Here is a 144,179-nt window from a genome sequence, read left to right as displayed (position 1 = left end):
TGTATGCATTTAGTATCAATGATTGCTGAATCATTGGATTCAGCAAATCCAATGGATTGCTGAATAATCCATTTTGGATACTGACTGATTCCTACTGGACACTAAACCATTCATACTTGGAGATTTGTTTATTGCATAGCAAATAAAGAACAATTGTAAGTAAAGGTCTCTTACCGTGATGCCACCCCAATCTGGATGCCCTCATTTTTCAGAGAACGCAGGATGTCTATTGTGTCTTTATAGAGAGTTACGTGATCACTCCTTGAATCTAGAACTCTTCCACTAAAAGAGAGGGAGAGAGAGAGAGATACAGAAAGACGCAGATTTTCAGAGACCGAGAGAGACACACAGTGAGAGAGAAAGAGAGAGAGAGACAAAGAGAGAGATACAAAGAGAGATATATGCAGAGAGATATATACACAGAGATACAGAGGCGAAGATAGATTTACAAGAGAGAGATACAAACACAGAGACATAAAGAGAGAGACAGACAGACAGACGTAGATATATACACAGACATACAGAGAGATACACAGAACACAGAAAAATACAGAGAGAGAGAGAGAGAGAGAGAGAGACAGAGAGAGATAGAGTGAGAAAGACAGAGACAGAGATACACAGAGGCACAGAGAGAGATACACAGAGACACAAGAGAGATACACAGAGAGATACACAGAGAAACACAAAGAGAGAGATGCACAGAGACAGAAAGAGATACACAGAGACAAAAGAGAGATACACAGAGAGAGATACACAGAGAGATACACAGACAGAAAGAGATACACAGAGACAAGTGAGATACACAAAGAGAGATACAGAGAGAAACAGAGAGAGAGAGAGAGATACACAGAGACAGAAAGAGATACACAGAGACACAAAAGAGATACACAGAGAGAGATACAGAGAAAAACAGAGAGAGAGAGATACACAGAGACAGAAAGAGATACACAGAGACACAAAAGAGATACACAGAGAGAGATACACAGAGAGAGATACACAGAGACAGTAAGAGATACACAGAGACAGGGAGATGGAGAGAGAGAGACACACACAGAAATAGAAAATGAGACATAAAGAGAGAGATATGAGTAATGACTGAAGTAAGGCATTCACAGTACAAAATAAACATCATATCCTATGTAATATTATTATATCATATATAATAAAACAGTGAAACTAACTTCTTGTCTTTGTGGAAAGGAGGGTCAACATGCGTGTCCACCCAAAACGGCCAGAGAGTGTAATCTGAGAACAGTAATAAACAGATTAAATCTTGTTTCATTAGTAACAGTAAAACTACACTAATAACAGTATTTGGAGAAGACACTGCTGTATAATTAGCACTAGCGTTAGCTGTACATTCAGTCTCTTCTACATAAAAACGAGACACCTACCGAGGTCAAACACAACTAGCTTGGGTTTAGACATGACTGAGACTCTTCTGCAGCTCAGAGTTGCTGGTAATATATTAAATAAACTGAATTAAAAGCGCTAAACTCATGGTTTCTGTTCCAACCGGTTTGTCCGGATAAATACCAAATTGAACCTCGCTTCCTACATAGTGCACATCATTAGTAGTGAAACGCAGGGCTTCCCCTTCGAACTGTGGACTGTATGTGAGTTATAAATGATTTACACAGATTTGGCCCATTCGGGAAGTTTTTTGTTTACATTGTAGGTTACCTCACAGCTTGAAGCCTGGTCGTGTTTCGTGCACTACCTAGGGAGCACTGTGGGATTTGGAATTTAGCCGGCTCCTCTCCATGCTTCTAAATACGGAAGCCAACGTAAGAGTCACGTGCATTCAGTGACCAATCACCATCGCTCAGTAAAAACTACTGTGTATAAAATATGTAAAATGTATATATTGATGTATATGTAGATATGTGTAAATATTCAGTATAAAATGTAATGCTATCTTACTGAACCTTACTGCGTTATAAAGCATACACATTATAATAATATTATCATTTACAAACCCACATGAAAATTCTAATGACATTAAAATTCAGAATAAATCTATACAATTAATATCTAGTATGACGTTGTCATAACATTAACACAAGAACTAAGTTCTAACAGGTTATTATCTAGAACTAAGTCCTGACACCACGCTATTCTACTATTATTAATATCCAGCATAAATTTAATTATATTATATTTATTACATTATTGTGATGACATTAAAACCCTAAAGAGTTATTTTAGGTAAGTCAGCAAAACAGTATCTCATGACTTAGTGAGATAGCATCTCAAAATAATGACTAAGTTTCTCAAAATAATGAAATAGCATTTCAAAACATTTATTTAGTATCTTTAAATAATATGATAGTATCTCAAAATTAGGACTTAGTATTTTTAAATAATGGCATAGCATCTCAAAATAATGATTTATTATCTCAAAATAATGACTTAGTATCCTTAAACAATGAGATAGCATCTCAAAATAACTAGATAGCATCTCACAATAATGTCTTAGTATCTCAAAATAATGAGAAAGCATCTCAAAATGATTTAGTATCTATGGAAGCCCATTCCCGCCACCTAAAAAATAAAAATACTCCAGCAATTTTTTTTTTATTATTATTAAGTAAATTGCTATCTCAATATTTTGAGATACTAAGTCAATATTTTGAGATACTATCTCAATATTTTGAGATACTAAGTCAATATTTTGAGATACTAAGTCAATATTTTGAGATACTATCTCAATATTTTGAGATACTATCTCAATATTTTGAGATACTAAGTCAATATTTTGAGATACTAAGTCAATATTTTGAGATACCTTAAATGCTGGCTGAATATACATGCGGCCACCTGTAGATAATGACCTGGGAATTAGGCCAAAAGTGAGAGCAATAACGTTTTAATTCATATTTAATTTTTATTTACAGTATATTTCACTCAGAGTTAAACTCTGTCCCTCGCATTGTGTTCTCCCCTTTATTCAGAGCGTTTGCACAGTACTTGCAGCACTTTGCTTACATGCTGTTTTTTACTGTTAAAATGCGACATCTACAGGCGGCCGCATGAATGTTCAGCCAGCATTTAAGGTGGAACGGAAATCTGAATAAGACACTGGCGAATAAGAAGCTAACTTCAGCCTCGTCCAAGATCCGGAGGCTTATTTTGATATTGTGTGATTCCTCTAAAAGTTCCAATATTTCATGATTTGTGAATCCACGTCTGAAGTAGTCCTCAATGATGGTTTCCATTTTGCATCTTTGTCTCACCTGCTTCTGTCTCTGTACAGCCTACTAGTATCTCAAAATATTGAGATAGTATCTCAAAATATTGACTTAGTATCTCAAAATATTGACTTAGTATCTCAAAATATTGACTTAGTATCTCAAAATATTGAGATAGTATCTCAAAATATTGAGATAGTATCTCAAAATATTGACTTAGTATCTCAAAATATTGACTTAGTATCTCAAAATATTGAGATAGTATCTCAAAATATTGAGATAGTATCTCAAAATATTGAGATAGTATCTCAAAATATTGACTTAGTATCTCAAAATATTGACTTAGTATCTCAAAATATTGAGATAGTATCTCAAAATATTGACTTAGTATCTCAAAATATTGACTTAGTATCTCAAAATATTGAGATAGCAGTTTACTTAATAATAATAAAAAAACATTTTGCTGGATTATTTATTTTTTTTAGATGGCGGGAATGGGCTTCCATAAGTATCCATAAATAATTAGATAGCATCTCAAAATAATTAGATAGCATCTCAAAATAATTAGATAGCATCTCAAAATAATTAGATAGCATCTCAAAATAATTAGATAGCATCTCAAAATAATGCCTTAGTATCCTTAAATCAGGGGTCTCAAAGTAGCGGCCCGCGGGCCACATGCGGCCCGCGACGCGGTTTCATACGGCCCCTCACGGGTTAACAAAATAAACATACATCTGGCCCGCAATTCAATTTAATTATTTATGCTTTATTATGTTCGTTTTCATATTTTATCTTAACTTGTATTTTGGTGTGTGTGTGTGTTTTTTTTTTTTTTTGCTTACGCTGCGTTGCCTGCTTTAGTAGTCTTCAGTAGCCTTCAACAGTCTAACCTTGCTGCCGTGGTGTGTCCACTAAACTCCGTAGTTATAAACATCCTGAGGTTAGCAGCGCGCTAACTGACCTGTTTATAATGCAATCCGAGCAGTGCCTCCGTGACGCTGCTCTAAACTGCTGCTGTTAGCTGCTTGGGCTGAAAGATGAACTGTAGAGAGCTGTATTATCCGGTTAGTGGGGTTATTTTATTTCATACACAGAAGAACTTACAAATTTTTAAAAACGCTCCAGACTGGCTCAGCTGAGCCCTGTAGCCCGTGGCTGGGCTGCAGCTCTGACTAAGCAAAGACTGCGGGCTTGTGGTGCTGCAGCTGCAGCTCCGACTAGTGGTTGGATGAGGAACTGCTAAATCTGAGGAAATGCTAAATCTGTCACAGCTCACAATTTTTGATTTTATATTTATTAAGCCTTATTTCAGTATCAAACGTTTTGATCAAAGTTAATATAACTTATAAATTAAAAGGATTTATGTTAATAGAGCAACAAGCAACCATTTTTCCATGCAACTGTAATATTTGATTGAATAAATAGTATATTGAGAGTTATTTAACATTAAGGAGTAATTACATTCATTTTGTATTACATCTGGTTACATTTTCTTATATTTATAAGTTACATCTGGCCCTCAGAGGACAGCCAATATGCCAATGTGGCCCTCGGCAAAAATGAGTTTGAGACCCCTGCCTTAAATAATCAGATAGCATTTCAAAATAATGATGTAGTATCTCAAAACAATGACTTAGTATCTCTAAATAATGAAACTAAGGGTCATATGTTCTGTAGTAACTCATAAAATGATTAGGATGTATCATCAGATATTAAGGAAACATGCTGTTCCCCCAGTCCCATTTCCACGCTCAGTGTTGCCAGGTATAGACAGCAGCACGCAAACAGTGTGAACAGTGATAAAAACAAGACGAGCTGGCTACTTTTCTGCTAAACAGGTAATCACTGCGCTTCAGTTCACTCACCATACCTAGGCAATATAGCGCCAACACTAGAGTATTAGAGATGAGCAATTTGGTATTTGAAGCATATATTCACTGATCAGCTGCAGAATAAGATTCGTCATCACTTGCCACTGTGTGTTAATCTGGCAACCCTTGTAAGCCTTGCATCTGGGGATGGGTGGGTGGGGCAGAAACTTCTCTCTAGTGTTTTAAAATTTGACTCCTGTAGCCGTTTCACACAATCCTTTGCATTTATTACTGACTGATTTTTTAAGCTGTCAGGATTGGGCTATGATACTAAATTATATTTATTTAAAGTGTAAAAAATATATTTATTTAAAATGTTTCATCTGTATAACTTGGAAATAACAGGAGAAAGCACAAAAGTTTCAGGCTTTATTTAAACAAAAACAGCCAATATATCTGTTTGCTAAACAATCTCTTTTAAAATCTGTTCTAAAATACTTATTCTGACAACAATACAGATTATAAAAATACATTTCATAAAAAAATGTACAAGTAAAAAAAAAAACAAGTACCATAATTTCTGTACTTTACTTCAGGTTAAATGTAAGTGCAGTTTCACTTTTGGTGAGTATGTAACAATTTTTCTCACACTCTTCCGAGCAGATATTCTAAAATAAATAAAGCGCTGCCCACAGTCTTACAGTGCACAGTGACCAGGTGAGGTGTAGTCAGGCTGTGGTGACCACTGGAGCAGAGGTAGCTAAACTCAGGGCTTCTTCTGAAACTGCTGAAGCTCCTCGTTGACTAATTTGGACGTCACTCCTTCATGAACCAGCACACAGTGCACTCCTGGAACAGAGAGACAGTTAGGTGATATTACAGAAATAATGTTTATCGAGACACAATATTGACTGTATTAGAGTGGATGAGCTTTTTAATAGATATTTTAAATATTTATGTTATGTTATATACTATTTCTGAGATGCTACAGATGTTTTTTTTTTTACAATAAACTTGCTTTCTAGAGACATTTTTAGATGTTTTGCTTTCTAAAAATATTTTTTAAATATTCTGCTGAAAATGGCAGAAAAAGCACGTTTAATGTTTTTAAAGTCATATTGCAGTGTTTCCTCTAAAGTTTTTTTTTTTCAAATAAGTGACAAGCCCACACTACAACCTCCTCTTCCCTGGAAATTGCGTATCAGTGAGAGCCAAGAAACGGCACGTTTAAATTCTTTTTTATGCTCTTCTTACAAATTACCATCAGTATTACTAATCACACTTGATATCAGTTTACTCAGTTTCAAGTCAAGTCAAGTCAAGTCAAGTAGTTTTATTGTCAATGCTGCATATGTACAGGACATACATAGAATTGAAATTACGTTACTCTCCTTCCCAATTTTACAGCAAGTACAGATAATGGATAATAAAGAAAAATAAAGAAAAAGGGGAGACACTATGTGTACAATACAGCAGCAGGGACACAGACATACATGAGACAGAACAAGGTGCAGTAGTGGTGGGGGTGAAATAGATATATAAATAGAAATAAAAAGAAATAAATATATAATCTAAATCTAAATGAGTGGGAGACACTATATGTACAATACAACAAAAACACAATAGACATTTGTGAGACAGAAGATAATAGTGCAATATTAATGGTGATTAAGATCAAGTGACAATATAAATAGAACCCGTATAACAGTAGTGCAATGTTGTATCTAGCTTAAGGCTGGTAAAGTTCTTAAAGTTCCCAGTTCTTGGGGAATTAAAGTGTGTATGACAGTGCAGCGTAACAGTAGTGCAGGTATTGGGTGTGTAGTGCAGGTCCTTTTACAAAAGTTACAGTACTGTGTGTGTTCTAGTGCAGAGTTTCAGTACTGTGTTGGTGGGAGGATGTGGGGTCAGGATGATGAGAGTGTGTGTGCTGTGGGCAGGATTGGGATGGGGGGTAGTGCGGGAAGAGAGTTCAGCATCCTCACAGCCTGATGGATGGGGCTGTCTCGCAGTCTGCTGGTCCTAGACCCGAGACTCCGCAGTCTTCTCCCTGATGGCAGCAGGCTGAAGAAGCTGTGTAGTGGGTGGGAGGGATCTCCTGCCAGACGGAGGGCTTTCCGCGTGAGGCGGGAGCTGTACAGGTCCTGAAGGGAGGGGAGAGAGGTGCCAACGATCTTCTCAGCTGCTCTCACGATGCGCTGGAGGGTCCTGCGGCAGGATGCTGTGCAGGCCCCGTACCACACGGTGAAACAGCTGGTCAGGATGCTCTCGATGGCCCCTCTGTAGAAAGTGGTCATGATGGGGGTGGGGGTTCCAGCTCTTCTCAGCTTGCGGAGAAAGTAGAGACGCTGGTTTGCCTTCCTGGCCAGTGATGCTGAGTTGGTGCTCCAGGAGAGGTCCTCTGTGACGTGCACACCCAGGAACTTGGTGCTGCTCACCCTCTCCACAGCAGTTCCGTTGATGGACAGAGGAGTGTGCAGTGTGTGAGTTCTCCTGAAGTCCACAACAATCTCCTTAGTCTTCTCTGTGTTCAGAGAGAGATTGTTGTGTTTGCACCAGGAGGCCAGGCGGCTCACCTCGCTCCTGTAGTGTGACTCATCGTTGTTGCTGATGAGACCCACCACCGTCGTGTCATCCGCAAACTTGACGAAGAGGTTGGAGGTGTGTTCTGGTGTGCAGTCGTGGGTCAGCAGAGTGAACAGGAGGGGGCTCAGTACACATCCTTGGGGAGCCCCTGTGTTCAGTGTGGTGATGCTGGATGTGTTGCTGCCAACCCGCACTGCCTGTGGTCTACCAGTCAGGAAGTCCAACAGCCAGTTGCACAGGGAAGTGCTCAGCCCCAGACTGTCCAGTTTGTGTATGAGCTGTTGGGGGATGATTGTGTTGAATGCTGAACTGAAGTCAACAAACAGCATTCTGACGTAGGTGTCTTTCTTGTCCAGGTGTGTGAGGGCTGAGTGGAGAACAGTGGAGATGGCATCATCGGTCGAGCGATTTGACCGATATGCAAACTGGTAGGGGTCCAGGGAGGAGGGGAGTGAAGACTTGATATGGTGCATGACTAGTCGTTCGAAGCACTTCATGAGGATGGGGGTGAGTGCAACCGGACGATAGTTGTTGAGACAGGATGGCGATGCCTTCTTAGGGACAGGGATGATGGTGGTGGCTTTGAAGCATGTGGGAACCACCGCCTGACTCAGAGAGGTGTTGTAGATGTCCGTATAAACCTCTGCGAGTTCCCAGGCACAGTCCTTCAGCACACGACCAGGAATGTTGTCAGGTCCAGGAGATTTTCGAGCATTGATCCTGCTGAATGCTCTCCTCACACTGTCTTGGGAGAGCGTTAGCACCTGGTCACCAGGAGGAGGGATGGATTTCTGGGCGGGTGTGTTGTTGAGTGGCTCGAACCTTGCGAAGAATCCATTCAGGTCGTTCAGCAGAGATGTGTCGCTGTTGCAGGTCTGTGGATGGGGTTTGTAGCCTGTGATAGACTGAATCCCTTGCCACAGGTTCCGTGTGTCTCTGCTGTCGCTGAAGCGTTGGGATATCTTCTTGGAGTACTGCCTCTTAGCTTTCCTGATGCCGCGGGACAGGTTGGCCCTGGCTGTCCTCAGGCCTGCCTGGTCTCCAGCTGTGAAGGCTGCATTTCTAGCCTTCAGGAGCTTGTGGACCTCTCCTGTCAGCCATGGCTTCTGATTAGCCCGAACAGTGATGGTCTTGAGGTCGGTTACATCATCAATGCACTTGGTGATGTAGGCAGAGACAGTTTCTGTGTACTCCTGAATGTCCGTGGAGTTGTTGTGGGTGGCAGCCTCTCTAAACATGTTCCAGTCTGTTGTGCTGAAACAGTCCTGAAGTGCCTCTGAGGAACCCTCTGGCCACACTCGTACCTGCTTCAGAACTGGTTTGGAGACTTTAACCAGTGGTCTGTAAGCTGGCATTAGCATAATGGTGAGGTGATCAGAGGCTCCCAGGTGGGGGAGGGGGGAGGCTCGGTAGGCTCCTCTGTGTGTAGTAAAGACCTGGTCCAAAGTGTTGTTTCCCCTGGTTGGAAAGTCTATGTGTTTAAAAAGTCCAGAAAACACACTCTTTGGGTCTGCATGGTTGAAATCTCCAGCCAGAATGAGAAAAGCATCTGGGTGCGCTGTCTGCTGCTCACTGATGTACTGGTACAGTTCATTCAGTGCTTCACTCCTCACGCTGTTGTTGGAGGTCGGAGGGATGTAAACAGCAGCGATCAGCACGGCGGAGAAATCTCTCGGTAGATAGAACGGACGGCATTTGATAATCATCAGTTCCACTACCGGTGAGCAGTGTTTACAGACCACAACAACGTTCCGACACCAAGCATCGCTGATGTAAACACAGAGTCCGCCGCCGCGGCTCTTACCTCCGTCAGTTAGCGCGCGGTCCGCCCGATAGCATGTTAGCCGCTCCAGCTGAACGGCATGGTCCGGGACGCTGTTGTTGCGCCAAGTTTCCGTGAAAATATAAACACAACAGTCTCTCACGGTCTTCTGAGTTGACTGAAGTAAGCGGATGTAGTCCAGTTTATTGTCCAGCGATCTTACATTCGCCAAAAGCATGGTGGGGATAGCTGGCTTGTGTGGGCTAGCTGCTAGCCTCGCTCGGATACCTCCCCGCTTACCGCGCTTCTGCCGTCTCTCCCGCCGCCTGTGGCGCTTCCATTGTGGGCGAGATGCAGCGGTGGGGGTCGGTGGGGGTGCGGGTGTCCGGAGCACGCCGCAGGCTCGCAGCTCTTCTCGGAGATCGCGGTTTAAATCCAAAAGTGAGTTTCTACCGGCTTCCAGCAGAAACTCACGGCTGTAGGTGCGTTTCAGGACGTGAACGCACGACAAAGACGTACAAAAACAGGACAAAAAACACGAAAGCGCTGTATCCTCGGGAGAGCGAGAAGCCGCAGCGTGTGCACGCGCCGCCATCTTAGTTACTCATTTCCTACCTCTTTACATACTGTCTTTTTCCCGCTGAGAGATAAGGAAAGTAATGTTAGCTGAACTAACACATGATTAGAATAGCACTACTTAGGTAAATGTATAATTAGAATAGCACTATTGAGGTAAATGTATGATTAGAATAGCCTTACTGTGGTAAAGGTATGGTTAGAATAGCACTACTGAGGTGAATGTATGAATAGAATAGCATTACTGAGGTAAATGTATAATTAGAATAGCACTACTGAGGTAAATGTATGATTAGAATAGCCTTACTATGGTAAATGTATGGTTAGAATAGCACTACTGAAGTGAATGTATGATTAGAATAGCATTACTGAGGTAAATGTATGATAAGAATAGCACTACTGAGACAAATGTATGATTAGAATATACCTACTGAGGTAAACATATGATTAGAATAGCACTACTGAGGAACATTTATGAATAAAATTTAAAATGTTTAATTCTGTTCAGTTTTACACAGGCACATTCCTCATAGTGTGTGTATATAGCGGGGTGGCTGGTGTAAAAATGTCCAAAATCAAAGTTTGTGTTGTAGTCAGCATGCATTTTATAATCATTTTATTGAGAAATGACTAAACTACAGTTAAATTGAATTAAGGATTTAGGGCATTACTAAAGGCTCTTTGTTTGAAAAAAAAAAATCGCTGTAGTCAGAAATTGCAATTTTATTTTATAGTTATAAAATATGTGCCCTGAATTTATTTTTACAGCTTTCACTTATGTCTTTTGCTATAATATATATAAAAAAGTCATTTGCTATTTTTTAATTGCATTTATTATTTAAAAATGATAAAAACCTAAAAATCCGAAGTGTGATGAAACATATCATAAATAAAAGGGAATTTTGCCAAAAAATTAAATGGATTTCAAAAGACCCTAGACCTGCAGGCAGCTCCATGTTGCTGATGTGCTACATTTAAAGTAAAAGGAAGACTAAATGTAGTCGTTTCACGCCGGTGGAAAAGCACTATAGGTAGACTTTAGTAAAATGGGAGAGGATTTAGGTTTGGTTCGTACCCAGGCTGCTGACGTCTACGATGTTCCTCTGCTCATCATCAAAGAACATCATGTCTGTAAATGGAACTCCACTGTCTGCCTGCAACCTGCAAGTGTGCACAGAAAACACAATACGCAACATTTAGAAACTCACACACAGATATACAAAAAAGGCTAGTGCACACACAATATGTAAAACTATAAAACAGCGTATAACAGTATAACATTAGTCAACATACAACTACAGTGTTTAAAAGCCCTTGGGAAAACACATTTATTAGACATATTATTTAAGTTAGACTTCATGTGGTTTCTGCCTGTCCACTAGAGGAGGGCGTTATTTTCCAAATATATGATTGTTTCTCAATTACGATTTTTAGTTTATACATAACTTCAGTTTTTTTTTTATTTGTGAACAGACCACCATTTAAAGCCACCATTGATTTCTTGAAATGTTGTTCTGGGTTCTTTTATAACCTCCTGGATGAGTTGACCATGCCCTTTTGGACTAATTTTGGTCGGCTGGTCACTTCTGGGAAATGCATTTTCATAAATGTGAGAAAATCAGGTTTTCTTCATGCAACTACTGATCACTTGGATACAAGGTAACATAACAATTGTATCTACTGCATCTGCAGGTTACAATTTCCTGGAATTGAATTTAATAAGACAAAAGTTAATTAATAAAGATTCTGCGTTGCTCTGAGTGGTCCACGAATTCGAACCCTGCTCATGTATCTTGCCATCAGCTACCGGAGCCCTGAGAGAGCACAATTGGCCTTGCTCTCTCTGAGTGGTTAGATGGCGCTCCTTTGCCCTCATCACTTCAAAGGGTGATGTCGCTCAGCACAAGGCGTCTGTGAGCTGATGTATCGGAACCGAGTCGCTGCGCTTTTCTCCGAGTGTGCTGTGATGCTACTCGACAATTCAGCATAAGCAGCAGTTGGAAAAGAGGCAGTGGCTGATTCACATGTATCAGAGGAGGCATGTGCTAGTCTTTACCCTCCTGGTGTGTTGGGGCATCACTAGTGATAGGGGGAGTTTTGATGACTGGGTTGGGTAATTGGCCATGTAAATTGATAAGAAAAAAAATACAAATAAAATTATATAAATAAAGATTATGCTTTGGTGTTTGTATGCAGTGTTCGTCCTCTGCTTCTTTGGTTAAATAAGCAAGGAGGTAAATGGAAATGTGTGGTGGCCCTTTCTGGAAAATTCAGCTGTTTTTTTTAAGGGGACAAACAGAAAAATAAACACACAAAATACCTGATCTGAATATGCAGCCATTAATCTCAATGTGCTTTAGACTGTGCTGATACGCTGACTGAAAAAGCGCTTAAGGCTGTTCACAGCAGGGGAGTTTTAGGGGTAACTTCGGGAATGTAAATGTCTAAATTCACTCTGCAGTGCAGCTGCACTATCAGATAACTGCGGCTTATTCATTTTAGATGTGTCATTTCAGATACAGCACTATTTGCATATCATACCATACCGTAAAATTCCTTTGTTCTTGCTGCAGTTTTTTCACTCCCTCTCACACACGTCCAACAGTAGCCAGACACCCTTCTACTCCATAAAAACTGCACTGACCAGTAGAATAGAACAAGATGTTCTGAAAAAAACATGAGAACATGACCCTCAGTCTGTGCTTTGGACTATGGGGGTCTCTGGAGGGATTCAGAGCAGCTACATCCAATATCCTCTTTACTCTTTACGCAGGTTAGATCCATTGTATCAGTTATTCGCGTTTTTTTTAATGCAATTCATTGTTTTGCACGCATCATTGTGATCTTTCTGCTTTGGTCTCTTAGCCTTTGTTGAAGGGGAACTAAACCCCCTGATTTTCTGACTGAAATGGGAGGTGTAGTTTGGGAGGGGCACTGGGTGATGTATGGGTTTAGAGGTGGGATGGGAGGGAGAGCTGTTTGGCTGAGCAGCACTGTGCCTCTGATAGAGGCCTATTTTTCTTACTCACTCATGGGAAAAACAAGAAAATACATTATTCAGGTAAGGCAGATGTGTGTCGACCTTCATAAATCAGGCAATGGCTACAAAAATATAGCCACTCACCTGTAGATGCCATTATCTACAGTCAGAGCATCATCAAAAAGTTTAAACATCTGGAACAGTGACAAACAAGCCTGGAAGAGGACACAAGTCCATCTTGTCACCAGACACAGTGAGAAGGATGGTAAGAGAAGTAAAAAGTTCTCCAAAGCTCACTGTAAGAGAACTGATAACATCTTGGGGTGTCGAGGTCTCCCAAATGACCATCAGGTGCTATCTACATTCCAACACGCTGTTTGGGAGGCATGCAGCACAAAGAAAGCCTTTTCTGAGTTATAATCATAAGTGTATACGGGTGGAGTTTGCCGAGTGGTACTGGGATTTTAACTGGGACCATGTTTATGGGTCTGATGAGACCAAGATAGAGCTTTTTGGCAACAAACAGTCTAAGTGGGTCTGGCGTAACACTAAAGATGAAAGAAAAACAGAAAAACACCTAATTTAGAGAGGTTGTGTAAAGAGGAATGATGGAAGATCCCTCGTTCTGTATTCTCCCATCTTGTGAAGAGTTTTAGGAGAAGAATAGGTGCTGTCTTGTTGGCAAAAGGAAGTTGTACAAAGTACTAACATCAGGATTTGATTTCAGGACCTGATTTCATTTAAAAGATTTATTTCTTAATGTGTGATTTTTTTCCCTAACAAAGAAAGGCACTTGAATTAAAGCTTAGATTTTTTTTTTTTTTTTCGTTTTTGGCATTGTTGTCCTATTTTATAAAAAATATTTTTTTAGAAGCCAAAGAACACTTCTTAACCAGCGCTGCCAATAATTATGGAGGGCGCTGTAATTGTCCATTCTTACTGATGCTCTAGTAAGGCTTAATGCAATCAAATCCCAACAGCAATTTTCTAACTCCCAGTGAACTGCCTTTCCAGAAGAGTAAGGGATGTTTTTTGCAGCAAACCGAGACAGACTGTCTGTAGACACACTTGATTTCTGAAATAACTCTGAAGAAGCAGGTGTTCGTATACCTTTGGCCTCACAAAAGCAGCCGTACCTTTTGAAGTGGGTGATCTTTGACCCCGGGTAAATCTCTCTGAAGGAAATGTACTGGTCCAAGTCAAAGAGGGAAAGCAGCTGATTGGCTCCATCTGTGTCTCCTGTGCTGAAGAACAGCAAACCATATCAAATAATTTGACTTTTTGACCAGCACGGCATGCAATTCAGTTCTAAACAAGTAATTCATAGCGGATACAGAATGATTTATAGGGTATACTGAAAAATTCAAAGCGGATACTCCGTGCTGCGTAGGTCAGAATGGGCACTCACCGTGATGCAATGCCAATCTGGATGCCCTGAGCTTGAAGAGAACGCAATATCTCTACAGTGTCTTTAAAAAGAAGTAAGTGATAGTGACTGGAGTCCAGTACCCTTCCACTGTGAGAGAAAGAGAAATTAAATTGAGCTTATTGAATACAGAGCCAAAAAATGCTCATGGTTATTGATAACAATAAAAACAAACCTTTTATCTTTGTGAAAAGGTGAGTCTACACCCTGCACCCAAAACTCCCAGAGTGTGTAATCTAAAGAAGAAAAAAGAAGAAGCATAATATATACAGTAAATATAAGAGCACATAGCTGGGGAAATACCTCAGTAACAAACAATATCATTATATATTATAACAAAGTACAGTACAAGAAATGGAAATAAATGAATAGACCACTTCAGTTTCTGAATCAGTTTCTCTGATTTTGCTATTTATAGGTATGTTTAAGTACAAAATATATTGTCATTTAGAGCATTTATTTGCAGAAAATGAATAATTGCTGAAATAACAAAAAAGATGCAGAGCTTTCAGACCTCAAATAATGCAAAGAAAACAAGTTCATTTTAATCACAGTTTTCATGCATCTTGGCATGTTCTCCTCCACCAGTCTTACACACTGCTTTTGAATAATCTTATGCCACTCCTGGTGCAAAAATGCAAGCAGTTCAGCTTGGTTTAATGGCTTGTGATCATCCATCTTCCTCTTAATTACATTAATTACATTCCAGAACTCATGATTTTTAAGTGGTCTCTTATTTTTTTTCCAGAGCTGTATGTTCTTTAATGTCTTCAATATTAAATTAACAATGTAAAAAATCATAAAAAGAAAGAAACTTTTGACCAGTACTGTATTTTTAAAGGTATCCAAATTACAGAGAGAAGCTGTGGGTAAACATTAACTTGTTTAGGAAGAGTATTAGCATACTGCTCCCCTATTGGCCAAACAGGCTGGATTCTGATTTTTTTTTTTCCTTCACTACTTTAGGAACAGAGCCATAGAGAGAGAGAGTTGCGTCAACTCCGTTCATTCCAATGGACCGGTTTTTTACAGCAATGGCGGACCGTGGAGCCTGTCAATAGTTCCCGGAAGTTAGCAGCAAATACTATCAGCACAGTGAAGCTGGAGCAGGATACACCATGTGTGGTCCACTTTTACAGGTTAGTACGCTTAAATAATCTGATTGTGTTTTATCAGGACATCAGAATCAAACTAACATGTGCACTGAAGCATTTTAGTGAATTAACCCCCTCTTAAAAAGCAGATTTAGGGGAGTAAATCTATGCCAGGACAACGCGAATACAGTTACTGGCATTTAACATTAATGACTGAGAGCCTATTAGTTGTAAATTCCTAAATATCTTAATATCTTATATATCCAGATAGACAATGCTGACCTAACTAAGTAAATATCTAATATATCAATATATTATATATTCAGATAGACCATGCTAACCTAACTAAGTAACAGTTACATATCTTAATATCTAATATCCTATATATCCAGATATACCATGCTTAACTAATTAAATATCTTAATATCTTATATATCCAGGTAGACCATGCTAAGCTAACTAAATATTGTAAATATCTTGTATGTCCAAATAGACCATGCTAAGCTAACTAAATAAATATCTTATATATCCAGGTAGACCATGCTAACCTAACTAGCTAGGTAAATAAAGCTTAACTCTATTCATTTCAGAAAGAACTTTAAACACTAACAAGAGATAAATGCTTAATAAATACAGACTACTGTGGAAACTAAGTACTAAGTAGTACTGCAGAATTTAGCTAAATGATAGCTATCTATTGCTCAGGTAGCTAACGCTAACTAGCTATCTTACTGTTTGTCTTAGTAACTACTAATTTAACAGAGATATGATTTAAGGTGATATGACCAATATTTATTTTATTATATATGTTTGATTAAGGATATAGGCTATATTGTCAACAGTAGGGAAAAACACTTTCCAATGCATGTGTAATTTAAGATAGCATAATTAGTTATGTTTAATAGTAGTGCATCTCAAAAGAAATGTTTAATATTGTTTAATTAACAGTCATCTTTTGTATTAATTATGCTTACAGTGACACATCTAACAATTTATATTTTAAGTTTTAAATTAAATATTTTAGGGATTTATTATTTCTGTTTTTTTTCATGAGCTTTTAGAAAAGTAAAACAAAAACAGTTTTGGGATATGTCTCTTTATATGTAGTGATTATAAAATTTGACAGATTTTTTTTTTATTAAACTATGATAGAAAAAAAAATCATTATATTCAGGTTTTCTGAGATGCACTAGTAATAGTGTGCCAAAAACAAACCCAATAAATATAAGTGTGTGTTATTGTTTGTTTTATATAAATATAAAATAAGTAAATAATGAATACAAAATATAACAACTTTAATACAATCATCTTTCTTGTCTTCATTTTATATTAAATAATAATAATAATAAAATGTAGATAATGTTTCCAAAATGTTTAATTGTATTCATGTATTAAATGCAATCATGTCTCAATTTTCTTATTCTCTTCCTGCTTTTGTATTCCCCAGGGTCCATTCTTCCGAACTACACAAGTAAACCCCATTTTATGTAATCTGTGCTGATTCTTTGGTTTATTTACATGTGCAATGTACTATTTTCCTTTAGTTGATTTACATGTGTTCTGTACTTTGTTTTTCTGTATGTAGCCTCTCTATATTCTGATATCAGTCTTTAAAGTTATATATCATCTCATGTTTGTTGTAAAAATAATAAAGCTGTTGCAAATAATGTGGTTCCTCTTTCTTAATCCAAATAATTCTGCATGAAATATTCAGGTGGTGATTTAAGAATATTTGCAGATCTTTGTATCCTTTAATTAAATTATTTTTGCAGTAAACTCAAAATATATGCAAGCCAAAACTTCTCCATCTTCTTTTGAACCTAAAATTTTACTTGTAGCGACTGCATTTGCACAGTGTCATGAAATTAATATTAATTAACATACAAATTTAGCCTATAAAAACTCTCTTATGGATTACAATATTGGATTCACACAGAATAACAAGCCTTAAATAAGTCAATATATGGTCACAATAATCCTCAATGAATTATCTAGGTATAATGAAATAATATATATATATATATATATATATATATATATATATATATATATATATATATATATATATATATATATATATATATATATATATTATTTCATTATACATAGATAATTAATTGAGGATTATTTATATATTATTATTAAAATCGCAATTCTGTCTCTGTGTTTATGGGCTCAAATTGCCCACCAAGAACTTCCTGGAACTATCTGAAATCTCCATGAATCACGTGACCATCAAGGATTTTGAACTTCCGTTGTCGCGACTCTGTTTAGGAAGTAGAACACCCACATACTGTAACTCCATCAGTAATCAGTTCACTACAGTTCTACACACTTAAACTCTATTTAATATCTGTATAATCAGCTCAGACTGATTTAATGATTAAAACACACTTACCGAGATCAAACACAGCTAACTTAGGTTTAGACATAATTTCTCTGCTTCCTTTAAACTGGAGTCTAAAGCTGCTGTGAGTTTCTGAAAGTGGCGGAACTGAGAAACTCTGCAAACGCTGCAGACAGACCGGTTTCTCCTCAGCTTTCCCTCCTGGCGCACGAGGAACAACAGGAGTCACGTGATTTAACCAGCCAATCAGAACGCTCCCTGAACTCACTAACTGACATAACCTTATGAAACCCAGACAAAAAAAGTTTGATACTGTTTTTATTTTTATTATTTTTTAGTTTGCTGAAAACGTTTTATCATTATATTTATCTGTGATTTAAAGAAGACAAAAAAAACCATAAAAAGTAACCTGATTTAACCGACCAATCAAAGTTTTAGATTTGTTATCAATAATTGATATTACAAACAAACCAACAACTAAATTAATCCATTGGTTTATTAATTAAACAAAAAAAAATACTGACATATAACCTCATGAGACAATTTTTTTTAATATTTAGATTTTTAGTTTGGTTTATTGTTATTATTAATTTATTACTGTGATCAAAAGAAGGTCAAAAGCACAGGAGTCATGTGATTTAACTAGCCAATCAGAACGCTCTCTGAATTCTAACTGTCTTTCAGGTTTATAATAATTATCAATAATAATGCTATAACTGACATAACCTAATGAAACCTAAAAAAAAAGGTTTGATACTGTTTTTTTAATTTATTTTTTGTTTATTTTTTTTGTTAAAATAAAAATGTATTTGTTATTTTTGATAAAAAAAACGTTTTTGTATTTATATTTATCTGTGATTTAAAGAAGATAAAAAAACGCAAAAGTCACCTGATTTAACCGACCAACCAAGGTTTTATATTATTTTTTATTAACTGCTATTAGAAACACAGCAACAAATAAATGTATTCATTGGTTTATTAATTCAACTTAGAATTAGAATTACTGACCTAAAACCTCATGAGACCAAAAAACGGACACAGGAGTCATGTGATTTAACCAGCCAATTAGCATCGCTTCCTGAACTCTAACTGTCTTTCAGGTTTATATTAATTATCAATAATAATGCTATGACAGAACTGACATACTGTTGTTGTTTTTTTTTAGTTTGATAAAAACATTTTTATATTTATATTTATCTGTGTTTTAAAACCAAGGTTTTATATTGTCATTGAATTTAAACAGCCAATCAGCATCGCTTCCTGAAGGCCGCTGTCTTTAAGGTTTACATTAGTTATCAATAACTGCTGTTACAAACATAGCAACAAATACATGAATCAGTTAATTTACTAATTGTGTAAATATTACAGTTATTATTTAGTTTAGTTATTTAGTTTTATTGAGTTTAAATGAATATATAAAGTGAATAACTGTCATATGACCAGTGTGTGTGTGTGTGTGTGTGTGTGTGTGTGTGTGTGTTTAACGAGGGGGGGTTGTACGTGTGCTGGGCGCACCTATATAAATAGACTCTGAGGACTGACTGTTGTCTAGGTCCATTTCAGTCAGTGGTGCACCTGTGTTTTCCCCATCAGTGTAGATTTATTCCTAATCTCCAAGCTAGTGCAGGTACAAGGTGTAAAAATAGACTGTTGACGGGGTGTAAGATAGCAAATAGCATGGAGAAGCGTTTTACGCAGGGTGTACAATAGGACAGAATGTTCAGAATGTAGGGGTTATATAAGAGTCCTGTGTTAATTTTTATTTGGATTTTTGTAAATTTGTAATTTTATTTAAAGAACATAAAAATAACAGGATTAATTAGAAAATACTCTGAATACTAAAATGTTTAATCCAGAGATGAGAACCTCCTGCTGGTAAGAGTTATTTGGATGTTTTAGGTTTTTGCTTTACCATCCAGGCCTTTCCTCTACTTCATCTCCTGACAGCCTGACTCGTCTTCCTCAATTATGAATAAAACCCTTTTAGCCTCACCCAGCCTTCTGCTTCCTGAAATATGGAAACAGGGTAAGATGGGAGTGGGCAAGTCCTGCATAGCATGTACTGTAAGTATTAGATTTTAATGCTCTGTGTTGTAATTAATTACTAACAGTGTAGATTTCCAAAATCTAACAAAATGAAAGTGAAAACTCTTATTTTGAGGAAACAGCGTGATATTACAATCCTGTTTTACTTTCCATGGTTGTGGGATCAATAACATGATGGGGTTTTTTTTATAAATAGAACCATAAAAAGAAAAAAACATTAAAAGAAAAATTAAAATCACTGTGTTATCAAAAAAAGGAGCAGAAAAATACATAAAAAGTAAAAAAATTAGTTAAAAAAAACTAGTCTTTTGTTGTTTGTTTCATTGTCTATTTTTTTTTACTTTTTTTCTATGTCCTTTAAAAATATTCCTTTGTTATTTGTTTTATTGTCTTAGTTTTTGTTACTGTGTTTGTCCTTGTTTTTAAAACTGGCCCTTTGTTGTTTGTTTTATTGTCTTAGATTTTGTTACTTTGTTTGTTTGTTTGTTCGTCTTTGTTTTTAAAACTAGTCTTTTATTGTTTGTTTCAATGTCTTAGTTTGTTTTACTTTGTATGTTTGTTTGTCCTTGTTTTTAAAACTAGTCCTTTGTTATTTATTTTATTGTCTTAGTTTTTGTTAGTGCTTGTTTCCTTTAGGGCAAATAATAAACCTGCTTTTGCATCCCATCTCTTGTAATTCATTAACAAGATTCAAATATATGTCTCATTTCCATTTTAATAAAATATTTTACAGTTATTGCTTCATATAACAAAGATGTGTGAACGTAATCAGTTATCTTCAAGTGTAAATAATGTACACATTTACAACAACTCATTTCAGTCTGATATGAGAGGAGAGTAAACATGAGGCAGTAATTACGAGAGAACTACAATGTGATTAGAGCAAAAAGTCATTATACTAATCGCTGTCCTGTCCAAACCGCGTGGTCATTTTCATGCTTACTGAGCCGAGCAGAGCTGAAATCTAACCGCGGCTCTGCTGCCTTAATGAGCATAATTCATCTCCTATAATGAGTTTATCTCCTGAACCGATTGACCATAAGCGGAATCCAATCCAGAGCACAATTATCACCACTGAGCATCACCTCAGAGCGCAGTTATGCCATTAGAAATACAGACCTACCTACAATCAACCTTCACTGTCTGTATTTTAACTAATAAATATGTCAGGGTAGACCAGGCAGGGAGTCGAGGAGGCGGACGTAAGTGCAGGTAAGAGAAAATGTATTATTTATTAAATAAATAACAAAGATAAACAAATAACAAGGAACACGGAACAAAAGAAGTAAACCAAAACAAACGAGGGGTAACGATGATAAACAAAGAAATAAACAAGGAACAAACGTGAGATAAAACTAACATAAACCAACCGGGAGTAATAAACAAAGACATAAACGAGGACCAGAAATAAACAAAACTAAACAGGACTGGGATATATACAAGGAAAAACAACAAGGAGCTTAACTAGACAAAGAATAACTAAACTAGACAAGAATAAATAAACAAGGAAACAAACGACAGAAGTTGGTGCAAAGACCGACAGCAAACACTGACACAGAAGGACTATTTAACATACACGGGAAGGGCTAGGGGGCGGAGCTACAAATTGACACAGGTGGAAAACTACTAAGACAGAAAACAGGGGCATAGGTCACATGGGACACACACAGGCAAGAGAAAAGACAGGAAACAAGGCCAGGACATGACAAAATAATGGATTCTTTTTTTGCGAATAACAATTTATTGGATTCACAATAATTACAACAATCACACACCAATACATACACATTCACTACTCACAAACATGTCCATATACAAAAACACAAAACTGGAGGAAAACAAAAAGACCCATCCCTTATCCCTCTTTTCAAATGTGATCCTTCACAAACCAAATAGCATCTGTCCAGTTACTAACAGTTCTTGAAGTAGCCTTACGAAGTTTGGCTGTAGACCGCTCCAGAATTAAAATGTCCAGGAAATACTGTAACCAAATATTCCTCAGCTGAATATTAGGCTCATAATATTGCTTTAAAATAGCCTTTATCGCAGCTGTTGAGCCTGCCATCAGAATCTTCATTTGTATTAGCTTCAAATCAAATCCAGAATCATCACATAATAACAAAAGAGCTGGACATAATCGTAGTTTGATATCTAACAGTTCAGAAATAAACTCCATCACAAAAGTCCAAAATCTTACAACAACTGGACATTCCCAAAAGAAATGAAAAAAAGTACCAAGGAGTGAAAGACCACATCTATTACAGTTTTTATCAGCACTGAGTTTCATCTGAAAAGCACGAAGAGGAGTCATGTAAAACTTATGAATAATCTTATAATGAATTAATTGATGACCTAAATTTTTTGATGACATGAATACGTTATTCCAGACCACGTCCCAATTCACACTGATACCCAAGTTTGAGAGTTCTTTCTCCCACACAGCAACAGTCCCCAGGGTATGATCCTTAGCTGATATAAATTTGCTGTAAAGTGAGGACACAAGACCCCGAGTTGAGCTACCTAAAGTAAGAAGATCCACCAATGGATGGTTTTTCAGCGGGCCATCCCAGGGGACACCGTAAGCTCGTAGAGCAGATCGAATTCTCAAATACATGAAGTAAGATGTTCCAGGGAGAGAGAAAATCTCTTTTAAATTTTGAAAGGAACGTATTCCGTTTTTATCATATAGATCATCAAAAACATGTATATTCCTATTACTCCAAGGAGGAAATGTGAATGGTTTAGAACCTGTCAATAAATAATTATTATGCCAAAGAGGAGATAACTTATAAAAATGATCAGAAAGATCTAAATATCTATGCACTTGTTTCCAAATGTTCAGTGTATTATTTATTATAGGTCCCAAAGTGAGTAAAACTGATCTTTGTTTAAGACCTAAAAAGGGTACATCCTGAAGTCTGTATGGTTCAACCATAGCTTGTTCCATAGCTCGCCAAGGAGTTAGCGCAGAAGCATCCAACCATGTCCTCAAAAATCTCAACTGAAATGACCAATAGTACAGTTTAAAATTAGGGAAACCAATTCCCCCCAAAGATTTGGGGCGTTGCAAGGTAGACAATCGAATCCTAGCACGCTTATTGTTCCAAATAAAAGTACGGCAAGCTGAATCTAATTCTTTAAAAAATGTGTCTGGTGGGGAGAGTGGTATCATAGAGAATAGAAAATTTACCCGTGGAAGAATATTCATTTTTATTACTGATATTCTTCCATGTAGAGTAAGATATAGAGGGCACCATCTAATCAAATCATGTCTGATTTTATTAATAAGAGAGGCATAATTATTTTTGCTAGCGAAGGAGATATTGGGGTGAATCTTTATACCTAGATATGTAAATTCAGAGACCCGTATCTGAGCTGGAATTTCAGAAGGAAGAGAGTATGTTTTAGCAAGAGCATCCAGTGGCATCAATACAGACTTTGACCAGTTAATTTTGTATCCCGAGAGCCTGCCGAATTGGTTAAATAGAGAAATTACATTAGGAAAAGAGCTGGATATGTCTGACAGATAAAGTAAAATATCATCAGCATAGAGTGATATATGATGAAGAGAGTCTTTTATAGATATAGGTTTAATTAAGGCATTTTGTCTTACAGCCTGTGCTAAAGGCTCTACAGCTAAAGCAAATAAAAAAGGGGATAAAGGACATCCCTGTCTGGTGCCTCGTTCTAGAAGAAACTTAGCTGATATCATATGCCCAGTGCTAACACACGCCGACGGATTGGTGTAAAGAGTAAAAATCATATGAATAAAAGCTGATCCAAAACCAAATCGTTTTAAAACAGCCCAGAGAAAAGGCCACTCTAGGCGATCAAACGCCTTTTCAGCATCTAATGAAAGCACTGCAGAACCTAACATCTGTGAGGGAGCAAACTCTAGAATATGGAATAAGCGACGCAAATTATCAGAGGCTAATCGAGAACGTATAAAGCCAGTTTGATCGCTGTGTATTAAATCAGGAATAACAGAATCCAGCCTTTTAGCAAGGACTTTAGCAAACACCTTAATGTCAGTATTCAAAAGTGACAATGGTCTATAACTTGAACACTCTGTTGAATCCTTTCCAGGTTTTAGAAGAAGTGATATAAGTGCAGAGTTTTGGTCTCTATGGAATGACCCAATCTCTAGAGAATATTCGACTGATTTCAAAAATATAGGTCCGACTAGATCCCATACTGCTACCAAAAGTTCTGGTGGGATTCCATCCAAACCTGGCGATTTGTGTGTTTGCATAGATATAATTGCTTCCTTAAGCTCCTCCAGTGTGATAGGGGCATCTAGCTGCATAACCTGATGGGGTGCAAGAGAAGATAGATTCAAAGGTTTTAGGAAGTTATCAAATTCTATAGTATCTCCAGATAATTCAGATTTATATAAATTACAATAAAAATCTTTAAAAATATTAATAATATCTGTAGGGTCAGAGAATAATATACCTGTCGAATCCCTAATTGCATTGATAGAAGAAAGTCTTTCAGACTGTTTTAGCTGTAAAGCTAAGAGTCTACCCGGTCTCTCAGATTGCTCGTAATAGGTTTGCCTCGTTTTAAGCAATAAAAATTCTGCTCGTGTGCTGAGAAGATCTTTAAGTTCAGCCCTAATTGATGTCAGAAGACTGCCCCTGTGTTCATCAAAACAGTTTTTCTGCAATATCTCCAACTGTCTAATTCGGCCCTCCAAATATGTGATATCCCACTGATTACGTTTGGACGAATTAGAAGCAAATGAGATGCAACAGCCTCTTATAAAACATTTTGTTGTTTCCCACAATATGTGGGGTGAAATTTCAGGGGTATTATTGATTTCAATAAATGACTTTAAACTACTTTTGATATATTTTATGAAATCTGCATCCTGAAGAAGAAATACATTGAAACGCCATCTCTTAAAGCGGGGAGTTGTTGCATGTACAGCTAACGTTAGAAGTACAGGACTATGGTCTGAAATAGTTATTGGAAGAATATCCGTAAAAGTAACAAATTTGATTGCACCAGATGATATAAAGATATAATCAAGTCTAGAGAAAGTTTTATAACGGGGTGAAAAAAAGGTAAAATTATTATCCTTTGGATGGTTAAGACGCCAAGGATCATATAAATTAAGATCTGACAAAAAACTGTTTAAATTATCTGATGAAGAATTAGAGACAGAATACCCAGAACTACTTGTTCTGTCTATCTTAGGATCAATTACAGAATTAAAATCCCCACCCACAATTAGCTGCCTATTCCCTAAAAGCAATAACTTTAGTTTTAAGCATGCAAAAAATTCAGGGTCAAAAATATTAGGTGCATATACAGAAACAATAGAACATTTAATATCATTTAAAATAATGCTTGCAAAACACCATCTACCATCTGAGTCCCCACCAGCCAATTCTACAGTTATATTTAATTTCCTTTTTACCAAAATTAAAACTCCCTTTGTTTTGTTTGAGGATGAGGAGCTAGAAATAATTTTATAATATTTGTTTTGCAATCTGTACACATCTTTGGCCTTCAAATGAGTTTCTTGTATTAAAGCTATGTCTGCCCCTTTACGGTACAAAAAATCAAGACACTTAATACGTTTGACAGGAGTATTACAACCATTCACATTCCAGGATATAATATTATACTGAATGACCATTTATAATAAAGCAATAATAATTATACAAGAGAACATAAAAATAGTAAAGAGTACTAAGTCATCAATACTAATAATGATGGGTCTATGGGAATCAAGTAAACTGTAATAAATCATACCCCCCAGTGTTAAATAGCTCGTAGTGTGTGTTGTAGAATCCAAATATACAAAAAACAAAAACAAAATGCCCAACAGGCAGAACACCAGCACGCCAGGGCATAAACATCTGCCCTGCAAAAGCTGGAATAGAAACAAACGAGAAACTAGCTTCGGTGGAATCGCGCAAAAAAGGCATCTCTATTCATAATAACTCGAAATTAGAATTTTTACACATGCAAAAAAGGTAATAATAAAAAGTACTCAGTGATAAATTCAACAACATATGAGCCACTCGAAAAATCGCAGTGATGCCCGAACATAATAGCTTGTCACCCCCAAGAATAAACAATATAAAATGCCCGACAAACGGGAGCAAACAGGTACAAAAGAGCGTTATATCAATTAAACCCCTCACTTATTTCCATCAAATTCACACCAGAAAAACAAGGCCACTTTACCAGATCAGACTACACTGTTACTGGAGTTAGCAGAGACAGAGTGGACCGAATCAGCGAAACGCTGGGCTTCCTCAGGAGAGGAGAAGACATGCGTTTGGGAGTTATGCAGGACCTTCATCTTCGCTGGGTAGAGTAAAAAGGGTTGCAATCCCTTGCTTTTTAACGAGGAGATCACAGGCTGGAAGGCTTTGCGGCGGACCGCTGTGTCGATGGAATAGTCCGGGAAGAGAAGCAGGCGCGTTCGGCCGTGGGTTACCTGCGCACCGGGCTGCCGGTAAGCCTTTAAGATTTCTTGCCTGTCGGTGTAGCGGAGCAGCTTGAAAATTAGTGTGCGCGGTTTGTTTCCATCCGAATTCGGCTGCCCAGAGTAAACTCGATGAGCTCTCTCAATCTCAAACGAACTTTTCCCCGCCAGCGAGGGAAACCAAACCGGGAGCTGTCGCTGAAGAAACGCGACGACGTCGCCCCCTTCCTCATTCTCCGGTAGTCCGACCAGACGGAGATTCGAGCGCCGGCTGCGGTCTTCCAGCTCTGCCAGCCGCTTCTGTAGCTTCGAAACACCGTCGTTCGCCTCTTTAATCCCGTCCCGGTCTTGTCTTTGAGCTGCTTGCAGTATGTCTGTGCGTTTGCCCAGCTTTGCTAGCGAAGCAGTTAGCATGGAAATCTCAGACTCAATTTTCACAAGATTTGTACGGAAGTTATCCATATCGTTGCGAATAGCCTTAACATCCATGCTAAGCTCCGACAAGGTCGGTTTCAGGCTGTCCACCGAGGAGCTGAGCGACTGTAAATACTGAACCTGAGTGTCCTGCTCCTCGGATAGCTTTAGCTGCCGCCTAGCCTTCTTAGCCGCACTTTTAGAAGAAGGAGATGCAATTTCCATGGCGTTTTCTTCTGAACCTCTTTTCTCTGTGGACTCCATATTTATCAGAGGCCGTACACGAACCTGCACCGGGGTGTTTTAGGGTAAAAATTATTCGGTTTAAAAGAGCTGAGGGGGAGAGAAAAAATCTACGCCGCCATCTTTGCCAGATCCCAACCGGAAGTCCAAAATAATGGATTCTTATAGCCAGTGTTAAGGATTAAGTAAAACAAATAAGCTAAAACTGAAAAAAGTCATTTAAGTGTTGTAAAAAATGTATATTGTAAAAGTATGTAGTATACAGCAGAGTTTCTTTTAATTTACCAAATTGAAAACCTCTGAAATATAATCATGAGGAAGATGAGAAAGCCATCAAACCAACCTGAACTGCTTGAATGTTTACATGATAATAATAGGATAAGATAATAGGAGAACATGATAAGATGCATGAAAACTGTGATTAAAATCAGGGTTATTCCACCAAATATTGATTTCTGAACTCTTAAAACTTTATGAATATGAACTTGTTTTCTTTGCATTATTTAAGGCCTGAAAGCTCTGCATCTTTTTTTATTTCAGCGATTTATAATTTTTTGCAAATAAATGCTTAAAATGACAATGTTTTTATTTGGAATTTGGGTGAAATGTTGTCAGTAGTTTATAGTTCATTTTACTCAAATATATACCTATAAATCAGAAAATCAGAGAAACTGATTCAGAAACTGAAGTGCTCTCTTAATTTTTTCCAGAGCTGTATATTGTAAAATTATATATTTCATTACTTCATTGATTATCACTGTGCTTGTAATCTACAGTTCCAGTCAAAAGTTTGGACACAACTTAAATTCAGTAGAGTTTTTTTTTATTATTTGAAAAAAAAAAAATCTGCATTGTAAAATTAGAAAATGAAGAAAAAAAATATATTTTCACGTCCTTGCACACACGTCCCTAAAATAGCATCTGCGTTTAGGAATATATTAACGCTGATGGGTGTGGTGGTGTGGAAGTGACGTGTGTTCAAGTAAATATCTGGCGTGTTTCTTTCTTGGAAGCAGGGGACACAGGTGCACCACTGACTGATTAAAACCAGGACAACAGTCAACAGTCAGCCTTGTGCGCATTGCTCATCCCAAGGAAAATACCACATACCATCACTTTGCTTCTTTACCACAGCAAAAAAATAAGAGCCTTCAGCAATTAACATTAAAATAAAATATTATTAATTATATGTTTTCCCTGCCTGTTAATTGCTGCCCGTCAATTATTTAAAACTTCAAAAAATGTGAAATACACAGATCTATAAAGCTTTATGTTTGCGTTTGTTTCTTATCACCACGTCACATTTATTAAAATATTAAATATATTAATTAATTAATTAAAAGCTCGTCCAGCACTCTAAAATGCCGCTGCAACTTAGTTAAGTTAAATAAACTTAAGATGAGTAAGGACCTAAAGTTTATCTAATCTTGTCAAATATAAAAAATAAACAATGAATAATTAACAGAATTAGTAAATTAACAGAATTGCACATTCCGAGCCGTGCAAGGCATATTTTTTTTGCCCTCAGGATACCAAAGTCACAGGACACGCCCCTAAATCAGTCTGTGCCAAGTACAAATGACCAGTGTGCAATAAATTGCTAAAATAGGGCTTAATAAGTACTACTAGAGATTATTACCGAACACCCCAGATTACTGAGCGGCTAGGCTAACACTAATTAGCATTAGTTTTTTGCTAGCTACATTAGCCTCATAGCTCCAGCACAGAAATTAAAGCAGTAAACTTCAGCCGCTGATCATGACTTGGCTGATTGACTACATTAAGATAAGGGATGAAATTGTGTATCGATTTTTTTTTTGCCAAACTCTCGCTATAATGAATCCAACAGAAGGAACACGATCTCACTGTAGACCAGCGGCATTTACTGGGAGTGGTTTGATGAACCAGCGGCCCGGAGGGTTACACTGGCTGTCAGAGGAGTGAAAGTTTGTTGTTGTTTTTTAGGAGCACCATGTTCTCGACAGCAGCTCTTACACAGTCCATTGATCCACTGTCTGAAAGGCTGAGCCTGGGAGCTAAAAACAGAGTCTCGGGGAAAACTCCACAGCTCTGAAAGCGTTAGCTGCCGGAGTCCCGCGACAGCAGTGAATTAATTACGGTTATAATAGGAGTCCGTGGCCGCGCTGAGCTGTGGGGTCTGTTCTGAAGCATGGCGGTCACTGGGCTGTGTGATTGGCTTCACGGACGGCTGACTCCAGGCACGGCTTCGGGGACGGTCCCGCTTGGCCGGGCAGGATCTGTCGACGCGGAACCGGAGAATATTGTAGAAGTTTTTCTGTAGGTCCAGAAGTTCTGCAACTGAAAGAATAATAAATATGTTTTTTAACGTTTTTAGCAAAAATTGTTTTGTAAAGGACCAAGAAAACGTTCTATTATTTGTAGAATATCTAGTTTAGTATATCATATTTATTTTTAATAACAATACACAGGGGTTGGACAATGAATCTAAAACACCTGTCATTTTAATGTGGGAGGTGTCATGTCTAAATTGAACCAGCCTGGTGACCAATATTCATTAATTGCACATTGCACCAGTAAGAGCAGAGTGTGAAGGTTTAATAAGAATGTTTTGCTCAGAATATTGCAATGCACACAACATTATGGGTAACATACCAGAGTTCAAAAAAGGACAAATTGTTGGTGCACGTCTTGCTGGCGCATCTGTGACCAAGACAGCAAGTCTTTGTGATGTATCAAGAGCCACGGTATCCAGAGTAATGTCAGCAAACCACCAAGAAGGACCAACCACATCCAACAGGATTAACTGTGGACGCAAGAGGAAGCTGTCTGAAAGGGATTTTCGGGTGCTAATCCATATTGTATCCAAAAAACATAAAACCATGGCCGTCCAAATCACAGCAGAATACAATGTGCACCTCAACTCTTCTGTTTCCACCAGAACTGTCCCTCGGGGACAATAAATTATTGTGGTCTAAAACCAGGTGTTTCAGTTTGATTGACTAACCCCTGTAAAGCTTAATGGGGTAAAGTTTTTCCATAATAGAGAATCGTTACATAATCTTGTAAAAAAAAAAAAAAAAAAAAAAAAAAATATCCGGCTTAAAGAAACAACACACAAGGCCCTATCATACATCCTGCGCAAGGCGTGTTGCGATGATCTTACACCCCATCAACAGTCTATTTTAGCATGTTATGCACGCACCTTTAAAATAGTGTCTAAGTTTAGTAATATATCTACACTGATGTGCTAATGGTCTGGAAATGAGGTGTGTTCAGGTAAATTTCTGGCATGTTTTAATCTTGGCGGAGGGAAATACATGTGCACCACTGACTGATTATAACCCTGACAACAGTCAACAGTCAGCTGCCCAGTCATATCCTAACAATGCAGGAGCACTAGTTCTCTGGAACAATCAAATATTTCCAAAGAACCATTTGACAAGTTTATGTTTAAGAGGTAGTTTCAGAGCCAGCCTAAGGCATACACGAATTATGCGCCCCCAAGAGCACCAAGATTTCATGAAAAAGAGTATGTTTTAAAATATCATTTAATTATACAAACTGTATACAAATAATATTACACATGTAAAAGTGATTTTTACATTATTTTTATAGTTGGCAACCAATAATGTAAGGATTCAAAAGCAGGATGCAAATGTAAGGAAGTGGCTTTTTTTGTTAGACATGTTTATAAATAAAAGAAACAAATGGCACTACTACTATAAAACAACAACAACAAAAAAGAATATAAAACAAACAACAACAAAGGACTATAAAGGACTAACAAGTAAGTATTTAGAAAAGAAACAAACAAAGAAACAAACTAACTAAAGAAAACTAACCAGGAACCTATCAACACAGGAACAAACATCAAAAAATAAGCAAGACAGGTTCAAAAAAGCAGGACTAAGCTCAAAAAGCACAGTGGGTCACAAAACACAACAGGTATAACAAAAAGCAGGACAAAGAACAAAGGGAAACATGGGATATATATACAAACTGGAAGACTGGGAACACCTGGAGTAGAAAACAAGAGGGCAGGGTAACAAACGGGACAGGTGGGAATATTAATAACTGGGAGGGACTTTTTCTAAACTTTAGTAAGCGAATGCTGCAGGCTGCTATTTATATTACACTAGATTATGCAGAATGCAGCTGTCAGATATAAAAAATGTGACCCCAATAGTTTAAACTTCTTATCTGCTAAAAACATGTTAAAATGAAAGTAACACACATGTGTCCTGTACATAACAGTTGGTGTGTGTCTGATATGATTCTAAATAATTTTATTTCTTCTGATATGACACACTCACCCCTCCTGGGAACCCCTTATTCCTCTGATCCTGTGTGTGTGTGTGTGTGTGTGTGTGTGTGTGTGTGTGTGTGTGTGTGTGTGTGTGTGTGTGTGTGTGTGAATGTGTGTATGTCTCTATGTGTGTATAAGTTCTCAAGGCAGTCCTTCAGGTGAATGGTCGTTTTCAGTTGAGGGTCATGTCACACAATTGGCTACTGCTTCTTGTGGCACAAGATTGCATAAAAGTGCTTCTCCTGCTGCTCTATAAAAAGGCTCTCAGAGACTACTCATGTGTAGTGAACCTCTTGGTGAAAGACCAAAAGGTTAACTACTATACATGACACTAACATCAGAGGGTGGTGTGTTCAGAATGATGAATCAGCACCTTCTTCCACATGTTTACTGTGTCCCCAACATGACTTGTCTCAAACTGTAAAAAGCACTTCTTATGTCTTTCTTTCAACAATGTTTTTTTTTCCCTTGCCACTCCTCTATAAAGGTCAGATTTGTGGAGTGTGTGACTTATAGTTCTATAGTCCTGTGAACAGATTCTCCTACCTGAGCTGTGGATTTCTGCAGCTCCTCCAGAGTGACCATGGACCTCTTTGCTGCTTCTCTCACCACTGCTCTCCTTAGATTGCTAACAAAAACACTGGGTCTTCACAAGTAATCAAAGCATCACAGTAATATATTTGAAGAAAGTTAAGGCAAACCCTGTAGCAAAGAGGAGAAAAACCTTTGGTCTAATACCTTCGATTTGAGAAGAAACGCTGGAGAAGCAGGAGTCCACATACTTTTGACCACATAACAGAAATAGCTGCTGGTAACCGTAGGCTCTAAAGAGCTCTCGGTACAAGGTTGATGTGTTGTCTGTTTTCTGTGCTGGTGTCAGCGTATTCCACAGGCAGCTGTAGAGCCAGCACACACTTCAAAGAGCAACACACACACACACACACGCACCCACTCTGACTTAGACTCTGACTCTCTCGCTTCCTTGCTTTCGCACTCTCTTTCTTCGGTTCGGTAATACCCAAGCTACATTAGCACCAAAGCAATGATCATTAAAAGTAAATGAGATGTTTCCTCTGATTTGAACGAATCATGTCTGCTAGAAGTGGTTTCAAAGTCACTTCCACACAAACACTCACACACACACACACACTTGCATTCCTTTCGTTTCCTCAGACAGGGTCACCTGCTCCCCGGCCCTCTCCGTGTTTGACTGACACGCTCTCGGGTCTGTTGTGCTGTTGACTCACCACTGGACGTCTCGCAGAAACCCCAGAGCCCCGCTCGTCTTTGAAAGCGTCCGCTGAACCCGAGGAACTGCAATCATGCAACACACACTTCCCTTTTTCAAACAGATCAGTGGATCTGTTTACCTCAGGAAAGATCAGTGGAAGAAAGCAGAACCGTGTTCCAGCCCAGCGTGTCCTGGGAGAACAGCTTTCGGACGTGTTTTACCACCAAATAAGGGCCTTTAAGCATCTGGGCTGTCAGGACAAGCGGAGATAAGGTGCACTCAGGTGACCCTGCTACCACAAGGCTTGACAAGGGTCAAAACAACACTGGCATTAAAGCTGTGGCTCTAAAAAAAAAACCCCAAAAACATCAAATTTACACAAACCTCCTGCAGCCCTGAAGTTAGTGTCGATCTGTCAGGTCATGCTGGGTAACTGAAGTTTGCTTTAGTTTTGCAAAACTGGAGCTACAAGGCTAATCCAGGCTTCTGACAGTCTTACATCAGCAAATATGGTCCAAAGAAAAAAGAAATATTTCCTCTTAAGCTCAAAACCTAATTTTACAAATTTCAGCCTGAAATTACACGCTCGGATTTGAAGGCTTTTCACTCTAATATTAAAAAATTCAGAAGAATTTTTACGAATTAATATTTCTTAGAAGCCTTCACAAAATTAATTGAAAACACTTAAAATTATGATCAAATTTTTTAGGCGCTTTTCAGATTTTCTATTTTTTTATTTTTTTTTTCAGATCCATAAAATGTAATATTTATAGAATGAATTGTTTTTGCAGCTCTATATTTTGCTATAAAGTGTTTACATTCATCAAATAAAATTATAAACTGCTCCCTTTCACTGGTTAGATATTATAGTGAACTGAACCTGGGATTACCCTTTCTTTCTCCAAAGGACTAGAAACTTTATAAGAATAAAAACTACTCATTCTATAACTTATTTTGCAGTAAGGAATGTGTTTCCGTATTCTGTACTCCTGACGGAAAGATATTGTGAAATGTTTCTTTAAGAGCACTGCCCTTCCCTCTCTCGGAGGATCAGCTTACAGACCCCTCCCCACTTCTCTCTCTGCAGTTTTTTTTTACATGTCGGTGTATCCAGGAGACTCTGCTGATTCCAAGCAAAACACTGTAATCGAAGGCAGACGGTTTTAATAAAGCATTAAAATCAACATATATTTTCTCAATATTGGCACACATTTCTCCAAGCACTCTTTGGACCTAAATGAGGATTACTGGCTACTGGTTTGATGGATTTGCTGATTTGTGGAGCGTTTTTGAAGGCGTGTGTGTGCGTGCAGTAAGTAGAGACCCATAAAAACACACTCTTTTGGCTCTAATTCAGGAACTGTTCAGTAAAACGGTTTGCAGTTCCTCAATCCTGAGAGTTAGATGGTTTGAATGATGTATAACATGTCCACATTTGATCAAAAATGGACGTACAAAAAACGCAAATATGAAAATTATGCTTAATATTTCTAATAAAAAAAAACATATTTCGCCCTAAATGTTTAGAGAGTGTTTACAGACTTCAGAGATTCTAAGCTTTAATTTGGCATATTGGGTGTTTATATTGAGCCTATAATTATTCATAAACACAGCCACATATTAATTATGATATTTGGGCACATTAAGAGGATATAAATAATAAAATGTTCCCTCATTTTAGGGTAAAGCTTGCAACAACGGGGATCTTACATCCCCCCAGACTGCACTGCATCAGGATCTGTCCATCATAAATAGATGATAGAACCACATGGGCAAGGGATTCAACTGTCAAGGCAAACCATTGTCAAGCCCTAGTATATAGAGTTCCATTCAAAAACTCTATTTAAAACTTTACTGTGCAGAACAGAGACCTTGTCCAGAGGCGTCTACTTCTCTGTGCTCATAGGCATCTGGGTTAAACCGGTATTTCAGATCATTTTTTGGAAGAAAAAGATTACATGTGCTCAGAACCAAAGACAAAAAGAACCATCCAAGTGTGTGTTTCGCAATAGTGAATGTTTGCGATTTGCAAATGACTTTAAGAACAATTTTATCTCTAACAACATCAATTTTACGAGTGTTTCTCCAAAAGTCTTCTTTTTGCTCAGATCAGATTTGTCTATCTTGACGGTTCACATTCAAAAATGTAAGTGATCTGTATCTGTGTGTAATGTGAACAAATCTGTCCCTGAAACACCTCACATGCGCACATTGATACGGGTATAAACGTCATCTTCTTCACCAACTAAAAACGTCTTATTTTATAGACGACTCGTAGCTTTATATATAGCAGCTCATATGTGGAGCATCTTTTGCTGGAGTGGAGAAACAGCAAACAGCTGGTCTGAAGTTCATGCTCAGGTCAAGGAGGAGAAAAAAAGCCAGGTGGTTAGCAGTGTTGAGGCACTGAAATGATGGGAAAAATATATATTTTTTGCCATTGAATGCAGTTTATGCAATGTTATGGCTTTTAATAAGTCATGAAAAAAGATCCAGCTCATTTGTAAGAATTTTAGATAAGCTGTATGTTCAGTAAATCTATATTAATAGCCCTGAATTATTTTTTCATTCTGATTTTCTACTAATTTAGCCCACCCAATCAGCTGCTGGTTAGCTGTATATCACTGGTGATGCCACAACACCATGAGGGTGAAGACTAGCACATGACTTCTCACCCACATCCTCTTAATAAAGATTTTCATAAGCCATTAACAAGTGGGTCAGATTTCTCTTAGGTTAAAAACAAACATAAGAACTATATAATTTAGGTTTTCTGGAAACGCTCATATTTTTTTATGATTGTCCTTAAGTGCAAAGTACCAAAGTACCTAACTTTAAGAATATTTTGGGAAACGCACCCAGACAGTTATCAGCAACACGTCCAAAATCATGGGTCTCTAATGATTTGAGGTTGTATCAGTAACTTCTGCACACATTGCATTACCACAGAAAATTACACAAGTACACACTAAGATCTTAGAACAAACATATGGTGTCTTCCAGATATTATCTTTTTAACAAGACAATGTAAAACCACATGCTGTGCACATAAAGTAAGTGGGGAGTCTGTACAGTTCTACATCTTAAGACGTGTGTAGCAGCAAGAATTTAGCACTTTAGGGGGCACAGAGCGCTGCCACTATGACCGGGAAATAGTTGGTTCAAATCCCAGTCATGCAGCTTGCCATCAGCTGCCAGAGCCCTGAGAGAGCATGATTGGCCTTGCTCTCTCTGGGTGGGTAGATGGCGCTCTCTCCCCTCACCATTCCAAAAGGGTGATGTCGCTCAGCACAAGGCGTCTGCTGCGCCTTTCTCCGAGCGCTGTGATGCTAATGGGCAATGCTGCATCATCAGCAGTTTGAAAAGAGGCGGAGTCTGACTTTACCTGTATCAGAGGAGGCATGTGCTAGTCTTCACCCTCCTGGTCTCATGGCATCACCTTTGATGGGGATTTACAGCTCATTAACAGCTAAATAGATTGGACAATTGGCTTAGTTAAATTGAGAGAAAATGGAAAAAAAATATCTATATATATCTATATATATCTTTTAAATGTTTTGAGAAAGAATGGCAACATTACAAAGGGATCATTTTTCTTACTTTCCAACTACCTACCAATGTGTTACAGACCTAAACGTGGATGGTTGTATATTAATGAATAAAAGTTGATCAGATAAAACAAAAAACATTAAATATCTTGAAATCGATGGTCCTCAATCATGAAATGTGAGCAAAAACCATTCGCTACCAAGTGCTTTTCTTTTTTGGGCCAGAAACTGTGAACCACTGTGAACACTGAAAAATAATTGTATTAATTTGAATGAACTTCAAGCAATAAAAGGTCAATTTCTGCATCAGAATTTCTGCTGTTGTTTTTTTTAGTCCATGGGTTTCCTGACGTGGTGGTCATTTTTCATTCATGGGTGTGAAGTATGGTAATTATATGCTAATTGTGGATAAATATGCATTTCCTCCCAATTTGGCAACCAGTGGTCTTCATTAACATGCACATGTTCTATTAATGAATTTACTAAATAATAACAGTTCGCTCGTGTTTTTTTATGGAGATTTTATGAACGAGGCACATTATGAGGGTTTCAGTTTCCTCATCATAAGTAAAAAAAATAAAAAAATAAATAATACAAAAAAAAAAATATATATATATACAACATGTTACAAACAGGGTCATTAATATAGTTTTACTGAACATACAGCTTATCTAAACTATACATTATATTACTGCTTTACTGGCTGTTTAATTAGATAAGGAACCTATTTAAACCTATTTAATTAATACATTTATGACATATATTTGTGCATTGCCTTCTCCATTCCCGCGTGCTCTGTGGGCGTGGATGCAGTGATGTCATTCAAAAATCCTTAAAAGTCTTCCGGAGTAGGATGCTCTCATGTATCCTCCGTTTGAAGCCTCTTTGAGGAGGATTTTAAGCAGCTTCTTTCGTCTCCTACGGTATTCGGACAGGCGGAAAGATGATGTCACAAAATCAGTTTCTGGGTCACGGAGAAGAGGAAGAGGATCGGTAGGAAAAAGGAGACACTTTTGGGGTTTCTGGACGCAGCCTCTGTGTTGCTTTTTGCTTTCCAGTGTGAATGCAGGAATAGAAGTTTCTTATAGAGTCTCTTAAAATGCACTTTTTAATCCGGTGCGCCTTATGTATGAAAATAGACATGCCTTATAGCGCCTAATAGTGCGAAAAAAAATAGTACTAAGAAACAATAGGTAGACTTGAGCTTACTTATTGTGTGTCAGCTGTTCACTGCAAAAAAAATCAATCTTAGCAAGTGAAATTTTCTAAATTTAAGGCAATAAATCTTATTTTCTTCTCTGATAAGACTTTTTGTCTTACTAAGCATTGTTAGATTATTTTTCTTATTTTAGAGATAATTGTCTTAATCATTCTTACTTAGAATTTGTACCTTTTTTTAAGTAATTTGAATTCAAAATAAGCACAATCAAGCAGCAATCAAGTTATTCTGATTCTTGTGTCCAAAACAGTGACTTTTTGCTTGATTTAGGTGTTACTTCACTCATTGTGAGACTTTGCCATTGCTTTTTGTAAGAAATCTTACTAAGAAAATTGTGCTTTCCCCATTGGCAGATTTTTTTTGCTTAATATACATATATTTGTCTTAATTTGCATATATTTTGTCTAGTTTTTGCCAATGGATTTTTTGCAGTGCAATTATTACTCAGAATTCTTACATAGGGTGAACTCTACCCAGTAAACAAAGTGAGCAAATAAAATAAATGACCCTGCAAATAAACTCAATAAAGCAATAGTACTCCAACAAAAAGGACCTCTGAACTCAAACATAACACTTTTACACATTTTTCTCACAAAAGTTTGTAAGTTTGTAGAATTTGCTGTGCAGATTTTAATGTGTCTTTAGAGTCCCTCACAAATACAGAGTGACAGAAGTGTGAGAGTCCAAGTAGAGCACCAAAGATTAGCTACTGATATGGACTTCATTATCATCACAGCACCCCATATGTTTGTGATGTCCAGACATGCAAATCCGATATGATCACTTGCCAATAACAGTGCACACAGTCCTCTCAACAGATCTGATTTAAAAGAAACGAAACGAACTGGCATGCAGCCTGAAAATAGCCTTAGAGATTACTGAGTTTGAGAAGAGTGTGTTTAAGCATGCAGTTCACATTATTACTTTTTTTTTTTTTTTTGCTTCGTAGCTCTATGCAAAGTCAGCACCGCAAACACATGGACTGACTCCTATTCCCTATTCCACTCAGTTATTCTCTGTAAAACAGCACAAATATACAAAGCATCGTTTGTGTCCAGAAGACATCTCAAAACAGAAGAAGAGACAAATTTACATCAACAAACACTGAGGAAAAATGAAGCCTTTTGGGTTAAAAACCAGGAAAACCAAACCAACAAAAAAAAGCTTAGACGTGAATGTAATTCTAGACTGATAAAGTGTTCAGTGTTTGATTTGTGAGATACACTATGGGTCCTATCTTACACCCTTTGCAAGGTGCGTTGCAATGCTCATTGCTATCTTACAGAACACATAATACACATTGCTGTTCCCGTAAATGTCCTGCTCACACACCTTCACAGTGTAAACAAGCAGGTCAGTTTCCTCTGCTGAGAACAACAGAAGCATCTACCAAAAAAAAAAGTTTAAATATTAATTGAACACTTTTTTTATATATATATATATCCCATCAGACAAACTAACAAAGCACAATACATTTACCTTAACATTGCAATTTTAATCATGAATTTACTTTAGCAGTGCTATTCCAGTCATTGACATACCTCAGCAGTGCGATTTTAATCATGAATTTACACTAGGAGCACTACTTCAATTTTACATCATGAATTTACTTTAGCAGTGCTATTTCAATTATAAATGTACCTCAGCAGTGCAATTTTAATCATGAATTCACGTTAGCATTGCTACTTAAGTTTTAAATCATAAATTTACTTTAGAATTTCTATTTCAATCATAAATGTACCTTAGCTGTTCTATTTAATTAATGACTTTTTTTTTACTTTAGCAGTGCTATTCCAGTCATAAACATACCTCAACAGTGCAGTTTTAATCATACATTAACACTAGGAGTGGTACTTCAGTTTTAAATCATGAATTTACTTTAGCAGTGCAATGCCAATCATCAGTGTACCACATATGTGCTATGTTTACTGTAATTTACTTCAGCAGTGCTAGAAATGTACCTCAGTTGTGCTATGTATTCTATAATTTACTTTAATAGCGCAATTCCAGTCAGAAATGTACCACAGCATCGCAATTGTACACATTACATTTCTATAGTTCTCCCATTTTCTCCCAAATTAAGAAGGTCAATTACCCAATACACTCACTAGGACTCTCCCTATCACTAGAAATGCCCGCAACACTAGGAGGGTGAACTCCAGCTGCTGATGACAGTGCCTTAGTTCACTGAACCACTCGGAGCCCCCACAGTAGTGCAATAAACAAACACTAGGGAAGTAAAACAAACACTAAGGCTACTGATACAAACACTAAAAAACAAAGGATTAACCATAAGACTTATAAACAAACAAGCAAAATAAGCAAGCAAAGAAATATAAACTAAAGAAAACAAACCAGAAACTAAACTTCACATGAAACAAAAACAGCACGATTGAGGATAAAACATTAAGAAATGAAACAAAAGACTAGCTCTACTAGGACAGGGACAAAATACAAAGACTAGAGCTCAGATAAAGACAGAGCGTCAAAAACAAAAAGCACGACGAGAACAAAGGCGCACATGGGGTATGTATGAACAGGCACAAGGGTAGACAAGGGACACCTGTAGAAGTAACAAGGGGGCGGGGTTACAAATGAGACAGGAGAGATTACAGAAGACAGGGTGGGGCTAAGGCAGAGAGAGGCAAGACCAAAATAAAACAGAGCCATGTGAAGCACATGGAGAGGTAAACGAAACAAGAGAACAAAGGACAGGAGCAGGAAGGACCCAAAAAAAGGAAAAACACAAGACAGACACAGGCTAAGGTGTGACAGTAGCAGTGCTATTCCAGTCATACATGTACTGCTATTTTAAATATTAATGTAGCTCAGCAGTGCCACTCAAGTCGCATGAGAAAGGCAGCTCAGCTAAAGTTACCTGTACTTTCTTAGTCCTGAACAGGTAATGAATTTAAGCTGGAAAACAGCCCGTTTGTGAAGAGGTAGTAAACTGACACCAGACATGAAATGTATTGTTAAATACTTTATTTTTATTTTATTTTTATTTTTTATTTATTTATGCACGTAGAAAGAACTTAAACCTATCATATGTCTGCTCCCTGCCGGCTCTCTCCCACACTCCCTGCTCTGAGTGAGCTCTGAGCTGGGAGTTAACTGCCTAAATATGTAAATGTTGCCAAATATTTAAAGTTTTCCTACATCTAACCCAAAAAAAAAATCTGTATGATAATAAAGCTTGTAATGTGAACATGTTGCCTTGTTTGTGAGGGCGATCCTGAATGACCTGGATCCCGGATAGGCCATTGTTCACTCCTTCTTCTTGAGGGATATAAGGGTCTTTTTTTAGGCCACACAAAGGTTGAGGACCATTAAAGCAGGATCTGTCTGCTTTGGTCGGAATCTCTCTAGAGTTCCCAGCTCATGGCTGAATGAAGGAACTGGATAAATGTTCTTAAAAGTTCTTACTGCGTGGGCGTCTGCCGGAAAGGTCTTTGCACGAGGGAAACAGTATCAGAGTGCATTCTGCTGGTGCACTGTTATCGAGGACACGGGTTTCTAACCTATTGATTGCAGCTCTGGTGGAATGCTGTTTGGCTGCGGGGAGTAAAGGAAAAACACACTTTAAGACTCTTACTGTAATACCCTGAACACCGAGTGTTAATATCCACAGTCCAGTGCCTTACAAAATCACCTTTACACCTGAAGTCACAGCTATTATACCATATAAGTGATGTGCACAGTCGTAGTTACCTTCAGTAGGATGGTTCAATAGGGTTGATGGAGTCTACCAACGCAAGGCAAGACCATGCTGACCAGACAAATGCAGGTTATGGACCACATTTGTGATTGATTTTTGAAAGAACAATGGAAGTCAATGTATAAAAATATATATTTCAGGTAATTTTTGGTTCGTTTATCAAGAAATTTTGGCACAGTGTAAGGGACAGTTTGTTTAAAATATGTTGTAAACTAAAAATCGTCAAAAATGGAGATACTTGATACGACAGGATATTTCACCTTCATTTAATCAGGTTCTTTTTTTGTCACTTCTTAGTCAAGAATCAAACTGTAATCTTCTAGATGACGTGGTCATAACATCTCTAAAACATTAGCCAGGGCTCTGGGCTCTGGATGGTCCAGTGCTCTAAAGCGCTGCCACTATGACTGGGAGGTCGCTGGTTTGAATCTCGGGCATGCAGCTTGTTATCAGTTGCCGGAGCCCTAAAAGAGAGCACTATTGGTTTTTATTCTCAGAGGAAATATGGCTACTTAGCAATGCTACATCAGCAGCAGTTTGAAACGAGTCGGTGCTTGGCTTCACACGTATCGGAGGAGGCATGTGCCCTAACCCTAGTCTTCAGCCTTCTTGCGTTGAGGCATTACTAGTGCTGGGGGATATGTATAGCTGAGTAGCAGCTGAATGAGTGGGACAATTGGGCAGATAAATTGGGAGGAAAATGGGAAAAACAATACATCAGGCAGGTCATAAGGAGGGTTTCCATGAAGCAGTGGTCACCCAGCTAACCAAGAACGTTCTAAGAACGTTTAGCAACGTTTTAAAAAGGTTCCAGGAAGATTAGCCTGTGAAATTACAGTTTAGTCTGTTCAGTTCGGAAGGTTTTTACAAAATGTTCCAAGCTAGAGTAAAACTAACATTTTGGAAACATTAAACGTAACATTCCCTTGACACGACCTTTCTTACATGGGACAAGAGGGGGAAACAAACTTTTGATAACTTTTTTTTAGAGATTTTTTAGACATTTTGATTCTTTTTCTTATCTGTTTCAATATATCCAATATACACTGTGCCCTATCTCTCTTCCTAGCTGTCCTATAAGGCAGCCCTGAAATTATTTATTGTCTTTAGATCCTTCCAAGAAGTCACTTATATCTAGAATGTATTTGCATCTTCTAAATTTAGATGTAGCTGATGTGTATAAAATTAAATGTGCTTAGGAAGAGGAGATGGGCATTTCTCTTTTGTACCAATAGTACCAATTGATTCATTTTAAGGTTTTGCATATAATGCACCCCTGCTGGCACACAACAGTATTAGACGTTGCCCTGACGTACAATGTTTGTCATATGACGTCATGATCAATATTCAACCTGAAATCACTGTCTACTGACGTTGGTGGCCAGTTGGGACCATTCTAGATTTCAGTTACCAAAATTTTACCTCAACTTAGTCAATAATTGGTGTGATAGTTGTTCAATTTCTTCTTGCAATCTGAGTCGCATGTTTTTCTATTGTTTAGTCTTGCAGAGATTCTGGTCCTGTTACTTTGATATCATGTCCAAGGTTTTGGAGGTTGTAAGTAATATAATACAGGAAATTGACAAATCCTGCACCTAACAGCTGGGGTTATGCATAGGGCTCAGCCAGGATCTACTACTCACTCAACTAACAACAATAGCAAAACCACCACAATCTGATACTGGCTCGACAAGAATCCAGAAGCACAGCCTAACACTATGTTCATGGTCCATTGCCTCAACTGCCAAGTAACAGACCTACCAAAAAATAACCTATGAACACATAGAATCCCTCCTTAATCACTTCCTTTAACTATGGCAACAACACACTTACCTAAGCACAATCACACACAATAAATCACATTATAAGTTGTGTGAGCAGAACACAGCAACCACTACCATCTGATACTGGCTCGACAAGAATCCAGAAGCATAGCGAACTATGTTCATGGTCCGTGCCTCAACTGCCAAATAATGTACTGTAGATATTTGCACTATGGTGTCAATATTTGTCCTGTCCTTTCAGTTATCCTTACTAACCTGAGGACAGACAGAGGACAGGTCTTGGCTTTTTGCTCCTTACTGGCGAGACACTGCATTCTTTTTAAAAAGAAATCCTCAAGGCCTCCTTCTGTTTCATTGTGGCTTTATGATGTAATCTAGTTTCTCAAAGTGGAAGAGATGTCATGTACCCTGAAAGATAACTCTGCTTTATTTTATTCCAAATGGAACTCCGACTGAACTTAAACTTAATAAGTTCTATAATACTTAATAAGAGAACTATAATAATATGGATTCATTAATTCATTTATTCATTCATTATTTATTTATTTATTGTCCTAATTGACCTATCTATTGACCTAATTCATTATGTTTTTCAATTTAGCTTCTTTGTGGGTTTGTATGAGTGAGTGTTGACAAAAAATTGGGTACCACTTTAAAATAAGATATAAAGGGTTTATAAATGGTTTACAATTAGTTTATTAATGGTTACTAATAAGGTTGTAAATGACTTCAAAATCATTAATAATCAGTTATAACACATACGTAGAAAGGGCAACAATAACCTGTTGTTTGCCAAACAGTGAACCCACAGCCATCTGTATTGTTGCCCTTTCAACGTACGTGTTATAACTGATTATTAATGATTTTAAGGCATTTACAACCTAATTAGTAACCATTAATAAACTAATTGTAAACCATTTATAAACCCTTTATAAAGATAGTCTTATTTTAAAGTGGTACGAAAAAATGTTTGGGGAAGAAAATGGCAAAAGGTGTTGTTCTCTACTTTCTTGTAATACTGTATATGTTTGCTTTTGTTCTTGCTCTAATATAAAAAGTAACGTTCCCAAAACTAAAAAGGAATTGACACAATTGACATTAAATAAAACACTTTATAAAAGAACATCCAGAAAACTTGACAAATTGAACATAGTGAGAATGTTAACTGTAACTATAACTATATACTGTAAGCTGGTAGTACCTACCAAAGGTAATCCAAGAAAGGACAACTGGTAAACTGGCAACATGGCACATTGATGTGATCCAAGGAGGCATCATCCTGCAATTTTCAGAACTAAAAGGATCATCTGCTAATGTTTAAACAAGTCCAGATACCTAAAAACATCCTCTCCTAAATTCTACCGATCTGGTAGCCATGTGGATCTAAAAGCTGGTCAGCTCTTTCAGTGTATTTTCTTTAAAACTTGAGATACAGATCAGAAGAATCACAGAAGTCAGTCACCCCTAGTAGTGATACAAGGAACACAGAACAGCTTGTATAAATACACTTGTTGCGTTTTTTTTTTATTGCAGGGCTTCTATTAGACATTTTTCAGCAGGATAATGCTCACAACACACACGGCAAAGGTTTCCCAAGAATGTCTACACCAGATTTCAATACTTCCTTGGACTAAACGGCTGCCAGATTTGACCTAAATCAGCATTTATGGGACCAACCGTATTTCTTTCAACACTAGAGCACTAGAGCCAGTTTTCCCCCAATATATTTACCCTTTCACTCTAATATTGTAATCACTTATGTGTATAACCATATTGGTATTTTATGTTGTGTGTCTGTGTGTATGTGTGCTAACAGTGGTGTGTTATACTGTGCAGCACAACAGATAGCAAAACAAATTCTCTGTGCACTGATGCATTAAAGTGATTTTTGACTGTGCTGTGAAGAAATATTTGTCTCTTTACAGTTTTCTTTTGTTTTTGCTTTTAGTTTTATCAAACAAGCATTAATGTCAGACAAAGATAGCCTAAATAAATACAAAAATCAGAATCAGAATCAGTAGAATGAGAAAATCACAAATAGAACCTGTCTGAAAACATGAAGCAGCTAAAAGATCTCAAAAAGCCCAAATCTAAATTCAACAACATCTGACATCTCTATCAATCTGAAAAAGGTTACAAAGTCATTTCTAAATCTTTAGGACAGCAAACCACAGTAAGAGCTATTATTTACAAGTGGAGAAAACATGGAGCACTGGTGAACCTTCCCAGGAGTGGCCAGTCTATTAAATTACTCCAAAAGGGCATGGACATCTCATCCAGGAGGTCGCAAAAGAACCCAAAAGAACAAAATCTAAAAAGAACAATATCTTGCCACAGTCATTGTTCATGATTCAATAATAAGAAAGAGACTGGCCAAAAACGGTCTCAATTGGAGATTTCCAAGGCAAAAACCACTGCTGACCAAAAACAAAAACACAAAGCCCGTCTCACATTCGCCAATTAACATCTTGATGATCTTTTGGTAAATATTGTTTGGACAGACGTTAAAATTAACACATTATTTCAGAAAAAGTACATCATACTGAAAGTCTGAAACATGGTGGTGGTAGTGTGATGGTCTGGGGCTGCTTTGCTGCTTCAGGGTCTGGAAAATTAGCTGTAATGGATGAAACCATGAATTCTGCTGTTTACCAGAAAATCATGAAGGAGAATGACCGACCATCTGTTTGTGACCTGAAGCTCAGGTGTACTTGGGTTCTGCAGCAGGACAACGACCCAAAGAACACAACCAAGTCCACCTCTGAATGGCTTTAAAAAAAATGGATGTTTTGGAGTGGCCTAGTCAAAGCTTGATTGAGATGCTGTGGCATGACCTTAAACAGGCAGTCAAGGAGCAAAAACCTTCCAATATGCTGAATTAAAACAATTCTGTAAAGAAGAGTGGACCAAAATTCCTCCATGGAGACTCATTGTTACCCTTTATATATAAAAAATTATCACTTAAAAAGTGCTTTTTAGATTTATTCAAGTTATATTTGTCTGAGAAAATTAAAATGTCTTTGTTATTGTGAAAAGGTATGATTAAAAAGTGAGAATATAAGAAATCTGTAGGGGGGCAAATACATTTTCACAGCTTTTTATCACTGTATGTTACAGGTACTGCTCTCCTCTTTAGGCATCTACAGTCTTTAGGAAAAAAACATGTCTGAAAAACAGAACTCAGGGCATTTTCTGACAGTATGTTCTCATATTTGAGTGCTTTTGATTTCCACAGCTGCCTTCAGATGAATCTCCTGGCTGAGAATCTTCTTCTAGCCCTGGCTCCTTTAGATGGAAATGTTTTGGTTGTGTTTTATGATGATGACTGTTTTATGTGCTCATCTTCACGGTCATTTGCTGGTTATATAACTCTAATAAAACTGAAAAGCTCCAAAACCGTAAACCTGGGTGAAGCTCAAAATCACTTGTATGATAATCCTGTACACAGACTTTGACCTTTCCTCCTTCTTCTTCTTCACTCAGCTGCTGTGTAAAAGTGTGGGTGTGTTTTTATATGGACAATATATGGACACAAATAATAGATCACATGTTCATTTCAATGAACTCAATGAGTGTTTCTTCAGAAATCCTTCGTTGTTGGAGTAACTGTCTCTATACTGTCCAGGAAAGTCTTCAAATGTATTAATATTCCATATTCAGGTAGAAGTATAGCTTTGCTGTCCAGGGAAAAAATCATGTATCTCCAAAACAGCAACTTTACAGGAGAGAGATAAAACCTAATTAACTTTCAATGGAAGTCAATGTATAAAGAGTTTATTTCAGGTCATTTTGAAGAATTTCTATTGGTCCATTTATCAAGAAATTAATTTATTTTTTTGGACAGCAATGATAGATACTAAGGTTTAAAATACTTCTGTAGAAGCTGAATTATCAACTCAAAATGTTAATGTTAAAATTTTGGAATGCACTAGGCTGCCTGTTTCAGCTGCATATGCATTTTAATACAATGTAAATATATTAAAAAAGCTTATGCTTTGTCGCCGACAAAAACCATGCTCGGAATCTGCACGAGTATACAACATGTTTGATATCTGACTCAGTCGGCGACTGGGAGTCAGGAGCAGCATCAGCTACATACAGTCAATGAGATCACAGAAAGAGAGACAACGGGTCCAAAACACACCAGAGCTTTTTATAGAGAGTCTGACCACCCTACCATTCATTCCCCGTTTTATCATGAAATGACTGTTAAACTCTAGAGGGAGCTTGTGAGTGATTCTTCTATGAATGGGGTGAATGGAGCTAAAAGCCAAAAACTTTCGATTAAAAATAATTATTAACTACTTGTTCTGAATATTTCTTTAATTTTAGAAAGTAGAATAATGTATTTTACAACAAAAAACTAAGAAAGCATTTCTGTATAATTCAGTTTATCTACAGAAAACAGGTTTTACACTGTAAAGCACTAGCATTACTGCTGCTGTTAGCTGATTGGTTGGAGTTTAAAATAATAAAAAATTATGTCTGCGGCACCGAAACATTTGATATAGTTCTGTGTTGAGGACATGAGCACATATTTCAGTATGAAACTGATCAGACATTTATAAATTCTGATTTTGCTCAGTTGCTTCATATGAACTCGTTCATGCTGGACTCATTATTAGTGTAAATTCTCCTCTATAGAGATTCTCTGGCCTGGCATCGCTAGTTTTCGTGTGCATTTAGTTCAGGTGTGAAACGTCTCATGGTGAAACGTGTTTCTGGAGAGCAGCCAGGTGAGTCAGGGATTTCCCACAGTGAGAAATCGTGTAAGTTGTGACCCTGTGTGGCTGATCAGTCATGTAGTGTGAATGTCTGAACAACTGAAGGACTCGTGTAGTGTAAACAGCACAATGACTGACCACTCAAAATGTTGTGTAGTGTAAACCTGGCATTAGTGGTTTTCTTGAGTCTCTGCCACAGATCATCCTTATATTAGACTACATACGTCTGCTATGTTTTTACTGGAGTGTGACGGATCGTGTATAAGACAATAGAGAGTCAGAATGGCATATGTTTATACCTCTCTACATCCAACCACACTGAACTTCACTCTATCTGGATAGCATTTTTATTTTGAATGATGGGAATCTGAAATGAAAACAACCTGAAATGAAATAGGAGTAACTTTTTAAAATGTAATGTGTAAAAGTAAAAAGTTGTATGAGAAATAATTACTGCAGTAAAGTATGGATAATCTAAATTTCTATGTAAGTAAGGTAGGAAAGTATTTGTAATTCGTAATTTGACACCTCTGGCTCCAACTTCCAAGCACATGCCAAAAAGGCATGAAGCATCTTCATTCCAGAGAACACAGTTCCACTGTTCCAAATCAAATTAAACCTTTGGTCTTCATGACAGACAATTAGACAGCCCAATGTTACATTAATAAGACCCTGCAACTAGTGAATCTACCTTTTCTGAATGCAAACTTGGGTGCACTACTATTCCAACAGGACAATACTCATCCACATACTGTTGTGTTTTTTTAAAGCTACCACTGAAGAAACAGATGCTATACGATTGCCAGCCACAAATTAATATTGGCATTTATTTGCAGAAAATGGATAATGGCTGAAATAACAAAAAAGATGCAGAGCTTTCAAACCTCAAATAATGCAAAGAAAACAGAAAATCAATATTTGGCGGAATAACCCTGTATTTTAATCACAGTTTTCACGCATCTTGGCATGTTCTCCTCCACCAGTCTTACACACTGCTTTGCCTGCACTCCTGGTGCAAAAATTCAAGCAGTTCAGCTTGGTTTGATGGCTTGTGATCATCCATCTTCCTCTTGATTATATTCCAGAGGTTTTCAATTTGGTAAAATCAAAGAAACTCATAATTTTTAAGTGGTCTCTTATTTTTTTCCAGAGCTATGGGTGAATTAAATAACCCATTCCTGGTGCTCTCCTGAAGGATGACCAGCATTTTCAATTTCCATATTAACACCTACATTATCTAATCAGTATAATCAGATATAGTGGAACTGAACAAATCCATACAGTAGCAAATCTAAACAAAAGGTCTTCAGTCCAGTCTGTAGAATTTGATTTAAGACAGTTTAAATTTTAGCACTATCTCCATCATATTGGTTTTTAAATTACTAACTGATTGAGGTCACTGCTTGCATTCATTAAAGGGTCAGTACATCCATAATGAATAAGCTGTGTGGCAATGAAAGGCCTTTTTATTCATTGTTCACCCATTTCCGTGCACAGTCTGTAATTAGCCAATTAGCTGCAACCCTCCATCATTAGAACCTGTAAAAGAGAGCTAACAAAGGAGTTTGAGTTGACTGATAATGTGACATTTGCATGACGGTCAAAAAGGGTCAGTTTAATTACTGTAGATCACTCTGAGGGCCAGAAACAAAGCCGGATTATTAGCCCTGTCAAACTCAAGCCTGGAAGCTAAAAGCTGTCAGACCATGAAAGGAGACATCACAGCGGATGACAAAATAATATTTTATCCCTGAACAAAATTATCCCTTTAAATCTCTTGTTTTTACACTCACTGTCTGTCTTATCGCATTAGAGCACTTCTGTACTTCTATTATTACAGACTGTAGTCCTTCTGTTTCTCTGCATACTTTATTATCTATCCTCCTTTTATCCTGTTCTTCAGTGGTCAGGTATTGACAGTGTAGGTATATTGCGCTCATCTGCAAGAAAAGAGAATCATTCGTCACTAGACTAGACATTGTGAGAAATGTAAATGATTAAATTTTCCACAAACAACAGTGAGAGCTATTATTCACAAATGGAGATAACATGGAACAGTTGAGCACCTTCCCAGGAGTGACAAAGCTAGCAAAATTACTCCAAAAGGGCATGGGCAACTCATCCAGGAGGTCCCAAAAGAACCCAGAACAGTATTTAAAGACCTGCAGGCCTCACTTATGGTACCTTCCAATACCACATCAATCTAACATTTCCTTCTGACTACAACTATTTTATTGATGATGAAGGCACAGTATTTGTAAAGAAAATGTCTATTGAAATCACCAGGAACCCACTCCAAAAAATTAAGGATTTATTTTTAAAAGATAATCTCGTCCTTGCCTAGAAAGGACTGTCTAATGTCAAGTTACAATGTCTAGCTACAGGTTGCTAAACATAAGAGATACTTAGTTTTGGTTAAAGTAATACAAACTGTAACTTTTAGATTTAACTGCCCCCTAGTGTTTAATAATGAAAGTGCACAACCAATTAAGGAACAGATAAGGATAAAACATGTATGTAGTGTGCTTTGCTTTTTTGTATGATGATGTAGGATAATGTCTTAGTTAAATTGTAATTCTGTCTTATATTTACGAGTTTAAGACCTTAGGCAGTAGATGTTCCAGCCACATAAGCCAAAGGTCAAATTCCTGTGTTATTTAGCACTGCTGGACATCTGATTTTAGCTGTCATCTGGATAACTGACCATATTTGGTTTCTTTGAACACACTGTATTTAAGTAGTTAGACCCTGCGTTAAGGAGTTAAGTGGGGCAGTCAGGTTGAGTTGTGGAGTTAGACCATCAGTGGCAGGCTGTTTGCCTGACTACTGTCAGTGTCTGAGATTTGGACATACAGGGGTAGGACAATGAAACTGAAACACCTGTCATTTTAGCGTGGGAGGTTTCATGGCTAAATTGGACCAGCCTTGTGGCGAATCTTCATTAAGTATAAAATATTGCAATGCACACAACATTATGGGTGATATACCAGAGCTCAAAAGAGGACAAATTGTTGGTGCACGTCTTGCTGGCGCATCTGTGACCAAGACAGCAAGTCTTTGTGATGTATCAAGAGCAACGGTATCCAGGGTAATGTCAGCACACCACCAAGAAGGACCAACCACATCCAACAGGATTAACTGTGGATGCAAGAGGAAGCTGTATGAAAGGGATGTTCGGGTGCTAACCCGGATTGTATCCAAAAAACATAAAACCACGGCTGCACAAATCACGACAGAATTCAATGTGCACCTCAACTCTCCTGTTTTCACCAGAACTGTCCGTCAGAACAATAAATTATTGTGGTCTAAAACCAGGTGTTTCAGTTTCATTGTCTAACCCCTGTACTTCTCAATAAAGCTGTATCTTCCCAAACTGAAGGTCACATAAACTCTTCCTCTTCTTTTTTTGAAATATACAACAATTTCAGAGGAAGATAAAGCTGAGATCATGATATACAACAATGGTAATGGATCACAAACTTTTATTGTCAGTGGAACTGGAATTATTCATAAGTTGTTTGGTTGTTAAAAAATTATTTTTTGTTTATTTTTTTCTGCTTTTTCTTCTGTCACTTTGAAGCATTTCTCAAATCAGAATTGAATTTCTCAAGACAGTTTGTATTTGTCGAAATTTTCTCTAACTGGACCATACTGAATTCTAATTAAATACCCCTGCTATATATGATACTTTACTCTGTATACTGTATATTTCACCCTTGCAGCCATTTTTCCAGTTTAATTTTAAAGTGCTGGACTGTGCAGCCAAAAACTAAAATGGTGTCCAGTTGTTTACACTCTGCTACATCTCCTCTCCTGCGTCTCACATTAAGCTTGAGAGATGCTCCTCCTTCCTCATAGAGCTGATGTTGATTTATGGGAAAACAACTCAGTAAAACTGTGTAATGGAGTGTTAATGCTTAACGCGACAGATTGCTCACACTGACAGCACTTAAACTCTCTTAAACCCCAACACTGATAGATAGATAGATAGATAGATAGATAGATAGATAGATAGATAGATAGATAGATAGATAGATAGATAGATAGATAGATAGATAGATAGATAGATAGATCACTTTAATCAGTGCAGATAAAACAGTAACACACACACTGAACATGATACACTGCTCTAGGCTGAATGTGCATGAAGATAAGGATCATGATCTGGATTATCTCTAAGATTAGAGGCAGGGTGGGGCAACATGAGAAAGGCAAATACTCTACTACCCTTTTGGATCATCTCTCGCCTCTAGCCTGAATACAAGATGAGGTACAGTTGGGTATGGAGGCACACAGGCTCTGTGCAGGACAAGGTGTTTTAAGTGCTGCTCTCTGGTGGGGAAACCCTTGCTGTGTGTGGGTGAGCACTATCCTGCTAAAAAAATACCATTTAAAAGCCCTGTCATAAGAGGCAACACGTGGCATAGAGCATCACACCAGCAGTTGGGGGTGTGTCTCACTCCACAGTAAAGGCACGACTAGAGCCACATGCTTTACCACTTGGCCTTCATACTCAAATCTGACCCTCATCATTTCCCACAATCTGTAGCAATCCAGGTTTCTCATTCAGGTCATGTACCCCTATCAAAGTCTGTCAGCAGGGTAAAATATCTACAAACAGAGGCATGTTTAGGGGTCAACGATCTCTCACCCAGAAATACACTACCTAAAACACCTCAGTGAAACAATGTAAATGCGGTGTTACTGCCTAACTCGACCGATTGCTCACACAGAGGCGGGTAGTCCAGGTCCAGAAAGTAAAAATCCCCCACCGAGTTTGGCTCAGCCACCGCAGAGCCGCCCAGGGTGGATTTTAATTACTGGACCTGAACTACCCACCTCCATATGTTTACATAAGTTTGCATAGGATCTCCGGTGGATTTTATGTTTTACAGAGTCTCTAAGACTAGTTAATTGGTTGAACTGCACTTAGCAGGGCATTACACTTGCTGTAAAGTAACATATGACATTGCAAAGACTGTTATTAGTGTAAAATTGTATTATTTTAAAACGTTTCAAACTGTTGTTTGTCTCAATGCCTTACAGTGCTGATAGATCAGATGCGATATGTTTGCATGGATGAATAATTATAAGCAAGAGCCGAAATCCTATAATTCCCCCAACTTTAAACCTCCACACTATTAGATAGATAGATAGATAGATAGATAGATAGATAGATAGATAGATAGATAGATAGATAGATAGATAGATAGATAGATTGCATGGTTTTCAAAATTTTCAGAAAAAAACTACAGATCTGATATGTGTGATGTGCAAAACATATTGAGTCCCCTTTACTCTGAAACCCCTAAATAAAAAAAAAGTAAAGTCAGTTGCATTCAGAAGTCACTTAACTAATAAATAGAGTCCAGTTGATTGTAATTTAGTCTCAGTATAAATCTGTTAGCACTGTTTAATCAATCCATGATCCATGAGCCCATGATCACTCTGGAGAAGCTGCAGAAATCCACAACTCAGGTGAGTCATGCTCTCAACAAATCTGGCCTTTATCAAAGAGTGGCAATAAAATAAAAAAAAACATTGTTGAAAGAAAGTCATAAGTAGTGCCGTTTTTCAGTTTGCCACAAGTCATGTAGAGGACACAGAAAACATGTGGAAGAAGGTGCTGTGATCAATCTTTTTCACCTTAAAGGCAAAGAGTTATATGTGGCTAAAAAGTAACACTGCTCGTCAACCTGGCTGAGCTTGAGAAATCTTGCAAAGAAGAATGGACAAAAATCTCAGTTTCTAGATGCAACAACAACGCCCAAAATAATCGCAGCTGTAATCGCAGCTGTAATTGCAGTGATAGATAGATAGATAGATAGATAGATAGATAGATAGATAGATAGATAGATAGATAGACAGATAGATAGATAGATAGATAGATAGATAGATAGATAGAAAGAAAATATAATTCCACATGTGTTCATATATAGCTTTAAAATCTTCAATATTAAATTCACAATGTAAAAAATCATAAAAATAAAGAAACACATTGAATGAGAATAGGTGTGTCCAAACTTTTGAATGGTACTATATATATATATATATTTGTATTGATGTTTTCATTGCTCTGCTACCTTTAATCTTTCACAGTTTAAATAATAGAACAAAGGATCAGAGGAGATGAGAAGCAAAAGAAAGGTGGAAACACTCTTCTGAAAAATATCTTCAAAAACCTAAATAAGCGCAGAGTTTAGAGCTCTGCTTTAATTAGCACTCTGTGTTCTCTTTTCAATATACCCGTAAACGCAACTACTACACACACACACACACACACACACACACACTCTAATCTGCTCTACAGGGAATTGGAGCTTTTATTTCTGTACACAGTTTTATCAGGCTGGCGTTCTTCGCCGCGCTCACAGTTTTATCAGCTGCTCACTAAAAACACATCAACCAGTCACTCATTAAACCCACAGCTCCTCTCAGAGCAGGTGATTCAGGAGACACACAGCTTTACTCCACCCACTCTGAGGACCAAGGGTGTTTCTCAAAACCAAGAACACAGAGAACAGAGCTTGTGTTTTTAAGAGGAACGTTCTTGACCAGGGACCTTGCAAGAACACGAACAAGAACACATGTTAAAAAAACAACAACACTCACCTGGACCAGTTGCACCTACTTCTACAACATCAACACTTTCTATTAAGATTAATAATTTTATCGACATTCCTCATTCATTTTAAGTCAATTCGTTTTTATTATTTAGATGTTGCCAATATTTTAATTTACACTCAATTAAATTGATAATAGTTTGGCATATTTAGACTTGAACAACATATAAATGTGTACTTGAGCATTTTTGCAATATTTAGTTTTAAAAAAGCTTTTCAGCTTCGGTCCCCACCAGTGGAATGAGAGTCAAAAGAGTGTAAATACAAGGAACTAATAACTAAAGAAAATTTAATGCAGCTAATAAAAATGATAAAGCAGTCTAGGGGGCCTATTTTAGCGATCTATAGGCTATCGGATCGGTAACAAAATCCCCCGTATCGCCCAACTGTACCTCTGACAGGTGGTTGTTGTCAGGATTCTAATCAGTCAGTGGTGCACCTGTGTTTTCTGTTGCCGAGATAGCAATATGGCAGAAATTTACCTGAATACACCTCACTTCCAGAACACGACGCCCATCAGCACAGATCTATTTATGAGCGCCGTTGCTATTCAAACGATGCTGGTGCAAGTTGTAAAACAAGACTGTTGGCAGTGTGTAAGATAGCAAGGAACACTGCGACGTGCCTAGTACGCCTTGAGTGTAAGATAGAGCCCTATAGGTGTTGAATCAACTCAATAATCCCAAATAAACCCTAATAAACAAGCAATTAGGAACTAAACTATGTTAATGACTCAAGTGGATCTAAAGGGGAAAGGTAGACAGAGAAAGATACTCGAGAAGAAATATTAAGTATTATTATTATTTTAGTTGAGAAAGTCTCAGGAAAGTGCAAATCCATTAAAACTGCACTTATGGATCGCAGGAAGTTGGAGCCCAGCTCTGACATTAGCCTATATAAATGTTTAAAATGTGCGACATGAGAGTGTTTAAATTATTCACCCGAGCTGAATTGTGAGGAATTATTATAATAGAAAGTTTTAGGGCGCTGTTTAAAGCAGCACTTATGTTGCTGGAAAGCGACATTAGCACTTTCCTCCGTTTCTGCTCCTGACAGACAGTTAAAAGTTCTCTCTGATCATGCGAGTGCGCAGCCGGTAAAGGCTTTAATCTCTCACCGTGGAGATGTTGGTGGTGGTTCTCTGATGAATTATTGATTCCGTCTGAACGTTCATTAAGCTACGCTGCTGCGTCGGCACATAGGACCAGGGTAGCCAGCCAGGACAAACCAGAGCTACGCCGTCCAAAAGCTGCGATTAATAATGGAGATCAGGTTAAAGTTACATAAAGGTCCATTAAACTTACATAAGCCATAACTTAAGCTCAGATTTTTTAGCTGGAGAGAGTTTTTGAGTTTTTTGGTACATTTAGTGTTTAGTCACTACACTAAAAACCCTCCTGTTTTTAACACACACTGCTAAAAATTTACATTTTAACATTTTATAGTATATTTGGAAATAAGTATTTCAGAAGTATATTGAATTAAAAGGGTACTTCATAGTAGTCTATTTTGTTTAAATACTTGATTTGTTTACTTTTAAGCATTTAATGAAAGCATAGTATTAATGTACTTCTAATATATTTTAAGTAACTACATAAATCTGTAGACATTTCTCAATATGTTTAATATGTATAATTAAGTTTAGTTTTTTCCATCACAGTATGTTTGAGAAAATGAACATTGTTGTTTTATTCTATAAACTACGGAAAAATAGTAATTTTGACCTTAAATAATGCAAAGAAAACAAGGTCATATTCATGAACTTTTAAGAGATCTGAAATCAATATTTGGTGGTTTTTAATCACAGTTTTCATGAATCTTGGCATGTTCTCCTTCACCAGTCTTACACACTGCTTTTGGATAACTTTATGCCAAAAAATCCAATTTATGATAAAGCCACTTCTGTATATGAAAAGTCAACTTTTTAGAAAAAAAAAATATATTATTATTTTTAACATACAGCTCTGGAAAAAAAATAAGAGAGCACTTCAGTTTCTGAATCAGTTTCTCTGATTTTGCTATTTATAGACATGCCCTAGTGAAAAAAAAGTATACTAAGCATTATTATGTTATAGTGCAATAAAGTGTTCTTGTAGTCATATTATTAATCAGTATATTTAAAGAGTGTTAAAAGTTTTTACTTTAACTTTATAAAAATAGTACAATTAATAGTACAGGCCCTACTTAAATTGTGCTAAGTGTACTTAACTGTACTAAAATGAAACTATTTAAAATATACTCAAGTAACATTTAAACATCATACTACTTCATGTATGTAACCCCATATTTTAAATATGCTTACAGTAAAATTATACATTAATACATTGAATGAGTATTGCAACTGGATTACTATTATACACCTAGTTTATTAGGAATGTACTAAGAATTGATGTTAAATATATTTATATTAGAGTACAAATATGCTTCTTGTTCCTGTCTTTTGTGAGACAGGGTATAAAATATATTTAAAAATGCTGTACTATAATTTTTGGCATGTTACAAATTTAATTATTTTTTTAAAAATTTGACATTTAAATGGGTTATTTAACACTGTATCCTATAATTCACTTATATTTATATTTTCCTAATTACAATTACAGGGCCTTGAAATACATTTTAACTGTTAATATTAAAAAATGTAAATATTAATATGTGATACCTAAATATATATTGGAGAAATGTAGTAATTTAATTTACTTTCTAAAATTGCACGGTACATTTTACTTTAAGTGAACTACCATAACAGTTGTTTTTAACACACTTTGCTTAAAAATTAAATTTAACATTTTAATATTTTATAGTATATTTGGAACCTAGTATTTTAGAAGTATACTGAATTACATTAAACTAAAAGTGTAAATATAGTGTAAATTACACTATATTTACTTTTTAAAAAGTATAATCAAATTTTACTTACTTTAAGCATAGAATTATTGTACTTTTAATATATTTTAAGTAAGTACACAAATCTGCATACTTAGACATTTCTCAATATGTTTTGAGTATAAATAAGTATATATTATATAAATAAGTATAAGTATATAAATAAGTATATATTATATATATTTTTCCATCAGGGTATGTTTGAGTAAAATGAACATTGTTGTTTTATTCTATAAACTACAGACAATATTTTTCCCAAATTCCAAATAAAAATATTGTAATTAAGAGCAATTATCTGCAAAAAATGAGAAATGGAAAAAAGATGCAGAGCTTTCAGACCTTAAATAATGCAAAGAACACAAATGCAAAGTTCATATTATAAAGATTTAAGAGTTCAGAAATCAATATTTGGTAGAATAACCCGGTTTTTAATCACAGTTTTAATGCATTTTGGTCTTACACACTGCTTTTGGATAACTTTATACCACTCCTGGTGCAAAAATTCAAGCAGTTCAGCTTGATTTGACGGCTTGTGATCATATATCTTCCTCTTGATTATATTCCAGAGGTTTTTAATTAGGTAAAATGAAAGAAAGTCATAATTTTTAAGTGGTCTCTTATTTTTTCCAGAGCTGTATATTAATGTGAGTGGATGATATTTGGAGTGAACATGAAGAATTTTCTACTGGTCCATTCATCATGAAAGATAAAAAAAACATAATAATATAACAGCATCTGCGAGTTTGTCTTCAGTCAGCATCTACAGCTTTGTGAATCGATCATCATCGGTGAATCCCTGGTTGTAAGTTCCGTCTTTGTCCCCGATGCTTTCACACAGTATTCCGTTTCCTGCGATGCTTCCGCTTCCGTCCTCATCATCCACAGGATCAGCACTTGGTTTCTTAGCTCTATATAAAAATATCATCATAAAAACATGCTGTAGATAAAACACTAGGGGAACACAAAACACTCTGCACATACACTACAGTGTGAGACGACAAGAAGAACAGAGAAACAGACTGCTAAAATAAAAATCTGCAAAAGTCAGAGCGCACCTGACTCTTGAGAATTTTTACATGCTTTTTGTCTAAGCAAGGCATACATTTCCTGTCGTTACGATAGCAAAGACACACTGACATGTCCTAGAGTTACCAAATCCAATCAGTGTATCACTTGTTACTTTACAAGAAAACTCTGGTGTAAAATGGACTTTTGGTGTAGTACATGTTAAAAAGTACTTAACTTTGATGAATAGCACACCTCCGTTCTCCCACAGCGTTCCGAGATCCAGAAATTTTAACAGTTTGTCCAAAAACACACTTTAGGTTGGATGACACGGGGCATAATTTGCCCTGATAAATTGCTTTTTCCTCCTTGCTAGAATCTGGAGAACCCTGACATTTAAAGCGAGGCATGGAGTAATGGCGGCACTCTGAGCTAAAGCTAGTGTTATGGGATGTAAACAGTGGTTTTTAAATAAGGTTCTTGTGCACTTTTTAAGTTATTAATGTCTCATTTTAAATGTCATAGCTCTCCAAATTCTAGCAAGGAGGTGTGGAGCTACTTTGAGCTGGATAACTGTGAAAAAAAACAATTTATCGGGGTGAATTATGCCCCGTGTCACCCAGTCTATGTTGGAACTGTTAAAATATTTGGATCTGGAAGCGCTGGGGGAGAACTTAACTTGCTGTTAAAGGAGAACTCCTGTGTGAAATGGAACTTTTACTGAATAGCACATTCTTATTCACCCCCACCAGCATTCTAAAATACAGCCGATGCTACGAACAGGCATACAATACTAGAGATAGGGGCATAGCTCTGCCTATGCATAGTAACTTTTCACATTTTTACATTGTTTTCACAATTTTCATAGTTAACAAGGTTTAATATGTAAATGCATGAATTCCAGGTGTTGCTGAAGAAAATTCTATAATATTCAGAAATTCATTTTGTAATTTGTTCTCCTATCCTAGCTTTTTCGTTCGTGCTTATCTATATCAAGGTACTGTGTGTACAAACATTGTTTTTAATAAACTATCCAATTGGACCTACAGGGGTTGGACAATGAAACTGAAACACCTGGTTTTAGACCAGAATAATTTATAGTGGCGACGGACAGTTCTGGTGGAAACAGGAGAGTTGAGGTGCACATTGAATCTGCCGTGATTTGGGCAGCCGTGGTTTTATGTTTTTTGGATACAATCCGGGTTAGCACCCGAATATCCCTTTCAGACAGCTTCCTCTTACAGCGTCCACAGTTAATCCTGTTGGATGTGGTTTGTCCTTCTTGGTGGTTTTGCTGACATTACCCTGGATACCGTGGCTCTTGATACATTACAAAGACTTGCTGTCTTGGTCACAGATGCGCCAGCAAGACGTGCACCAACAATTTGTCCTCTTTTGAACTCTGGTATGTTACAAATAATGTTGTGTGCATTGCAATATTTTGAGCAAAACTGTGCTCTTACCCTGCTAATTGAACCTTCACACTCTGCTCGTACTGGTACAATGTGTAATTAATGAAGATTGGCCACCAGGCTGCTCCAATTTAGCCATTAAACCTCACACACTAAAAAGACAGGTGTTTCAGTTTCATTGTCCAACCCCTGTACTTTAAGCTTTTTAATGGAGTAAAAACTGAGTTTCTTTACATGGGTAATGCTATACCCTATCACTAGCATCATCTGTTGCAAGTCTGTTGGGAGCATCGGCTGGGAGTGCTATATTTCAGAATGCTTTTGGAGAATGGAGGTGCACTATTCGACAAGTCCATCAGATTTTCCTATTCTTTGAACTTTTATTTATAATATATAATTTTATTTCATTTTTTTTCCATTTTCTCCCCAATTTACATAGCCAATTACCCAACCTACTCACTGTGGACATCACCTTTTAGTGATGTGGGGAGAGAGCGCCATCTACCCACCCGGAGGGAGCAGGGCCAATTTTGCTCCCTCTGAGTGCCGGCAGCTTGATGGCAAAGCTGCATGAGCGGGGGTTCGAACCTGCAACCTCCTGCTCTGGAGGCAGCGCTTTAGACCGCTGGACCACTCGGCACCATGTTCTTTGGACTTTTTAAAGCAGATCCTACACATGGGAGGTGGAGGCCTGTCAATTAATGCTTAGGGAATGCTGAACTTCATCAGGGTCCTATAAAGTGTGCTACCTCAATAATCATTAGTCTGTTAGACACTGTGCTCACCGTTTCTTCTGTAAGAACGTGGAAACCAGCAGGGCGACGATGCCGGCACACACCACTCCCATCACCACCCCGAAGACGATGAGCCAGGGTGGAGTGTCGTACTCGATGGGGGCCGCCAGAGTCGGGTTAATTCCCACAAAGTCCAGCGTCTGATCCGTCAGCAGGAAGGCGCTGTTAATCCGGTGCCTGTTCTCTCTAAAAGAAACAGAAACATTTCTAATTTCTGCCAAACATAACGACGCAAATTTAAATGACCAAAATCTGAGAGGTTTAGAACTGTAATTACACTGTTTTCTCCAACTGTAGCGCATGTGTTCCTACCTGATAGCGTTCTCCACTACTAGCTTAGGCAGCAGCTCTGAGGTGTTGTCTGGAGTTGTTACAACAAACCAAAACGACACCCTCTCCGTCTCATCACACACCAATATATTAGAGACACTGCACAACAAAAACACACACACACACACATATATTAAAAATGTAACATTATTATTTACTGTATTAAAATATATTACAATTATTACAATAATATTAAATATATTCAATTTAGTATGCATATAATATTTACAGCTCTGGAAAAAAAGATTTTGCTATTTATAGGTACATGTTTGAGTAAAATGAACATTGTTGTTTTATTCTATAAACTGTAATTTATTGTCATTTACAACATTTATTTGCAGAAAATAAGAAATGGCTGAAAGACTGAAGACCTCAAATAATGCAAAGAAATCAAGTTCATATTCTTCAAGTGGAATAACCCTGTTTTTTATTCACAGTTTTAATGCATCTTGGCATGTTCTCCTCCACCAGTATTACACACTGCTTTTGGATAACTTTATGTCACTCCTGGTGCAGAGATTCAAGCAGGTCAGCTTGGTTTGATGGCTTGTGATCATCCATTTTCCTCTTTATTATATTCAAGAGCTTTTTAATTTGGTAAAATCAAAGAAACTCATACTTTTTAAATGGTATCCTATTTTTATCCAGAGCTTTATATAAAATATTCAAATGATAAAAGTAAAAAAATACATTTCCGTTATTGAACTAAATGTCTTAAATAATGTGTCAAATAATTCTGTTATGTCAGATTTATACACTAAAAACTAAAAAACTATAGGATATTAATTAGCTCATCATTTAATAATAATAATAATAATAATAATAATAATAAGAGTCATTTCAGACTGGATATTTATTGCAAATTCACACTTAGACTTTTATCACTTTTTTCAAAATTTGTTCTGGATAAAAAAATAAATAAATACACTACTGATAAAAAGTTTCAGAACACACCCATTTTTCCCTGTTATTTTTGCCATTTAAGCTTTTCAGGTCGAGTCAATAACTGGAAACAGTACAAAATCCAGTGTACAAATTCTGGCAGGACATTTAAGTAACTCAAATAAACTTAAACTGAAAAAGTACTTCTAGTATTGTAAAAGTATATTTACAAAAAAATATATATTTTTTTAAAAAGAGGGGGTAACTTTTAGCAAATAATTCATTAGTTAACAGCTCACAGATGGAAATAGATTTTTTTTTTAAGTAAATTTACAAACTTTACAAACTTTTTTTTTAGTATTGGAACAGATTGTGTTACTGCACTTTCTACTGCAGCATTTACACACTTACACAAAGCACACTCACACTTTCATGATGATAACTAGAAACAGACACAAAAACACAGAGAACTCTGTAAATATTAGTTTCTCAGAGGGTTCTGGGCTAATTTTCTCTTTTATGGGGGGTCCTCTGTGATTTTATTTCCATTCGAAACAACTATGTATGTGTTTTTCTCAGACATCCTCTGAGAAAAATTATCTACTGAATTACCTACTGTTATTCATTGAATTCTGTGGTCCTCCGGTAATTTTAGTCCCGTCCGGATCCACATCACATTGCGTTTAATAAAATAGTTATTTGTCCACTGTCACGCACCATATATAATTTTTGGTGCGTTTCAATGGTAATCTACGTAAACACAACCGCGAGTGAAAATGGAGGAGCTACTGAACGTGATGTCATGTGAGCAAGAACAGCCAAAAAAAAATCACTGGTCCACCTGTTTTTTTCAATTGCAGTCCAGAAGCAAGAGTTTCGTCACTGATTAGAAGTGTAAAATATTTCCCCCTGAGAAACTAATCCCGTCTGAATAGGGATTTAGTCTTTTCTTTAGATAAATTACAGATGAAGCAGAGAGCAATGAGTACTGTTTCCTACACATTCAAAAGACTCAGGAGTCAGGTCAAGAGTCAAGGTCTGGCTGACCCACATGGCAACGTCTTTAGCTCAGCTTAACACTGAACTAAGTCTCAGTTTCAGCAAAGAGAAGAAGAATTAAAGGTCCTACACACTAAAAAAATCACTTAAAAAAATATTTTAAAAACTTTCTGCATTTGTTTTTTTTAAGTAAATTTAATTTCAGATAAATTTAAGTAACTTTAGTCAATCCTTTCCTTTAGTAAACTTTACTTAATCTCAACACATGGAGGGCATGTAATACATTCTTTGTACTAAAAATAACTTATTACTTGCCATCTGTGTGTTGAGACAGTGAGATTTAGTCTGTTTACAAAATAAATCTTTGAGATTGTGTAAAATAAAAAATGTAAATGTGTGTTTTAACTAAAAATATTAAAATTTTAAGAATTATAATATATGATGTACCATAAATTATTTGAGTAATACTGTATAAATTAGGTAATTGTAATTAGGTAATAATATTGTATGCAGAAATTGAGTAAAGTTTACTAAAAGAAAGGATTGATTCAGCAAAAATAAATTAAGTGAAGTTTAATAAAAGAAAGGATCGACTGAAGTTCAGTTCACTTATTTACTGTATGTAACATTTACGTCTTGAAACCGAGTTGAAGATACTTAAATTTATCTGAAAATTAAATCTACTTTAAAAAAGCAAATGCAGAACGTTTTTTTTTTTTATCATTAAATTTTACTCATCATTTTTTTCAGTGCAGGTGAAGTGCCGTAATAAAGCCATTGCAAAGATGAGAAAATAAAAATGCAGAATATGGGCGTGTTATCTGTGATGGGAGGGGTTTACTGTGACTGCTGATGTAAGTTAGGCAGTGGAAGTCCAGTAATTTGGTCATTAAGAGTTTTGTGGTTTAGTGTGAATGACTGAATGATCATTCTGCAGGGGTTTGTATCTCAGAACAATTCACAGATATTTTTACAGCATTGTAAACTACTAGAAATGATTACAGTAATCCAGCATTGCCTTGGATTGCACACAAACATCATTTATCTGATGATGACTCTTTTATTGCAAGTTATACTTCTGTCATTAAATGACTGGAACTTGTTTATAATAAGGAATTTAAAGTTCAGCAAAACATCACATTAAGAGTGTTCTTACACCTCCTTTGTTAAAGGAGCTGCAAACCATGGCCTGGGACAAGAACCTAAATTTGGTCAGATCAAAAGGGGTGGTTCGGACATTTGGACCAATTACAGTATGTTAAGGCAGACAGCCATCTACCATTAAACAACAGAAGAAGAAAAAGTGTGTCTACTGTAACTGTAAAATATTCCTTATTCATAAACAGAAATAAAATTAATTTGAGGGTACACTGTAAGCTTGGATACATTGATTTTTTTTTTTTTAATAATTTGAGGTAAACCTTGAGTGACTAATTCGACTTTTAGTAATTATGCCTTAATTGTATGCTAATTTGATAGATTTGCTTTGTTATATCAAGAGCTTTGCACAGTAATTATACTTTAAATGGTATGGTCAATTGATTACATTTAGTTTTCGATGTGTATTTAGTCTTCTTTTTGATTCTATTTGCTATAGAGTATACATTTTAGCACACAGCCAGCTACAAACAGGTAGCACCTTAGGAAATGACGCTTGTTCTTAAAGCCTACAACATAGAGAGCAAATAGACAAACACAAGTTTACCTAGGGTAGCCCATTGGAACTACACACTGAGGCTGAGTATCAGAAACTGGGGGGATACCCAGTATGCAAATAGATTGTGCCAGAAGCCAATGGAAAAGAAGCTGCCAATTTTTTATCCCTGTGAAGCCAGCTATCGCATCTTTTCATATTGATGCTGATGTAGCATTATTGAGTAGTCTGCACAATTGGAGGATTTCGATACATCAGCTCACAGATGACTTGTGTTGAACAATAGTACCTTGAGAGTGATGTGGGGAAAGAGTGCAATCTACCCAATAATGCTCTCTCAGGGCTCCGGCAGCTGATGGCAAGCTGCATGACCGGGATTCGAACCAGATCTCCCGATCTCTACATAGTGGCAGCGCCTTAGTCCGCTGGACCACTCTAAGCCCATTATGAGTTGATTCAACTCAAAGGTCTTTGTTTGAGTGTATATGTAATGTGCTCACAAATGTTCGCCTAATTTAAAATGATTGAGTAGTTCAGAGTTTAAACTAATTATGGGTTTACAGTGTAGTAGAAAGCCTTCCGTAGATAGTAGAGACAATTTCTCCAACATAAACAGTGTGGATTTGTTTATACCCTTGATTTTGAAAGAAACAATGATTGAGAAGGTGTCCAAATACTTCAGTCCCTCCAGACACATTTCTAAATGCTAACTTTTTAGAAATGAGGCACAGATTTGTCTACATAACTCAGAAAAAAACTGTTGGCATGCCAGTTTATTAAATCTAGTCACTGTTAAAAAACATGTAACTTTAAAACTTCAAAACAGCACCTTTACAGGAGGGAGATACAATCTTCTTAACTTTCAGTGAAAGTCAATGTATAAAGAGTTTATTTCAGGTCATTTTGGAGACTTTTCTATTGGTCCATTCATCAAGAAATTTTGACACAAGTTTGTGTGTTCATGTCACTCTCCTATCTCTCCCACACTCAGCTCTACCTGCGATCTCCAGCCTTCAGACTATGTCAATCACCTGAGTATTGATCACACCTGTTCACCTCCATATAAATACACCTTCTCTATATTTTACTTCTTACCGAGTATTGTAAGTTCACTTTTTTACAAAGCGTTTTATCATTGCCTGTTTCTGTACCTTTTCGACGCTTGTCTTTTTGTGTACAGTACGATCTCGGACTGCTACTTGTTTTTGTATGTTATGTATGTTTATTCTCTCTGGCTTCTGTTTACCATTATTGACCCTGCTTGTTTTGACTTTCCCTTGTATTCCTACTTTATTTAATAAAGTATTAGTAAAGTATTTCATTCACATATGCATGTGTCTGAGTCTTGTTCAGCCATGACAATTCAAAATATGTAGCAAACTAAGAATCAACAAAAACTGAGATATTTTTTACGATTTTCATTGTACAGCAACAATATTGCCTTTACTGCTTAGCTAAATTAGCCCTCTAGCTCCAGTGCAAAACTAAAGAAGCCAAACTTTAGACACTGTCATGCCTTGTCTGATGTTTTTCACAGTTTCTCCAAACTGTTTCACCAGAGAGCGCAGATGTGACACCGCCTGTTGTGTTCCTGGAATTGGACAATTTCAGCACCGCAACAATAGATCTTCTGGAATAACTATAGAAGCTACAATATGGATGTGCCCCACGCTTTCTGTTTGTGAAGTGCTAGCTAGCCCCAGGCCATGCTTCGGCTCTCCGTGTTTGAGCCTGTAATTGTGATTGATTTTTTCCTTGTTCAATCTTCTGCTGAACTGTAATCAGCTCTATCAGCTCAGCTTCGGCCTGCGGATACGATTGTCTGCGCGGAGCCGTCCGACAGTAATCGCCTGCTAATCTCAGCAAAGCATGATGGGATAAGAAGGCTTAGCGCTGGAGATCAGCGCACACATGTGGGCTGCTGTTACCAAGATCTGTCTGCTTCTTCCGCTGCTGCGCTTGGACTTGAAAGACACTTAGATTTGATCTGATTTGACCTTTTCACCCCTTAGACTCTGGTTTGCAGTACCATTGGCTCTACAGGCCCAGATTGTGGAGTATAGAGTACCAGTGAAAAGTTTTGACACGCTTGCTAATTTAATGGTCTTAGTTTCTTTGGGTGGTCCTGATGAGTGCCAGTTTCACCATAAGGTTTTTGATGGTTTTTGCGACTGCACTTGAGGAAACTTAATTTCTTAAGTTCTTAATTTTTTCAGATTGACTGATCTTTATTTCTAGTATTTTTTTTTCCATAATACAATAATAATACAACTCTACCTCTTTTCAACACCATATTCCATAATTATGTATGTTTTTCTTCATAAATTGAATGACTTTATTCAATCCAATAAATCTACAATGCAGAAAAAAAAATATGAAAAACTACTGAATTAAAGGTGTGTCCAAACTTTTGGTACTGTATTTAGTCTGGGCTAATGTGTAGGACTACAACACAGGATATGACACTGTTTAGCATCACATAGGCTGTGTTCAGACTGCAGGCAAATCGGATTCGTTTCTAAAATCCGATCTGTTGAGATCACAGTCTGCACTGTTATCTGCTAGTGATACAATCAGATTTGCGTTAATGGTGCTTTTCTTAGACCCAAAAAATACCATCAATCTAGATTTGAAGAGGCTGCTGTTTGCTGTGCTGTGAATTATGCAAAAGAAATGCTAAAATCCAATTTGAGTGATTTTTAGAGTTGACTATTTTGAAAGTCAACTAATCTGTCAATCATTGTTTTTGATTAGTTGATTAGTCTGCAATTTTTTTGTTTTCCGCTTCTGTCCCTAGCTTTTTCCATCACTTCAAAATGACAGAAACAGCTGAACATGGGATTTAAATGCACAGAAGTCATTTAAATGTGCTATGTTCTGATACTTAGTAAGGAAACATGTAACCTGTTGTGTTCGGCCACTTTTGGGGACCAGGCAGAGAGTAAACTGAATAAGTGAGCAGCACTAAACACTTCCTCACTTAATTTTTTTCAGTTACAAATGACAATTTTTTATCATTTTATTTCAAATTTTTCATATTTTTCTCCCAATCTAGCTAGGCCAATTGTCCAATTTAGGCCAATAGTCTAATTTAGCTGCTACTCAGCTGTATATCTCCCATCACTGGTAATGCCCTAACACCAGGAGGGTGAAGACTACAACATGTAAAGTCAGCCACCGCCTCTTTTTGAACTGCTGCTGATGCAGCATTGCTGAGTAGCATCACAACGCACTTGGAGGAAAGCGCAGCTACTCGGTTCCGATACATCAGCTCACAGATGCCTTGTGCTGATCGACATCACCCTAGGAATAATGTGGGGAAAAAGCGACTGTGAAAATAGACTGTTACAGGGTGTAACATAGAAACAAGCATCGCGATGTGACTTGTGCAGAGTGTCTGCAGAGGTCCCAGAGCTTCATCAAGTACCTAAGTTGGCTTGGCAGAACATCAGTGACCTCTAAGATATCATTAGTGCTCTTGCATTCAGAGCTTAACGCAGCCAATTCCTCCTCACAGCAATGTTCCAACATCTAAGTAGAGAGTGGAGGCTGTTACTGCAGAAAAGGAGCTGAAACTTCTGGCTATCTCTCTTGATTCAGCAGAAATGTCGAGTATTCTGATTGATTAACCCGACTGTAGCCGACTCAGTCTCAGTGCAGCAGCTGTAACTGAGCCAGCTTTCAGCAGCTCTGTGACAAGGCCTAGTCACACTGCTCGTCAGTTAATCAATGTTAGCGCTCATCTCTCATTTCTGCTGATCCAATGCTGTTTTATTACACATTATAAGGAAGAGGAATAATCCCTTTGCACATGAGGAAACACACACTCAACAGCCTACTCAAAACTGATTGGTCAACACTTCTGTTCAGTCAGATCTACAGTACCAGTCGAAAGTTTCAATGTGTTTTAATTCTTTTTACGATTTTTTTTTTTACATTCTAAATATATTATTTTACATTCCAATATGGGAGACTATATTAACGCTATACAGGAACACCAGTGCTGAATTATTTAGTAAACTAAAAGTATTAAACAAGCCAGAATATGTTTTATACTTTAGATTCTTTTAAGTACCACATTTATCTTTGAGGACAGATCTGCACACTCTTGGTATTTTAACCTTGAAAAAGTTTTTGAACAATAGTGGCTGCTTTTTTATTCATGCTGTAAAGCTCCAGCTCATTCCAAATCACCATGGGTTAAGGTCAGGGGATTATGGAGGCCAAACTCTTTTTTTTACAGTTTACTATAATATCCAGTATAAAACTCTGATAGCATTAATATCCAGAATGCAATTCCAATTACAGTAATGAACATAATGAAATTATAATAACATTGATATCCAGAATGAATCAGTAACCTGTATGAATTGTGCTGGTTTTGAATTTACAGTGCTCTCCATCTAGAAATGATGTAAATGGTCAGATTGAGAGTTTGTTGTAGGAAGAAATAAAATAATAAATCCCGCTCTTTTTGCCCTGGAGTCAAACAAACTATCTCTGTCTCTTGCTGATTTGTGTGTGTGTGTGTGTGTGTGGGGGAACTCACTCATAGTTCACATTGTTGGTTTTTCTCTGAACAGCAAAAGCGAGCACTGCCCTGAAAAGAAACAACTCACTCTTGCTCCATTCATACTGACAGAACATACACACACACACGCACACACACATACACACATACACACACACACACACAGTAATAAAAAGTAGACATGTATTCTGAAGAACTAATGTTGCTTATCATTATGTTCACTGCTAATTTAAAGGCTGCATTTACACGTTTCAAAACACATTAATTTCAAGTCTGAATTAGTCTGAAATATTAATATCCATTATGAATTTATAATAACATTAGTATTAAGAATAACATTTTAATAACCATTACATAAGTTATGACATTGTAATAAAATCATTATCCAGAATAAGTACTCTGATTAAGAGCCTACTGTTTGACCATGTATCTATTCTAACATTCCAGATTCAGTATTGCTATTATTTATTAATATTTCAGATCTGAACTTACAGCATCATCTCCCAGAGCCGTCTTTATACTGAGCCTCACTTTATATCCATCTGTCACATCTAGAGAGAGAGAGAGAGAAAAACAGAAATACATGAGGAATACATGGATTTTAGGGTTTTCTCCAACTGTTATATAAAAAATATGATGGATCCCCAGATCATCTCAACAGCAAAGACAGGATTATAGTGCTCAGCATGAAGCCTCCATACTCAAACTCGACAATTGTTGGATCAAAAACAGATGATGTGGTTCCAGTATATAGCAGATTAGATGGTAAGCAATTCATCTAGCACCTGTGTAAGGTGCATCTTAATTCTCATTCCTATCTTACACCCCATCAACAGACTTAGGCCCTCTCAATTAAAATAGTGTCTGGGAATGTATCTACACTGATGGGTTTAGTGGTCTGGTAGTTAGGTGAGTTCAGGAAAAAATTCTGCCGTGTTGCTATTTTGGCACCAAAAAAAAAAACCAAAGGTGCGCCACTGACTAATTAAAACCCTGACCATAGTCAATAGTCACCCGTCCATTCCTAGCTTAGCTACGCAGGTGCACCGTGTGAGGAAAGCAAATCCAGCTTTGACATCAACAATAAACAGAATAAAGGATTAAATAAAATTGCTGATCCAGTAAAATACCTTCACAGCATGAACGCAAAGATCAGTTTCCTCTGCAGAGACGCACAAAAGCACCACGCTGTTAAGATACCAACGTGCCAAAGTCAGAGCTCACCTGGCTCTTAAAAGGAAAGGCAAGTGACACACTGATTGCTTTATTTCACGTCATGCCCAAAACACACCCACAATTAATGCCTTTTGTGTGTTTCGAGTTGCACAAAGACACACTAACACGCCTTAAATCAAGCTCTGCAATGCAGTATTGATGTTTCACCTATCGATCACTAAAATAGGGCCCCTTCTGTCTAATCAAAAAACAAATAATGATTTACATTACATATCTACCCAAGACATGCTAGCAATCTGAGGCGCATTAAGTGTTTTACTTAAATAATGTATAGCTCTAAAATGACGAGTTTTGTTGATTTGATCAAATTGAAAAGCTCTGTAATATAATCAAGAGGAAGATGGATGATCACAAGTCATCAAACCAAACTGAACTGCTTGAATTTTTGCACATAAAGTTATCCAAAAGCAGTGTGTAAGACTGGTGGAGGAGAACATGCCAAGATGCATGAAAAAAACTGTGATTAAAAACCAGGGTTATTCCACCAAATATTCATTTCTAAACTCTTAAAACTTTATGAATATGAACTTGTTTTTTTGCATTATTTGACGTCTGAAAGTTTTTTTTTGTTATTTTAGTAATTTCTCATTTTCTGCAAATAAATGCTCTAAATGACAATATTTTTATTTGGAATTTGGGAGAAATGTTGTCTGTAGTTTATAGAATAAAACAAGAATGTTAATTTTACTCAAACATTACCTAGCAAATAGCAAAACCATAGAAACTGATTCAGAAACTGAAGTGGTCTCTTCATTTTTTTCCAGAGCTGTATTTGTGAATCATACCAAGGCTATGATTTAGTCACACTAGATGATTTCCTTTAAAATAAACATTTTTTTTTTACAAAAAAGGTAAAAAAACAAAACCAGAAAAATCAGAAAGTTGTTCCAGCAAGTTTAGTTTGTTATTAAGCAGCAGTGGAGTGATACTAGAGTGGTGAAAAGGCCTGTTCTTATCAGATATAACACTACAGATTGTGGAGTGTTCAGCAAGTTTGATGGAGTGGTTGGAGCTGACTGTATAAATAAAGATACGCTATCATTAACATTACCAGGGTTTTATCAGCTTAATGTTTACATTTATTTATCAAATATTGAACTATTTCCATACCAGAGGGACATTTTGTTATGTAACATAAATTCCCCTTAAAGGTACATTCTGTACTCGGGTTGCCAAGTTGGACCAGGCTGAATCTACACAATCCAGTGAAAGACGTGCTCACTAACTTCTACCGTGGCAAGCAACAACGAGTCATACTCGTGGTAGTTAGCTAAACTAGCCTCATGCACCGCTAGCTGCGTTAGCCTAAACCAAGCCTGTTATTCCTGAAAAATCCCACTGCTCCAAAAATAAACACTCCAGAGCTGGAGTTACTACTTTACAGCTCCTAGTAATTTACTGCTTGGTAGCAGATAACATATACATCTATATTTGAGTATCCTACCCTTTTATCTTCTCACTGTCAAGAAAAGCCAGTTTAGACCAGTGTTGCCAAATTAGCGACTTTGTTGCTATATTTAGGGACTTTTCAGACCGTCTAAAAAGAGACTATCGACAAATCTAGCGTTTTTGTGGTGTTACTGGAGACTTTTGGCGACTCTGAGATGAACACATCCTCTTTAGTTACTGTCCTCAGTGAGCAGCGGGTACTGAGGAAAACGTTAAAAATTAAAATAAAAAAAAAATAATAAAAAAAAACGTAGAATAACAGTTCCGTCTAACTGCTGCTCTTATAATAACATTTAACAACACAGCAAAAAACAGATTTATGTAATTTACATAAAAATGAAGTTATTTTGAGAAGTGACTGCCTATTTAAAAAGCCACAGAAGCTGTTCATTTGTTAAAGTTCATTTGTGTTTCTTACATATTTAGGATGTTTTTACTCACTTTTTCTCTCCCACAACGTTAATCCTTTAACTTACAGCTTTAAAAACATGTATTATGCAAACTAGACGATAACGTCATTTAGCCACTTATAGCGACTTTTAGGACAGTCAGTAGCTATATTCCTTACTGAGGAATTGGCAACACTAGTTTAAACTGATAGGAGAGGCAGAGAAAATTGTAAAATTTGTATCTAGCGTTATTTTGACTGTATGTTACAAAACACACAGATAAATAAATAGCTAAATAGCTAGATAGTTGCTAGGGATGGCCATAAGTAAAGTTTACCATTAATAATTTTGGACATAACAATATTTAATCACATTCAGAGCTAAACTGAGTCAGTATAGAGACTAACTCTCGGTTTCTAGGGATATTTTGGAGTACTTATCACTGCCAAGATGTGATGTGACACGGCTGCTCCTCCGTTATGATTGATTGCAGCTCATGTTAGCATGTGTAGCAGATCACTTTAGCTAACCTTTTAGCTAACTATGCTAACCTATCTAATTATCTCTCTCAGGAACCCTCTGCCCTGTTATCCCAGCTGCACATAGACCACTGATTTGAATGTAAACACTTTTTCTTTATTATTATTATTATTATTATTATTATTATTATTATTATTAAGTTAAACACCAGTCTCTAGTAAACTAACCTGGTGGTGGTGATAAATTACCTGACTAAATTTGCTAGCCAGTTAGTTTACCAGTTCAGGACAAAAGTAGCCATTATATAATCACATTTATAGCTAAATTAAGTCAATATAGAGACTAACTATCGGTTTCTGGTGTATATTTTGTAGTACTCATCACTGCTGAGGTATTAATCAGATGTGACACGGCTGCTCCTCAGTTGTTATTGAGTTAAGTTCATGTTTAAAAATGTGTAACATGACTGCGTTAGCCAGCACAGTTCAGATCACTTTAGCTAACCTTGCTAAGCTATCTATATCTCTCAGGTATACTCTGCCTTTTTGTCCCAGCTGCACACAGATCACTGATATGAATGCAAACACCCAATTAAAAAAAATAACAATAAGTAAGCTAACCTGGTGGTGGAGATAAATTACCTAATTACTAAATTATCTAGCCAGTTAGCTTAATTGTTTAGGAGAAAAGTAGCAGCTCTGGATTATATTCCTTTTTTTAGTCACTGAGCATTTTTGAGACATGCTGAGGCTTTTTAAGCTGTGTAGGTTTAACTGAACCAGCTCTGCTAGCTAGCTCCTTTGCTGTACCACCGATTGTTTGCAGTAGTATAGGTACTGGCAACCTCAGGGGTGGGGTAAGTGTTGGGGAACGAACAGCAGGTGGAGTCAGAGGACAAAACCAGAGACTGTAAAAAAAGATGGACGGCGTGTCTCCGTTCCCATTCATTCAATGAAAATGAAGCCAAAATCTTCCGCCATGTTGGCGATCCTGCCACCCGATTCTGCGCAGTAGAGACCAGAGGAGGGAGAAAGACTGTGGATAGCAACCTACTCATTTGAATAACCCCGCCCCTGAGGGCTGCCTCGCGGTCATAGACTGTAGAGCGGGGCGGAGCGGAGCTGATGGTCTGTTACTGGTCCCGCCCATAAGCAGCCCTTTTACCATAACCACACCTTTTTTGAATAGAGCTGAATAACGTTTTAAAAACTTAATTCTGTGGGGATATAAAAATTTAACAATATAAGCAGAAGTTACACTAGCTGTTGCATTTAAATAATGGAGGTAGAATTACAGTATATTAGAAAAAAACGTGATTGAATGTTGTCTGTTTTGCCATTGAAACCTATGGGGATGGTACGGTGGCCGAGAAAGCCCAACGCAGTGCAAATTGAAAAGCGCTGCAAAAGCACAAAACACATCCATCAAAATAACAACACAACTAGAAAAACGCGCTGCAACTAGAAAAACGCGCTGCAACTAGAAAAACGCGCTGCAAATAGAACCACAACACAACGGAAGTGAGTCACAACACAACGGAATTTTCCCGGGGGACCTTAAAAGATACTGTACCAGCTAAGCTGCGTCTTCAGCAGTGTTGGGAGTAACGGCGTTAAAACTAACGGCGTTACTAACGCCGTTACTTTTTTTCAGTAACGAGTAATCTAACTAATTACTATGACTGTAACTATAACGCCGTTACCATTTCCGACACCCCGTTACTGCACGTTACTTTAGCAGCTCTATGAACTTTTTTTTTTATTTCGCTTTGCCCTGGTTAACCCCTCCTCTGTCCGGTGAACTTGAGCTTCTGGCCGCTGTGCCTGTGGTTTGGCGTGGTGAAGTGAGGCACAATTGTGACGATTTGCGTGCTCTAATCAATTCAGTGATTGCCGTGGACAACCCAAGTTCCGAATTAAGGACGTTAAGCTCTTTTTAGCTGCTCCGGTTTTTGTGGTGCTGCTGCTTTCTATTTTAGAGCTTAGATTCTCTGCCCGAATCCCACCTGACCTGAGGACCGACCCGAAATCAGGCTCCTATTTTTATTTTATATAAAGCTCTGGTGTGATAATCACAATGTTGCTAAGTAACCAATTATTATTGTTCACTAAAGCGAACGAAATAGCGAAAATTGAAAGTGAAAAACATTTGTGTTAACTGAATCTAATAAAAACGGTAATTAAAAGGAAAAACATAACTATCTCGAACTGTATTTTGTGTTTATAAAACTAACTAAAACGAACTGAAATTACTGATAGAATACCCTCATTATTGTGTTTAATTTATTTATAAGCGCTGTTGTACAGCGGAGTTGTACAGCGGGAGTTGTTGTGCCGAGCGCGCGGCACTCGTGGTCCGTTAGTTCTTGTGTAAAGCGCTCGCGCTAGCAAGCCCACCCTAAAATGAACAGAAAAAATAAAAACAAAATAAAATTAAACTATAATAAAAATGAAAACTGTAATCACGTAGCTCTGGGCGCACGTGAACGCCTCCGCGTTTGACTTGCAGCATTGTGTGTAGCTGTTCTTAAAAATCATTTAAATTAAATAATAGTTCTATGCTTCTATGTTACAGTGTTAATTAACATAATTCTGATTATATTTCGCTCATTCAATCAGCCCGAAAACAGACAGTTTATGGGGCGGATCGGGTCAGGCTCATAATGACAGTTTATAGTTCGTGCTTGGGCAGAATGTGCACGGGCTCCGGCTGGGTCGGATTTTTTGGGCACGATCTAAGCTCTCTTTTGGTGAAGCTGTTATATTAATACCATTTTAACGGGCATTAAATTGTTGTTTTTGTCCATTATTTTGTTTTATATATACATATTTCTTTTGAGTGTGGCTTGGTTTGTTAAATTTCATCCCCAGACGCGTTTTTCCGCTTTTTTCAGTATTACAAGTTTTAGTAATTTTCTTTGGTTGTGTGGAGAATTTCGTTTTATTTTTTTGAAATTCGTTAGATTATATTTTTGTCAACATTTTGGGTTTATTTTCGTTTGTTATTTTTTGTTATTTTTCTAATAATAATAGTAAATGCATAATTGATTTCCTTTTTTTGACGGGCGAATAATAAAAAGTAACGCGATAGTTACTTTTACTGGTAACTAATTACTTTTATAGTGGAGTAACTCCGTTAGTAACTCAGTTACTTTTTTGGAGAAGTAACTAGTAACTATAACTAATTACTTTTTCAAAGTAACGTGCCCAACACTGGTCTTCAGTAACGTCTCGGACTTCACTATGTGTACAAAGGACAATAAGTGGCAAACAAGGCGTTTTGTGAAGCAGAACTTTTAATAAACATAACTTACTTTTCAGAAGCTTGTTTGCCACTTATTGTCCTTTGTATACAGCTGGTACAGCATCTTTTAAGGTCCCCCGGGAAAATTCCGTTGTGTTGTGACTCACTTCCGTTGTGTTGTGGTTCTATTTGCAGCGCGTTTTTCTATTTGCTGCGACTGTGTTGTAATTTTGATGGATGTGTTTTGTGCTTTTGCAGCGCTTTTCAATTTGCACTGCGCTGGGCTTTCTCGGCCACCGTAGGATGGGTGGAGTTACACAGCTTTCTGCAGCCGAACAGCAGGGGGCGCCCGACCTGTGGTGGCTTCACTTTTGAGAGACGATGCTCTGTCCAGCTATATACAGTCTTTGGACAAAACAAACACAGATACCTGGGATGGACTGCACACTCCAAATAGGAACGTATTGTCTGAAGCCCCACTGACAAGAGCTGCCAGTGCTTTAACTCAACATGTTTCCTTAATATCTGATGATAAATCCTGATAATTTTATCATTTACTACTAAAAAATAGTTACATATTAGTCCTTTAAAAAGCAGTTTTGTTAATTATATAAATTATCAAAGCAAAATACACATAATCTTGCACAATATCTCTCATATTTACATTTGATACAGTGTAAAGTAGTCAGTGTACAGCTTATACAATAGTGTAAATTTGTTGTGCCCTCAAAATAACTCAACACACATCCGTTCATATCTAAACTGCCGGCAACGAAAGCATGTCTCCAGACCTAAAACCTATTGAGCATCTGTGGGGCATCCTCAAATGCAAGGTGGAGGAGCGCAAGGTCTCTAACATCCACCAGCTCTGGGATTTCATCATGGAAGTGTGGAAGAGGATTCCAGTGGCCACACAAAATATTGAGAGTTTGTGCAAAATTTGGCCATTTTTCATTTGGGAGTGGATCCCTTTTGTTTTCAGGTAAATTTACACTTTGATACAAGCTGTACACTGACCAACTGTATCAAAGTGTCATATCTTGTTCCATGAAAAGTTCAGATAAAAATATTTACAAAAATGTGAACAAAAGCAGCGTACCTACTTTTGTGAGATACTATATATTTTAAAGGGCAGTTCCACAAATATTTCAAAATTGTTCAGTTCACCACCTCTGTGAACAATTCTGACTGGGTAAGTTTATATAGAATGTAGCCAAAATAACCCACTCTGAATTAATTTAATGTCATGTCTGTTGTTACAGAGTATCTTAAACAGCTATAAAACTAAAAACATTTAAGGTGTTCTAAAACGCTTGCCCAGTAATGTCAACATATATTAATTAACATATGTTAATTTTTACATTTTGTAAATTTTTGATAATTTTTGACAAGTTTTTTTCATTGGCAGTAAAATATGAATGATATACAGATTATAAACAAAACAAATTAATTTGTAATAATAATTGGAATTATTAATTTATTTATCTCTCACCCTTCCTCTCTCTCCACTTTCCCACACACAAACACACACACACATATATACTCTCTCATCGCTGTCTCAGTTTTTTTCTTTTTCCCTCTGTCTTTCATTATCTTTCTACTCTCTCTTTAACTCTGTCTATCTTTTTCTCTTGCACCCGCTCTATTTCCATTTTGTCTCTCTTTCTCTCTCACACTGCATCTTACACTATTTCTTTCTCTCTCTATCAATCTCTTTCTCTTTCACCCTGCCCCTTACTCTCTATTTCTCTTTCATATACACACACACTGTCTCTTTTTTGCTGTCTTAGTTTTTTTCTCTTTCCATCTCTTTCTCTCACACACCCTCTCCGTCTCCCTTTCTACTCTGTCTCTCTCTCTAACTCTTTATCTCTCTTTTCAATTATATTGTCTATCTTTTTCTCTTACACCCCTCCATTTACATTTTCTCTCTTTTTCACTCACTTTGCCTCTAACTCTCTCTCTCTCTCTCTCTCTCTCTCTCTCACACACACACACACACAGGCCAAGTCTTACCTGGTTTACACAGAATGGCCGCCACTGCTGGTGCCAAGCAGAGCACACACACCATCCACACACACCTCATCTTCTCTACTGTAACTAACAATTACTGTCTCTTTCACACACCTCACACTCTTGCTCTCTTTCTCTCTCTCTCTCTCGTTTGAATGTCAATGAACTGAAGTGTGTGTTGGGTGTAAGGTTAAGCCATAGAGGGCTGGGCTGAGTGGCTTAATGGTTAAGCAACACACACACACACACACACACACACATAACTTGAATGTGAGCTGCTTTATAATGGAGCTTGCTGGACATGGATAAACAATGCTCTCATGTTTGAACTTCGCCTATGTGTGTGTGTGTGTGTGTGTGTGTGTGTGTGTGTGGTAGTGGAGGAAAAGTGGACCTTTTTTTTGCTCCTGTTCTGTGTGTACTTGTATGGATAGGGGCCCACTGACATTGAGAGTGTACAGGGGCCAGAATTTGCTGCTACACCCCTGTGTGTGTGTGTGTGTGTGTGTGTGTGTGTGTTTGTGTGCTCAAATCACCCAAATAGTTCAGTAACAGTCTTAATCCACTTTTGGTATACCCACAAAATTCACAAAAACCTTGTTCAGTATAAAAAGTATAACAACGTTTTTGCAGCGGGTGAGCCAAAGGCTCGGCAACCGGGATGCCACCACAGAAAAATCTGCACACTTTATTATCTAACTGTAACACTAGAGCATTAATAATCAGCAGGATAAAAATGTAGATAACAGCATCCCTGTAACAGATCATGAGCACTGAAGATGCCTCTTTCCCCCTCCGTGCTCCGTCCTTAAACTGCAGCCCATGAAGTAAGAACTATTTCCCTCAAAATAATACAACTTTATTCTCGCAATAGTATGACTTTATCCTAGTAATATACCAAAATAGGAGGGGAACCACATCTAGTAAGACTCACAAAAGCTCTCAGTAGAGTTTAAACAAAATCTAAGCTAGGCTATACTTTGTTAGGCTTTGTTAACTTAGGTTTTTTTCCTCTCAGGCTGTTCAATTTTGAGGTAAAATAACAATAAATGTGCTTGCCAATAAAAAGCTTGCTAAACCACATCCAAGAATTTGACATCTCACCCAAAGACACATGATTACGATTTATACATTTAACAACATCCTCCAGCCATGGCCACCCTCAGAGTCAAACATGATTTTTACTGCAGTTAATGAGTGACCAGACTGAATGCTTTTCCCAGCAGACACCTTTTACACTTTACCATCCCAAACAAGCATCACATTGTCATATTATTAACTCTAGCTAACTTACACACACATACACTCACAGACTCTAAATAAGTGAATTATTGTTCAGAAGTATCTAGAAAGTTAGCTACCTGTTGCTGACACAGACCTTTGCATGAGCATTGACCAATAGAACAGGGCACTCTTGAGCAGTTATGAGCACATACAGTTCCCTCCAAACGTATTGGAACAGTGAGGCCCAACTCTTTATTTTTTGCTGTAGAGTGAAAACATTTGGGTTTGACATTAAAAGATGAAGATGAGACAAAAGATCAACATTTCAGCTTTTATTTTTACATATTTACATCTGGATCTGATACACAGTTCAAAAGATTTAGCACCTTCTGTCTGAACCCACCCATTTTTCTTCTGAGCAAAAATATTGGAACAGATAAAATGAAAGTAAAATTAAGTGACTAAGACTTTTCCAGGCTGTGGATTTTGGGTCATTATCTTGCTGCATGATAAAGGATCTCCTCATCAGTTTCTTTAAATTCACAGAATGTTTCTGTAGATTTCTAAGTTCATTATACATTTATTTATTAAGATTAATAAGCTCATTCCAGAATAAGCCATGCAAGCCCAAATCATGACACTACCTCCACTATGTTTCACAGATGAGCTGGTTTGTTTGAGATCATGAGCAGATCCTTTCTTTCTCCAAACTTTAGCCTTTACAGGCTTGTCTCTGTTCCAGCCTGGTCTTCCCATTCACCTCGTTAATAGTGGTTGGGTCATCTTCTGATGAAGCCTCTGTACAAAAACGCAGATCCAAGATGGCGCCGCGGACGGCGACACTGGTCAGAAGCTCCGTCGTGCTTTGTCTGTTTTTGTTTGTTCGTGCCGCCACATGTGAACCTAACACGTTCACATACAGCGCAGAGGATCTCCTCAACATCAGGCAGTCCATGCCACATGGCATTACTCCTGATTTTTCGTTTTCGGACTGCTTTTTAGAAGTTTTAGTGAGCGGAGCAGCCGCGCTCCTCGGCCGGAGACGCAGGCGGACGCGCAGGCGCGGGAGACGCGGGGGCGCGCTCATTAAACTCCGTCAGCGCGGACTCCGCACAGCGCTACCCAGCATTCACATGGCAAACCTCCGCTCGCTAGGCAACAAAATGGATGAACTTTCTCTTCTGAACCGGACCAACAAGGACTTTTCTCTCTCCGCGGCGCTGTGCTTCACCGAGACCTGGCTCACCGAGGCCACCCCGGACAGCGCGCTGCAGCTCGCCGGCTTTCACCTCTACAGAGCGGACCGCGACCGAGAGACGTCGGGCAAAGTCAAAGGCGGTGGGATCTGTTTTTACATCAACCGCGGCTGGTGTACAGACGTCACTGTGCTCCTAAAAACCTGCAGTCCTGATCTGGAGTCTGTGCTCATCAACTGTAAACCGTTCTACTGCCCGCGTGAGTTCTCCTCCGTGGTGCTCGTGGGAGTTTACATACCACCAAGCGCGTGCGTGCGCGAGGCACTGCGCGCTCTCACTGACCAGATCACCAGCGCCGAGCACAAACACACAGACTCTGTTTTCATCATTTTAGGGGACTTCAACAGAGCGAGACTCACCAGTGAGCTGCCCAAATACAGACAGCATGTGACCTGCCCCACCAGGGAGAGGAATATCCTCGATCACTGCTACACTGTACTAAAGGGTGCATATCGCTCTGTTCCCCGAGCTGCTCTGGGCCTATCTGACCACTCTATGGTCCATCTTCTCCCAACCTACAGACAGAAGCTCAAGCGGGCCAAGCCTGAGGTCAGTACTGTGAAGAAGTGGACCAGTGAGGCAAAAGAGAGGCTTCAGGACTGCATGGAGTCAACAGACTGGTGTGTGTTTGATGATGCTACAAGCAGCCTGGACGAATACACTGACACAGTGACATCCTACATCAGCTTCTGTGAGGACATCTGTGTTCCAACCAGGACTCGCATCAGATACAACAATGACAAGCCCTGGTTCAACGCCAAACTGAAGCAGCTGCGCCGGTCTAAAGAGGAAGCTTTTAGGAGTGGGGACCGGGCGCTCTACAACAAGGCTAGGAACACACTGAACAGAGAGATCAGAGCTGCTAAGAAGAGCTACTCCACCAAGCTGAGCAGACTGATGTCCACAAACGAGCCATCAGCCGTCTGGAGATGCCTGCACAGTCTCTCAGGCTACAAAAGTACCCCCCACCAGACAATGGGGGGTCGTCAACTGGCTGAAGACCTTAACAGCTTCTACTGTAGGTTTGAAAAGCCCACCCCCACCCAACCTGATAGCACCCATTCACACCCTTCTGTCTCTCAGTCACCCATCCAGCCTGCCCTGAAGATCTGTGAAGAAGACGTGCACCGACTCTTCAAAAAACAAAGAGTGAGGAAGGCACCAGGCCCAGACGGAGTGTCACCCTCCTGTCTGAGGAACTGTGCAGACCAGCTTGCTCCTGTCTTCACAAAGATCTTCAATAAATCACTGGAGCTGTGTGTCGTACCGTCGTGCTTCAAACGCTCCACAATAATACCCATCCCCAAAAAGCTTCACATCACAGGACTGAACGACTACAGACCCGTCGCACTGACCTCTGTGGTCATGAAATCCTTCGAGAGGCTGGTACTCACTCACTTGAAGGAGATCACCAACCCCCAGCTAGACCCCCAGCAGTTTGCTTATCGAGCCAACAGGTCGGTGGACGATGCAGTGAACATGGGTCTTCATCACATCCTCCAGCACCTCGACCGTCCTAGCACATACGCAAGAGTTCTGTTCTTGGACTTCAGCTCTGCCTTCAATACGATCATCCCTGGACATCTACACACCAAACTGACCCGACTCAGCGTGCCAGCCTCCACCTGCCAGTGGATTACCAGCTTCCTCACTGGCAGAGAGCAGCAGGTGAGGCTGGGAAAGATCACCTCAGGAACCAGGACCATCAGCACAGGAGCTCCACAAGGTTGTGTTCTCTCCCCTCTGCTCTTCTCACTCTACACAAACGAGTGTACCTCCACAGACCCCTCAGTCAAAATCCTGAAGTTTGCAGACGATTTGACAGTCATTGGTCTGATCCGGGACAGTGACGAGTCTGCTTACAGACGGGTTGTTGAGCAGGTGGTGCTCTGGAGCAACTACAACAACCTGGAGCTGAACACAGCAAAAACAGTGGAGATGAGAGTGGACTTCAGGAGAAGCCCCCCAACCCTTCCAGCACTCACCATCCTCAACAGTACTGTGATGGCTGTGGATTCCTACAAGTTCCTTGGTACAACAATCTCCAAGGACCTGAAATGGGACTGCAACATCAGCACCATCATCAAGAAAGCCCAGCAGAGACTGTACTTCCTGCGTCTGCTGAGGAAGTTCAACCTGCCCCAGGAGTTGATGGTGCAGTTCTACACCGCCACCATTGAGTCTGTCCTCACCACATCCATCACAGTGTGGGGCAGCTCAGCTTCCAAACATGATATCCACCGACTGCAGCGCATCATCAGGTCTGCAGAGAGGACCATCGGTGTGAAGCTACCCACCCTGCCAGATCTACACACCTCCAGAACCAGGAAAAGAGCAGAGAACATTGTCTCTGATGCGTCACACCCTGGACACCACCTGTTCCAGCGTCTCCCCTCAGGACGGCGTTTTAGCCAACTGAAGATCAAGACCACCAGACTACAGAGAAGCTTCTTCCCACACGCCATCACTCTCATGAATAGCTGAACACTACAATATAACATCCAGGATACAGTCTGTTACATCCACACAAGACTGTTACATACATCCATATCCATGTCATCCCTCTCACTCTGTTCACCCTCTGTACTGCACTTTATTAATCTGGTGATAGTGGCTACAACACACTGTACTGTCTCTGCAAGTAATTCTTCTGTTCTCATATTTATATGCCTTATTTAACTCAGTTTAACTTAATTATTTATTCAGACTGCACCAGTGTCCTTACTGCTGCACTCAGCACTTTACTGTAAATATACAACTCTGCACACGTAAAGTTAGGTTACAGGTATGTTTGTATGTGTGTGCGTGTGTTTATGTGAGTAAATGTTTTACTTCTGTAATGTTATTGTCAATTATTGTGCACTGTGAGCTACTGAAACCAAACACAAATTCCTTGTATGTGTGAGCATACTTGGCCAATAAAGCCCGATTCTGATTCTGATTCTGATTCTGATTCTGATTTTGTTTATGAAGTTTTCTGTAAACAGTAGATTGTGATATCGTCACTCCTGCCCTCTGGAGGTTGTTGCTGGTGTCACTAACAGTTTTATGGGTCTTTCTTTACAGAGCTCCCAATGTTTCTGTCATCAACTGCTGTGTTTTTCCTTGATTGACATCTGTCATTTAGTACACCAGTGATGACTTTCTTCTTCAAGACAATCCAAACTGTCGTTCGGGCTATGTACAATGTTTGTGCAATGGCTCTAAATGATTTTCCATCTTCTCTCAGCCTCACAGTTTTTTTTATGTTGGTTACTCATTTTCTGTAAATGCACAGTCTGCACAGATAAAACCCAAATCTGAAACTAAGCATAAACATTCAGAGCTGATTACTGATTAAATCCGGTCTGTATCAGGACACACATAGGCAACAAAACACACCTGGCAGCCACAAGTTCCAATACTTTTTCTCACAAAAAAAAAGGGTTGGGTCAGACAGAAGGTGCTATCTTCTGAACTGTGTATCAGATGAAAGAAATGTTTATCTTCTGGTGTCATATTAATCTTTTTATGTGAAACTCAAATATTTTCAGCAGAAATAAAGAGATTGACCTCACTGTTCCAAAACTCTTATGGTGCTTTCACACCCTTGCAACTTATTTTGTCTGGACCAATTACTATATGTTTCTATATATATCAAATTTTGAGTTTTGGTCTGGTCTAGGGATTAATTGCTGTTTAATTGCACCTATTAAACAACAATTAAACCATAGTCTACACCAAAAAAACAAAATTTGATCAGACTAAAAGAGGTGATCCAACTCAAATCAACTGAACCATGGTGTGGTTTATCTGCAGCGTGAACACACTTTTTAGATGATTTGTACCAGGAATTCATAGATACCATTTTTTCCAACTATAAGTATGTCTGTTCTGGTACTTACCAACACTGATAACAGTACCTACTTTAAGTAAATCTGTAAATTAAGTAATTTAAGCATTATGTGACTAGTGTAAACTGTTTTGAGTGTTTTTACTTTTTCAAACAAGCATATTTTTAAAAATTATGCTTAAATAAAAAAAAAATAGAGATTACTGTTACACTACGGAGGTATGTTTAATACCCTAGCATGATCATGTGATGTCAGGATCACATCAGCCAATCAGCTTTTGGGGTTTAAAGTTGAGACCAAAGTGTCTTCCCAATTCACTTGCCTAATTGTGTGCTCGTTCTCTCTCATTCTCTCGCAGTTGAATAAAAAAGCACTCTGTTCGTTAGTGCAGAAATGAGCACTATAGAAACATTGGATGTTGGTATCTAAGCCTAGTTTTTCAATTATGTGTACAAGTAAATGAGCATTGTATTGGGCAAATATTATCACCCATTAACCAATAGAAGAAGAAAAAGAGCTGTTGTTATGCTGAAATCTGACTCAGACTTTCTTTCAGAGACCCTAAAAAGAAAAATAAATCAATTCTCAAACAATTAAAAATAAAACTAAGAGGAATACAACTATCAAACAATACTAATTTGAATTTTTTTTTTAAATGTTGCATTTGCAATATTCCCATCCAATACTCAAACACTCAGCATTAACATTACATTAACCCCTTACAGTCTTAGGACCATTACTTTCATAAATACAAAACCTACCAGCTAGTTTACTAGTAGTTACTAAATAATGCATATTAGTAAATTATTAATATGATAATGTGATTTAACTCTCATTATACTTGTACACTTAGTACAAACAATTCTTCTCTTTATACTGTATATGAGCTAGAAGTTAGAACATGTTACATCATCCCTGGAGCGGTTCAAAGATTAAAAAAAAAGAAGGCAACTGCAGAACACCTACATTTTCTAAATTCATATTAAAAAGGGGAAGTATCATACTTTTAAATAAAAGTGGGCAATATGACTTAATAATATATTATTGTACTGTGATATATTTTCTTATTGTATTAATAATATACTTTACACACTTTATACACTAATTCACTGTTTCACTGGATAAAGGACATTTTGAATAAATTATAGTATTGGAACTGTATTTTTAGGGGATCGCTCACTACTGATGCATTTTGACTGTGATTGTGTGTATTAAGATAAAATTTTATTGTGAAAGGTTTTAAAATTTCACATTGTAGCATTCTATATAATGTAAACCTTCTTAATTTGTATTGGAAATTGGATAGGTGGTATTCACAAAATTTCGCAATTCACAATAAGAGGGCTAAGGATGTAATTCTCTGTCTTTTTTTTTTTTTTTACAATACAAATACAAATCCTAAATCCTAATTCACTACATCCCAAACAAAATCTGAGTTTACTTAAATAAGAGAAGGTACAATATTCAACTTTAATATATTCTTAAATCAAACACAGCTGAGCGCCGTTCTCCTGATCACCACGCGGGGGCGCTGTGCTCCCATTAATGTGCAGCCTCAGCATCCCTCAGCTCATCTGATATTTAAACAGTGATGAACACAGAATACTGAATTCAGTCCAGAGCTTTAGCTCAGAGCAGTGCTCATCACTACACTCCTCACCATCACCTTTATCTTTATATTGATCACCACTTCTAATCAAAATTGATTAATTAATCATTTTTCTATACATTCTATACATTTATGTTGCAACATTGGAGCATTAGATCAATGCATTCATATAATGTAATCAATCACGAGTGAGACTGTGTGTGTGTGAGGGAAAAAATGGGAGAGGGTGAAAGAGAGAAGGAAAGAGGGAAAAGAGAGGAGAGGGTGAAAGAGAAAGAAAGAGGGAAAAGAGGGGAGAGGGTGAAAGAGAAAGAAAGAGGGAAAAGAGGGGAGGGTGAAAGAGAGAAAGAAAGAGGGAAAAGAGGGGAGAGGGTTGAACGAGATAAGGAAAGGGGAGAGGGTAAAAAAGAGAGAGGGGGAAAGAGGGTGGAAAGGAGAAATGGGAAAGAGAGAAGGTAAGAGGGAAAAGAGGGGAGAGTGTGAAAGAGAGAGGAAAAAGAGGGGAGAGGGTGAAAGAGAGGAAAAAGAGGGGAGAGGGTGAAAGAGAGAAGGAAATAGGGAAAACTGGGAGAGGGTGAAAGAGAGAGAGAAAGATGGGGAGAGAGGTAGGAAGAAAGAGGCAAAGGGCGAGAGAGAAAGAAATAGGGAGAGAGAAAAAGAGGTTAGAGGGGAGAGATAAAAAGATGGAAAGAGGGAGCGAGAAAGAGGGATAGAGAAAAAGACAGAGGGCAAAGAGGGCGAGAGAAAGAGGGATAGAGAAAAAGACAGAGGGGGAAAGAGGGAGAGAGAAAGAGGGTGAGAGACAAGAGAGGAAAGAGAAAAGACGGAGGGATAGAGGAGAGAGAGAAAGAACGAGGAGAGAAATGAAGAAAGAGGGATAGAGAGACAGAGAAGAGAGGAAAAGAGGGAGAAAAAGAGAAAGAACGAGGGATAGAGAAAGAGAGAGAGAAACGCTCCTGCTCTGCTGATCTCGCGCCTCCGCCTCCCTCTTTTCCTCCGCGTGTGTCCTCAGTCTGTGCGCGCGCGCGCTCGCGTGTCTGTGTGTATGTGTACGCATGGCTGTGGGTGTGGGCGGGTGTGTGTGAGTGTGTGTGTGATGCGCGCGCGCTGACTGTGGTGTGTGTGTGTGGCGGTGCCGGTGTTTTCACTGCGCGGTGTCTCACGCGCTGCCCCGCGGACCGCTCGCGGAAACTAACCGACGGATTACAGCGGGAACTCCCGGTGGATTTACAGCGGCGGCGGCGGATCCGCGCGCGGGCCTCGGAGACACACTGAGACACAGAGACACACTGAGAGAGACTCACTGCAGCAGGTGAGGAGAGCCGGACCCGCTCCCACAGACAGGGGGGAACCTTTACTACCCGGTACATTTAGAGTGTAACACCAGAGCAGGATGAAGCAGAAATGCTACACTGTTAATTTACTGCAGTAAAATAAAAAGTAGGGAAAATAAAGACTAAATAACTGAGATAAAAAATTATTTAGTCAAAATTCAGGTTAACATTTGCTTATAATATTTTACTGTTTTAGTGAAATAATCAACTAAACAGACAAAATAATAATAATAATAATAATAATAATAATAATAATAATTATTATTATTATTATTATTATTATTATTATTATTATTATTATGTAACCATAATTTTATCTATTGACATAACAAACTGAGATACATTTCACACCTTTTAAATTAAACTTTAAACCAATTTCCCCAAAAATTAGATAGTAATAATTACAGCTTGATGTATATTTTAGACAGAATTCATACACAAAATATTATTTAAATAAATCTGTACCCACACATTATCTCACTATTTAGCATAAAATGTTTACTCTAAATCAACAGGATATTAATTGCAGGCCAGATTCTTTATTATGATATTGTGAGAATCTTCAATTTAGTTTTTAATTATGTGTTTAAGGGTTTATGTGTTTTTTTAGACTTGTAGTTCATTTCTCTGCTCCAAATCAGTTGATGAGTTTGTTTACTTGGAGCATTTTCTCCCTTGGTTTGGTTTGTTTTCACATAGTCAAAAAACTAAACATGTCAACAAACCACAGGAGCTCAATGTCTCTTCCAATTGGCCAGAGCTGTCTTTCGGAGGAACAAGAAAGTAAATACAGCAAGAAGGTCCTGTGTTCCAAACCAGCACGTATATTTTTTCAGTGTGTAGCTGCTTTAACACTGAACACTGAAAATTAGCAGCTGTGCTTTCAAACACAGTGTTTTCCGGCTCCGTAATTGGCGTTAAGAGATTTACACAGCGCTCAGTGGTCTGTCTCCTTATTAATAATACAACTGAGCTGTGCAAAACGATTTGGGGCTGCTGGAAAAGCCCAGGCCAGGCGACGCCCCTGGTACACAACACAGGCAACACATGTAAACAGCATGGAGCAGAGACAGCGTTTGTTCATAGACGTAGTAATTAACGTTATCTAGTTAATATATCAGATTAAACTGCACCTAATAAGCAGTTTAGGTCAAGTAAAAGGAGTATATTCGATAGTTGGGTTGAATCAAGACTGAATCAATTTCTCATCACAAGTGGGACTTGTTTGGTCTCGGTCTGGTTGTTTTTTTATAATTTCATTTCTAATTTTTCCCATTTTCTCCCCAATTTACACGGCCAATTACCCAACCCACTCGTTAGGAATCCCCCTATCACTAGTGATGCCTTAACACACCAGGAGGGTGAAGACTAACACATGCTTCCTCCGATACTCTGATATTCCACTGCTTCTTTTCATGCTGCTGCAGCATTGCTGAGCAGCCAGCGCGCTTGGAGGAAAGCGCAGCGGCTCGGTTCTGGTACATCAGCTCACAGACGCCCTGTGCTGTGGACATCACCCTAGGAGTGATGTGGGGAGAGAGCGCCATCTACCACCTGGATTGCAATTCAACACCTCATCTGTATGCAACTATTGTTCGATCATGAGTGCATATCAATTCTAAGTTCATTATCATCACTGGAGTCTGGATTGGACGTTAAGTAAATATGATTATGTGTGAAGGAAGACTGCAGCATGGTAGTGATGTGAAGGGGTCATCCTATGACAGTGTGATTGTACAGCTCTGACTAGCCCAGTCCACATTCAGCAGGGTTTAATGGGTTTAATGAAGTCTCACTTAGCTGAAGATGAAGGACACTGCTGCAATCAGCCAGCGAGCGCAGTGCTAGTCAGGCGGGCTGAAGGACAGTGAAGCAGTGTGTGTTCTAGTCTCTAGTCTGTATTGCTTAATGATTATTGCTTCTCAGTTGCATCTCCTCTTTACGATTCTTCCTCGTGCTCCTGCTGTAAAGTGCTGTGAGTCAGGCTGGAAACAGCCTTGAAACCCCCCCTCCACACACACACACACACACACACACAATCACACATACTCTCACATACACACACATGCTTGCATGTGCCTGCACAGCCGCTCCGACTGGAAACTACTGGCTGTTTTTACATGCTGTTTTGCACAGCTGTGTATGTGTGTGTTTTTAAAAGTAAAATGGAGATGGCAGGAAGGGTGCTACCACTGAAAGAGAGATAAGCTACACCCCCCCCCCCCCCCCCTCAGGTCAGAGCTGCACAACACACCAACACCAGCCAGCTTCACTTTCACAGCTTCAAACAGGCCTGACGTTAAAATCACAGTTTTATCAGCAACTAAAAATGTGACTCAAAATCCCAGTTTAACCAGTTTCCTGCCTAGTCTCCTAGATTAAATTTTATTTCAATGAAAAATCAAGAATCCAGGTTTAAACCCTGTTTGGGAAACTGCTCCTAAATGTGACTCCTAGTTTATCCCTTGACTATACATGTGACTCAAAATCCCAGTTTAACAAGTATTTCTAACTATGTGAGAGGCATCTTCCTGAGTGATAAATCTGTGTTTTTTCCTGTCTTCCTGTTTGTTTATTTAGGCTTCTCCTCCATACCTGTGAGTTCCTTCCCCATGTGCTTTGCTTAGCACATGGCTCTCTGTGTTGTTTTCCTTGTCTCCGTCCCTGTCTTCAGTGCTGTCACTTGTGTTCATTTGTAGCTCCACCCCCTCATTACCTGATCCCAGGTGTTTCCTGTTACTTTTCCTTGTTTGTTATTAAATATTACTTACATTTGTGTCCACATCCACGGCTCCCTTGCTGCTGCATCTCCACATTCACGTTATATATGCAATAACGATATTCTTAGCAATAGGACAAAACATTGATTTTTTTTTTTTCAAGATTATACCACTGCAAAAATTGTTTGTTTTTATGTTTTAAGTTTTATTAAGTATAACACTATAACAGTTTCATACATTTAGTAAAAACAACAAATTCTATAAATGTGTGTCTGTAACGTACCAAGACCCTGATTTTGTACAAAATAAAAATAGTGTCACAAAATAAAAAATGAAGCGTGAAGGAAAAGCAACTCCAGGAACTCCTTTAAGATGCTGAGAAAACTAAAATAATCTGAAGTATAAAAAATATTCTGGTTTGTTTAACAAATTCCATATGTGTTCCTATATAGCTTAAATGTCTTTAATGTTTAATTAATAACAGAAAGAATCATAAAAACACATTGAATGAGAGGAGGTGTGTCCAAAGGTTTGACAGGTGCTGCAAACTGTAAAAAAATAGCGAAACTAATACAAAATAGACTTTCAATCAGGATACATTTTTTTGTCAACCTGTGTCGAAACATTTTTTTGTGCAATTATTGCGCAAAATATACGATATGGCACACCCCTAATGACCAACACACTTAAAATCGCAGTTTAACTAGTAACTCTAACTTTGAGGCATCCTCCTGAGTGACCATGGCTATCAAATATTTTTTCCATTATGACTTTACAAAGGAAACTAACTCAAAAGAATACATATCTCATTTGACTTGCAAGAAGTCCAAGATTTCAGAAGAAACATTTCACTTGGAGGAAGCTGATGGATGAGGAAAAGCTGATCATAGAACTGAAATTTGTACAATAATAATGTAAACTTTATAAGAAGTTTGTTGGCTGAAGCTGGATGAAGCTTTTTTTTTTGGAGCTGGATGAAGCTTCAGCTTTGCTTCTTTAGTTTTACACTTTAGCTACGAGGCTAATGTAGCTAAATGTAATGGAAGTTTATGTATACAGATTAGCATGTTGCTAACTGCAGATACTGTAGTCTCCTCAAAACGTGGAGTTGTTGAAGAATCTCTAGTAGACATGAATGTGTTTTATGACATGGAAAATTGGAAAATGTGCGTCTGTGTTTTTTGTGGGGGCTGTGGGGGATTCCCCCTGCTATTGTTTATCCCTTTAGAGACAGGAAGTGCAGTTTGGCTCACCAATATGTTTCCTGTCCACTGAGCATGACCCAAACTGACTGACTGACAGAAACACACTTTTTCTCTCTCTCTCTCTCTCTCTCTCTCTCTGTCTCTCTCTCTTAATGTTACTGAGAGTTTCATCATTAACTTTGGTGTAAAGCTCTAAATCCCCCTGCCGGTGTAATAAGGTGTAATAAGATGTAATCAGGTGTAATGTTCAGTGCTGTTCAGGTTCTGGAGGTCTGGTGGTCCTGAGTTGGGAGGCAGTGTGTGATGTTTGAGTGCTGCATTAGACTCCTGAGCGCTGCTGTTCTCTGAAAGGTTTCAGCTCATACCTTACTTACATACCTACTTTTATCTCAGTGTCCACTATCTCTATTTTGTCATGTGACCAGAGTGTGTGCAGAGCAGGTCTTGTTCTGTAGTTGTTTAAAGTTCAGAAATCAATTATTGGTGGAATAACACTGATTTTAATCACAGTTTTCATGCATCTTGGCATGTTCTCCTCCACGAGTCTTACACACTGCTTTTGGATAACTTTATGCCACTGCTGGTGCAAAAATCCAATCAGTTTAGCTTGGTTTGATGGTTTGTGATCATTCGTCTTCCTCGTGATTATATTCTAGAGGTTTTTTGATTTGGTAAAAAAAGTATTTAAGGAGATATTTCTCAAATGTTCTATTGCACAGGTTAGATACAAGTTTAATATCAAATTACAATATGTTATTTTTGAAACCGTTAGAGATTTAAATAGCTGTTTATGAGTTTATCACAATTCCCTTGGTTCTCCAGTTAACAAATACATTGAGGTCAGTGTGCATTAATTTTATCCATCAAGCTACAGTATTAATATATTTAGGAGGGCTAACCTATAATTACTCATATTGCAAGGAGCAGCAGCAGAGGAGCTCTGTTCTCATGTTTCTTCAGGCAGGACAGTGTTTGTCTACACAGAGCTGAGCTGCCATTACTGCAGTGTGTTAGCTTGTTATGCTAAATGGCTAGTGTTAGCTTGCGAGCTCTGCTAGTGTGCTTCTTCAGTGTTCCCAGCACCTCTAGCGATATGGCGGTATGTGAAAAATGCATCGTTCTAATTTCCCCTCCCTACCAGCACTACTGCTACACTACTACAACTAGTTCTGCATTCCAATTAATAATACTGCAGCTCTTTTTAATGTCTACTGCTACTGTATGTTACTGCTGTCATAAAAGTAGTGATGCTATTTCTATACCTACTACTGTTACTGCTTTTACAACACTGTTACTGTTACTTCTTTTATAATTCTTCAAAAAGACATTTTCTTTTAAAGTAAAATGAGTGCTAGATGTTAATCCACATAGATTTCTCTCCTGAAAACTGTTTATTTAGATGAGTAAATTGCATCAGTTTATTTACAGTAAGTTTAGTTTTCCATATTTCTACTAAGGCCGGGTGCAGCAGCATTAGCTTTAGCGGTTAGTCCTGGTAAATGCCCCCAACAGTGCTAAACTGAGGAACCCTGAGTGTTCCTTTAAGCCAGGGTGATATTAGCTAGTGGTTTGTCCCATGTAGCTTGTTTTAACACGGTAAACACGCAGACTACAGTCAGAAATACTCACCTCTGAATGGCAAAAGTGGCAACGTTTAGTGGCTAATGCTAATGCTGCTCCAGCAGTGCTAGCCGGGGTTAGCAGCAGGCTACATGCCGATAAAACTCACCTCTAAAGTACTCCTTCTACTACCATAGCTACTACTATCTATCTTAAAACCACCATAAACTCTTACTTCCCACAATAAATGGTGGTAGTGTGATGGTCTTGTGCTGCTTTGCTGCTTCAGGGATTGAACATTTTTCTGTAATAGATGAAGCCAGGAATTCTGCTGTTTAGCAGACAATCCTGAAGGCCAATGTACGGCTCTCTGTTTGTGACCTTAAGCTCGGGCATGCTTGTGTTCTGCAGTAGGACATTGACCCAAAGCACACAAACAAATCCACCTCTGAATGGTGTAAAAATGTATTTTTAGAAAATTGGGGTTTTGGTGGGGCGGAGTGCGCAGTTCTTCTTCAGTTGTTCATCGACGTGTGTTTCAGAACTTTCAAATTGGACAGTTCTTCGCGCCTGACACTCTGGCTGAAACTCCACCCTCTTACTAGGTCTGCCTAACAACAGAGCAATCTATATTCTGATTGGCTCAATGAGAGTACATTATAATATTATTGAGAACATTATAATTGAGAACACTGATTACTATGTAACTCTTACTATCAAATAGAACATGAATACTATTGCTTCTACTCTTACTGCTGTTACTACTAATACAACTACTATGTCTACTATTACTGAAGTTACTTTTACTACCATAAATAGTCATGATATTATTACTATAGCTTCTACTGTTACTGTTGTTACAACTGCTATTACATCTACTGTTCCTGCTGTTACTTTTACTATCATAAATAGTACTGCTACTATTACTATAGCACCTACTATTACTGCTGTTATAACTGCTAAACAGTACTTTTAATAAATAGGAAACCACAGAGTTGCCTGAGTAATTAGTCACATAATTACTGATGACTGTTTTCCTCCTGCGTTTAATTACAGCTTCTTACCAGACTTACCTCAGAGTTATAATTACACTTAATCAGGAGTACATTAAACTACAGAGAGAGAGAGAGAGAGAGAGAGAGAGAGAGTCTCACACACAACACAAGGCAAGAGGGATAATTAAGTGGGGAATAGGCAGTGTATTATATAACAGTGTTTGGTGTGTCAATGCGCTAGATTTGTGGGGCAGGTACACACACACACACAGAAACAAGGATGTTGCTGATCTGCACACTCTTATCCAGTCTGTCCTGTCTGACTTGTTATACCTGAATGTGTTGGCATGGTTACAGTAACACGCACCTCTGGTGCTCCGTGCAGGTGTGTGTGTGTGTGTGTGTGGATGCAGTTGTAAATAGCAGTAAATACTGGCCCTGCACAGACTAGTTCAGCCTGCACCAGAGAGAGGCTTTACTGTCCTTCATCATTATCATCATCTTTACCATCTTCTGCTTTAATTAAAACTACACACCACACTACAAAGAGATAAAGTGAAAGACAGAGAGAACAGGACCGAGACAGACAGACAGAAAAAGTAGAGGAGAGATGCAAAAAGATATATAGAGCCTTGAAGGGAAATACAAAAAGTGTGTGCATTTGTGTGTGTGTGTGTGAGAGAGAGAGAGAGAGGGAAAGAGAGAGAGAGAAAGGGAGAGAGAGAGAGTCAGACAAAGAGAGTCAAAAAGAAAAAGAGAAAACTGTATGGCAGGAAGAGACGAAGAGAGTAAATCAAAAAGGCTCAGACAGAGTCAGAGAAAGAGAGAGACTAAAAGAGAGGTTCATAAACTTGGGTTAGATAAACACAGGGAAATAGGAAAAGATACATATCCATAAAGAGAGAGAGAGAGAGAGAGAAAAGAAGAGTAAGATTGTAAAGAAAAAGAGAAATAGACAAAAAGGGTCTATAGTATACTATTACTGGAGGAAAGATGGTAATAAAAAAAGAAGTCAGACAGAATGTGAGAGAGTCAAAATATTTGGAGAGTCAGTTAGAGACCAACAAAAAGATAGTCTTAAAGAGAATGAGAGAGAGAGAGACTGGGACAGAAAAAGACGAATAGCGAATAAAATAAAGAGAAAGGTTAGACAGAGAGACAGTTAAAAAGAGTGAGAGAAGTAAAGTCAGTGAGAGACAAAAAGAAATGCAGTGCTGTAAAGAGAAAGCAAGAGACAGAAAGACAGTCAATGAGAGACAAAATGAAATGCAGTTTCATAAAGGGAAAGTAAGAGAGTGAGAGAAAGAAAGTCAGTGAGAGACAGAAATAAATGCAGAGTGCCATAAAGAGAAAGCAAGAGAAAGAGTGAGACAGAAAGAAAGTCAGTGAGACAGAAATAAATACAGAATGCAATAAACAGAAAGCAAGAGGAACAATGAGACAGAAATACAGTTAGTGAGAGTCCAAAAATAAATGCAGAGTGCAATAAAGAGAAAGTGTGAGACAGAACTAAAGTCAGTGGGCGGCAGAAAAAATGCAGAGAAAAAGACAAAGAAAGAGAATAAAATAGAGAGAGAGGTTTGGACAGAGAGTAAAAAGAGAGTCAAAAAGATTGAGACAGAATGAAAATCAGTACCATCAAGAGAAAGTAAGAGACAAAAAGAAATCATAAAGAGAAATTGAGAAAAACAGTGAGACAAAAAGAAAGTCAGTAAGAGACAAAAAATAAATGTAGAGTGCCATAAAGAGAAAGTGAGATATAGAAAGAAAGTCGGTGTCATAAAGAGAAAGTGAGAGAAAGATTGGGACAGAAAGAAATGCAGAGTCCCATAAAGAGAAAGACAGAGAAAGAGTGAGACAGAAACATGGTTAAAGAGGGAGAAATAAATAAAGTGTTGTAAAGAGAAAGAGTGAGACATAAAGAAAGACATCAGAGCTTCTCCACTTGCTTCTTTGTTTTGACCATGTGTGGTGATCTTTCTCTCTCTCTCTCTCTCTCTCTCTCTCTCTCTCTCTCTCTCCCTCTACCTCTCTCTCTCTCTCCCACACACACACACACACACATACTATCCTTTTGTCTTGTTAACGGCCGTTTGGACAGAATGCAGGTCAAGCTGAAGTAACAGTGTTTAATTACTGATTAAACAGAGGAGACATCCCACACACACACATACACACACACACACACACATACACTCACACACACTCAGAGGCAGTGTGTATAAGCCTTGTTTAGGTCGGCGTGTGTGTATCAGGAGTGTTTGTTCCCATTCAGTCATGTGTAATCTAATCTCAGTAGAGCTGTGTTTGTGTGTTTGTTTGTGTAATTGATTATTCAATTATTGCAGTATTTAACCCGTGACTGCATGTCTCTGTGCCAGTTAACCAGCTAAAGTCAGCTCTCTTCCATCATCACGAAACTTCAACTTTGAACTTTAAAACCACTGCCAGATGCAGAACATTAGTTTCAGTTGCATCTGGACCATAAGGAACCGTCAGAGGTCTTCTGGACTCAACGCCTCAACAAGCTACAGCACAAGAGGGACCTACACACTATTAGTGAGGTGGTTTTAATGTTATGACAAACATCCCTGTATGCACGTACATGTGTGTACTCATAAACACTGGAATCATTGGCTTTCTGTCCTAAATTTGTCTCGGAGAATGCCGTTTTGTTCCAGAACTAATCCTGATTAATCCTCTGCTGTGGTTTGAAAGAAAATGTAAATACATGCTCAGCTCCATCCCATAATTCTCAGCTTATCTTCCAGGAAGGGGGTCTGCCGTTCTGAAGCAGTTGGCCCACCACATGAGCTTGATCTGATACAATCACGCCATGTTCGTAAACATGTTCTAGGTAGCAGTGAGTAATGAATAGTAAAGATAATAACAAACTATAGTGATTTTTTTCTTCTATAGGAGGATAAATTCTGCTGTTGGTTCTTGATTGGTTCTTCCTGATGCTGTTGGAGATGTTTTCTTTTAAGTTTTGGTTTTTCCCAGTGGTTCTTCTCGCCATCTTGAGAGATTCTCCTTGTGAATCTTGGATACTCTTATGGTGCTTTTCCACTGACGGTGAAACCAGCATCATTCTGGTTCACAAACATAATTTTAAACAGTTCGTTATCTTTTTACCATCAAAAGTAGGTTCCAGAACCAGAAATCGAAGAATACTAGGTTCTTCAGTGCAACCATGTTCACCTCTGTGGTGCAACACCCTCTGTTGATGATGTATAATGTGATGTTTTACCGGTTCCACTAAAACTGGTGGAAACATGGGCTGTTTTGCTGAAAAGCACCACGGTTCTTATAAGCCAGAATGGAACTAGTCCAAGACCCAGCTTTCTTATGTTGAAAATTGCTCTCAGTGTTTCTTTCTCATTCATTTAGAGAGGTTCTTATTATTATGTCTTCTTTTCTCTCAGTAGTTGTTCTTCCTGGTCCTGTAGAGGTCCTGGCTCCTTTAGGGAGACTCTCGTTTTGAGTCTTGTGGTTCTCCTTAGAGTCTTGGCTACTTCCAATATTTCTTCTCCATTAAGTTGTAGCCAGGGTCTACTTATTAGATCCTTTTTTTTTGGCAATGGTTGTTTCTTATGATCTTGGAGCGGTTCTTCTCATGAGTTTTATCAGTGGTTATTCCTTAAACTCTTTTTTAGGCTTGGTTCTTTGCGATGGTTCTTCCTTGGTAAACCATGGTGTTGGGAGGTTCCCCCTATTTGAGTTTTAGTTCCAGTTTAGTTGTGTTTCCTAATGCTGTTATGGGCCTGTCCTTTTGAGGTTGGTTTTCTTTAAGTGGTTCTTTCTCACTGTTGTAAGCTTAGATCTTGTTTGCCATCAGTGGTTGTTTCCTATGGTTTTGAGAGGGTCTTCTACTGAGACGGGTTCTATCAGTGGTTCTTTCCTTCCCTTAATTTCAATCTTGGTTCCTGTCAGTGGTTCTTTGCTGAGTCTTGCTTTTTGAGCCTTGATTTCTCTGATGGCTCTTTTGTTTTCCACCAGTGTTGAGGGGTTCCTGTCAAGTTTACCTGCTTCGTATTCCGCTGCTCTGCACTTAGATTCTACAACCTTCTGGGCTGGAGAGCTACTGTTCCCCATCCATTACACTTTATTTTTAATATTGGTTGTTAACAGTGATCATTCTCAAGACTCCTTTTGGATCTCGGTTCTTCTCTGTGGACCAGTTTACATTTGTAACTGTTTTAATTGCAACCAAGGTTTTTTCATCAAGAGAGGGCATTACACAACAAAAGTAAACAGTACTGCATGCTCTTAAAGGGAGTCCCCATTATTGCTTTTTCTTTCCTCTAAAACTTGATATGCCCACCGAAAAACCCACTATTCTTTGATTTAAACTCTCTGGTGAAGATCAAAGTTGTAAAGTTTAAAACTGGGTGCATTACACGTTGGTCAAAAAGAGCTATGAGAGAGAGAGCAAGAGAGTGAGAGAGAGGTCATATTACAACATATTTAATCATCTCTAATGGCTTTCGCTGCTGTGGAGACTAAGAGCTCTTAGGAGACTAATTTGCCGTACGATTGCTCAATAAAATAGATACTAGCTGCGTAATACATAATCTGTAATAGCAGGTTTGAGTTAAATAGCCAGTAATACAGTTATCAGCATTTAGTAGGGCTCCATGAGAACACAAGAGGACATAAGTGCGGAATTGAGTCATAAAATCCTACAACTGTTCCAAATAGGCATAAACGAGCAAAAATGTATTCTTTTCTCAACTGAGCCTAATGCATGTATATCACAGTGTACATTGTGTGGGAATAATGTTTAACTGATTAACTTTGTGCAAACCATTGGCATTGAGTGCTCTTGTGGAAAAGTTGTGTAGTGAAATAAACCAAAGGTTTTTGGCTGCATGGATGTGCAGGAGAATTAATTCCTTAAGTTATAGAAACAGGTTAAATGCTCAACAATGTAAAAGCAAGCAGTACATACACATCACAGTGAGTTATAAACCTTGAGCAACCAGAACATGGACAGACGTGGAGAGAGCTAAGACCAAAACCAAAAAACAGAGCAGGGTCAAAAGCCAGTAACATAGTCAGCAGAATAACAAATTTAAAATGATTTGTCTGTGTGTTAGACATGGTAAACAGACAGAACATAAATAACACTCAGTGTGCAATGGGAGATTTTGGCAATACTTTGCAAAGTCAATTAGCAAACAGACTTGTGTTGATACGATAGGAGCTAATGACTGACATGTGACTGAAAACTAGTACCCAGGGGACTGGAAATACGGAAACTGTCTTTAATCTCTGATGAAGACAAAGACGGACAAATGACTGAAGGTTCAACAGAAGGTAGGCTGTGAGAAATGGAGTTTTTGGAGACAGGTGAGAGGCCTGAGAGCATGAAATTTTTTTATTGTTTCATAAAGAAGTTATTTCTTAAAGAAATTGGGAGAAGGGTAATATGAAAATAAATAACAGGGTTAAAGTTCCTTTGAAAGTCTTAAAATGTCTTAAATTAAAATCCGGTTAAATAAGGAATTCTTGTTGAAAATAATTTAACTTATTTTATTAAAGTACTAGTTATTAGACTATTATTATTCCTTTATTTATTTCTATTTGTGTTTGTAGTTTGTAGGAAATGTATGTTGTGAATTTAGAAATATAACTTATCTAAAAAAGGAAATCAATTGGTCATTCATTATTAAGTGAAATGTCTTGTTTTCTCTTGTGTATTTTGTTATTAGTCTTTAACCAACAAATATGTTTTATCCGATTACTCGATTAATTGAATCGATTTTTCAGTAGAGTCCTTGATTACTGAAATAATAGATAGCTGCAGCCCTAAAATTTGCTGTAGGGAGTAAATTTTCGGATGGTGTGTTTAATGCCAGTGGGAAATCACAGTGGCCCACTGTGAACATCTAATTTGAGTAGAAAACTAAGGTTAGCTAGCATTAGCGGCGAGTTAGCTAACATACTAACTTTAGCGACGAGTTAGCTAGCTATGTTACCGGGGAGAGAACTAAGGTTAGCGGAAAGCTAGCTAACGTTAGCAGTGAATTAGCTAGCTATGTTACCGGGGAGAGAACTAAGGTTAGAGCTAGCTAACTTTAGTGACGAGTTAGAAAACATACTAACTTTACCGGCGAGCCAGCTAGCTTTTTTTTCTTAATGAAATTGGGAGAAGGGTAATATGAAAATAAATAACAGGTTTAAAGTTCCTTTAAAAGTCTTAAAATGTCTTAAATTAAAATCCAGTTAAATAAGGCCTTAAATTGTTCTAAATTTACTGTAAATTTGCTGTAGGGAGTAAATTTTCAGATGGTGCGTTTAATGCCGGTGGAAAAACACAGTGGCCCACCATAAACATCTAATTTGGGGTTAGCAGAAAACTAGCTAACATACTAACATTAGCGGCGAATTAGTAAAAGTAAAATTTACTACAAACACAATCACAACAATTTAAATGATACATTTTACTTTTTTCTCATATGTACAGAAAACCACAAAAGAGCTCATGCAACTTACATATGTTATTTTGGCTCTGTACTGTATCACAATGGAGAAAAAAATGGGAAAGTTTTGAATTCCTATACAATAAGTTATTTTCTACCAAAGAAATCATGACTACATTTTGTGGTCTTAAATCATATTCACTGAGGTACTAAAAAGGTCTTAAATTTGACTTTTAAAATGGTGCAAAAAGAACCCTGAATAAAATAAAATGGAATTTGAGATAAAAAAAATAAACCTACTTTAGGAAACTGGTTTGCATTCACTGGTCAAAAGTTCAACACACTCAGTTACATCTAAAAGGTATGTTATTCCAATGAAATCTAAATAATTATTTATTTTTTTAGTTATGGGTTTTCTGGATGTGGGCTGGTAAAGAGGTTTAACTCAACAGTGCGCGGGGAAAACTACTCAGTTTCCTGATCAGAAGAAAGGAAATCCTCAGGCTTAATGTGGATCAAGGTCAGGCGGCCGGTCAGTAACAACAACAGGCCTTTGTTCCCCTGAGGTTCAGAGACTTCTTTAGTTATTATGGGCTGGATGGCTTGTTTTTCTTGCCTTGTGGAAGAAAATGAGAAGCTAGGTGATATCAGAGTTTCAACAATGAGAAGGGAATGTTACTGGATCCAACATCACTTTCTGAGTGCTAAAATAAATGTTATGTAAAATGATTGTGAAGTGTTGCATCCAGGGACGGCTTGGAAACATATACACATCTATATCTGTATAAGTTGTGAGGTGTTATCTTGTGTGTAGTGAGGTTAAATGCTGGCCATTAACAGGGTTCCAGTTCCAAAGTTTGTGAACCTAATTTTTTATTTGCAATTAATTATACTTCCTGTCTTTAAGACATATATGTACATGATGTCCGTTCTGATTGGCTGTGCTTTATTATGCATTCTTAAGAAGCAGTGCATTCCTTGTAACCTGAGCATAAGTGGGTGGGGCTACACTTCTGTAAGATGAGTAGATGCATATTAAATACAGTTGCAAGAAAAAGTATTTGAACCCTTTGGGATTACTTGGATTTCTGCATAAATTGGTGATTAAATTTGTTCTGATCTTCTTTTGATCAAGTCACAACAATAGACAAACACAGTCTTCTTAAACTAATACCACACAAACAATTATATGTTTTCTCAGTGGCTCTTCCTCACGCTGGTGTTTTCTGCTTCTGCTGATGTTCTGTACATAGTTCTTCAGTTTCCTGACTCTTCACAGAGAAACACAGTGAGGTCCTGTTCGCTCGCTGCTCAGCCGAACATCTTTAAAATCAATTTCCGGCTTCTCCCGCTATCTTTGGCCGTCGCTGTCAGCTCTCCCTTTTTGGCCAGCTGGGAAAACATCGGGAGTCCGGGCGCTGGGCCAGAACGGCACTGACCGCTATAAGAAGCTCTCAGCAGCCATTCAACTATGGTCAGCGATGCTCTTATGCTGCAGTGCCGGGCCTCAAGAGCCCTGTTTATGAAACCACTTTCTGAAGTACAGTGAGGCAGAGATGAATCCAGAAGGTCCATTTATCACTTTTTTATTGAATTTAAAGCTTAAAGCTTATTTGGATGGTCCATTATAGATGTCTCAAAGATTCTTAACTAATATTCAACTAATATTCAACTGTATGCAACTTAGGGCTTTGTTGTACACCCTGCACAAGGCACGATGCGATGCTCGTTGCTATCTTACACCCTGTCAGCAATATATTTTCACGCCTTGTGCCTGCACTGCTGATAGGCGTGGTGGTCTGAAAGTGATGTGTGTGCAGGTAAATGTCTGCCGTGTTCCTATCTTGGCAGTGGGAAATACAGGTGCACCACTGACTGATTTAAACCCTGACAATAGTCAACACTCAGTCGTTATGTTAAGATATCAACGCACCAAAGTTAGAGCACACCTGGCTCTTAAAGGTAATTGCAACTTGCACAAGGATTGTTTTTTTTTTTTACTTTACACCCAAAACACACCCATGATTATGTATTATTTTGTGTCCTCACAAATTAACCGGTGCCTGTTTTGACCACTTGACCAGTATAGACTTCTAGATTCTAAATGCTTCAAGTTGAATCGAAAATAAAATATTTGATATTCTCTGATTTCTCTAAATCACAATCTGAGACTGAGCCTCTCAAACACTATTCTCTTAAATATATATATATGACTCCAAATGACTGTATACTAAAGCCAGCCAGCCCAGACTGGAAATCAGGACTTAAAATCTGGAACAAAAATGCATAATCTAACCTTAGATTTTGCTTCAGATGGTAGTTTGTTTTGCCATCTTTAAAGGTACAACAGGCAGTGTTTTAACCTTAAACACGGCTTTATTGATTCCTGCTGATTCAGCTTCTGAAGGCCTCAGGTGAAGATCAGATTCTGACAGTAATGATAGTAGTTTAACTTGAGTAAATCTCTAATAAAAGTTTATCTTTCTCTTCACAGATATCTGAGGATGTGGTTCTGAGCACTGGGGCTACTTCAGTAGCGGACAGTTTCCAGCCCAGCCATTCCTGTAAACCTGATCAGCGTCAGGGCCGGTAAGAACACACCATCATAGAGCAAACAGGATCAGGGACTTAACACTGCAGCCTGGATTTATACTAAAGCAAGATGACAGCACAAACAAAGACTAAAGGAGTGAATATGTACATGAATTCACCCCAAAAAAATTAGTTAATGCATACTCAATATGCAATTTCCATTTATTTTTTGGGTGTAGAACAGTTACAGATTAACATAGAAAATATATTTTATCTGTAAAACAGTAACCTTTGAAACATCTGTATGTTTATTTCAGTAAATGCAGAAGAAAAAATAAGAATTTTAGGTAAATTTAAGTTCTCAAAAACTAAATAAATGTTAATTGAATCGTTTTCTAAGTTATTGATCTAAATTAATTATATTACTTTTTATGAAACTAGTAACTTTAAATTAGTATTTGCAGTAATAATTTGTGGAACAGGTAACGTTAAGTTCATAAAACCATTAACTTTTACTTAATTTAATTTAATTTAAATAATAAAAAAAACGTTCTTTAAGCATTATTTAATTTAAAGTTCATCTAAATCTCAAAAAAAGTTCAATCTAAATTTCACATTCATTAAAACTACAATAAACTACTCTCAAGATCATGAACATTTAAATTGTAGTTAAAATAAATAAAGTAAAGTAATCTACATTTAATAAAAACTTAAAAAGCATAACATTTAGATTTATAAAGCAAAGTTATATAAAGTTAAGTTAAAACTAAAAATATAAAATCAAAACTCCCAGTTAAATAAGTTAATTTTAACCATAAATCTAAGTTAATTTGAGGAGTAATTATTAGTTACTGTTATTAACATTTCACTATTTCAAGTAGTAAATTTAGGTCATTTTTTAATCGTTAAAATAATTTTAATTGTAACATTTCTAAGTTAATTAAACGATTTGAAGTTCAGTAAAATAGAAATGAATTGTAGATAATTAGATAAAAGAAGATCATTGAAACCACAATATTACTTTAATTAACACAGTCATTAGTTATTTAAACAGTAAGAACTTTATTGAATTATAAGCATAATCTCATGTTAATCAAAAACATAACTCACGAAAAGCATAATATTACGTTTTTTATGAAACCAGTAAAGTTAAGTTAGTTGATAACAGTAAATTGAAGTTTATAAAAACAGAAAATGAAATAGTTTAAAAATGTAACTACAGGTAAACAGTAACTTTTGAGCTAAATAAACTTAACTTTCCTGATACTAGACATTTTCACAAAGTTAACAAAAACAAATTGACTAAATTAGAAATGAATAAAACTTTAAGCACAGAATTCACACAGAAGCACAGAAGCTAATTTAGCATAAATGTTGTAAATAATAATTGTATAATGATTTATAATTTAGCTTGACTATATTCATGTTATTGTATCTAGTATTATTATAAACTGTAGAGAAAGCAACAGGTTAAATACAGTTAGCGCACTGTGCTAATCCCGCTAGCTGGTGTGCTCAGTGCTTGAGTTTGCTGTGGGCAGTGAAAGGTGTGTGAGGATTAGCCTGTAATCCGGATGCACTCAGCTCACTCCAGAGCTGCAGGTTAGCTCTCCTTCAGTCACAGTGAGAGATAACGCAGCTCTGCGGGAGTGTGAGGTCACGGCTGAGCCGTGTGGGTTATCAGCTAACTCAACACACACACAGGCCTTGTTTAACACACTCGTTCACAGTGTCTGCTGTGTGCAGACAGAAGAGAGAGGCTCTGTAGAGCTGACCTCAGTCTGAACTGTCAGCGTTATGCTATTAGCACGGTTAGCATGTTGGTTAGCATTCCACTAGTATTACCCTATTGTACTGGATAGTAAGGACAGAGAGGTTTAGATAGAGGGGAGTCTAGTGAGTTATGGACACACAGAGCTGCTGTACTATAAAAATTAAAACGTTCAGATCAGAAAATTCAATAAATAAAGGCAACTTACTGCACTAAATTTTTGAGGTTTAAGGCCAACTCAAATTTTTAAGTTTGAAAAAACACACAGTTGTCTCAACCAGAATTTTTTATTTCAGATAAATCATTTTTCATATGCATAAAAACTTTATTATTAAGTCTCACGACTTCCCCACAGGATTCTTCACCAGCCAATCACAGCAGTCCTTACAGCATGCAGCGGAATGGAGCTGAGTCTATATTGGGTGAGATACTGCTCTAAAACTGGCCTACAACTAAACAACTGATTTATTGATTTATCTGCCTGCCTGTCTATTTGTCCATTTGTTTGTCTCTCTCTCTCTCTCTCTTTATATATATATATATATATATATATATATATATATATATATATATATATATATATTAGGGGTGTCACGATTCTCTAAATCCTCGATTTGATTTTATTTCCAATTTTAGGGTCACGATTCGATTTTCTTTTTTCTTTTTTTTTACAGCAGAGAGGCCTATGCCAGTTTTAGATTAGTCTATGGTCAGTCATTGGTTTGATTAATCAAATTTAGAATTTCTTGTTTCAAAATGTGGGCTTGATATAAGTGATTCAAAGTGATACAAGTGATCTGTAATACACCACATTAGGCAATAATGGTCAAATTTAAATAACTGAATTAAGATACATATGTAATGCCATCTAGTGTTTTTTTTGGGTAGCACCAGTACAAATAAAATAAATAATAAAAAAATACAGGAACAGTCATGTACAAAATAATAGAACAATTGTGTTACGCCCTCGCTATGTTTTCCTGTGTTTTCCCCGTTTCCTAGTGTGTTTCTCTAGTACTTTTCCATTACGTGTGTGTAATTTGTAGCTCCGCCCCTCGTTACCTGTTTCCTCTGGTGTTCATTGTTTCTTGTTTAGCATAAATAGTACTTGTTAGTCTACGTTTGCTGTCGGTCTTTGCACCTTCCCACGTTTGTTTGTCTCATCACGCTATTTGCTATTGTTTTGCCACGCCACGTCTGCCTATTTCATGTTTCTGTATTTACTCGTTCTTGTTTATTTCTAGTCACGTTTATTTCCTGTTTGTTTCTTTGTTTATTTTGTATTTATTTACGTATTTATCCCTGTATATATCCCTAGCCCTGTTTTGTTATTATCTGTTTAGTTTAGCTCTGTGTTTGTTTTCCCTGTTTGTTTATGTACATATTTATTTTCGTCATTCCCCTATTTGTTTATTTGTTTGTTTATTATTTATTAAAGTTATGTCTTACCCGCTTAAACGTCCGCCTCCCTTCTGCTCACGCTTTACAAATTGGAGCCTTAACAAACTGAACTCTATCCTACTATAACAGTTAAACATGAAAAATAAGACTTTTTTAGTCCAGTTTTTTCTTTAATAAAGATATAGCATAAACTTTATCTGGAGAGAAAGATGCTCCTTAAGGTACCAAAACTATTAACATATTTGAGGCAAGACAAAACGACTGTTATTTTTATATTTTCAAGTTTTTCTTTAAGAAGATGAGAATGTCCACATTCTCTGGAGAAAGGGCTGCTCTTTGAGGCGTCGGCTACAGTGTGCTGCGCTATTAGCATAGCGTGCTTTTTGACTACAATGCTCGAGACCATGACATAATTTCGATCGATTTCGATGAAATATCGAAATCATGACACACCTAATATATATATATATATATATATATATATATATATATATATATATATATATATATATATTTATATTTATATATGTATACTTTTGCTATTTGTAGGTATATGTTTTAGTAAAATTAACACTGTTGTTTTATTCTATAAACTACTGAAAACATTTCTCCCAAATTCTCAATAAAAATATTCATTTAGAGCATTTATTTGCAGAAAATGAGAAATGGTCAAATTAGCGATGGAACAATTAACCTGGATTAACACTGTGAAACATGGTGGTGGAAGCATCATGCTGTGGAGATGCTTTTCTTTAGCAGGGACAGGGAAGCTGTTCAGAGTTGATAGGAAGATGGATGGAGTTAAATACAGTTAAATCCTGGAAGAAAACATGTTGGAGGTTGCAAAAGACTTTACCAAGCCACTGTATATAATATAGTATATTTATTTATTTATTTGCCTCACTCTCAGCAGTGCTGTTAAGTCAAACAGCCTCGTAATAAACCCTCTGTGTGTCTGATCACGTTTTGTTTAGAGAAAGAGGAAGACAGAAGTGTAAAATCTTCCTCATCAAATCACTTGTGTATGCCGTCACACGCTCCGAAAAGAAACTGGTGTTCAGTCGCACCAGAGACGAACAGCTGACCTCACGCTTTATGCAGCTCCAGAGCTGTGAGATTTGCTTGTGAGGCATGTGATTCTGCTGTAACTGAAGTCAAATGCTTTAGATGTTTTATACATGAGCTCCCTGAGGCGATTATGTAGAAAGCAATGGGTGTATTCCCATAATGAAACTGTATCAGGATGTGCCATGGTTTAAATGTTACCGGATTTTACATTTTTTCATTTTTGAAGAAAAATGTCCTTTCAGAACAGATTTGCCACCAAATGGTTATGAATAAAGCTGGTTATCATTTTGAGATTTCTGATACGATACGATACAATACTTTGAATTCGATACCGATATCCAAACAATACTTTTTTCAATACTTTTTTTCTCAATTGTAATAAGAAAATATAAAAAGCAATAATTATTCTCACGTATTTACTGTATTTTTTGCACTTATGTATGAATTTTACCAGTCAGGTTGTAAGGAGCAGTAAAGCTACTCCATTAAAGTACAGAGTTATACAGGAGTTTCAGTTTAATTCTCCACCACCATGGCTGGAGTAGCATTAGCATTAGCCGCTAACCGCTATTTCCCTGTTCAGAGGTGAGTATCATCGGCCTTAGCCTGCTGCTAACCCCGGCTATCACTGCTGGAGCAGCATTAGCATTACCCGCTAATCACGCTAGCTCTTTCATGGGTCAGAGGGGAGTATATCAGACTCTAGCCTGCATATTTACTGTGTTTAAAAAAGCCATGTGGGACGAACCGCTAGCTGATATCACCCTGGCTAACCGGAGCACTCAGGGTTCCTCAGTGTAGCGCTGTCGGGTGACGTTAGCCTCTAACTGCTAGAGGTTAGCCGCTAATGCTAATGCTCCAGCCTTAGTGCTGGATAAATTTTGGGATCTAAGCTTACTGTAAATAAACGGAAGTGCTTTACTCACCCAAATGAACAGTTTCTTTGGAGAGAAATCTGTGTAGATTAACATTTAGCGCTTATAAATTTAGCGCTTATAGATCTGTGTATATGTGCAAATACACTGTGATATTGTAATAAAGCGAGTAGTTTTTATTTACAGTGTTTATTTCAGCTCAATATGTTAAAAAAAAGAGTGATATTAGGTACATTACATTACATCGTATATGAGTTTATTGTCTTGTTGCGAAGCAACAAAAAAAAAAAAAAAAAAAAAAAACATTTAATTACCTCATTCCAAAATTTCATACAAACTCTTATGTTTTGCAGTAATCTGAATTTGTTTTAAATTTCTTAAGATTAAAATAGTGGAAGGATACATGCAGGCTTTTGTTGCAAAAAATAGTCCCTAACAAAAATATCTTGTTCAGGTTCCTCAGTATTTTATAAACATTCTATTTAAAACTCATAAAACAAATTAAGGTCCATAGGTGTGTTTGAATAGTAAATAGTAATTAAAATGGCAATATTTGTAAAGTAATCTACTCAAACCCACAATTAAGAGAATTGATTGAATTTCTGTGATCTTTTACTTCCAAAGTTCACAGAGTCTGAGCACTTCTCTGCTCTGTTCTCAAATTAGGATGTATACACATATAAACATTAACACTGTGTAGTAAACCATTTACTTTTGTACTTTCAGACACTTACAGTAAAGTTGCACCGTCAGCATCAACACGGCACAGTGTTACTGTCCGGATGAGTCTGAAGCTGACTCCTGGAAAGAGCCTAAAACTTTGTGATTCAGCACTTTCTTACACTTTCTAATGCAGGTGATTATTGATTGTGAGGCACAGGGTTGGCGTGGAGCCAGTAAAGCATTCCCAAAGCATCTAGAACTCCTGACTCTGGGAGATCAGTGCTATTAGGCGATCAGGCTGGTATCCAGGCAACCACGAGATTTCAGAAAGCTTTCTGCTCAGGGTTTGAGTTCAGTCTCTCTGAGCTTAAATTTCGAGGTGGAGGAAATGAGAGACTGGCTCAACGTTTTTGATTTTGTGAGATAAAGTGTTTTTGTGATATGTATTAATTATTACCCCAGACTTCGAATTACACCCATGATACTGTGGGTCAAAAAATGCTAAATGCCCATAAAACTTTGGAATTGAATGTACCATCCATCAGTCTCCCATAGGGCTGGGTATCGGTTTCAAATTTTCAATACTGATACCGATATAATATTTTGAATCTGGTACCTGTACCCAAATGATACTTTTTTTGATACCATTTTTTTATATTTATATATACCAAAAAATACAAGAAACAATTATTATTAGTACTATAATTACCGCAACAAATAATTAGTTAATAATTATGCGGAAGAATCATTTTAAACTGGGTGGATGTGATGCGGTCTCCTTTCAGAGCAGATGAATCCGATTCCAGGTTATGTTCAGTCAGGGAGAGAGAGAGCACACTCAGTCATAAACTGCTGAGGGAAATTGTCTTCAGAGGATGTATGAGAGTAAATATGTGCGATTGTCAGTTTTGTCAGGGTAAATAAGTGAGCTACTGAGCTCTGAGTTTCCCCTTCTGAAGTCTTCATTGCTCCACCAGCCGCTCGCGTTCAGTGAAACTGAGCCAGATCCTCTTTTAGAGGCTGTACATGTGACGTAAGTACGCAACAGTGCATAATGTGGCAAGAAGAACTGCTGTCAGAAATGCTTCTGGCACTATAACAGCCGACATGAGTAGTCTCATTTTCATACCGTCACCATGAGAGACTCCATCTTTTTGGATGTTGTTGGAACAAACATTGAGCATGTTTGTGGAGCTTTATTAAGAACAAATATTAACTATATCTATTTTTACTCTTTATATTGCTTTATGCATTTCAGTTCGTTTTAAAGGAATATAAGCATTATGTTTACAAAATTAAATTAAATGATATTAGTGGTGTCAATCACTAAAAAATGAATTATAAATATGATTTTTTTATACTGCTTGTTTTTGTGAAGGACAGTAATAATAGTGTAATGTTGTTTAAGTCAGGCAGACTAGACCTTTTTTTCCTGTATTATATTATCTCAGGAGAGAGAGAGAGAGAGAGAGAGAGAGAGAGAGAGAGAGAGAGAGAGAGAGAGGGAGATACAGCGTGAGTTAGCTTGAGACAGTGCAAGTTGGCGAGAGACACTGAGACAATTCGGTTGGTGTCTTTTTGATATAAAATTTCAATACCCAACCCTTGTCTCCCACAATCTTGCCTTACTTGGAAGCCGATAATAGTTAAAAGTTAACACAAGTTGACACAGTACAAATGATTATGCCCTACCAAAGTCAAGGTGCTGTTTTTGAAAGAAACACCAGAAAAAAAGTATTAGGAATACATTCATTCTACAGGTTCCAGACCTCAGTGTCATTGAATAAGTTTGAAAATGCTCCAGTTTCTAAGACTAGACACTACCTTTCAGATAACCTGCAAATTTTAGAATGTTCCCAGCCACCATGCTTAACAGATAAGGTAGTATACTGTGGTCCATGTTTAACAGATAAACAAATGAATATTTGTAAAGTGCTTGTTTTATTTAGAGTATTCTCATTTTTATCTGTTCAAAAAGTGCTTTAAAATCATTGATTAAAAACATAACTCCCACTTTAAAAGAAGTGTCTCTAGTAACTATGTAGTTCCACGGTAACACTCTAAGTACACATTGGTACAGATTAATTACAGATACATTGGTTTGTCAATGTCTAACTACACAGTTACTAGAGACACTTGTTATGAAGTGGGACAAAACCATTAGTATGGTTGTTATGCTGAAGTGTACTGAAATGGTTAAAGTAGTAAAGGTAATGAAAGTAATGGGGATAGTTAATGATTCTTGACAACTGGTTTGAGGCTGGTAGCCAGAAGGTAGCATAGACATGAGACCACCCTGAAACACCGGCACCCCTCCACTCAACCATCCACAAACCTAAGTGATTCTGATTGCTTCCAAGCAGTGTGACGACAAGCACCAGAATCTCCGTTTACCATCATTTCTTATGTCCATGAACCCCTGGATCTGCAGCCTTTATCTAAAAGGAAACATTACAATATGAAACATTAAGTTTAGTAACAATTATGTAACAATTACACAGCTCAGGAAAAAAATAAGAGACCACATAAAAATGATGAGTTTCTTTGATTTTACCAAATTGAAAACCTCTGGAATATAAGATAGATGGAAGATGGATGATCACAAGCCATCAAACCAAGCTGAACTGAACTTTTGCACCAGGAGTAAAGCAGCATAAAGTTATCCAAAAGCAGTGTGTAAGACTGGTGGAGAAAAAAACATGCCAAGATGCATAACAACTGTGATTAAAAAACAGGCTTATTATTCCACCAAATATTGATTTCTGAACTCTTAAAACTTTATAAATATGAACTTGTTTTTTTTTTTTTTGCATTATTTGAGGTCTAAAAGCTCTGCATCTTTTTTGTTATTTCAGCCATTTCTCATTTTCTACAAATAAATGCTGAAAATGACAATATTTTTATTTGCAATTTGTCTGTAGTTTATAGAATACAACAACAATGTTAATTTTACTCAAACATGAACCTATAAATATCAAAATTTGAGAAACTGATTCAAAAACTGATTTGAAAACTTAATTTTCTTCCAGGGATGTATATATATTTTTTTTTTATTGGAAATGAAATTGAGGTGTACCTGTGACCTTTGCACAGAGCACTTCCTTTTTTTCTGCACTAATAGGAGTGAGATGGAGGTTAAATTTTGAGGAGAAATGTCTGAGCTGGGAGTCAATTATCAGCCTTTAATGTGTTATCAGCACTCTGAGCTCCCTTTAATCTGCTCTTCATCATTCTGTGCTCTTCCTTTCTTCTTCTCTTATGAAATCAGTGTCATCCTTTTATCATTTCTCTGTACAAATCATGTGATGATTATGTGTCTGGGTCTGTTACTCCTTCTGAATGAAGATTTCCAGGCTGAATCTGACTGAATCTCTCTCTGTAGCCTATGATGGTCAGAATTCCTCTCCAAGCCACTACCCACTCAAGCCAGCACCAGACCCACCAGCACTGCCACAGGTACCGTTTTACATTAATACTCTATCACTGTATGTCCACATGTTTATGGACACCTGTTCTAATGAATCCATTCAGCTACTTTAAGTTTTACTCAGTGCTGACACAGATGTACAGATGCACACACACACACATGTAGAGCTTGTCTGGTCCCTGTGATGAACACTGTCAATAGATTAGCAGACTTATTGTAGCAGATAAACATGAACCTATTGGCAGTCGTGGGCTAGAGGTATAAAGCCCCACATCATTGAGCGGTGGAGCAGTAAAAGAACTGTGTTCTCTGGAATGATGGTGCTCTATCCAACACTTTATGTTGAGGATGAATCGAGCAGTTAACAAAATAAATAATAGTGGTGATCACCTAACATCCTGACCTCACTAAAGCTTTTGTTGCTGATAAATATTCCCAAATATGTGTCCTTTGGGGCCTATATATTCTCTCTATATATCTCTATAATCTCTCATTATCTCCATATTCCCTCTATATATGTCTGTATACTCTATATATCTCTGTATTCTCTGTATATATCTCTATAATCTCTCATTATCTCCAAAATCCCCACTATGTATGTCTGTATACTCTATATATCTCTGTATTCTCTCTATATATCTCTATAATCTCTCATTATCTCTATATATCTCTATACTCTCTCATTATCTCTATATTCCCTCTATATATCTCTGTATACTATATATATATCTCTATAATCTCTCATTATCTCTATATACCCTCTATATATCTCTGAATGCTCTATATATCTCTATATTCCCTCTATATATCTCTGTATACTCTATATATCTCTATAATCTCTCATTATCTCTATATTCCCTCTATATATCTCTGTATACTCTATATATCTATATATTCTCTCTATATATCTCTATAATCTCTCATTATCTCTATAAACCCTCTATATATCTCTGTATACTCCATATATCTCTGTATTCTCTTGTTATCTCTATATTCCCTCTATATTTCTCTGTATACTCTATATATCTCTGTATTCTCTCTATACACCTTTATATTCTCTCTATATTATCTCTATATCTCTATATAATCTCTCATTATCTCTATATTCCCTCTATATATCTCTATATACTCTATATATCTCTGTATTCTCTCTGTACATCTTTATATTCTCTCTATATCTCTAAATTTTCTCTATATATCTCTATATTATCTCTATATATCACTATATTCTCTCTATATATCTCTATATTCTCTCTATATATCACTATATTCTCTCTATATATCTCTATATTCTCTCTATGTTATCTCTATATATCTCTATATTCTCTACATGTATATTCTCTAATTAACTCTATATTTTCTCTATTCTTTCTATATTCTATATTAGTCTATCATTTCTCTCTTGCCCTCTCACTTTCTCTTGCCATCTCAATATTCTCTTGCTTTCACACTTACTCTCTTTCTTTATATTCTTACTTTCTCTCTCGCTATTTCTCGCTATCTCTCTAAATCTCTATATTCTCACACTATTTCTCTATATACTCTATATTTTCTCTCTCTCGCTCTCTCTCTCTCTTCCTTTCTCTCTCACTTTCTCTCTTTCTATAAATATTGTCTTACTTTCTCTTTGTCTCTATTCTTACTTACTCTCTATTTTCTCACTTTTTTCTATCTCTATATTGTCTATATTCTATCTATCTCTATATATTCTGTCTTTTTATTTTCTCTCTCGCACTCTCACACTTTCTATCTTTATATTCTCTCACCTCATCCTCATCCAATTTCATCCTCTATATCTCTCTATATCTATGCTCGCTCTATCTCTCTTTATTTATATTCTCTCTATCTCTCTTTATTAATATTCTCTCTATCATTTTATTTCTATATTCTCTATCTTTCTCTGGTTATCTGTATTCTCTTTATCTGTATGTTCTCTCTGTGTGTGTGTGTGTGTGTGTGTGTGTGTGTGTCTCTCAGGCCGGGTCTGTAGAGCAGATGGTGGAGTACTCTGATGACCCCTGGAGGATCACTGTGGAACAGCTGCAGTATTACACTCACCAGTTCAGAACTCTTCAGCCTGACCTCAGCGGCCTTATACTGGGTCAGTCTCAGTCTCAGTCAGGAAATAACCGAATCTGGGTTCAGATGTTTTATCATGTGTGAATGTTTTGGTGTTTGTGTGAAATTATGTGTATATAAATATAATGAGCTCTTGACACATTTCTTGGTTGATCTCAGCATGAGCTGATTATGAAGCTTTCAGCTGAACAGTGATGTGCCAGAACTCTTTCTCCGCTTCCTCCTTCAATCACTTCTTCACTGCTCTTTCTTTCAGGCACTGTTGCAAAAAACTTCTTTACCAAGTCAAAACTGCCCATCCCTGAGCTTTCGCACATTTGGTAAGTCTGCAAAATGTTCTACTACAGGTTTATTACAAGTTTATCACATTAAAGAATATTTACCTACATGTTTATTGCAATAAATAACAACTAAATACATGTTTTTTACACTAAAGAACATTCAATTACATGTTTATTGTAGTGCTGGGCGATATGAAAAAAATGTTTTCTTTTATTCTTTGAAAAATATGACAAAATAATATGAGCTTGGGATTGCTTACTTTTTCCAACTTGATTTCAAAGTGACATTAAACCAAACTTTCACAAATTAGAATTACTACCTTTTAGTGCAGCAATATATATATATATATATATATATATATATATATATATATATATATATATATATATATATATATATATGTATGGAAAAAAATAGCTACTGCATCTACAGATGAGGTAGATGCCGTAGCTAATTTTTTCGAAAGAACAATGCGTCTCCATTGTTTAGCTCTCATGAGTTTAATAACGTAAAGCATGTCAGAAACCGGTGTGACATGCATCAAATAAATGTACATCAAATAATGTAAATCAGCGTCATGTCGCAAAACCACATTATGAAGCTTTTTTTGCGAAGATAACTTTATTATCACTTATATAAACCGAGTTTATGCAAAGTGACCACGCCAATACATTTCACCGTTTCACACAATATTCAGTTACTTGTTTCATGTTTATCACACAACACAATATTTAATTGCATGTTTATTACACTACGTAATAGTCAACGTAATGTTTATTCAGTTGCATATGAGAGCAAGGTAGAGTGAGGCAAAACGAGGTAGAGTGAGGCAGAGCGAGGCCGAGTGAGGTAAAGTGAGGCAGAATGAGGCAGAGCGAGGCCGAGTGAGGCAGAATGAGGCAGAGTGAGGTTGAGTGAGGTAGAGTGAGGCAGAATGAGGCAGAGCGAGGTAGAGTGAGGCAGAGCGAGGTAGAGCGAGGTAGAGTGAGGCAGAATGAGGCAGAGCAAGGTAGAGTGAGGCAGAGCGAGGTAGAGTGAGGCAGAGTGAGGTAGAGTGAGGCAGAGCGAGGTAGAGTGAGGTAGAATGAGGCAGAGCAAGGTAGAGTGAGGCAGAGCGAGGTAGAGTGAGGCAGAGCAAGGTAGAGTGAGGCAGAATGAGGCAGAGCGAGGCCAAGTGAGGTAGAGTGAGGCAGAGCGAGGTAGAATAAGGCAGACTGAGGCAGAATTAGGCAGAGCGAGGCCGAGTGAGGTAGAGTGAAGCAGAATGAGCCAGAGCGAGGCCGAGTGAGGTAGAGTGAGGTAGAGTGAGGCAGAGCGAGGTAGAGTGAGGCAGAATGAGGCAGAGCGAGAAGTGAGGTAGAGTGAGGCGGAGCGAGGCTGAGTGAGGCAGAATGAGGCAGAGCGAGGTAGAGTGAGGCAGAATGAGGCAGAGCGAGGCTGAGTGAGGTGGAGTGAGGAAGAATGAGGCAGAGCAAGGCTGAGTGAGGTCGAGTGAGGCAGAATGAGGCAGAGCGAGGCCGAGTGAGGTGGCGTGAGGCAGAGCAAGGCTGAGTGAGGTAGAGTGAGGCAGAATGAGGCAGAGCGAGGCCGAGTGAGGTGGAGTGAGGCAGAATGAGACAGAGCGAGGCCGAGTGAGGTGGAATGAGGCAGAGCGAGGCTGAGTGAGGTAGAGTGAGGAAGAATGAGGCAGAGCGAGGCTGAGTGAGGTAGAGTGAGGCAGAATGAGGCAGAGCGAGGCCGAGTGAGGTGGAGTGAGGCAGAATGAGGCAGAGCGAGGCTGAGTGAGGTAGAGTGAGGAAGAATGAGGCAGAGCAAGGCTGAGTGAGGTAGAGTGAGGCAGAATGAGGCAGAGCGAGGCTGAGTGAGGTAGAGTGAGGCAGAATGAGACAGAGCGAGGCCGAGTGAGGTGGAATGAGGCAGAGCATGTTTCATGTTAATGCAGAGATATCCAACAGCATATATTTGGTCCATATCGTACATTTCACTACAGAATACTCAGTAACATGTTTATTACACTACAGAATGTTTATCATATGTTTATTACTGTTAATTATAAACACGTGTGATGCGTGATGGTATTTGGCACTGCACCTGCAGGGAACTGAGTGATGTGGATCGGGACGGAGCCCTCAGTTTCCCGGAATTCTGTACTGCATTCCACCTGGTGGTGGCGCGGAAGAATGGCTATCCTCTGCCTGAGAGACTCCCACACACACTCCAAGCAGCGTTCGGAGATCAGAGCCTGCCCCAGCAGCAGGTAACACACACACACACACACACACACACACACACACACACACACACACACACACACAGTCTACAAGTCTATATGGGACAGAAAACCCACACAAACCCAGTATTTATAAAAACAGAGCTCAGGTGGTGTTTGACAGCTGCAATTTCAGTAAACAAATATATGAATGTATATATGATTGTAATATAGGTTCATAATCATATACGTATATAATTCTGTGATTATTTTACAGAACCCTCAGCCTCTTGTTGTGTTTGACTCAGCGACGCCCAGAGCAGCGGTAAACATCATTATATACTAACAACCTGCTTCTCTCTTTCTTTTATTCAAAATTCATAATGGATTCTGAATAATTGATACTGGATACTGAATAATTGATACTAGATTCTGAAGAATTCATAATGGATACAATTTTTTTTATACTGTATACTAAATTATTTATACCGGATACTGAATACTTGATACTAGATACTGAAGAATTCATAATGGATACTGAAAAATTTATACTAAACACTGAGGAATTCATAATGGATACTGAAGAATTTATACTGCATACTATAAAATATATACTAGATGCTGAATAATTGATACTAGATACTGAATTATTTATACTGGATACTGAATAATTGATACTAGATACTGAAGAATTAATAATGGATACTGAATCACATTAAGTGAATAATGAATAATGCATTGCGATACTAAATACTTCGTACCGGGTGCAGAGAAATTCATTGTGGATCCTGAATCGTTCATAGTAGTTTCTGAATACTTCATAATCACTACTGAATAATTTATAGTAGATGCTGGGAAATTTATAATAGATTTTATATAGATCATAGAGGACATTAAATCCGTAGTAGTTCCTGAGTAACACATAGTGGATATTGAATCATCCATAATAGTTCCTGAGTAATACATAGTGGATACTGAATCATCCATAGTAGTTCCTGAATAATACATAGTGGATATTGAATCAGCCACAGTAGTTCCTGAGTAATACATAGTGGATACTGAATCACCCATAATAGTTCCTGAGTAATACATAGTGGATACTGAATCATCCATAGTAGTTTCTGAATAATACATAGTGAATATTGAATCAGCCATAGTAGTTCCTGAGTAATACATAGTGGATATTGAATCATCCATATTGGATACTGAATCATCCATAGTAGTTCCTGAGTAATTCATAGTGGATATTGAATCATCCATATTAATTCCTGAATAATACATAGTGGATATAGAATCATCCATATTAATTCCTGAATAATACATAGTGGATATAGAATCATCTATAGTAATTCCTGAATAATACATAGTGGATATAGAATCATCTATAGTAATTCCTGAATAATACATAGTGGATATAGAATCATCTATAGTAATTCCTGAATAATACATAGTGGATATAGAATCATCTATAGTAATTCCTGAATAATCCATAGTGGATTTAAACTAGAGTTTGAATAAGTCATAGTAGATACTGAATCATGCATAGTAGATGCTGAGGAATTCATGATAGATGTTGAATAATTCATAGTGGATACTGAATCATTCCTAGTAGAAGTTAATATTTTTCTGTTTGGTTCTCTCACACAGGAAATGGGCTTGATCAACCAGCAGGAAGTCAGAGAGGAGATGTATAAGCTAGGTATAAACTTCTTTACATCATCATTTCTTCTCATCCTGGGATACATTTAATTAAAAACAACCTATAAAATCTACATGTTGCATTCTCTTTATTTGGGTGGAGTTCACCCCATATTATGAGTAAATATATCTTCAATACAATTAAATAGCTTGGAACCACTAAAAGAATTTCAGGCTCCCTGATTCCTTTCTGCCATCCAATAATCCTATAATTCGCTTTTTCCTATAATGTTCCCTTACGCGGTAAACCATTATCAGAAATATAATTGAATACTTAAAGAAAATGAGCCCTGAAGGACAAGACAGCACACTTATGGTGATTGAGGGTGTGTGACACGCCTATTATACAAATAAATAACGGCAGAAAGTAATTGGAAATATGTACTTTTTCTACTTCTTCTGTCCCTCACTAAGCAGCTGATCTCCCAGCATCCATTGCTGTTTTCTGTTACCAATAGTTTCTGTAATTAAAAAACATTCACACAGTGACTCTGTATTTACAGCAATGTTCTGTGTTTGGTAGAAGACGTGTTCTGTAATAGAGTTTGATGAATTTGATGCTAATGTTTAGCCTTTATTTGTAGTTCATTGGTTAAGATCTTGATGCTGAGTGTGTTCTCCTCTGATCTGCTGCTCTCTGTGTTTTTGCTGCTTCTGCAGAATTCAGTCCTAAGAGAGAAGCTGATCCGCAAGACCAGCAAACACAGCAAACCAGCACTTTAAAACCAGGTAACACACACACACTCACACACACACACATACATATGCACTGAAACATCAGATTAGTCTGTATATGTCAGTAAATGAAAGGGGCCAGTAAGAGAAAGCACCAGTAGTGGTTTCTATTAGAGATAGATTGATTGGGTATCAGCAATTAGCGATTGATTGATTTTTTTAATTTAGCCAGTCTGATTAGGGAGTAAAGATTTTAACAGCAGCCCTGTGAAACTCATTGTTGGAGCTGCTCGCTCACAGGAAACTGCAGTTCTTTCAGTTCGGGGATCTTTGTATTCTTCCAATTAATGCAATATTATCTGTGTGGCTGTTTTTCTGTTGTTTTTTTTTTATCAAGTTAAACATATTTTTTATTACCCCAGGAATTTCTGAAGTGAATTTGATGCGGTAGTATCAAATGCGGTATTCTCCATTTACTGCACTTTTTTGTTTAGAGGTGGTCGAAATTATGGGGATCTGTACCAAGTTTGCTTGTCATCTATATGATATTATTGTGGCATCTAGCTCCGCCCTCGATTGTATCGGCAATCAACCAAATAAGCTGAGACGCGACTCCACAATCAGTGATCAGCCCCCAAAACAAAAAACACTGATCGGCCTTTTGTTTTGATTGGATAATTTAATGTCACTCCTAGTGCAAAGATTCAAGCAGTTCAGCTTGGTTTGATGGCTTGTGTTTATTCATCTTCCTCTTGATTACATTTTAGAGGTTTTCAATTTGGTAAAATCAAAGAAACTCATCATTTTTAAGTAACAGAGCTGTATTACCGTAGTTTATTGTGAAGTTTCATTTTTTTATGACCATTTTAATCCAATCAAGCTTAAAAAAAATCATACTAGTAGCTAGCTAAATTTCCAGTTCCACCTTAAATGATGCAACAACAGTTACTGAGGCTGCTGCATTAAAGTTTGAACAAGATGCTAGCAAATAGCTAACTTCAGCTCCTTAGAACCAAGAAGTTATGGAGGATAACTGAAATTTAGATCAGGTTGCTAAACGTTAACGCTTGTCTACTATCCCAACAGACTGGCTAAAGCAGTGGGTTTTTTTTTATTTGTTTATTTTGACAACGTATCAGGTGCCCATTATAACTTAGTTTCGAGGGGAATTTGACACTCAAAACAAGAGGTTAGGGGTAGAATTGTCAAAGGAGAAATGGGATTGGGCCTGGGTGCAGTTAAATTCTGGTTGTGTAATATAAAAGTTTACTGCAGATGGACTGTTTCATGAACACAAATCCTGTTTGATCTTCTGCAGCCCTTTTTATTTGGTCCTCTAGATCATCTCCTGTTATCCCAGAAACTCCTCTTTCATCCACTTACAGACTTTCACTTTCATCGTAACCCTGAAATATTGGAATAAACAAACATCTGGCACTTCTTCTGACGTTCCTCCGCGTTATTGAGTTGGCCTGAGCGAGCTACAGAAATATACATGGCTTCCCAGGCGGATCTCGTGTAGCGATATCTCCCAGTCTATCTGGAACATGAGGTCAAGGATCTTGAGGGGGCTTCTTCTCCCCGCCCCTGTGCACGAGGGGGCTGGTGGAGAAGTCCAGAGTCTGTGAAGAAGGGAGTAATATAAGGACATCTGGAAGCAGTGTTGTTGCTGGAGAGTGGCCATTCACAATTATAGGGGTCGAAGCACAGATCAGTGGTTTCAACACTAAAACATACATATCATCGCTGTCCTGCGAAAAAACATGCACTCTATCTCCAGAACAGCAACTTTACAGAAGAGAGATAAAACTTTCTAACCTTTCATTAGAAGTCCATTTAAAAAGGGTTCATTTCAGGCAATTTTTGAGACATTCTATTGGTGTATTCATCACAGAATCTCAACACTGTTTAAAAGACAGCATTCAAATTATGTGCACTGAAAAAACAAGCCATACTTATAAAATCTATAAGTATTTATCTAAAACATTTAATTCTTTTAATCTTTAAACAATAGAAATGAGTATATGCAAATCAGAAATGTTATTATTTTCTGAACTCGAATACATTGTATTAAAGAATATTTATTTATTTATAAAAAAAACTACGCAATGCTTTGTACTAATTAAGAGATATTTTCCATAATGCCGTATTTTCCCATTGGCTCCTGGCACCATCTATTTGCATACTGGGAGTGTCCTCTGTCACTAACACTCACCATCAATGTGTAGTCATTCCCCCTCAGCCACATTTCATTTTAAATATTTATCTATATATCTATAACATGTACTTGTCAAACTCAGGTAGCTTTATCTAATTTTTTGAATTGGTACAAAACTTAAAAAAAACATGTTTAAAAGCAAGCCCACAAATTCCTTACATTTTCTGTCAAGAAAGTCTTTATTTTAAAGAAATTGTTGACTGCACGTTCAAATAATTGATATTTATGACCAAAAAAAATCACTCCTGTTACTGGATCTCATTCCTGTTACTGGAACTCATTTCTGTTACTTTTTATGTTTTGAGTAACAGGAATGAAAGTAACAGGAATACGTTTTTAGCATAGAATTAGCAAAAATGAAAAATAGCTAAATGGTGAGCTGAGTGAAAAATAGCTAAATGGTGGCTAAGCTAATAGCATGATGATACAGAGCAGTTACTATTGATTTTCCTAAAATTTGTAATTTTAAAATAAAAAAATAAGGTCTAAGAATTTTGGTCTTTCCATGATCTTCAGAAGAACCAACTGATGTCACTTCCTCTTGTTGAAAAGTCTTCTTGGTAAAAAGAGATAATTGCTTTAGCTAACTTTAATTAGAAATGCGCTCCCGAGAAGGGTGCTTTTCATGGCGGGGGTGCAGATTTTGGCACGCTTTCAAAATAAAAGTTTATTTTAAAACAATTTCTGTTTTTTTTGCTGTATCATCTTTAAGGGGAACAAATCCACCTATTTTTTTATAATGATTCCCCCTCGGTTCCTACGCCAATAGCATAGGCCATCTTCTTCTTCCAGGCTAATTAAAGGACATACCACAGGCATTAGCAGTAGAAATGTTGTAATTCTGTGGCCTAAAGTCCAAATGCCATGACAAACCTTAAACCTCCTGTTATAGCTGGACCAATTCTGATCTATGTTACACTTACATCACCATAACCGTCCTGTAAAGTGCTTTAACTCGGTCATATTTGGCCCTAAACTGTCTTCTGTCTGGAAGGTGTTGACTAGCACTGTCTGCTAATCTGATCATGTGGTTCTGTTGCAGAAGTTCTATTGCAGAAGCTTCAGTGTTGTTATTTCTGCTGCTCACACACTTTTATCTTACTGTGTGTTTCAGATCCTCCCCAAGAGCTGGAGCTCAGTGTCAAGTCGAGAACGAGACCCAGGTAAAGTACAGTACAGCTCTGAGTGTGTTGGTGATTATTAACAAATTAGTCAGAACTACTGCATATTCAGTTTCAGTATGTGTGTGTGTTTATGTGTGTGTGTACATTTTCTGCAGGTCCTACTCCAGCACCTCTATAGATGACGCTATGAAGAAAGTTGAGGAGCCTCCGACGCCCCCACCACGTCCTCAGAAGACACACTCGCGTGCCTCTTCGCTCGACCTCAACAAGCTCTTTCAGCAGGGCGGACAGGGTGACTAATACCTGCACACACATGTGACCTGAATAGAAAGATTAGAACCTGCACGTGCCATGCAGTTTACTTGCTTCACTGTAAAAAAAAAATAAAATAAAATAATAATAATAATAATAATATTTAAGTAGCAGAGATTTGAACTTTGGTTTTCACAATCGATAAGCAACAGTTAGACTGTTGTGCCACTCTATTACTCTAAATACAGCTGAGTTCTGAGTAAATTCACCTTTTTTCTTGCGTTTTTCCTTGGAAATCAACAGTGTGACAAGACACTCATCTTATGAGACAAGACAAGACATGGACACAAGACATTTTGATCATTTTGTCAGTCCACTCTTTCAAGTTTGGGGACCTTTGTACTCTTCCAGTTGACGCAGTATTATCCCTGTGGCTGTTTTTAATCTAACTTTTACCAAGTTAAACACGTTTTTCGTTACCCCAGCAATTCCTTTTTGATCTCAGAGAAGGCAGAAGCGAGGTTCATATGGTAGTATAAGTCCCAGCCAGTCTCCCTTTACTGTGCTGAAAAAAAAAATAAGAGACCACTTAAAAATGATGAGTTTCTTTCATTTTACCACGTTGAAAACCTCTAGAATATAATCAAGAAGAAGATGGATGATCACAAGCCATCAAACCAAGCTGAACTGCTTGAATTTTTGCACCAGGAGTGACATAAAGCTATCCAAAAGCAGTGTGTAAGACTGGTGGAGGAGAACATGCCAAGATGCATTAAAACTGTGATTAAAACCAGGGTTATTCCACCAAATACTGATTTCTTAACTCTTTAAACTCTATGATTATGAACTTGTTTTCTTTGCATTATTTGAGGTTTAAAAGCTCTGTATCTTTTTTTTTTTATTTCAGCCATTTCTTATTTCATGCAAATAAATGCTCTAAATAACAAAAGTTTTAGTTGGAATTTGGTAGAAATGGTGTCTGTAGTTTATAGAATAAAACAACAATGTTTATTTTACTCAAACATAAACCTATAAATAGCAAAATCAGAGAAACTGATTCAGAAACTGAAGTGCTCTCTTAATTTCATGGTTTGTGATCATCCATCTTCCTCTTGATTATATTCCAGAGGTTTTCAATTTGGTAAAATCAGAGAAACTTATCATTTTTAAGTGGTCTTTATTTTTTTCCCCAGAGCTTTATATTTCTTATTTCAATGTTGAAATATACGATTGAAAAAAAATGAGTGAAGCTAACAAAATGCAAAACTTTTTTTGTAGGTAATCATCTTTTGTAAGTAATAGATGTCAATAAATAATGTCTCTGATTATGAATTATGTATAGGCACATTATGTATAGTATTTATCATATGCAGTAAAATACAGAACTTTACTACAGCATTTAACAACCGACGAGAAATATTGTGAGATCTTGTGGCTTTTTAGCTTTGTCTTGATTTTTTATTTTACTACATCATTTAAACATTGTGGCTGTCCTTCACATTGTGTCGAAATTTTATGATAAAACTTTTTGGTGTATTTTTCTTTAGACAGCAACATTATGCAGTAAATTGAATGTATGGTAGTATCTTTGTTATTTTCTTTGCATCCTAATAAAATGTATAAAAAGTGTAATATTTGTGTTCAGCTCAAAGCTAAAACAAAATATTCTACAAAAATAGCCACAGTAAGACTCATACTGAAGCTCCTGCAGTGAAGCAGTCAGACTTAAACCTGTACTGAAACCTCCTCCAAACTGGCAGCTACTTCTCTTACCCTGATGAGTGTCTGTTCATACAGGCCTGGAAATGAGGAAATAAAACATGTTTAAGACTGAAAGCAGCTGTAAAATGATGGACAGCAGTGATGGTTTATGTGTTTGTCTCTGGGTCTGTAGGTGTTAAAAGTGGCTGGCTGCCTCCTCCTCCTGCGCTGCCTCCTCGACCTCCAGCCTCGCAGGTAAAATTAAATCACATAAATAAGAAATAGCTCAGAACCTGCTGTACAGAACCTGAGCCAAGTTTTGCAATAGCATCTTAGCATTAAAAACAGCTTATCATAGAGAGAGAGTTCTCAGTGTGATGCTCGCTTGAACATTTAAGAATCACTTTAGTGCTAAGAACCTTTTGGGAAATAAAAATAGCAATTTCCTCATTAAGTGTTACCTCAGGGACAGCTTGGGAATGCTCACAACTACAGTTGCAGGAAAAGGTATGTGAACTCTTTGGGATTACTTGGATTTCTGCATAAATTGTTAATTAAATGTCACAACAATAGACAAACACAGTTTGCTTAAACCAGGGGTGTCCAAACTAGTCTAAACTAAACCAGTTGCGTCCCGTTTCCTTTTTTGGAGCAGCCCGCAAGGTATTTTAGAAATAGAATGAAAGTTGGCCCGCTGTTAAGCAGGTTTTTATAATGTGAGATTCAAAGTTTGAACGCTAGGTGTCAGAAACGGGCCACAGAGTCTAAAAGCGGCATGTATAAAGTTTTAGAGCAGAAAAACGGGGCAAAAGAGTCTAAAAGCGGAGAGAGTGCGCATTTCTAGTGCAGAAAAACGGACCAAAGAGTCTAAAAGCAGAGAGAGTGCACATTTCTAGCGCAGAAAACGGGGCAAATGAGTCTAAAAGCGGAGAGGGTGCGCATTTTAGTGCAGAAATCGGGCCAAATAGTCTAAAAGCGAAGAGAGTGCGCATTTCTAGCGCAAAAAAACGGGCCAAAGAGTCTAAAAGCAGAGAGATTTCTAGCGCAGAAAACGGGGCAAATGAGTCTAAAAGTTGCCGTAATTAAGGAGTTCAATATTAAGAGACATCATAAAATGAAACATCAATTTGAAAAATCTTAGTTTACACAACACTGTCAAAGATAAAGATAGTAAGTCAAGTAAAATGGTGTGTAAATGAAATAATCAGGAAAATGTATTATTTAAAGTGGTATATTTCATTATTAGGGTCTGTGGCCCGTGACTTTAAATATATTTCTCCTTCTGGCCCCCAACAAAAAAAGTTTGGACACCACTGACTTAAACTGTCTTGGTTAACTTGGGAATTCATTTTTCCGTTGATGACGGCAATCAGTCCAGGCCCTGAGGCAGCAAAGCAGCTCCAAACCATGATGCACCCTCCACCATGTTTTACAGTTGGGATGAGGTTTTAATGACTGTGTGCTCTGCTTGTTTTTCTCCACATATAGCGTTGTGTGTTCCTTCCAAACAACTAAATTTTGGTTTCATCTTTCCACAGTATATTTTACCAGTAGTGCTGTGGAACATCCAGTTTTCTGTTTTGCAAATTTCAAAAGTACAGCAATGTTTTTTGGACAGCAGTGGGTTCCTCCGTGGTGTCCTCCCATGAACTCCACGCTTGTTTAATGTTTTCCTTATTGTGGATTTGTCAACAACAATTTCAGCATGTGCCAGAGATTTCTGTAAGTCTTCAGCTGACTCTCTAGGATTCTTACTCACCTCATTGATCATTCTGCGCAGTGCTCTTGCAGTCATCTTTTCAGGACGACTACGCCTAGATAGAGTATCAACAGTGCTGAACTTTCTCCATTTGTAGACCGTCTGTCTCATACTTTTCCCCACCTCACTGTGAATGTTAACATGCTGTGTTCAATAAAGCCATGCAAACATATCATTTGTTTGTGTGGTATTAGTTTAAGCAGACTGCGTTTCTCTGTTGACTTAGATGAAGATCAGAACACATTTAATGAACAATTTATGCAGAAATCCAAGTAATCCCAAAGGGTTCACATACTTTTTCTTGCAACTGCATATAGAGTGTAAGTTGTGAGTTTGAACACTGGCCAGCATATGAAAAAAAGCACACTAAAAGTAAGCATTTCTTTCAGAATCACTATTAGTTCATAAAGAATGAAACAGTAGATTAAATATTAATGATCAGTGTATCTCTTCCCCTGTAGCAGATCTCCCACTACCTCCCTGGGGCAGAAAACTCCCAGCAGGCCGTTCAGCAGCCCCACTTCGCTGACTTCAGCAAGTTCAGAGAGGAGGTAAGAAGACACGATCCCATGTTAACACAAATATTCACGTATATACTACATTATAAATGCTGCAATATGTATCCAGCAAAGTGCATGCTATAAACCTTTGAGTATATAACTCAAAATAACATTAAAATAAGCCTAAATAAATATAATGTCAGTGTAATTAACTCTATAGAACATAGAATAAATCCCAAATAAATAAGTAAATTTGATCATAAATCAGTGTTCAAAATATTGACATGTAATTTTGCAATTGTGATTACCTACATAAAATTATGCAACTAATCTCAGTTGCCTACTAAAAAGATGTGATTAATTGTGATTGGGCGGCACGTTGGCTTAGTGGTTAGCACGTTCGCCTCCCAGCACTGGGGTATTGGGTTCAAGTCCCTATCTGGGTGGAGTTTCCATGTCCTCCCTGTGTCTGCGTGGGTTTCCTCCGGGGACTCCAGTTTCCTCCCACAGTCCAAAAACATGGAGATCAGGTAAATTGGGTACTCTAAATTGTCCAGAAAAATTTGATTACTCTAAACTGATCTGGTGTGTATGTGTACAGTGTGTGGTATGTATGTAGGTTTGTGTGTGTGTAACTGTGTGTGTAAATGTGTATGTATGACTGTGCCCAGATATGGATTGGCACTCTGTCCTGGGTAAATGCTGTAGTGCCCGATGCAGTCCTCCAGGTGAACGGTGGTTTCCGGTTGAGAGTACGCTGTGCGCTATTGGCTGCCGCTTCTCACCGGTGTGTGGATGAGTGTTAATGTGTAATGTGCTTGTGTGTAAAACGTGTTAATTGAAAAGCGTCCTTAGGTTTCTAGAAAGGCGCTATATAACTTGAACTTCATTCATTAATCGTGAGTACTAACCTAATTTTTTTTTTTCTTCTTTTTCTTAATCTGGTCTCGGCCTCGGTTTTTCACAGGCTCTGTCTCGACTCGGACTCGACTTCTAAATGGTCTTTGTCTTGATTTGGATTTTACCAGTCCCGGTCTTGGTCTTGACTCTGACTCTGCTCTAGCGGTCTTAACCACAACAACACTGATAGGGCTGAAACTAATGATTATTATGGTAGTTGACTATTTTTTTGATTTATTGATTATTCAAACATTTCAACAATTATCATGCCCTCCTGTTCCATGGCATATTTTACCTCACCTACTCAAGTCTGCGCGTCTGTGAATCTCCCCCTTTTGTCTCTTCTCTGCCTTAAGAGTCAACAGTGTTTTATGATTGACATTGTCGATTATGTAAGCACACATACACAAGCTAAGGATTTCCCCGCAGTTCTTACATCATTTTATTAACTGCTCCAGGGTACTTTTCCCAGCTCTCTCTCTCTCTCTCTCTCTCTCTCTTTCACATTCTCCATTTTCCTGCTCTCTCACGCACACACATTTACAGACAGACGCCCTTATAGATCACAGGCAGTAAGAATTCTCGTGTGTTGCTGATATTGTGTAATATAGTGCTGATATACTGAAACTCTACACTCTGATCATACACTGGTTTAATGAAGCTCTGTGTGTTTGATGGATTGCTGCGTGGAAGAGGCCCCAGGCTGTTCTGCAGAGACTCGTATAAGATCCATATTTCACACTTTCCTATTTCTCACGGCTCTCCAGAGACAATAAAACACCTGACTGCCTCTTTCTCAGCTTTATGGCTGCTGTTCACCTTCTCACCTTCTCCACAGTTCAGATATCCTGGAGAAGCTTCCAGAGGGAACCTGATCTGCATAAAATTCATTAGTCAAGGTTTTTTTGTTTTTTACATCAGAAGCCTCAGGCATGAACAAATGGATAGATGGATGAATGAATGGATGGATAGATTGATTACATTACATTTACTTTAACTTTTATTTTATTGCGGACTGAAAGAATGAAGATATTCATTTCTGCATTTCAGGCCTGAAAACAAAAAGTTTTCTTTCCAATGTTTGCATTGTCTTGTTAAAAATTTCATGGACATCCCTGGAATAGCACCATACAGTGCTGTGAAAAAGTATTTGTGCCCCTACAGATTTTTTTGTTTTTGCTTTTTTATCATATTTACATTTTTTAGATTAACAAAGGCAAATCTATCCAAACCAACCAGGCCTAATGTGGAAAGGTAATTGCCCCCTAAAACCAATAACTTGGTTGTGAGTGAGACCTGCACACTTTAGATATTGTTCTAGGTTTTTGTGACCTCCTGGATGAGTGGTCCATGTCCTTTTGGAGTACTTTTGGTACTCCGGTCACTCTTGTTAAAGTTCCAGTGTTTCGTGTTTTCTCCATTTGTGAATAATAGCTCTCACTGTGATCCAAAAGCTTTAAAAATGACTTTGTTACCTTTTCTATACTTTTCATAGATGTCAATAACTGTTTTCTCCTCTGTTCTTGACTTTCTTTAGGTTTTAATTTGTTGTTTTTAAGAACGTTTATCTGCTTCTTTTTTCAGACAGGTTTTATTTAAGTGATTTCCTTGACTCTACAGGTCTGGCAGTAATCAGGCCTGGTTGTTGTTAGGGAATTAGAACTTTGAGCTTTCTAAAATATGTGGTTAATCACAGTTAAATCATAGGACCAGGATTGTTTGGATGGATTTTTCCCTTATTAAATTAAATTGTCATTTCAAATCTCCTTTTTATATTTACTCAGGTTATATATCTCTTATATTAAAGTTTGTTTGATAATCTAAAAAATGTAAGATTGGCAAAACGCAAGACAAATACATATGTAAAGAGGCAAATACTTTTTCACAGAACTGTATATTACTTTAAGATCTGAATGGGCTTTTCTGTATTAATGCAGCATCACATAAGTGTACTAACATAACCCTGGCTTTTGGATGTCTTGCTGATAAAAGTCTGAATGTTCATTTTTGTCTTTGTTCTGGAGTACACAGTGTCCCTTCCTTCTATAAAATATCAATAATACTGATTCATACTGACTACAGTACATATTCCTAGATGTCTCCAAGCCATGTCTCCAAATGTCTAGCAGACAAAACATGAAATAAAATGAAATAGAAATCCATGCTTTCTTCCATGCTGTCCCATTTTTTTTACATTTATGTTTTTATTGCAAACTGAATGAACCAAAATATCTGCATTTCTGCATTTCAGTCCTGCAACTAAAAAGTTGTGATGTTACACCATATTCCACTTTGTAATGTTTGCATTATCTTGTTAAAACATTTCATGGACATCCCTGTAAAAGATGTGGTCTTGAAAGCAGCATACAGTGCTGAGAAAAAGTGTTTGCCTCTCTACAGATTTGTTTTTCAGATTAACATTTTTCAGATTAACAAAATAACTTTTTTACTAAAAATAACACATTTTAATATCAAAGATAACTGGAGTAAATATGAAAAACTATTTATAAACTATAGTTTTATTTATTACGGGAAAATAATGGTCCCATGTGGAAAAGTAACTGCCCCCTGAAACTATTAACTTTACTTAGATATTCTTCTGCATTCTTTTGGGACCCCTTATTACCCCCCGTATTAGTTGCCATGCCCTTATGGAGTAAATGTTTTTTTTTTTTCCTGGTTTTATGCTGTCCCAACCTTTTTTGATTTATTTGCTGATTTGTGTGTGTTTAAGCAAAGAAACACACTCTTAGAAACAATCCTGCTGGTTTACTGTATACTGAGTGCTATGACACAATCTCACCACCATATGGTGCTCTTGCTCAGGGAAGCAGTGAAGCATTAGAGAACTGAACTCCGGCTCAAATCATCATCTCACACTACAGAGCTTTAACTTTTATAAGAAAGTCACTAAATTCTTCATACAGGTGGATTCAGGGGGATTATAGAAGCTCTAGACTGAGGAAGACTAACGTGATCTTTCTCTCTCTCTGTCTCTCTCTCTCTCTCTCTCTCAGGAGGAGTCAGGAGTGGCCCCTCAGGCCCTCGGCTCTCAGAGGACAGTTGGCTCCACCACAGAGGCCTCGCCGGGCCCCAAAACAGTAAACACTGATCCCACCTATCTTAAACAACTCAGTCTGAGCTAATGACTTTCATATTCTTTATGAAGTTTGTCTAATATTAATAGCCAGTATAAACTTCCAAATACATTATTATCCAGAATGAAGCTCTGATAGCATTCATATCCAGTAACGTAACTTCAAAATCTATAAGGAAATTGTTATGGTAATATCCACTATGAAGATCTAGTTCCATTAGCATTCAGTTCTAGTACCATTAATATCCAGTATGTAGTTATAAAAACAATAACATCTAGTATAAAGATTTACTAACATAATATCCAATATGAAGTTCTGATTCCATTAGTATCCAGAATGAAGCTCTAATAACACTAATTTACAGTATAAAGTTCTAATATTATTAATGTGCTGTATAAGCTTTTAGTAACATTAATATCCAGTATGAAGTTTTTATAGCATATCAACATCTGTTACAAAGTTCTTATAACTTTAATATCCAGTATAATGTTCTTATAGCATTAACATCCAGTATGAAGTTCTTATTGCATTAATATCCATTATGAAGCTCTTAGAACATTAACATTTATTATAAAGTTCTTATAACTTTAATATACAGTATGAAATTCTTATATCTAACATCTGTTATGAAATTCTTATAACATTTGTATCCAGTATGAAGTTCTTATAACATTAACATCTATTATGAAGTTCTTTTAAATTAATATCCAGTATGAAGTTCTAGTTAACATTAAAATCCTGTTGTATCTCAGCTGTAACGGCTCCATGTCTTTTCCCCAGGACTCTGCAGGTTTATTCCAGGGCCACGTTCCTCAGAAGCCCATGCGACGGAAGCTTCACCCTGATGGCCAGAACACTGTTACACACTCAGGCCCCGCCTACTCAAGCTCCACCCCAACCACAGGGCCTAAAACAGGTCAAAGGTCAGTCATTTAGTAACAGGTTACTTTCTGTTTATGCTTATTCATGTTTTTGTCTAATAGCAATATTAGTTAGCGTATTTTTTGCACTATAAGGCGCACCGGATTATAAGGCACATTATTTTTAAGTCAAATGAGCACTGGATGTTAAACTACACTTCTGAAAACTGTTCATTTGGGTGAGTAAAATGCTTCCGTTTATCCACAGCAAGTCTGATATACTCATCTCTGTACAGCAAAAGAGATGACTAGTGCTTAGAGCAGTTAGCGGGTAATGCTAATGCTGCTTCAGCAGTGCTAGCCGGGGTTATGAGGCAGGCTACAGGCCAATAATAATCACCTCTAAGGGGCAAAAGAATTAACGCTAATTAGTGGCTAATGCTTATACTGCTCCAGCAGCACTAACCGGAGTAAGCAGCAAGCTACAGTCTGATATTCTCACCTCTGAATGCCAAAAGGGCTAACTAGTGTTTAGCGTGGTTAGTGGGTAATGCTAATGCTGCTCCAGCAGTGCTAGATGGTGTTAGAAGCAGGCTACAGGCTGATAATACTCACCTCTGAATGACAAAAGAACTAGCGCAGTTAGCAGCTACTGGTAATACTGCTCCAATTATTGAACTAAATTATAATGCTGCACCTCAGCGGAGTGGCTTTACTGCTTCTTACAACCTGACTAGTAAAATTCATACATAAGGCGCACCAGATTATAAGGCATGCTGACAATTTTTATGAAAATAAAAAAATTTTAAGTGCGCCTTATTTCGCGGAAAATACAGTAAGTGTTGTTGGACCAGTCACAAGTGACAAGAGCTGTCAATGAGTCTCTCTATATTTACATTCAGTGCAGGAGAAACCTATGTAAATATTTCAAGGGAGAAGCTAACTTTAGCTTTCCCCATCATAAAAACAGTGAGCAGGGATACCATAGTCATAACTCAGGCTAATAATGACTACCTAGCATTGTCTCATCATTATCTCAACAGATGTTAGCTTTGAGTTTTCACTTATTATAACACAAACTTACCATAGCTAACATGTTTCTACTTATTTTAACACAGGCTAACCGTAGCTAACCTGCTCTAACTTCATAAAAACACAAGCTAACCATAACTAACCATTTTACTTATTTTAAAACAGGCTTACCAAACTAATATGTTTCTACTTATTATAACACAAGCTAACCATAGCTAAAATGTTTTACTTATTATAACACAGGCTAACCGTAGCTAACAGTTTTACTTATTTTAACACAGGCTAAATGTAGCCAACTGTTTTACCTATATTTTGCCTGTAGCCCAGCAAAACCCTCCTTTATCTTAATCTGCATTCAGAGTCATTGTCTCTCATCAGTAACTGGTTCTTATCTTTAGCAGCGTTAGCGCTGGAGTCAGGTGTGTGTGCAGGTCGAAGGTGTTAAAAGGTAAAAAGCTTCACACACAATAGAGAGAAGCTGGAGAGTGCTATTCACCTCAGCTCAGTTCACACACATGCTTGACCTGTGACCCCTTGCTGCCACAGAGGAGCTATGCTAACATTTGTTCTGATGCTGTGGTAACGTGTGTGTGTGTGAGTGTGAGAGGGTGAGACAGAGATTATAACAGAGGGCATGTGTTTTTTAGGCTGCCTGCCAGGCAGAAGAGGGAGATTCAGATGGCCATCAGGAAGAATAAAGAAACAAACGCCGTGCTAACACGGCTAAACAGTGAACTACAGCAACAACTGAAGGTAACACAAACACAAATATCACGCCAGCAAAGTTTATACAAGCCCAAATCAAGACTAAAGCCCTATCCGGACAGGATTAGTTTCTCAGGGGGTTCTGGGTTAATTTTTCTATTTTATGGGAGTCCTTTGGAACTTTATTCCCATCCAGAATGACCATGTCTGTGTTTTTCTCAGACGTCCTCTGAGAAAAATACAAGCTGAATTACCTACTGTTTTTTACTGAACTCTGTGGTCCTTCAGTAATTTTAGTCCAGTCCGAATTCACATCTCTGAGTTTCATCACCTCATCCTTAACAAAATAGCTATTTGTCCACTGCCACGCACCGTAATTACATTTTGAGCATGCATTTCTACGGAGATCTATGTAAAAACAACAGCGAGTGGAAATGGAGGAGCTACTGAACACAATGTCATGTGACAGAGAAAGCTTAAAAACTCACCAGTCCTCCTGTTTTTTTTTTTTTTCAATTGCAGTCCGGATGCAAGAGTTTTATCACTGAGTAGAAGTGTGAAATATTTTTCACAGACGTCCCCCTGAGAAAGTAATCCCGTCTGGATAGGGCTTAGGTTAGGGTAGTAAGAAAAAAAAAAAAAAGCCACGTTTCTTACATTTATTTTTGACATTTATTCCATTGCAGAGAGTTTGAAACCAAAATATTTATTTTTTTCCCAGTAAACATTATTTAATTATGTGCAACACTTCCAAAAAAAAAAACAATGAAAAGTACAAAAGGTGATGCCAGTAACAGGAGTGATTTTTTTTGTCATGAACATCAATTATTTGAACATGCAGTCAACCATTACTTTTAAATAAAGACTTTTTTTTAAGTAAAGCTGCCTAAAATTTACCAGTACATGTTTTGAATAGATAAATACATGTGTTATTAGATTCAGAGTTGAAAAAAAATAGATAAATAAGTTTAATTTGGAAGAGTTACAACAAGCAAATGGCACCTATTTGGTGGAATGGCCCTTAAGCAATCAGATCATTTTTTTTACCTTTACTAGTTAACAGATATCAACACCCCATTGTACGTATGATCAGACTTGTTTTAGCACTTTGGAAACATATAAATCAATGCCTTGCTGTCTCTTTCTCTCTCACACACACACACACTCTCTCACACAGATGTCTCTCCAATTAGCAGATCCGGAGGTGTTGTGTTTCCCATCATCATGTGTTTAAGGCCGGTCGTGTCAGCTGACTGTGCGTTCTATACACACTATCATATGTCAGATAATACAGTCTGCAGAAACAGACCCTTTAATTTACCTTCTTAAAATACACACACACACACACACACACACATGCTTTCTTTACTGGCCTGTTCAAAATAGAGCGTCCAACAGCAACTGCACAATATATTCTTTTGTAAGGGGGTGTATAAATTTCCTGAACATGTGCCAGCGCTACACTATTAATATACAAATAAAGTCAGCTTAAATATTATAAAAGTACTGTACTTACACCTTACAACCACAATCTTAAATGTATTCTATTGTGGTTTTAAGTGATAGATCAACACAAAGTAGCACATCATTGTGAAGTGAAATGAAAATGACACATTGTTTTCCAAATATTTATAAAATAAAAATCTGAAAAGTGTGACGTGCAAAAGTATTCATCCCCCTTTGCGCTGAAACCCCTAAAACAAAATCCAGTGCGATCAATTGCCTTCAATCGAAGTCACTTAATTAGTTAAAAGAGTCATGCAGCTATGTGTTATTCAGTCTCAATGTGAGACTAAATATGAGTATGAATTATCTATTATTTTTCTATGGTAATTTTAGTCCTGTCTAAATGTCCATCTCTGAGTTTTGTCACCTCACGTTTATTAAAATATCTATTTGTCCACTGCCACGCAACATAGTTAACTTACAGTTCTTCTTGGTGTTCTTTTTGTTTTTTTTGCTTTGGAAATTTCCCCATAATACCATTTTCGACCAGTCTCTTTCTTATTATTGGATCATTAACACTGAGTAAAGTGAGATATGCAGTTCTTTAGATGTTTTATATTGAGGATATAAAAGACGTACTTAACACATAAAGAGCTTTTTCATTTTAAGTTCAACAGAGGACTCAAAAGGAATAAAAAAGTTGTTGTGCCAAGCTGTACTTGGGCATAGGAATTGTTGTTTGAGTCCATATTATTAGATTCCAATGTATTTAATTCATGTGGAAATGATCTACAGGTTTTTTTCACTGCTTGGTTAGTGAGAAAGGGAGGGTCTGAAACAGTGAAAGCGAGAGAGTTGAGAAATCCTAAACTTTTGTTTACAGTGTTCTATAAGCCCCACAGTTGCAGCTGCAGTGTTCAGTTACTGACGCTCCTACAGGCCTCAGGCGACTGTGAAACCTGCTTCAACAAACAAAATCAAATCCTCAATACAGAAGCTCTCTAATACGCTTGCTTATGTGGTTTCTGATGCTGTGTGACTACCGTATATTGGCTGTATTATTAATTAATTATAGGAATAGGGGGCTCTATATAATGATAATAATCTTTTTCCCAACAAACATTTTTATTCATACTCCTTGTACAATTTGCTCGAACAGTTTTTATGCTGCTAGATTGCACTTAAGCTGTTCCAAACCTGGCTAAAGCGCCACCTATAGGTTAAGAGTTCAATTCTGCAGCATCTGTCAATTTCTTGCAAAAAAAATGGTTTGTTCAACCTTCTGAATGTTCACTCTCCCACTAGTTACTGAAGCAGCATCTGGAGCAAAAAAAAAAGCCTCTGATTGGCTGGTGGACTTGCTGGTGTGCTCTGGATCATTATCCTGCTGCAGAACCCAAGTTCGCTTGAGCTTAAAGTCACTGATGGACGAACATTCTCCTTCAGGATTTTATGGTAGAGAGCAGAATTCATGAATCCATCAATTTGCAGTAAAGCAGCCTCAGACCGTCACACTACCACCACCATGTTTGACTTTAAGTATGATGTTCTGTTCTGAAATGATGAAGCAGAAAAAGCAGCGTCTGAAGCAGAAAAGCTTCTGATTGGCTGCTTTCTACTCTACCCACTCCTTAATAACAACCATTTTTAAGATGTGTAAGAGACCTACTAATACTTCAGGGCAGAAGTTTCACCAGTCATACGTTGTTTTTTTTACAGACCAATAGCAATAAGCAATCTCAGGGCTTTCAAGGCTTTTAAACCCCAAGCCTGTATAAGTTGTGAGGTGTTATCTTGTGAGTGAGGTCATGGGACACAATACTTGTACTACCAGCAGACTATGTAGACAATCACATTATATCAGAAAGACCATCTGACCCTCTTCTCACCAAGGCTGTGCAGTAAGTAAATCACAGAATGTGTGTGTGAGTGAGTGTGTGTGTGTGTGTGTGTGTGTGTGTTTAAAACACATTTGATTGGTCATTAATGACAAACACAGATGCACAGACAACAGTGGTAAATGTCAAAGGTCATTGAGGAAAGCCTGGACATGTGTGTAAAGGTGAGAGGTCTACTGAAGGGGTCAACAGTCAAAGCTCTATGACTTGTCCATTTAAGCGGTGTGTGTGTGTGTGTGTGTGTGTGTGTGTGTGTGTGTGTGTTTCATAAGTTGAACTTACTTAATTGCTGATCAACCCCTCTCTCTCTCTCTCTCTCTCTCCCTCTCTCTTTCTAACCCCCCTTCATATTTTTTCTATCTATCTATCTATCTATCTATCTATCTATCATGTATCTATTCTCTCTCACACTTTCCCTATTCTGTCTCTCACTCCCTCCTCTATTCTCTCTATCTCCCACTATACTCTCTCTCTCTCTCTTTCTGCAGGAGGTTCATCTACAGAGAGTCACTCTGGAGTCTCAGCTGGATCTGCTTCGCCCTACGGCCTCTACTTGACCCCACACTCACTTACACACACACACACATACAGAAACACAGAGTCTTGGTGGTTCCAGATGACCCAGTGGAATGTAGTTTATCACTTCATGGCCTCTACTGACCTTAAATGACCTGATACTCAGACCTTTGTCCCAATGTAACAGAGGAAACACACACACACACACAGAATAATCTGTGTGGAGGAGTCGCTGCATACACTGTGACAGTGAGAAAGAGAGAGAGTGAGAGAGAGAGTTGGGGGAGAGATGGCCTGACCTTGTCTAAACAGTTCGTTGAATATCAAGGTTCTGCACCAGATTCAGTCAATCAGCCGAGACATATTTGGTATCTTTTGGTAATTGTGATTCTGTAGATGACAGTAGGAGATGCTAGGCTAACATTGCTAACATATACACATTTACATAGACAATTGTCTGCTTAATGAGTCGGGCTAGCAGCATTAGTGATACGCTTGCTAGCGTCAGGCTAGTGGAATTTAATACATCTCTGACCGGGCTTGTTGAGTCAGGCTAGCAACATTAGTGACATGCTAGCTAACATCCAGCTAGCGGAAATAGCAGTTCTGTTGACCAGGCTTGTTGAGTCAAGAGCAGCATTAGAAACTCACTATCAAGTGTTGGGCTAAAGGAATTAGTAGCGCTGTTGACCGGGCTAGTTGAGTCGGGCTAGCAGCATTAGCGATGCGCTTGCTAGCATTGGGCTAGCAGAATTAGCAATGCTGTTGACCGGGGTTGGAGAGTCGGGCTAGCAACATTAGCAGGTCACTATGTTAGCTAGCTCACCGCTAATGTTAGCTATCTCTCCGCTAACCTTGGTTCTCTCCTTGGTAACTAGCTAGCTCGCAGCTAATGTTAGCTAGCTCTAACCTTAGTTCTCTCCAACGGTAACCTAGCTAGCTCACCGTTAACATTAGTATGCTAGCTAGCTCTCCGCTGCTGTTAATTCTCTCCACAGATTAGATATTTAAGGTGGGCCACTGTGATTTCCCACCGGCATTAAACACGCCGTCTGATAAATTCATATCTACAGCAAATTTCCATTAAATTTAAGACATTTTAAGACTTTTTAAGGACCCCCTTTTTAAGGACACCTGGGAACCCTGGAGTAAGGCAGGTCTTACTATGCCTCTGGTCTCTGGGTGCAAATTTGACAAAATAGCTGATATTTATGTCTTCAGTTCTATAGAAAGTATAAAAATTTAACCATGACATCCATATTTTTGACAGTCATTGGCTCTTTTTGTTCTTTTATTTACCTTTAAACTTGTTTACAATTGTTTTAAAGGAAATGAACAAAAGATATTGGGGTGTGTTGACTAAACTTGTTAGCAGCTTTAGCCTTTAGCATCTCCAGATTTAAACACACACATCAGAAACCAAACATGCTGGATCTTGTTGGATCATTTGAATCTGGACTCTGTGATCAATAATAATGATAATCAGTTTTTAACCAAACTGCTGCTTTAAGAGTTTAAGTGTTCTGGATTTAGGGCAGAAGACACGTTGAGGTGAACACCAGGGACGTTCAGCTGACATCTGTAAAGCATCTACAGCGGACTATCTAAATACAGTGTCAGTGTAAAGAGGATCAGGTCTGTGTTGAGGGTGGATTACGTCTCGTTTGTTTTGGTGTTTTGACACAGACCTGCTCTGTTCTTTAATCTCGGAGGCAGTTTGGACGAACCTGTGAGAAGCAGTGATTCAGTGTAATGAGGGGGTTCTGTTGCAGTGACTTTGAGGGCCGTCCAAGCGCGTGTTTAAATGTGTGTGTGTGTTTATTGATGGTCAGTCCACGCAAAAGAATAGTGCAAGATGTGCCTAAAGTAAAACGAACTGTCTGGTGTGTGTGTGGGCGTGCAAAAAGTTTTGGCAAGCTTGGTCAAATAGCATATTTTATTGCAATCCAATTGCAGTTTGTAACACAATCATTCATATAATTTTAATGCATTTAAAAACATAACATAAATGTTAATCATTTTTTATTCTTTTTTTGCACATTATTGAAACATTTTGTTTGTTTTAGCAGATAGTAATTTATAAATAGGCCATAACTTATATAACTTTAAATAATTATAATTATAAAACTATAAATAATTAAGATATTATACAGTAATTCTGCTTCACACTGTTTACAAAGTGTGTCTCTGTAAAGTATGTAACTTATGCTGCGTTCCATTTGAACTCAAATGTAAGAATTTGGTTTATGTAGACAATTTTGAATCAAAAGTTGAATTTCCAATTCAGAAAATCAGGAGAGCTTCACCAAGTCCAAGTTCAGAATCCAAGATGGCTGCCTCATAAGACAAAAGTACTAAAAAAAAGAGTACTCTGGGCTTTTTACATGTGCACATACCACTTACAATGCTAACCTGGGCTAATGCTAACCTCAAACAGTGCAACAATGCTCACCTTGGGCCTATTTTTGTGATATTTACCATAAAATGTTGGTAAATTATTTGTACAACCACTTATGGTAAACTCTATGGGTCCTACTGTAGCGATCTATAGGCGAGATGTCAACTGCACATCATACAGCTGGATTAAGGGCGTGGTGTTGTGTCTTTGGTATCGTGAGGGTGAAAAGTACCCCTTGCGCAGCTCGAAACTCGCAAAAGTGTGTTTTGGGTGGATTGTGAAATAAACCAATCAGTGTGTCTGTTGCCATTCTCTTTAAGAGTCAGGTGAGCTCTGACTTTGGCACGTTTGTATCTTAAGAGTGCGGCACTTTTGTGGGTCTTAGCAGAGGATACTGACCTGCGCTTTCACACTGTGAAGGTGTGCCAGGGGCTCATTTAAGGAAACAGCAATGCTATTTTATGTTATATTTATATCTTTATTGTTGAGGTAAAAGGATGTATTCGCTAGCTACCTGTGTATCTAAGATAGGAATGCACTCTGACAATTGACTGTTGTCTAGGTTCATTTCAGTCGGTGGTGCACCTGTGTTTTCCATTGCCAACATAGCAACACACCAGAAATGTTCCTCAACACACTTCAATTCCAGACCACAACACCCATCAGTATAGATTTTATTCTTAAACTCTGATGCTATTTCAACGTCTCAGGCGCAAGACGTGAAAATAGACTGTTGACAGGGTGTAAAATAGGAATGAGCATCTTTGCACAGGGTGTAAGATTGGGCCCAATAAGCTAAAAGTCTTAAGCTAACAGTTTTTGGAAATTTTCTATACAATCACGCGAGTGTTTAACTTGAACACCGTCAATTTTGGTCTGATGTCCAACCTCTAAGGAAAGTGAAACGCAGCATTATATACACTTCGAAAATCCACATTATCGACTATATTTGACCAGGTGTGCCCAAACCTTTTTCTAAGACTGTATGTAATACAGGTCATTGTTGGGGCGATGCTGTGACAAGAAAGCATGTTTTATGTCTGTGATGTAAAAACAAATGTTTTAAAAGCAAAAAAAAAAGACATAAATGCAAAAATTTGTGTGACCTTTAGTGTTCACACACACCTGGAATGATTTACTGTAAACTGTCTGTAATTTAATGCAAAAAAAGAACACTGAAAACCACCTTTGAGAAAAAAAACTCTAAAATGTTTTTGTTTTTCTACTTTTTTTTTTCTATTTCTATTTTTTTCTGCTTTGAACCTGCTGACCTGCCTTGTGTTAGCAAAACTGTTTTGTTAACACTGTCAAAAGTTGATGCTGAAAGAAGTTCTCCTCTGTTGCTAAGAAGACTTTCTTTCCTTCGTTTTGATCAGAATCAAAAGAGCAGGTGTGGAAAAAGCTACAAATTATGGTTTTGTGTAAACAAAAAAGAGGTGTTATTAGTCTGGATCAATTGGATTAATCTGGTTCTACCAGGACGCCTCTAAACACACATGCAGTAACATATATTCAACTTTTTTTTACAGTAGTATTAACAATAAAATAAAGCAAGGACATAGCCAAGCCTCTGGGCAGCCAGTGGGACCAAACTGGAGGCAGTGGAGATGAAGTTGAGGAAAAAACAGTGCCAGTGTTACAGGTCTTACAGACAGATAGAAGTTGTTGATTGGTTAAGATAAAAGTGATGAGCAGCGAAGAGCTGCTAGAACTAGTGCTGAAGGTTCAGTTCATTTTTAATGGTTCATTAAAATAGACTTTCTCAAACAGTTACTTTCAAATTGTCATCCATGAGCAACAGAAGAAGAAAAAGAACAGGTGTTGTGCTGAAGTCTGAACGAATCTACTGACTGGCTTTTTTGGTAAAGCCAAACTTTTACTGGTCATCCCAGTGTTGGTCATGCTGGTCATTTTGATGGACCAGTGAAATGTGGTCATGCTGGTTGACCAGTGTCTGATGTCTAGAGCTGTTCATGTTTTGTCTTAAAGATTAGCTAGTTTAGTTTGGCAGAATTAGATGTTCAGAGAACCACACACCATACAATACTGCCTCAGATCCAGCTGATGCTATAGATGTCAGTGTTCTCAAGTCTCACGCTTTGAGTGCATCCAAAACATTTCAAAAACTTTGAAAGTATACTCAAGTACAGTCACAAAGACCATCAAAAACATTATTATCACTCTTATCAGGACCGCCCCAGCAATGGAAGACCAAGAGTTACCTCTGTTACACAGGATAAGTTCATCAGTTAAAAACGCTAGTTTAATTGGCACATTTCCACATCAGCTTTTTAACCGATGCTGATCTCTCTCCAGGTGTTCTGACAGCAGCATGGCTATGGATACATCAGAACTCCGTAAGTTTGATGATGCCGAGTGCTGCATGCACTGCCCCCTAGCGATTTTGTGTGTACTGCATGTATTGCATTCATTACTGAAAAACAAGCCCAACCAACAATCCAAGTGTACACAGGATACAAATGGCAGCCATCATGAGTATGCTCAATTGAGTTTTAGGACAAATAATCAAAAATTAGTAGCTGTTAGTCTTTGTAAAGTGTCAGTTTTTTATTTCTGCATCAACTTTTGACCGGGTTAGCAAGGACCACTACTCCAGTTTCACCCTTTCCAATACATTTTCCCAATATTTCCTCGGTGCAGGTGTGTTTTTTACAATTCTGAGGAGAAATACTGCAAAAAAGACACGCTGAGTGATTCTGTTTCGTTTGTTTGTTTGTTTGTTTAGATGGAGAAATGTCTGTAATGTTTGTGCGTGTGTATGTTTAACATTTTCCTATGCAAAATCACAATGGTGCAGGCCCACTTCCTGTTGATGCCGTTTCTTTTTTATACTGAGCCAAATTCAGAAGAAGAAGCTCCACGCACACTCAAACATATATATACACACACACTGGGTGATCTGTTCAGGATAACACGCAGGACTTGAATGTTTGCCTTTATTACAACTGTGTGTGTTTGTGTGTTTAATGGAGATGGTGTGCTCTGTTCTGACCTGCACGTGTGAAACAGAAGAAGAATACTGTAAACCCCTCAGTTGTGTCTGTGTGTTTTTTTATTCTTTATTTAATACATTTTTGTCTGCTTTAAATGTATATAAAATTATGATACACAAAATAATTACACCCAGTAGGAAGATAAAAGTTACTGTTTGTATTTATTGAGCTACAACAACAGTCAGCAGTATGTGGATGAGCATTATCCTGTTGAAACAACACACAAGGAGTGTGTGTTCTGAAAAAGTAGAGCCACTTGCAGAGACAGAAAAATATATAAAATATAATACATTTCAGTGTTTCATATATCAAATATGACAAACATGTCATTTTTCTCCCATTCAATTTGGTTGCTTCTTCCTTTAAATGTACAGTCAAAATTAATTTCTAGACTCCTGATTTCATCGTACATCAATAAAGATTAATAAGCCCGTCTCAGAAGAAGATGATGAACATGTATGTAAGCTGTTGGAGGTATTTGAAGGCAGCTGTGTGGGCCATGTTGATGGTGTGGTTCAGATCCGCTGTGATTCTGCTGCTGATATCCATCTCTGGACAGTCTGTCTAAACAGGGTTTTGTTCAGACTCCTGTTGGCCGGCGTTCCAGTGTGCTGAGTATTTCAGCAACGTTCCCAGTGTTCTGATTCCTGATGCAGTTCAGCCTTCAACCCTAAAACAACCCAACCCAACAATGTTCTTCCCAAAAAACAGCATGGTGCTCAGTAGAACAAATACAATACAAGCACAATGAATAGAAGGTACATTGAAGAGATTTTCCCAGAAGTCCCAAACAATTTTGGAATTGGTTGTAATTTAGAATTAAACTTAAAATATGAATAGTCAAGAAACACATTAGAACAAAGAAGAAACTTTAGAATTAGTGAATTTAGAAAGCAGAAGAGAGGAAAGAGAATTTAGAAAGCATCTGTCTATCCTCAATCCCCCACTCTTTCTCTCTAAAAACATTGTTTCTCTTTGTCTCTCGCTCAAAACTCAACCCTCTGTTTCTCTCTCTATCACTTGATCTTTTTCTCAAAACTCATTCTTTCTCACTATCTGTCCCTCTTTTTCTCTCTCTTTATCCCTCACTGTTTTTCTCAAAACTCATATATTTCCATCTACTTATCTTTCTCTCTTACTTTCTCGCTGTTTCTCAAAACTTATTCTGTCTCACTATCTATTCCTCTATTTCTCTCTATTTCTCAAAACTTATTCTGTCCCTACTTATTCTGTCTCACTATCTGTCCCTCTATTTATCTTTCTATCACTCTCTGTCCCTCTATTTCTCTATCTTTATACCTTACTGTTGCTCTCAAAACTCATTCTCTCATTATATGTCCATCTACTTCTCTCGTTCTCTCTCTTTCTCAAAACTCATTCTGTCTCACTATGTCCCTCTATTTCTCTTTTTGTCACTCTCTGTCTCCCTTTATGTATCCCTCACTAACTAAAAACTCATTCTCTCACTATCCGTCCCTCTATTTCTCTTTCTCTCATTCTAAAAACTCTTTCTGTCACCCTTTGTCTATTACTCCCTCTATCCCTCACTTTCTCTTACTATCTTTCCCTCTTTTATTGTCTCTTTCTTTCCTTGTTCTATTTCACAAAACTCATTTTCTCACTGAACTGAATGAGTGACACACAGAGCAGCGTCTCCAGAAGACTCTAAAACTCTATAAGAAGAGTTCCTGAGGAAGAGGGAAGAATATGAGGGAAGGAAGGAGCAGTGATGGGTGGTGTTGGGGTGGGTGTGATGGGGGGAGGGGGTGGTTGTAGGGTTGCTGGTCTGCTCCTTTTATAGACTGATTCGATTTGCTGCTCGAGATCAAAGGCCCACGTCCGGTTTCCTGTCACTGCAGAGAATCCTGTCAAATGTATCTGCAGCCACGAGCCGGAATAACACACTCATATTTAATATTTCCCCCAGCAAGCACACACACACACACTCTCTCACTCTCACACACACACACACACACGGAGAAGGATTTAGGTCACGTGCACAAGTGTTTTAGCTGAATTCTGCCAGGATACAAACCCATAAACAGCTCTGTCTCTCTCTATTGATCTCTCTCACACTCTTTATCTCTTTTCTCTCTCACTCTATCTCTTTGTATTTCTCTTTTCCTGATCTATCTATCCATCCATCCTCCTACATTTGTCTCTCTCCCCTTTTGTTTTCCTTTGTTTTGTTCCCCTCACTCCCCCTTCTCTTTAAAAACATTCTGTTTCTCTTTCCCTCTCATTCTTGCTCTTTCTCTCAAAACTCATTCTGTTTCAGTATCTCTTTAATTCCCTCTTTCTTTCTCAAAATTCAAAAATTCATTTGTCTCAGTCTCTATCCATCTATTTCTCTCTCTGTATCTCTATTTTTCTTAAAACTCTTTCTATCTCTCTATCTGTCCCTATATTTCTCTCTCTCTCAGTCTCTTTATTTCTCAAAAAAAAAAAATTACCTCAAAATCTAAAACTGCTCTATATGTATTTTATTATTACACATATGTGGTTGTGTAATGACCCTGATCAGTGGAGGACGCCCTTGATAGTATATGACAGGGGTC

The 144,179-nt window shown here is 37.6% G+C and overlaps 4 protein-coding genes across 7 annotated transcripts in view; 1 reads left to right on the top strand and 3 right to left on the bottom strand.

Moving 5' to 3' along the window:
- The window catches only part of LOC103044459 (magnesium-dependent phosphatase 1), a 12,632-nt gene extending 11,006 nt beyond the window's left edge, over window positions 1–1,626 (bottom strand). The window contains exons 1-3 of the mRNA XM_022677533.2: window positions 1,395–1,626; window positions 1,182–1,245; window positions 175–282 (exon numbers count right to left, since the gene is read on the bottom strand). Coding sequence (XP_022533254.2) covers window positions 175–282; window positions 1,182–1,245; window positions 1,395–1,428 — 206 coding nt within the window. The 5' untranslated portion in view covers window positions 1,429–1,626. The remainder of the gene's footprint in view (window positions 1–174; window positions 283–1,181; window positions 1,246–1,394) is intronic.
- A 3,795-nt stretch (window positions 1,627–5,421) lies between these two features.
- On the bottom strand, window positions 5,422–18,005 carry LOC103044767 (magnesium-dependent phosphatase 1). The gene is made up of 6 exons (XM_022677534.2): window positions 17,828–18,005; window positions 14,511–14,571; window positions 14,318–14,425; window positions 14,046–14,153; window positions 11,005–11,090; window positions 5,422–5,854 (listed from the first exon to the last, which is right to left on the bottom strand). Exons 1-6 carry the CDS (start codon window positions 17,859–17,861, stop codon window positions 5,772–5,774), a joined length of 480 nt encoding a protein of 159 aa, XP_022533255.2. The 5' UTR covers window positions 17,862–18,005; the 3' UTR covers window positions 5,422–5,771.
- A 39,344-nt stretch (window positions 18,006–57,349) lies between these two features.
- cltrn (collectrin, amino acid transport regulator) lies at window positions 57,350–77,521 on the bottom strand. The gene is made up of 6 exons (XM_007234050.3): window positions 77,363–77,521; window positions 69,042–69,100; window positions 68,568–68,653; window positions 60,466–60,582; window positions 60,145–60,339; window positions 57,350–57,850 (listed from the first exon to the last, which is right to left on the bottom strand). Exons 1-6 carry the CDS (start codon window positions 77,430–77,432, stop codon window positions 57,703–57,705), a joined length of 675 nt encoding a protein of 224 aa, XP_007234112.2. The 5' UTR covers window positions 77,433–77,521; the 3' UTR covers window positions 57,350–57,702.
- Window positions 77,522–85,775: 8,254 nt separating this feature from the next.
- reps2 (RALBP1 associated Eps domain containing 2) lies at window positions 85,776–141,661 on the top strand. 4 transcript variants are annotated; one of them, XM_049462884.1, is made up of 18 exons: window positions 85,776–86,593; window positions 102,015–102,109; window positions 104,179–104,245; window positions 111,176–111,286; window positions 113,235–113,358; window positions 113,593–113,656; window positions 115,716–115,875; window positions 116,105–116,152; window positions 117,475–117,526; window positions 118,186–118,254; window positions 121,533–121,581; window positions 121,698–121,834; window positions 123,689–123,750; window positions 125,719–125,805; window positions 129,672–129,755; window positions 130,533–130,675; window positions 132,292–132,397; window positions 136,182–141,661. In XM_049462884.1, exons 3-18 carry the CDS (start codon window positions 104,225–104,227, stop codon window positions 136,248–136,250), a joined length of 1,386 nt encoding a protein of 461 aa, XP_049318841.1. In that variant the 5' UTR covers window positions 85,776–86,593; window positions 102,015–102,109; window positions 104,179–104,224; the 3' UTR covers window positions 136,251–141,661. The 4 variants fall into 4 exon arrangements, with proteins under 4 accessions (XP_049318841.1, XP_049318842.1, XP_049318840.1 ...); XM_049462885.1 differs by having other exon boundaries at window positions 125,716–125,805; window positions 129,675–129,755; XM_049462883.1 differs by having other exon boundaries at window positions 85,779–86,593; window positions 125,716–125,805.
- Window positions 141,662–144,179: the final 2,518 nt, after the last annotated feature.

Source organism: Astyanax mexicanus, chromosome 13 (assembly GCF_023375975.1).
Source record: "Astyanax mexicanus isolate ESR-SI-001 chromosome 13, AstMex3_surface, whole genome shotgun sequence".
Classification (NCBI taxonomy): Eukaryota; Metazoa; Chordata; class Actinopteri; order Characiformes; family Acestrorhamphidae; genus Astyanax; species Astyanax mexicanus.
Note: the sequence above shows the minus strand (reverse complement) of the source record. Positions and strands in the feature narration are given on the sequence as shown.

Coding starts and splice junctions, on each gene's coding strand:
- LOC103044767 (XM_022677534.2), bottom strand. CDS start 17,861: ATGTCTAAACCTAAGTTAGCTGTGTTTGATCTCG. Junction 14,572..17,827: donor GTTAGCTGTGTTTGATCTCG/GTAAGTGTGTTT, acceptor TTTCTTCTTTAG/ATTACACACTCTGGGAGTTT. Junction 5,855..11,004: donor CGTAGACGTCAGCAGCCTGG/GTACGAACCAAA, acceptor TCTCTGTTCCAG/GAGTGCACTGTGTGCTGGTT.
- cltrn (XM_007234050.3), bottom strand. CDS start 77,432: ATGAGGTGTGTGTGGATGGTGTGTGTGCTCTGCTTGGCACCAGCAGTG. Junction 69,101..77,362: donor GGCCATTCTGTGTAAACCAG/GTAAGACTTGGC, acceptor CTCTCTCTCTAG/ATGTGACAGATGGATATAAA. Junction 60,583..68,567: donor ACCAACAATGTGAACTATGA/GTGAGTTCCCCC, acceptor TTTGTTGTGCAG/TGTCTCTAATATATTGGTGT.
- reps2 (XM_049462883.1), top strand. CDS start 104,225: ATGGAGCTGAGTCTATATTGG. Junction 111,287..113,234: donor ACCCACCAGCACTGCCACAG/GTACCGTTTTAC, acceptor TGTGTCTCTCAG/GCCGGGTCTGTAGAGCAGAT. Junction 125,806..129,671: donor TCAGCAAGTTCAGAGAGGAG/GTAAGAAGACAC, acceptor TCTCTCTCTCAG/GAGGAGTCAGGAGTGGCCCC.